Below are 134,459 nucleotides of genomic sequence, written 5' to 3' on the forward strand. Positions count from 1 at the left end.
AGTGCTGGTGTGAGCTGCTGTACTACAGCAGAGAATGGTCGTTCCTTCATATCCTTGCCCTCCGTGAATTCCTGTACAGGTAATCCTCTTTTGAAGCCATCCCAGTTGGTGGCTGCCCATAGGATTGTCTGATCTGCTAGGGCTCTTCTTATTCTTTCTTACAGGAATCTCCAAATGCCTGATATGAACTTCAGGTCTTGCGATGTGTATCTGATGGGTTGTCAGGCATGTCAGCCACCGTCAGCCTTCTCAGCGTTGAACTGGAGTCCTAATCTGCTGAAAAGCAAGAGTTGCAGGTTCCCTGGAGGACCAAACAGCTTTGCCACCACCTGCTTGTCTCGCTCCATCTCTCCTTACTGTGCTTGATTGCTATCCCCTATAGAAAAAGACCTCCCTTTTTGCTTTAGTTGATGTTGGGCTGAAAGAGATGCTGCCCAACATTGACTAACGTGCTTGTCTGCATAGACCGATGCCGATTCCCATCATGTATAAGTTCCCTTCCTATGAAAAGCAGACCCATTTGCATGTAAAATTACCATGCCTCCCATTGGTGGCTGGATGTGATAAGAAGCCATTGTTTATTTAGGATTAAAGGGGGAACTCTTGTTTGTGCTTTCATTGCATCTCTTCCACCAGGAAAGCGCTCTGTGCCTGAAAGCGGAGATGAGTCCAGCACCCCATAGTCGCATTTGACTGGACTTAACCATCCAGGGGTCCTTTAACTATTTCTTTCCAGGGACGTGGGTGGCGCTGTGGTCTAAACCACTGAGCCTCTTGGGCCCGCCGATCGGAAGGTCGGTGGTTTGAATCCCCATGACGGAGTGAGCTCCTGTTGCTCTGTCCCAGCTCCTGCCAACCAAGCAGTTCAGAAGCACACCAGTGGGTTTGGGCCCCACATTTGGCAAAGGATTCCTGCATTGTAAGGGGTTGGGCTAGATGACCCTCATAGTCCCTCCCAAACTCGAATCCCTGATTCTCTGATTCCATGAAATCAATATCCCCCATCCCATGGGTTCCATCTTTTCATGAATATCTACCTTCCACACATCACATCTGTGCACATGCAAACACCATTTCACATCAACCACATTTGAAACCTCCCATTTACTCACACAAATATATACCAGCCGACATCCAAAAAGATGACAACCGTTCACCTGGCTTCAATCCAAAAATATCCACTGGCTTCTGTTGACTGTCTTCCAAAGGTGAACTTCCATCAGCCGACATCCACAAACATCAGTCTGCTTTAGCCTTGTAGCCTCCACTGACTTCCGAATCCAAATGCCACGAGCTTCCATCCACCAACATCTGCCAGCTTCTCTTAGGTCCATCATGAGACGTCTGCCAGCTTCTAATCACAGATACCAGCAGCCTTCAAGCAAGTAAACTTGCCTTATTATTGCTCCTTAGCATCCCACTGCCAGAGGATTGCCTCCTTCCATTCACCCGTTTGCCTCCTCCAGGTGGAAGAAACCTGGACAATGCTGAATGTCACATCCATTGCCAGGTGTGTCCTTGCTGGAAACAGAAAATGACTTTCCCCTTGGCCTGCCTTGATATCCACTCAGTTGCCAAGTGCTTTTGTGACATCACAAGAAACCCACAGCCAATGGCAACAGCTGGGGAGGCATCGTCTTCATTGCTTTGAGCCTCACAGTGGCAGATGGACCTACCAGTGATTGTGTGCTTGTTTATTCGGGACGCGGGTGGTGCTGTGGTCTAAAGCACTGAGCCTCTTGGGCTTGCAAATCAGAAGGTTGGCAATTCGAATTGCCATGGCAGGGTGAGCTCCCATTGCACTCTCCCAACTCCTGCCAACCTAGCAATTCAAAAGCACACCAGTGCAAGTAGATAAATAGGTACCACTGCAGTGGGAAGGTAAACAGTGTTTCTGTGTGCTCTGGTTTCCGTCACAGTGTTCCATTGCTCCAGAAGCGGGTTAGTCCTGCTGACCATATGACCTGGAAAGCTGTCTGCGGACAAACGCCAGCTCCCTCGGCCTGAAAATGGAGATGAGTGCCAGACTCCATAGTTGATTTTGACTGGACTTAACCATCCAGGGGTCCTTTACCTTTTACCAAAGCACAAAGAGCAGCAGGAGGAGAGGAAGCTTGGCAAGAATGTCTACCTGTATTTGTGGCATCCCTGGTTCAAATAATCTGAAGGAGGTGAGCTGAGAAAGGCATTTGCTGAAGACACTGTGATGCTGCTATCAGTCTAAGTACTGTAGAAAGTATTTAGCTAGGGCCTTGCTTTTTAATGGCAGTGTAGAAACCAGTCCCAGCTGTGCCAAGCTAGACTTTAACCTGACCCAACGATGCTGCAAAACAGGCCATGGGTTTATGTTATTTATTCCTTGCATTTATATCCAATCTTTCTTCCAAGGAGCTCAAGATGGCATACAGAGTTCTCCCCATTTTATCCTCAGAACAACCTTGTGAGATAGGTTAGGCAAAGAGTGGGGAGCTGGCACAAGACCACCCAGTGAGCTTTATGGTGGAACTAGTGGAATTCAGCCCGTTTAAAAACGGGTGCTAGAACGCTGCTGTCCTGCAGCGCTGGCATGGGACGGAGCTTTGGAGGTCTCCGAAGCCCCGTCTCATGCGGGAGGTGCGTGGCGAGGCGGCGGGGGGGGGGGGGGAGAGAAGCACTTCTCCCCCCCCCCGCTGCGCACCTCCCGCATGAGACGGGGCTTCGGAGACCTTCTCCGAAACTCCGTCCCATGCCGGCGCTGCGTGGTGAGGCGGCGGGGGGGGAGGAGCGCTTCTCTCCCCCCCGCCTCGCCGCGCACCTCCCGCATGAGACGGGGCTTCGGAGAAGGTCTCCGAAGCCCTGTCCCATGTCGGCGCTGCGTGGTGAGGCGGCGGGGGGGAGGAGTGCTTCTCCCCCCCCCGCCGCCTCACCGCGCACCTCCCGCATGAGACGGGGCTTCGGAGACCTTCTCCGAAACTCCGTCCCATGCCGGCGCTGCGTGCCGAGGCGGCGGGGGGGGAGGAGCGCTTCTCCCCCCCCACCGCCTCGCCGCGCACGCCAAGCCAGTCCCCGAGCCGAAGTGCGGCGCGACGGGTGCTTTTCGCCGTTTGCCTCCCCCTTCGCTCCGGGAAGGCAAACGGCGAAAAGCCCCCGCCGCGCCGCACTTCGGCTTGGGGACTGGCTTGGCGGCGGCGGGAAAAAGAGGAGGAATTCCTCCTCTTCTTCCCGCCGCCGCCAAGCCAAAGCCGGCTTCCCTCGCCGAGGAAGCGCCGTCCCATGCCGGAGGTGCGCGGCAAGGCTGCCGGGGGGAGCGCTTCTTTCCCCCGCCGCCTCGCCGTGCACCTCCAGCATGAGACTGGGCTTCGGAGCGGCGGTTGGCGGAGCGGCGGTTGGCGGAGCGGCGGTTGGCCGTTGTCCCTCCGTCCAATCCCTGTGTCTCTGGGGTACATGCGCAGTACCCCAGGGACACACGGGACAACTGGACGCAGGGACAACTTGGACATTATTATATAGGATGAGGGTTTGAATTCTGGTTTCCCAGGTCCAGCACTCTAACCACTGCAGCAAACTGGATTTACAAATGGATTTGTGCTTGTCCACATATGAAGGGCCTGCCTTGGCCTTTGGAAGGAAGAACACAATTCACTGATAAGTACCGTATATTCCGGCGTATAAGACGACCCCCAACTTTTCCAGTTAAAATATAGAGTTTGGGATATACTCGCCGTATAAGAAATACGACCCGGCATATAAGACGACCCCCGACTCTTGAGAAGATTTTCCTGGGTTAAAAAGTAGTCTTATACGCCGGAATATACAGTATTTTGTATTTAGGTTTGTGATGACATGGCAGCAAAAACTGAGCTTTCGTGATTATATATATAATTAAATTTTCTGTTTTACAATTTAGAATAGTCAATTAAAGAACCTTAAAATATCAATGACTTCCCTCCCTCTCCTTCCATGGTTCATTTTGCATATCATAAATCCCTGCATATTTTAAATAAACTAAATCATTCAGTATTTCATTATTATATCCATCAAAACTTACTTATACTGTTGAATTTATCTTAATGCTGCCAACGTTTTCAAGTGTACACAACCCCCCCCCATATATTCAACAAACATTTTCCAATCTTCTTTAAACATATGCTCTTCTTGTTCTCTTATTCTATATGTTAGGTCTGCAAGCTGCGCATATTCCATCAATTTAAGTTGCCATTCTTCTTTGGTTGGGACCTCGCTAGTTTTCCATTTTGGGGGCTAACGAAACATGGGCCACAGTAGAAGCATACATAAATGACATTTTTTGACACCTGGGAATTTCCTTCTGAATTATCCCCAACAAAAAGGACTCTGGGTTTTTTTTGGGGGGGGGAGTGCTTTTAAACACTTTTTTCAATTCATTATGAATTATTTCCCAATTCTCTTTTACCCTTTTACAGGTCCACCACATGTGATAGAACGTACCCTCAGTCTCATTGCATCTCCAACACTTACCTGATTCAGTCTCTTATACCGGTACATCTTAGCAAGCATGCTCAAAGTTTAATACTATCTGTAAACCGAGCTTTCGTTTTTCCAGCAGAGCGAGTTTCACAACTTGGCTGTTAATGTTTAACAAGTTTTAAGTTCTTGGAGCACATTTTTGTTTGAATTAGGAATGCTCTCCTCCCAAGTGTGACACTTGTGCAAAGTACAATAGAAGACAAATGTTTGAATGTCAGCTGATAGTGAGACAAGAGATTGAAACTGTCAGGTTAAGTCAGGAGACTTTTCAAACAAATAAGAAAATGGGAGGAAAGGGGGAGAGGAAAAAAATGCCAAGAAGCTTAAAGAGATACAGATGAATTACACATTATGTTACATAACTAGGCCGAGAATGTGTTTTATACAGTATTAAATATATCAACAAGATCCTGACATGGAATTATCAACAAGTATTCCAAATTACAGTAAATATTAATTTAAAAACTACTTGTGTTTTGGTTCTGTTTTTGGATACTGGTTAGAAGGTTGTTTGTGATGGAGAAGTTCTCCTGGAGCTTCGAAGAATTATTGGAAAAAACCAAGGAAGATGTAGCCCATATTGAATCAAAAGGGGTGGGTTGTGCCCATCAATAACCAGCATCTTCTGCAACATTTAGAGGACCATTTTTATTTATGTATTAGATTTATATCCCACCCATCTTCCCAACGGAGTCCATTTTTCAGAATACAAGCTAATTTATTGGTAACCTTGCCACTGTTGCCAGCCATGTAGGGGATTCTATTCTTACTCCCCTCACTCAGTTTTCCTTTTTCCCCCCAATAATTTTTATTAGTTTTCAATTACAATAATCCAATGGTAGCCTCATTATAACAATGCCCAATTATAATACAATTACTCATCCCAATCATTCAGATGCCAAATTGTACAATTTAGGTGGCCTCCCACGTGCTAGACTTGATGGTTTGATGGTTTACTTTGTTTCTGCGTTCCAAAATTTTATTCATCTCAGTTACACTCCAGTCAAAACAATCCCTTATATGACAACTGCAATATTAAAGACATCCATTCGTCTTGACACGTAAATGATTTATAAAGCTATAGGTGCAAACTATATCCTCCTGTGTGTGACAATTATTCTGTCCGTGGTGTTCCTTCCTGTCCTTGTAAAATGTTACGTCTGTCTTCTCCCAGCCGTTGCTGCTCTCCATCATGCCTTGAGTAGAGCTAATATCCCATTGTTGTTTCAGAAGTTCTCCATTGCTCCGTCCCATTCATTGTTTTACAACTTCAACAGCAGATGCAAGAACCACCCAGTTTTCTATCCCTCCACTCCCAACACTCGGTCAACATCCCATGGCCACTGAGCATGCTCTGTCTGCATTGGGTTGTTTTGGGGGACTACTTCCCTCCTTAAATTTTCCTCCCCCAAGCCTGTAGATACCTCACTCTTGGGCAGGCGTGGAGCCATTTGGACTACATAAGCAATGGCACTCAGGGCCTAACATAAATATATGGAACTACTCACAGGGTCCCATTGGTATATGATTCTTCTATGCCGTCCCCATCCCAATACTGACCTAAACGGCCCCAGCCCAGTATACCTCAAGGAGCATCTCCACCCCCATCATTCAGCCTGGACACTGAGGTCCACCTCCGAGGGCCTTCTGGCAGTTCCCTCCCTGTGAGAAGTGAAGTTACAGGGACTCAGGCAGAGGGCCTTCTTGGTAGTGGCGCCTGCCCTGTGGAACGCCCTCCCACCAGATGTCAAGGAAATAAAACAATTATCTGACTTTTAGAAGACATCTGAATTAGTGATGTTAAATTCTCGAGATATTAGGGTGTTATAAGTCCAGATCAGCCCTATGACATAAACACTGGAAGCCAATGGCTATTTTTCAATACCTGTGAAACATGGTGGGTAGCAGTTGATAATCCATCCAAAAGATTATTTGTGAACCACCTGTTGCAATTCCTTGGCCATTGACCTAGGCAGTCTCAAATATGATGCATTGCTGTAGGGCCATCTCGGTGGTGGCGTCTGTCCTGTGGGTGAAATCTTCTATACCAATGCTCCAGGCTGCAACATTTTGTTAAATAGTGATCTAAAAGAGAATTTACAAAGCAGCTTCCATATGGAAGCCTTTACCTTCCAGTAAAGCACTAAAACTGAAAAGATGAAATGCTGTTTTGAAGGCCGGTAGGCTCTGATCCCTCCAAACAAATAGGTAGTGGTTATGATAAAGAAACAGGTAAACCAGCAGCTGAAAGAAAACATTTATTGAATCAAAAGTCAATATTCTCCTTTTAATATCTACAAGACAACATTGAACTTACATTATTTAAGAATGAACATAATGTACAAAAAAAAGTATGTTTGTTATAAAAATATGTCTCTCTTTTCTGGCGACTGAGCTGAAGATTTTTTTTTCCCAAGACCAAACAAATGCTCCCAAAAATTTATTTTCAGTCAGCAAGGACAAAAGTGAAAATTATTCTGAAATCCTATATTTTGAAGAGCATTTTTGAGAATGTACACAATTGAACTAAGATAACAATCATTAGGTTGCCATTTATTTGGCCCAAACAGCCAAAGAGAGGTGGAACCTCATAAATCAGCACCTCCAGTCAGTGAAGATTGTTTGATGGGAGATCTAAATCGAATCTTTGCCCCACAAAATCGTATTATGGTCCTATAACCTTGCCGTCCTCAGAAAGTCTATGGGATCAAGGCAACAGGAACATCTTCTGGACTTAGCTCATTGAAATGAATGCGAAGCAATACCTTGCACAGATGTGCTCAGCCACTGCTTCTACTCATTTCAGAGATGTTTAGACATATGACTTCCTTGGTAGATTGGGCCTCCAACAGTGGTCTTGGATCATTATCCAATGGATGTTGTTTTATTAGCTTTTGAAAAATATTAATACTTTCAGTAGTACCAGGGGAAAAAAATTAAAATTGTTTTTTTGATTACCTTTCATTCTAGTGTCTTCCCATTACAAATTATCAATGGGAGCAGAGAGAAATATTTGGGCATTAACTACAAAGCAATGCTAGCTTCATGAGGTTTCTGCATGAACCATGTGGAAATGAATGGATTTTATGCCGCAAATTCTCTTTCTTTCTCTCTCTCTCTCTCTTGTGTTGTATCTATCTGTGCTTGTCACTTTCAAGAACTTTTCCAATTAGGCTCAGTAATGCCACTTGCCAGTTAAGATGTTAAAAACATATGAGGAGCATTCTAAATGTGGTTTCTTTAAAAAAATATTTTGCTAGTGTTTAATCAACTGACTTCAACTTCTTATGACCCAGGGGGCATGAGGGTGGGGAAGATGAAAAAAAGAAAAGAAAAGAAAAAAGAGGACCACTTACAGAAATATTTCAAGAACAGTGCAATATTAAAAAACACAATTTTCACACTTTGTGAAAGAGGAACATGCTTTGGAACCTGAGCAAAAGGCTTCTTGACCAATATAGCAAAAAGCCACCCTGTATGTTGTTTTCGCTGGCACCAGTTTCTGCCAGGTTTCTACGTTGCTTCCAGCAACTTACATGGCCCCTAAATATTTAGTACGCGGAAACCGCCAACTACTTAGAGAGGTCAACTAAATTCCAGCTATAATATTGCAGGCAGTTCAACATGCTGCTACTGGCAATGCCGGAATGGCCTAAAATTAAGCATTAAAAAAAAAGTGGGGGTGGGGGGAAGAGAGAAAAGAAAAAGCAGCCAACATAACAATGCCTCTTTAACCAGACAAAAGCGCAACCACAACATTTAGTATGTACGTTACTACACCAGGTTACAATCTTGAGGTCAGCTCTTTCAAATAAATATACTGAACATTTACAACAAAATGCCTTATGAATGCAAGCTCTCTTTATTATTTCAAGATCAGTTGGATCAAAACCTAAGACGATGTGTTTCCAAAGCAGCTAAAAGATACAAGACCTTTTCCCCCAGAGAGATTAGCATGATCTGGTGCCATTGCAAAACGTTTTAATCGGCAATAATATCATCCATCTGCAAGAACAAGCATTAAAAAAAACACCACGTTTTTGGCACCCAACAGGCCACCATACCAAGCAAATTCACAAAGCATGCGCTCATATACTCTGCTGATTTCTGACTGTGTGTGAAATGATCATTGTGCTTGCAGGTCCCAGACCTTTTCCCTAAAAAATAATAAAATTATATTAACAATGACAGGTTCAACATATTAATAGCAACTTGCTTGCTTCTAATCACAGATAAGGAAATAAGGATTTTAAAAAAACCCAACAGATGAGAATGCCGTAAACGAGGCCTTGCAGAGGGAGTACAAATAAAATGGTCAACCCAACACCAAACTACATGTTTAGATTGCTTAAAAATGTTGTTTTAAAATGCTGAGAGTAGACTAAAAACGTCCCCAAAAGAACAACTCAACCAACCGATACATGTCCACGGATGTTTTGGTAGCAGTGAGATAGATGTAAGCTTGCCACTTGGAAAGCATGACAAGACCAGTCTGATAAATGTCACCCTCACAGCAGAAAAGGAATGTTTCAACGGCGTAATCACAAGGGGTGGGCGATGAACCATCAACTTCTCTCATGAGCACAGGAAGCAGTCACCAAGGCAGAGAGGAACACAGGAAAGAAGGTACAGATATTCACAAGGATCTGTGGGAAAAAACACCATAGCAATGAATGAGTAAGACAAACAAGACAATCTCAGAACGAGGGCAGAAATGTAGCTTGCGGAATTATGTTCACATGGGTGTAAATATGTTAGAAGAAGAAGGAGGAGGAGGAGGAGGAGGAGGAGGAGGAGGAGAAGGAGATAACAGAAATCACTGGGTTAAAGATGACCAAAATTCAGAGGCAGCATTATTATCAATCTACGATGGGGTGGAAGGTTCACAGGCTATGAAGGACTTACTCACAAATTTATTGACAGCTGCACAAATTATTATAGCCAAGAAGTGGAAGGGGCATGCAGAATATAAAACGGAAGAATGGTATAAAGAGGTGTGGGGTATAGCTATTCATGATAAATTAACATGTGCTATTAAGGTAAGACGGGGAACATGCAGGGGAAATGGTTTTGAGGGGATATGGAGGGTGTTTGTAGAATTTGTACTGTTAAAATGGAAAGGGGTCAAACCATCGCAAGAGGTGCTGAAATTTTGGGAGGTTGGATACTGTAGTTACGATGGAATGGTCTTGGTGGTGGGGTGCACATTTTATTCTTATTTATTTATTATTATTACTTTGCAAAAAATAATGTATAGAATGTAAATAAATGTATAAAATGTAAATAAAAGAATGAATAAAACGTGGGGAAAGAAAGAAATGTAGCTTGCAAGCAGCTGCTACTGAACATGGCAGCCATAGGCTGTGTCCTCTCAAACTGTGACACGCAGTGCAAATTTCATCTCACGTTGAGACGTCATTACAATGTGTGTTTCCTAACCTCCAGCAGCAGCAGCAGTACACCATGCGTGGGAGGAGCAGGGAACAAAGGAGCACCCACCCTTAAAAGATGCTATCAGAAAAAAAAATGCTCTCATGCTCTATTTGTGCAATCATGCTTTAACTGTGATGTTCCCCCTTCTTTGCAATTTAACTGTTCTCATTTTGGTACCACTGAGAACTTCAGGGGACAACATTTCCTACAAAGATGAGCGCCGAAGGCCTAAAGCTAATTCCTGACAGACAAGTGTGCGAAATCAGTTGAACGAAATCTCTTTCTTATAATTGGTACTTGTAAGTACTTGATCTTATCACTCATTGCATAATGCATAACACACATTTGCATGCACATATTTCTTGCATCCGGCTCCTGGGCTAGCGGCAAATATAATGAATAAGCTATTTACAGAGAATCGCTTAAAAGGAGCACAGCAGCTTCTTTTCTGTTACTAGTGGAGAAAAGTCAGCAACAGCGCTTGCAAATTCTGTAATACTCACTCAAAGTATGTCCCACGGTTATCCCGCCTTTGTATCTACAAGCTGCATTTGAACATTTGCAGACATTCCTCCTCCATAGCCTCCTTTGGACTGCATTTGGTTCTGAATTGAACTCACCTAGACATACAGGAAAAGGGTAGGAAAGAAAGGGGCACAGTCAGCCATGAACTGGCGGCCTCTCAAGTTCATTAGATCAGCACAAGTTCATTCCTAGTCTTTAAGTTTACTGGCATTTTAACACATTTGACATGGATAGCACTTTTCCTACTTGTTTAGTTTCCATAAGGAGAATAACATCTCTTGCTGTCCCTAAAGCAGTGTTTCTCAACCAGTGTGCCTCCAGATGTTTTGGGACTACAACTCCCATCATTCCTGACCACTGGTCTTGCTAGCTAGGGATGATGGGAGTTGTAGTCCCAAAACATCTGGAGGCACACTGGTTGAGAAACACTGCCCTAAAGGACCCCTGGACGGTTAAGTCCAGTCAAAGGCAACTATGAGGTTGTGACGCTCATCTCGCTTTCAGACCGAGGGATCCGGCGTTTGTCCACAGAGAGCATTCCAGGTCATGTGGCCAGCATGACTTAACTGCTTCTGGCACAATGGAACACCATGACAGAAACCAGAACGCATGGAAACGCTGTTTACCTCCCCCCCCCCGGGAGCGGTACCTGTTTATCTCCTTGCACTGGTGTGCTTTCGAACTGCCAGGTTGGCAGGAGCTGGGACAGAGCAATGGGAGCTCACCCTGTCGCGGGGGTTCTCATGCCTAATGCCTGGACATCAAGGCCAGGGGGAGCTGTGTGATCACATGATTGCCACCTTGTGGGAGCAACATGTGAAGCGACCTTTGGCCACTTGCAGCTGCAGCATGGGATTATCGTTTTGTACATCGTTTGATGTTGCAGCTAATATACATGTGCGATCTTGAGTTCAGGGCCGGTGCTAGGGTTTTTTGTGCCCTAGGCGAGATCACCTTCTGGCGCCCCGCCCCCCCGGGTGTCTGCCTCCTCCCTGCAGGTCTGGCCCAGCCTTCACCCCCTTCCCCTCCCAGCGCCCCTCCCGCTATGTCCTCCACACTCTGCTGCCCTTGGCGCTCCGGGCACGCCTGGGCTGCACCGGCGCTGCTGCTGCCGTCCGCCCTGGACGCGGGTAGGTGGCGGTGGGGTGCAGCGGCAGAGCGAGTCCTGAGAAGCCAGCAGTGCTCCCCGTCGTGTCAGCGCCCCCTCCATTTTGGCACCCTAGGCAACTGCCTAGTTCACCTTAATGGACGCACCGGCCCTGCTTGAGTTATAAACATGGCTTAGAAACAGAAAAATGTTTTTCTTTTTAGGAGAGACAGAATTGTGTATATTATATAAGAGTCCAAGATTTCTTACACAGGATGTATGCACTGCAACAAATGTCTTAAAAATAGATGTCTACATAGCTATGCCATAAAGGTCCATGTTTTCTTCCAAATGATTCATCTCTTACTCTCTTAACAGGAGATTTATTTAAGTGGAATGTTAACATATCAATTCTGTTATATGAAATAAATTCTTCTAGGATGAAATAAAAAGGTAAAGGGGACCCCTGACCGTTAGGTCCAGTTGTGACCGACTCTGGGGTTGCGGCGCTCATCTCGCTTTATTGGCCAAGGGAGCTGGCGTACAGCTTCCACGTCATGTGGCCAGCATGACAAAGCTGCTTCTGGCGATCCAGAGCAGCGCACGAAAACGCCGTTTACCTTCCCGCTTGGAAGGTAATTTATCTACTTGCACTTTGACGTGTTTTCAAACTGCTAGGTTGGCAGGAGAGGATGAAATAGACAGAGACAAAAATGTTTTGAAACGCTTATCCATAAAAAATATAAGAAAATGGCATTCATTACTGTGATTTGTAAGCCATGAATCAAAACAGCCTTTAAGGAGAACAAACTTATTCGGGAAAATTGGGGGGGGGGAGTTATGTGTGCAATAAATATGCAAAACAGCTGAGCATGACGTCACTTTGCTACAACAATAATAATATTGTACATGCATAACATTTATTTTAAAAATGCAAGAATGTTATTCAGATTTTAAAATCAAATATTAGTATGCCCCTTTTTCGTAAGGTGAAATTTAAAATTCTGTTTATTTTTGCAATTTTTAAAATTGAAATATGTATTCTGGGAGCTCAGATCCCCAAGCAGCATGAAATGAGTAGATGATAAAGAGAACACTGATTTAAAGGCATTTGGCTCTGTAACTTCAATGCAGCTCATTCCCCAGCCTTTGCAGAATCTCAAAATCCATCTAAGGAATGGACAGGGATTTCTCCAACCTTGTAAACACCTTTAATGCATTTTAAATATAATGCTGTGCTGGTGGAACAAAAAGTGCAGGGAGTTTGTTCCCTCTGTGCTTGTGCTGCAAGTTAACAGCCAAACCTGCTCTCCAATATGTGCAGACTACATCTAAATTATTCATCTCAATTCTAGGTTTGCAAACACTACCTCTGCCCTCCTCAGTGAAGATGTGAGTTCTTTTGATTCTTGCTTCTAGTGAGCTATGTTAACATAGGAACGTGTGACTTTAGGGATTTCTATGTAGGGCTATCCAAGTTTTCTCCAGGATATTTCAAAGGTCATGCCAATCAAAGAATTCTGGAACAGCTGATTTGTTAATTTTATCAGTGGCGTATGTTATTTTCCTTCGTTAGCAGCTCCTAGGTTTTTTCTTGTACAGTTAGATAGCTACAGGCAAACACACATTTTTTCCTTTCAAGAAACAGTTTCAGCATTTCCTTTGACGAAACCATTTAGCATAAATTTTTACATGGCAGATTTGAGCCGATTAAAAAAATGATAACAAGAGTTTCTTGTACAATAAAAGGGATATAGGAAAGAGCATTTTGGATTGCAAGAAGGAAGCTGAAGCTGTCTGTGTCCCAACATGCATTTTTTTTTATTACAGACTGACATCTTCTTGGGGAGAAAATGCAACATTTTCCGTTCACTACAAATGTTCTGAAAAGAGAAGTAATACTTTGCTTCTAACACTGTTTCTGCCATTTAGGTTGTCCGTGTTACGGGCTTTCTGATATTATTCATTTGAGTGAATCAGCTACAATATTTGATATGTTGGTGTGTTAAAGGTATAAACGAATCCATAATTTTCTTAATAGGATACACCAAGGCTACAGTCCTCTATATACACTTACTCAAACACAAGCACAATTACACTGTAAATATATACAGTGGTACCTTGCTTTTCGAATGTCTCAGAAAATGAACGTTTTGGTTTTCGAACGCTGAAAACCCAGAAGTAACTGCTTCGGTTTTCGAATGCTTTTTGGAAGTCGAACGTGCCACGTGGCTTCCATATTGAGTCTTCCGTAAGTAAATGCATCCAGAAGTAAATGCTTCAGTTTTTGAACATTTTGCAAGTTGAATGGTCTTCCGGAACGGATTACGTTCGAAAACCGAGGTACCACTACATTTGTTTTCTAGCTGTGCCTGAAGAAGACTTCTTTAACTAATTAGAAATGCTGGTGCCTGAATAAGTTAACCAATTCCTTTGCACCTTTGAGTTTACCTCTCCACTTCTTTTTCCAGGACTGATGCATTCCCTACTGCCTCGTAAGAGCTGCAAAATGGTGTGGCCAAAAGGCACCCAACCTATTTTTGCCATTAAAATATAAGTAATTGAGCATCTGTGTCATCTTGTAAAAAAATTGAAGCAATAAATTTATCTCACATCTCTATTCTTCAGGACAGGGTGGACTACAAATCTAAATTGTTTAATGTTTAGAATATATACATATTCCCCAGGTATACTTGGCCCAGACGTACCTAAAATTGTGAGAGAAATATTCCTGTATGCTACTATAGCAGCAAGATATTAATCACAATGAATTGGAAAGGAGAGAAAACCCCAACAAAGCTGGAACCGCAAAGTAAATTGATGAAGTTCAGAAAAACTGAGAGGTAATACTGAACAGGCAATTTTTTCAGAAATGGGACATGTATAAACAATATCTTAAAAATTACTGTGGTAATATGAAGTCAGTGGCAGGACTTGAACAACTTCTGTGATACAATGGATAAATATAAGTGAATGTAATATAGACAACTGAAAAGAAAATGGAGATTAATAGTGCACTAGATATACTAAGCGGGGATGCGGGTGTCTCTGTGGTCTAAACCACAGAGCCTAGGGCTTGCCAATCAGAAGGTCGGCTGTTCGAATCCCCGCGACAGGGTGAGCTCCCATTGCTCAGTCCCAGCTCCTGCCAACCTAGCAGTTCGAAAGCACATCAAAGTGCAAGTAGATAAATAGGTACTGCTCCGGCGGGAAGGTAAACAGCGTTTCCATGTGCTGCTCTAGTTTGCCAGAAGCGGCTTAGTCCTGCTGGCCACATGACCCAGAAGTTGCACGCCGGCTCCCTCGGCCAGTAAAGCGAGATGAGCACTGCAACCCCAGAGTCAGTCACGACTGGACCTAATGGTCAGGGGTCCCTTTACCTTTAGATATACTAAGCAGTAAATACACGATGGGATGGTGGGACGTCACTGGGAACAAAGAAGAATGTACAGGTGAACAAACATTGTTTTCTCTTTTTTATTTCTGTTTTTGATTATATATATACAGTGGTACCTCTGCTTACAAACGCGATCCGTTTCGGGGTACGTTCGCAAGTAGTCCGTAAGTAGAGTGCCGCTATTGCGCATGCGCGAAGCATGCAGATCGCTTCTGCGCACGCAGCGAACCCGAAAGGTTTGCCACGTTCATAAACTGAAAATCCGCAACGTGAAGCAAACGTAACATGAGGTATGACTGTATTTGCTTGTTATACCTTTCTAAACTCAATAAAGCAATTATATAAAAAGAATATACAGTATACAGCAGGCACGTCCAACAGGTAGATCGTGATCTATCGATAGATCACTGGACATCTGTGGTAGATCACTGGCTCCCCCCAAAGAAGCTCAACAACTTTTGCTCCCCTAGAAAAAGCTCAACATGTGTGCCCTGCACCCCCCAAAACAGGGCCGTCCTCAGTCCTCAAAAAGGAGCCCAAGAACTTTGACCAGAACCCCCCAAAAGGGGTAGATCACTGCCAGTTTTTAACTCTGTGAGTAGATCGCAGTGTCTTGGGAGTTGGCCACCCCTGGTATACATGTTCAAGGATACAGTCCAAAATGCTGCAGGGATGGGGTGGAAGGTTCACAGGCTATGGACTTGCTCACAAATCTATTGACAGCTGCACACATGATTATAGCTAGGAAGTGGAAGGGCCAAGCAGAATATAAAATTGTATAAAGAGGTGTGGGATATAGCTGTTCATGATAAATTAACATGTGCCATTAAGGTAAGATGGGGAATATGCAGGAGAAATGATTTTGAGGAGATATGGAAGATGTTTGTAGAATTTCTACTGTTAAAAGGTAAAGGGGTCAAACCATCGCAAGAGGTGTTGAAATTTTGGGAGGCTGGAATGGTCTTGGTGGTGGGGTGCACATTTTTATTCTTTCTTTATGATTATTACTTTGTCAAAAATGTATAAACTGTAAATAAATGTATAAACTGTAAATAAATGTATAAAATATAAATAAAAGAAAAAAGCTGGAAAAATAGAAATAAAATGCTGCAGGATTCCTGGCAAAAACTTACCGAATTCATTCCACTAAAGAGATCTCCTGAACCTACATGAGCTGTGTGAACAAAGTTTGTTGGCTCACCAATCATACTCCGATCGATTCGCCGCCGTCTTTTCTGAAAGGAGAGAAAGAAGACACCAGTTTGATTCAAAGGGAAATAAGGTTTAAATATGAAGCATGAGCCAAATAATAAATGCAACTTGAAACTTACTTTTTTCCTTAAAAAGTTTTTAGGGGTACTCTCATTTTGACTCGACAAATCACCATTTTAAAGTCCAAATTGGTAAAAATAAATACAGTAAATGGACAAAAGTACAAAAGTACAAAGATTCACAAAATGTTTAGGGGTATGCATACCCCTGCGTATCCCCAGAAAACCCCCACTGTTTTAACTATTTGCAGAGAGTTTAATGCATTTTAGTTCAGAACTCATCTTCTTACAGTACTTGAAAGCACAATCCATGGTGTGTTTTCAAAAGGCTCACATTACCTCTATTTGCCATCGAGGTTGGTCAATTCATATACTTTTTGGGAGATAAGGCACACTCCTGGTGTCCTCATTCTTTGTATCACATTTGGGTAGCCAACGTCTCCATGGTCCATATTTCATAACTTAATTTCTTTGTAATTGTTTATAAGTGGCTGGTATAAGATGCGTGTGCAAGACAGGAGTCAGCAAAGGTATTATCAAGGAGGACTCAGTTCTAACTCTGTTTATAATCTAGATTGAATGTTCCTCTTGAGCCTGGCCCCTTTCCTTTCTCCTTCTATACATATTCTATACAAGTCTGTAATTTGCCAAAGGGCTGACGAAAAGAGGTCCTCAACTGTTGAGCATAGAGGAGAGTTTAAAAAGAAAAACAGGAATCTTATGTATATTACAAACATACGGAAGCTTTTTAAGATTTAATGTTTTATTATATTTTTATATACAGTACGTTGGAAGCCACCCAGAGTGGCTAGGGCAACCCAGTCAGATGGGTGAGGTACAAATAAATTATTATTATTATTATTATTATTATTATTATTAATAATAATTATCTGTCTGGAAAAAACCTGTTGTATGTATGTGTTTAATTTGCTTTCACTTGATGCATGGCAATTCCTTGTCTGAATGTGATATTTACCAGTACTTTTTGTGATTGCACTCACTGATATAGAGTAGTTTTGTTTTGTTTTTTTTGCTGCCATTGGTAGTCATTTTATGTTTGCACCCATGGCACTTTGATCAAGGTAAGAGTACTGTGACTTCATCATCGTTGTTGTTTTTTAACTATAGGATCACAGCTAATTTCTTGGTTTAATTACCACTTAATACACCTATTTGAACAGCTTGCTCTCTATGAGAAAGCACAGCATATTAAACTTTAATCTCCTGTGACTTTCATTTTTTCTAAGATGGAGCCAAATGCCATTCCTAATATCAACCAGCAAATGCAGCACTCTTGTGCTGTGTGGTGAGGTTGCCCTACTAGCACAGAATTAAGTTTTTTTCTAACAACTTAACACTGGATTTTCCCTCCAAGATTTGTTTTCGTTTTAATTCCCTCTCTTGAAATCTGTTTAGCAAGATGGAACTGAAATCTCGGTTTAGTAATCTTCATTCCAACATCTAATACAAAATATTCTCAAATCTATCAGTGAAGCAGAATCAAATAGGTAATATCTTATCTGAACAACACAATTCTAGGCATGTATTTCTTTTTTTTAACAGCCAAAAAAAATAAACATTATGCAATTGCCCTGAAGAGTTTTCTTGACCCCTTCACTGCTGGCCCTATAAACCTGCTCTCCATCACATATTTAAAGGGGTCAATATCCTCCTACTCTTGGTATGTGATGAGATGGCAAGACCACCTAGAGCTCTGGGTGGGAGTTTACATGTCTCATCAGCGGGATTTTTTTGCTGTCCAAACACTGCCCCAGTTGAGTCACTGCAAATCAAAGCTACAGCTGAGAATACATCATGGGCCGTAGCCCATAAAAGCAAAATATGTTTGGAATGAACTCGAGCCCACGAGATGCATGCCCTTCTCCTAGGCCCCCCACTTTTTCTGGATAGCTAACACACCAGGATTTCTGGACTCCTTTACATGAATGTTAAGCATCTCAAAGCATGCCAGATCTACAAAACAAAAACAAAACTGCTGGCCCTAAACACATGGACTTGTACGCAGACCCCATCAATGTCAATGGAATTTACTTTTTTCGGGGCTTAAGATTGCACCCCCATCCTATTCTCCATTTTAGCCACTTCAAGAGAATGTTATCAAGAAACCTATCAAATGGGAGAGGACAAAGGAGAGCAGCTGTAAAAAAAATCCAAACAATATTACGCTATTGAAGCTAATGCCAAGTAGGGTTGGGCAATATATCAATATATCATCCGAAACTGTTTTCAAGCCCTTATCGTGACATGCGGATTCAGAATTGGCCTCCACAGTCACTTGCGGACTCACTGCTAAGGCCGTGTTCATGGAAGACAATCTTATTCAGCTAAGAGTAATTGCCAAAGAAGAAGAATGCCCTGGGCATTCCGCTGCCAACAATCATCTGGAAAATACAATGGTACCTCGGGTTAAGAACTTAATTCGTTCTGGAGGTCCGTTCTTAACCTGAAACTGTTCTTAACCTGAGGTACCACTTTAGCTAATGGGGCCTTCCACTGCCGCCATGCAATTTCCGTTCTCATCCTGGAGTAAAGTTCGCAATCCAAGGTACTATTTCTGGGTTAGCGGAGTCTGTAACCTGAAGCGCCTGCAACCTGAAGCATCTGTAACCCGAGGTACCACTCTAAGGGTTTCATAACCTGCTTTCCCCCCTCATTGGCTATATTATGAAAACAGGAAACTGCTTATATCAAGTCAGACCATCTAGCTCAGTATCGTACACTGACTGGTTTTCGAGGGTTTCAGCAGCAGTCTTTCCTAGCTCTATTTGAAGACATCAAGGGCTCAACCTGGGCCACTGAGCTATGGCCTTCAACCAAGTTCTGAGTCTAGATGCTATAGAACAGGGGTCCCCAAACTAAGGCCCGGGGGCCGGATGCGGCCCAATCGTCTTTTCAATCCGGCCCGCGGACGGTCCAGAAATAAGCATGTTTTTACATGAGTAGAATGTGTCCTTTTATTTAAAATGCATCTCTGGGTTATTTGTGGGGCATAGGAATTTGTTCATTTCCCCCCCGAAATATAGTCTGGCCCCCCACAAGGTCTGAGGGACAGTGGACCGGCCCCCTGCTGAAAAAGTTTGCTGACCCCTGCTATAGAACCTAGTGGGCTTAATGTGAGAGCCTATTCCTGTTATTACCTCTACATGATCCTGTGGTTTATAGCTACCACCACTTGCAAAAAATCGGTGTTCTCTTCGATTCCCTTTTATGTATGTGTGTGATTCATGTCCTCTTTTGGGGGGCAACTGTGTGACCCCAACCTGCCAGATCCCGTGCAAAAACTGTTAATTCAGACAGTTGTTTGGGATCAAAATTGAGGGTGGGAGGTGAGACGTCTTCCCAATTTCTTTTCAAAACATGGGAGTCTTCTTCTTCTTCTTCTTCTTCTTCTTCTTCTTCTTCTTCTTCTTCTTCTTCTTCTTCTTCTTCTTCTTCTTCTTCTTCTTCTTCTTCTTCTTCTTCTTCTTCTTCTTCTTCTTCTATTTCTCTACCCATGCATGGGGTGAACCTTTGAAACTACAGGCCCCAGTTACTATGGCAACTGAGGCACTACGGTAGTTGAAGTCATTCCTGTTTTAAAGCTGCTCAACACAAACGTCACACCCCCACAGAGCACTGCTAGAATATGCATAGGATCTAGTCTCTCTCTCTCTCTCTCTCTCTCTCTCTCTCTCTCTCTCTCTCTCTCTCTCTCTCTCTCTCTCTCTGTGTGTGTGTGTGTGTACACACAGACACACACACCAAATGTGCTTCTGTATCCTTTTCACTCCCACTCTTTCCCTTTCTTTCAGCGTCACTTAAAACAAGACTGTTTTCCTCTATGGGAAGTTACAAGGGCAATACATTTTCTAAAGGTAAAGGTAAAGGGACCCCTGACCATTAGGTCCAGTCGTGACCGACTCTGGGGTTGCGCGCTCATCTCACATTATTGGCCGAGGGAGCCGGTGTATAGCTTCCAGGTCATGTGGCCAGCATGACAAAGCCGCTTCTGGCAAACCAGAGCAGCACATGGAAACGCCGTTTACCTTCCCACTGTAGCGGTTCCTATTTATCTACTTGCATTTTGATGTGCTTTCGAACTGCTAGGTTGGCAGGAGCTGGGACCGAGCAACGGGAGCTCACCCCGCCATGGGAATTTGAACCGCCGACCTTCTGATCGGCAAGCCCTAGGCTCAGTGGTTTAACCCACAGCGCCACCTGGGTCCCTTGTGGGTAGAAATACATTTTCTACCCACAAGCAATACCCATGTAGGAAATTCAATACTGTATGTGAGGAGCAGCTCTTAATGTAATTACTTATCTATTTACCTGCCTAACAACCCCACCCCCTTGTATAGATTTTAACATTTCAAATATTAAGTCAGTCTGAGAAAGTTTGCAGGGAAACCCCCACCGCTAAGCCATCTACTTGCCAATTTGCAGCTTTGACGAAAAATTTTAAAAAATGCTTTACAGTCCATCGCTTGAGCCAAGTAAACACTGTCCTGTCAAAGCTACATCTCTCCCACCCCTGCCTTCTCTTCCAATGGGGAAAAGAGCCATGAAGGATTCGAAACCCTTGTTTTCAGCATTTTAATCACTGACTGCTGCAAATACAGAAATGGTTCAATTGTAGATGCATCTAACTTTCAAAGGATTATGATGGGTGGCTGGATTATTGATCTAATTAGCAGTATCAAATCTTCTGCATAACCTCAGCATGAACTTTTCTTCATGCTTTTACTTGCCTCACTTATTTGTATCAACCCTTTTTCTATTTCTCAGTTATTTCTGCATCTTTCAGCAGACAACTCTTCTTATTACATTTCTAGTTTACCTCCCTTATCTGCTGCCAAAGGATGAAGTGCATGAGCACAAACAGTATAATCGCTACCAAGAAAACGGATTCAGGTGGAAAATAACTTCTGCAGAGAACACATGTGCTGCACTTGTCCCTTCTATACCATGCTTAGAGCATTTTATGCTACAGACAAACTAGTTTAATAGCCATTCCTGTTTCCACGGGGAACCCTGGGAGATGTAGGTTGAAGAATTAGGAAATCTAACTGAGGTCACCAAACCATGTTTCAGGATTTTTGGAGGAATCCATAATAATCAAACGGGAACAGGAGTGGGATGCATAAACCATATTCACTGGCACTTTGATGGTCCACTGCAGTTGATCACAGTTCATTTTCATGTCCACTGATGTGAAGATATACTTTACCCAGCACACAAAAGATGTGCCATCTCAGCCATCAACAGATATTTAGAAATCTATTACATTCCCTGCATGTTCCGTTTCAAAGTTAATGAATTTACAGAGGGTTAGAGTCTTGCAAATCCATCAGACAAAGTCAATGAAGTGACTAAGTAAAAGGTAAAGGTAAAGGACCCCTGGACGGTTAAGTCCAGTCAAAGGAGACACTCATCTTGTTTTCAGGCCAAGGGAGCTGGTGTTTGTCCACAGAGAGCTTTCCGGGTCATGTAGCCAGCAGGACTAAACCGCTTCTGGCACAATGGAACACAGTGACAGAAACCAGAGCTCACGGAAACGCCGTTTACCTTCCCACCACAGCAGTACCCATTTCGAAGTGCTAGGTTAGAAGGAGCTGGAACAGAGCAACGGGAGCTCACCCCTCCACTGGGATTCAAATTACTGGCCTTCTGGTCGGCAAGCCCGAGAGACTCAGTGCTTTAGACCACAGCTCCACCTGTGTCCCGAATAAAGAAGCACAAAATCACTGATAGGTCCACCTGCCATTGTGAGGCTCAAAGCAATGAAGATGATGCCTCCCCAGCTGTTGCCATTGGCTGTGGATTTCTTGTGATGTCACAAAAGCACTTGGCAACTGAATGGATATACTGTAAAGGCAGGCCAAGGGGAAAGCCCTTTTCTGGCAATGGATGTGACATTCAGCATTGCCCAGGTTTCTTCCACTTGGAGGAGGCAAAGTTGTGAATGGAAAGAGGCAATCCTCTGGCAATGGGGTGCTAGGGAGCAATAATAAGGCAAGTTTACTTGCTTGAAGGTTGCTGTATCTGTGGTTGGAAGCTGGCAGACATCTCATAATGGACCTAAGAGAAGTTGGCAGATATTGGTGGATGGAAGCCAGTGGCTTTTGGATTCAGAAGTTGGTGGAGGCTACAAGGCTAAAGCAGACTGATGTTTGTGGATGTTGCTGATGGAAGTTCACCTTTGGAAGACAGTCAACAGAAGCCAGTGGATATTTGTGGATTGAAGCCAGGGCACAAACGTGAATGGATGTCATGTTTTTGGATGATGGTTGGTATATGTTTGTGTGAGTAAATGGGAGATTTGAAATGTGGTTGAGGCAGAATGGTGTTTGCATGTGCACGAATGTGATGTGTGGAAGGTAGATATTCATGAATAGATGGAACCCATGGGAGGGGGGGGTATTGGTTTCATGGAATCAGAGAATCAGGAATTTGAGTTTGGGAGGGACCATGAGGGTCATGTAGCCCAACCCCTTACATTGCAGGAATCTTTTGCCAAATGTGGGGCTCAAACCCAGTGGCATGCCTCTGAACTGCTAGGTTGGCAGGAGCTGGGACAGAGCAATGTGAGCTCACCCCGTCACAGGGATTCAAACCACCGACCTTCTGATTGGAAGCCCAAGAGGATCAGTAGTTTAGACCCCAATGCCACCTTCGTCCCTTTTAAATGGTAAATAGAGTTTCCATGTGCTCTGGCTTCCGTCACGGTGTTCCATTGCGCCAGAAGCAGTTTAGTCACCCTTGCCACATGACCTGGAAAGCTGTCTGTGGACAAACGCCGGCACCCTCGGCCTGTAACCCCATAGTTGCCTTTGACTGAACTTAACCATCCAGGGGTCCTTTACCTTTTTTTTTTTACTAAGGACCTACCACAAATCCATGTATGTCTTTAAACCTAAGCATGTAAGTTCTGTTGAATTCAGTGGGGAGCACTCCCAGGTAAGATGGCAGCTACTTTGATTTCACACTTCAGTTTAAATTTGCCATATATAATTTCACTCACACAGGCAGTGGGGTGGGGTGGGGGAGTTTAGTTATGTCAGGAAAACTTCGGGCGGGGATAAAGAAAATGACTTTGTTGAAAAACAAGTTAGAAAAAAATTACAAAACTAACAACCCACTTATAAAAGAGGCAAAAAAACCAAGAGGCAGCCAGTAGTCAAAAGAAAATGGAAGGGAAAAAAGAAAGAGAAGTTAGCAACAGAGGAACCTGAGTAATATGACAATGGATGCAGAAGGTCCAGCACAGTAAGAATAAGAATAAGAATAAGAATATATTATTATTTATACCCCGCCCATCTGGCCGGGTTCCCCCAGCCACTCTGGGTGGCTTCCAACAAAATATCAAAATACAGAAATTCATCAAACATTTAAAGCTTCCCCAAACAGGGCTGCCTTGAGATGCCTTCTAAAGGTCTGGTAATGGTTGTTCTCTTTGACCTCTGGTGGGAGGGCATTCCACAGGGTGGGTGCCACTACCGAGAAGGCCCTCTGCCTGGTTCCCTGTAACTTGGCTTCTCGTAGCAAGGGAACCACCAGAAGGCCCTCGGCGCTGGACCTCAGTGTCTGGGCAGAACGATGGGGGTGGAGACGCTCCTTCAGGTATACTGGACTGAGGCCAGTAGAAAGGGAAGTGAGGTTTTGGGGAATATCATTTTTATTACTAGCATTATATTTTTAAGCATCAAAGAGCAAAACATGTCAGTGACCCACTAGTCTAAAGGTGAGGGGAAAATCTGTTGTATTTCCCTTGTTCTAAGTAATTGTCAATCTGCAGTCTAGTCTTTTACAGCCAGATGTCTGGGTTTTTGTTGGGGATTTTGTTGTCATTCTTTAAACAGATCCTGATTTCGTACAAAACTAATCATCATACTTTGGAAGCAAAGACCTCACACACTGATGTTGCTCTGCTGAATCACAAAGTTCCTTTTCTTTTTAGCTGGCTCAGCACAGCGTCACCTTAGCAATCTTTTAAAGTGAAGAATGCAGCCTCTAAACTGTTTACCCACTATGCCATTATGTTGTGGTGGTCTTAGTCATCACACGATAAACTAGCAATTTTGGGGCATGCTTCTTAAACAAACAGAATCATTTGTCAGATGATTCCTGAAAAATAATAGTTCTTTCAAGAAGCATGTTTAGACTGGATGGCAGGGGGAAAGAATTCATTTGTCATTCTAAAGCTCTGCTAAAGCTCCATTAAGTATATTCGGTAAATAATGTCCTTTAATACAAGTCTTTTACTTTTGGTATAATGAACATTGATAAAAGTGCTTTGCAACAGGAAGGCAAACTAGAACTTCAGTTTATCAGATCCTCATGCAACAAAAAATGACTGTTAATAACTCAGTTCCATTTAAAAAACAACTAATGGTTTTCTGCAATTCTAAGGTTCTAACTATACATTACATTAAATGTGCGGCATGCAATGTTGTCAGCTCTTTTGGGGGGGAGTGGGGGGGGTCAATACCGAAACCTAGATTTTCATCAGGACCTAAGTAGTCCTGAGAATGGGGTTTTAACCTTTCTGTAACTAGCTGCGATTTGCACAAAACTTAGCTTCCGTATGCAGCAATTGCCCTTCGGAAAAGAAGTTCCTGTGTACTTTCTACACTTAATGTTGAATTGATTTCTTATAAAATGGGGAAGCAGAAGATTTTTAAAAGATCTCTTTGCCCAAGGTCAACTGTAAGTGCAATAATCTGTAATTTGTAAAAACCTGAATCTATGGGCAATGGTTTAATCAATGAAAATAGGTATTTAAATTGTAAATATAACTAAACTATGTTGAACTAATTTTGGTTTATGAACACAGTAACACAGAGTTTAGAGGAGGCACCTATTTTTATTTCTGAAAGCAACCATCACAAAGCTTTTAAGGCTCTAATTCCACCACACATACAAAGTGTCTGGCTTTGGGGGGAAAGCTGCCCTTCAGACTAGCGCTAAATGGTTGCCATACTGAAAACACTGGCCAGCTGAAGAAAGAGTTAAAAGGGCTCAATGGTATTTGTGTTGCAGATTTCCTTCCAAACTGATTGTCCTACTAGACCATAACCTACCGTGTTTCCCCTTTTTTAAGACACCGTCTTATAACTTTTTTTCCTCAAAAAAACACACGGTGGCTTATTTTCAGGGGGTGTCTTTTTTTTTAAGTGCTGGTACAACTGGGTCCCACTGGCTCAGGACACTCGGTGCTCTCTTCCGCGCACATTATAAACACCACACTCTAGCCTACTGTGCTATCCAGGTTTTGCTGTCAACCAGGCTGGCAGCAGCTCTCCAGAATTTCAAACTTGGGGGTACCTGGGGGTTAAACCTGGGATCCTTCTGCTCCCCGGGCTCTCTCACGCCGGCCGAGGAATGAGGAGGGAGGCCGTGACCCGTCCCGCTCTGAGATGCTTGTGAGGGAAGCGCGAGGGGGACGAGGCTTGGGCCCATGCCCCTGGCGCGCGCGCGCGGCTGAATGACGAGCCGAAGCGGAACCTTTTCTCTGTGGGGGGGGGAGACGCGCACGCGCGCAAACACACACACACACACACACACACACACACACACACACTGAGAGAGAGACACGCACAGGGAGAGAAAGAAAGAGACGCGCGCACACACACACACACACACAGAGACGCACGGGGGAGAGAGAGAAAGAGACGCGCGCGCACACACACAGAGAGAGACGGACGCACGGGGGAGAGAAAGAAAGAGACGCGCACAAACACACACACAGAGAGAGACGGATGCACGGGGAGAGAAAGAAAGAGACGCGCACAAACACACACACAGAGAGAGACGGATGCACGGGGAGAGAAAGAAAGAGACGCGCACAAACACACACACAGAGAGAGACGGACGCACGGGGGAGAGAAAGAAAGAGACGCGCACAAACACACACACAGAGAGAGACGGATGCACGGGGAGAGAAAGAAAGAGACGCGCACAAACACACACACAGAGAGACGCACGGGGGGGGAGAGAGAGAGACGCGCGCGCGCACACACACACACACACACACACACACAGAGACGGACGCACAGGGAGAGAAAGAAAGAGACACACGCACACACAGAGAGCGTGCGGCTGCAGCACACACAGAGAGCGTGCGGCTGCAGCGCTCACGAAGCAGCGCTGCACTTAGGGGAAGATGGCCAGGGAGGGGGGCTGCGGGGTCAAGGCAATGCGTGAAAGGGAGGGATGGCGAGGAAGAAGTGGGGAGTGAAGTGATCGGGGCTTTAACATGCCCGCACGCGCAAAAGGGAGGCTCGGAATATGGAGATCGGTTCTGGCTGCTTCTCTTAAAGTGCCGCAAGTAACGAGCCTCTCTCTCTTTCCTCCTGCCGCTCGTGCCCTTGGTGCTTCGTGCGGCGCTGCTTCACGCTTTGTCAGCGCTGCAGCCGCCACCGCTTCTGGGCACCCACCCGACCCCACAGGCTTCCTCCTCCTGCCGCGGCCGGCATTGCAGGAGCTGGGTCCTGCTGGCTGGTGCTCCGTGCGGCACTGCTGCACGCTTTATTGGCACTAAAGCAGCCACCGCCGCTTCCGGGCACTGACCCGACCCGGCAGGCTTCCTCCTCCTGTCGCGGCCGGCATGCTGGGTCCTGCTAGCTGGTGCGGAAGTATGGCTTATTTTCGGGGTATGTCTTATAGCTCTCAAATGGTTAAAAACCCTGCCATGGCTTACTTTCTGACTACGTATTAAAAAAGGGGAAACACGGTAGGAACTGTTTCCAGGAGGGAGGGTATGCTAATCTTTCTGAATACTTTGGGCTCCCTCGCAATTTATCATGGCGAAAATGGAGTTCTCTGAAGGCCGGCTTTATTTGTTTACTTATTTTTTAAAAAATCTCTTAGCACATGGCATAGTTTTTCCAAAGCCTATTCCTGGGATAAAATTCCATGTAGTATGATAATGCAGAACTGAGTTAATTGAATGAGGGCCCCTTCAGTTGTTATCGGGCCCAGGTCACTCATCCCTTCCATAACCAAAGGAAGGATCTACAGTGATACCTTGGAAGTCAAATGGAATCTGTTCTGGAAGTCGGTTCGACTTCCAAAACATTCAGGAACCAAGGCATGGCTTCCAATTGGCTGTAGGAAGCTCCTGCAGCCAATCAAAAGCTGCCAAAGTCATGTCGGGCATTCAGGTTCCAAAGAACTTTCAAAAACCGGAACAATCACTTCCTGTTTTTGATCGTTCAGGAGCCAAAACGTTTGACTCTCAAGGCGTTTGAAAACCAAGGTACGACTGTCTTTGCAAAATTTAACAATTCCAAAATACAGACGTGCTTTCACTGTCACAAGATTGAATATACTGTCTTTGGCTGTAGTTGTCAATTTCAAAAAATTCTGCTGGAAAAACTGTTATGTCCATGTGGAGATGGCAGAATTAAGTCAGTGGCTCATGTGCTTCTGGCTGGCACTCTTTTATAAAGATTTGAGGAGTGAGGTTTTTACCTATCTACTATTGCCCCTGCTGGGTTGCTCAACCATTGCTACTGTGTCCTTTCTTTTAGCAGATCAAGATAATCGGGTGACAGCAAAAACTGCAAGGTTTTTAGCAGGGGCAATTAGAATAAGAGCTATGATTTAATTATTGATATAAACCCGCAAAATGTATTTTCTATAGCTGTTTTTACATCTATCTTCAGTACACTTCATTTTATTTTATTGCTATGGCTAGTGGCTGATGCAAATAAAGATTCTTCTGATTCTGATAGGAAGGATCTAGCAGCTGAATTTCAAGATCCTGTATTTATTTGAATGTAGGATCTTGCAAGAACTTGGCTGAAAAAGCCTTAGGTCTGCCCTCAACCCAAGTAGGCTCTCAGGAGCCAAGTAATAAATGTACAAGGGCAGAAGTCACTGTGGCTAAAAGAACATTCCTAATATCTACTTTTAAAAAAAGAATTCTGAAAATCAAAATATAATACCTAAAGAGTACACTGACAGTTGCTAAAGTGATAGCTGCTTATAAACAAAGGGTAGCAGCAAGGAATAAAGTAACAAGGGAGGGGGAAGTCTATTTTTTACTTGCTGAGCCTCTTGAAACTTGCACAGGAAATATTTGGAGAGAGGTCAACCGACATGATGAAACGCTGCAGCTCCATGACAGGATGTGTATCAGTAGTTACAACATAAAAACCCTTCCTATTCAACCAAATAAATGTCACTTCCAATTGAGAAGGAAAAAAGCAGAGAGTTGGCGTTCAGAAATTAAAAAACAACAGTACAGAGAACAAGTATCTCTGCAGGAACCCACAGCCTAATAAAGAGAATAATCTTCCTTCTAGTTTTCATGTCATTTTCTTTCGTCTTGTAGTTCAGTTGATTTATAGACAACTCAGGTGCTCCTTAAAATAATAATTCAGCCATCAAATACAGATGTGCAGAACGTATCCTTTTGCAGGCAAATACTCAAAATGTAATAAAATATATTTTGTATTGTACTTCTTAAAAAAGAAAACAGACATTTTAGAGGCACACTAGAGGTGGTGCTCAGTCCCAAAGGATTTTATTCATGCATGTGTCCTATTTATATATAATACAGTTGGGGCGGAAGGTCTGTTTTTACATTAAGTGAATGCTTGGGAAGTGAAATTAGCATGGCAGTCTAACTGGGAGAAACCTGCTTAAAAGCAGAAACCTGCTTAAAAGCAGGAGAGCCCAGTGAGATAGAGGGGGGGGGGCTCTGAATTTCCTTCCTGGAGCCCTCCAAAAGGGGAGGTAGGTTGTGACCAGAATCGGTACTAACATGAACCCCATGGCTGTTAGACACATGCAGGCGTAGCCAATGGGATGCTCTCCATACTACAAATGACATCACAGTCGTACCTTGCAAGTCGAATGGAATCCATTCCAGAACTCCGTTTGACTTCCAAAACGTTCAGAAACCAAAGCGCGGCTTCTGATTGGCTGCAGGAAACTCCTGCAGCCAATTGGAAGCCATGGAAGCTGCATCGGACGTTCGGCTTCCAAAAAAAGTTTGCAAACTGGAAAACTCACTTCCGGGTTTAAATCATCCGGGAGCCGAAACGTACGAGTACCAAGGCATTTGACAACCAAGGTACAACTGTATTGCCTATGCGGGTTGAGCTGATGGGAGTTGTCTAAAATATCTCAAAGGCACCAACCTGACTATCTCTGTTGAGACTTCGCTTTTCTCCTCGTGAACTTGCCTGCTCGTGCTTTAATCTTCTCACCAGACAGAAAAGTAATACCTTTATGCTTATTCTAAACAACAAAACAGCAGTCATATTTCACAGGAAGATACTAGGCAACAGATTTACTAGGGGAAATGGATGGTTCCCTAATAGCCTCACGTAATACCTATGAAACACATATGTGTTTCTCCTTCAAACAATCAAAATAAATTGTTTTTTTCAGACAGACAACCACAGTCATTTTTTACTGTGATCTGAGACTTCACAAGTTATTGCGGCTGTTTCATCTGATTGAAGGACTGGAAAAAAAGGAAACAAATTACAGTTCTTAAAAGTGGAAAACTGGTTTTTAGAAAGAGCTGCTTTTCCTGGACCACAACAAAGCTTCTACAAGGGGCAGACAGGTTCCCCCCATCCTCCCCTGCCCGCCCCCCCCCCCCCAGCTTTGAGGCGCTCTAGTATCCACAAATTTCCCCAGAAAAATGCATATGACTTTAAGTGTGAACTCCACAGAAGAAGAAAGAAGATACGGTAAGTTACTGATATTTACAAATCCACCCTAAAATGGATCTTCACATGTCATTCCACACGATGTACACGTTGCTGTTTACTCTGGTTCTAGCACGCTCCAACGAACCAATGGCTTCAAGTTACAAGAAAGGAGATTCCAACTAAACACTAGGAAGGACTTTATGACAGTAAGAGCAGTTCAACAGTGGAACAGACTCCCTCAGGAGGTGGTGGACTCTCCTCCCTTGGAGGTTTTTAAGCAGAGGTTGGAGGGCCATCTATCATGTACAGGTGAAACTCGGAAAATCAGAATATCATCGAAAAGTACATTTATTTCAGTAATGCAACTTAAAAGGTGAAGCCAATATACGAGATAGGTGCATGACGTGCAAAGCAAGATATGTCAAGCCTTTATTTCTTGTAATTGTAATTATTTGTCGTTAGGCGGGTCAATTATAAATGGAATGTAATTAATGAAATGGAATATTGATGCTTATTTTTGTTTATTTTTGTTTTATTGTAACTATTTGTTTTATTAATGTGGAATTTCCAAAAGAATGCGTTTGTAAAAATAAAAATAAAAAATAATAAGTTGCATTACTGAAATAAATGCACTTTTTGACGATATTCTAATTTTCAGAGTTTCACCTGTATGAACTAGTTGAGATTCCTGCATTGCAGAGGGTTGGACCCTCGGAGTCTCTTCCAACTCCACAATTCTATTCTTTGCTGGTGTTTTAGGCAAAGTACACATGATGCAAGTCACAATGTCTAGCTTCTCGAGAAATATTCCTGTTTGCTGAGCTTTCCCCTCAAACCAGCTTATAACCGATTAGAAGAAGCTAAGGTGTGTAACCTTCAGGCAGCCATTGCCCAGATGAGAGCATCAGCGATTTGGATTTCAGCATGAGGACACAAATCAGGTAGTGGGCACTGGGTAAAGCACCCCCCTTCCTCTCTCTGGAATAAAGGACCCCTGGACGGTTAAGTCCAGTCAAAGGAGACTATGGGGTTACAGTGCTCATCTCACTTTCAGGCCGAGGGAGCTGGCGTTTGTCCACAGACAGCTTTCCGGGTCACGTAGCCAGCATGACTAAACCACTTCTGGCACAATGGGACACCGTGACGGAAACCAGAGGGCACGGAAACACCATTTACCTTCCAGCTGCAGCAGTACCCATTTATCTACTTGCACTGGCGTGCTTTTGAAGTGCTAGGTTGTCAGGAGCTGGGACAGAGCAACGGGAGCTCACCCCATCACAGAGATTTGAACCATTGACCTTCTGATGGGCAAGCCCAAGAGGCTCAGTGGTTTAGACCACAGCTCCACCCGTGTCCCGAATAAAGAAGCACACAATCACTGATAAAGTCCTGCCATTGTGAGGCTCAAAGCAATGAAGATGCCTCCCCAGCTGTTGCCATTGGCTGTGGGTTTCTTGTGATGTCACAAAAGCACTCGGCAACTGAGTGGATATAAAGGCAGGCCAAGGGCAAAGCCCTTTTTCTATTTTCAGCAGGACACACCTGGCACTGGATGTGACATTCAGCACTGCCCAGGTTTCTGCCACTTGGAGGAGGCAAACTGGTAAATGGAAAGAGGCAATCCTCTGGGAGTGGGATGCTAGGGAGCGATAGAAAGGCAAGTTTGCTTGCTCGAAGGCTGCTGGTATCTGTGGTTGGAAGCTGGCGGACATCTCATGATGGACCTAACAATAACTTCTTGCACAATGGGACACCGTGATGGAAACCACAGCGCACGGAAACACCATTTACCTTACCACCAGAGTGGTACCTATTTGTCTACTTGCACTGGTGTGCTATTGAACTGCTAGGTTAGCAGGAGCTGGGACAGAGCAGTGGGAGCTCAACCCGCCATGCAGATTCGAACCGCTGACCTTCCTATCGGCAAGCCCAGGAGGCTCGGTGGACAGCAATGTAAGATAGTGAGTTGAAAGGGGAGCGGAGGGAAACAACCTCACTGTATTTGAAACTACTAATGTTTACATAACTCTGTTGTCCAGAACACAATGATCTGGGAAGTTAAACAGGCAAGCTCTACATATACATATACATATACACATACACACACACACACTCGAGCCACTTATGACCCAAAATACTGTAAGTGAAGTGGAAGTGGCTGTTTGTAAGCAGTATTCAATCTTGTATCCAGCAACAAAGGAAACCAAGAAAAATTAAGGGTTCATGACTGTGATGATCTCATAAAATGATGGGATCTCCAAACAGTAATAGGTTAATTGGCTGGAAATTTACTGTGTAATGAGTTACACACACATATGTACCTGGGCATATAATTTAGTTGCCTATATCTGTTTTATAAGGTATATATATATATATATATATATATATATATATATATATATATATATTATGGGGATAGTTTTATGTATACATGTATTTGTTTTCCAATTGGTTTGTGGATTTTAGCTGTGTTTATATCTATATGTGCATACACAGCTTGGAGAGGGGTGGGTTTTTTTGGTTTAACGTTATTTCAGATTGTTTTTTAAACTTTTAAACTCTTCTCTCTTAAAGCTCAATTCATGACCCCCCAAACTGCAGGCCTCTAGGTTTCTGCCACTTGAACTACAGCTGTTGAATTTCTGCCAAGTTTTAGACTGGATAAAGGTGAATGAGATCTGAACCATTGTTGATCCATTTGACAGTTTCCCTCTGGGTGGCTCTCTCTGTCCTAGGCTCCTTTCTCAGTTTATCTACTGTATTAGTTTTTCCTTATGCAACAATTCCCCTGAGATTTTCCCTCTCAGGCCTTAACACTCCATTGCAGTAAGAGACACATCTCTTTCTCCTCAGCAGAGACAGCTCAAGGGAATTTACTGCCAGGCACAATAGTCCACAGGCAGCGGAACCTTATTTCAACGCTGGTGACAAGACAACATCTTCCATAGCTCCAGCACACTTGAGGGCAGCAGGCTTTGGAGGCACAGGGCAAGCCAGGTGGTACCCACAGCTCTGTCCTCCAACTCCTTGCCAACATTTCCTACTCCCCAGCACCTGCTGCCTTAGCAAGACAAATCACTCTGCCTATCAGTCAGAAGGCTAGCCTTGCTCCTCAGCACCTGTGCCTGGCTCCTTAAAGCTCATGCTGGCTTGAAGAAGAAGAGGAGGAGGAGAGAAATGGACTCATATCCAATCTCTTATGATCTTGAAATTCATGCTGCAGGTGAAGGCATACAAGTGGACTAGAAATTGCCCAGGATCCTAACTTTGTGACAACACCTTCCCCCTATGTCCAGCCCACTATTTCTACCACTCATTTCGTTTTCACCGCAATACCCATGGCACGCACAAAGCTTCAAATATCTGCCCAATGAAGGCAAAATAACTTATTCAGATGTTATTGTTCACTTTTCATCTTGGATTCACTTTTCATCTGGAGAAAGTGGCCATTTTTTGCAATCTTGCGATTATTCAGCAGCTGTAGGCAGGTTATGAAATTCAGACGCGTATGTGGAGCACACCACTTTAAACATCTATCCCATTTCAAAATCAGCAAAACAATTTCCAAAAATTCAGCATGCTCCTTAGAGGAAGGATGTCAGGATGTACACACAAACCACACTACTCTCCCCTGGCAATACCTCATTTAAGGGTTTTTGCAGGCGGCGGTGGCTGTTGGAAAGCCTGTCCAGGGTACTTCCACCTGCCTGCCCCTTTGCTGAGCAGACAGGGTTCACCAGTAGCATGATTTCAGTTTTGGAAAAAGAAAGAAATCTGGTGGGGCCAGATTGGGAGAATATGGAGGGTGGGAGAACTCAGTAACCTCAGTAACAATTTCATGCAGAATATGCAATTCTTCCGCTCATTCGGACGGACAAACGCCAATCCTGCATCAATAGCTCACGATCTCTGTCGACATTTGCCACCGTTCTGCTCGTCAATGGTCTTCCAGACCAAGGATCATTTTCGATGATTTGCCATCCTTCACAGAAACGCTTCAACCACTCATACACTGTCTTTCGAGTTACAGCTTCATCTCCATACACAATTGTGAGCATTTCGTGGATTTCCGATGCCTATTGTATGTTCAAATATTTCTCGCTGTCCGATTTCTGCGACCATTCATTAAACTTTCCGGTCACACCTTGTATGATAAAGCTTGCATCTTACTTATTCACTAGGTTTCTCGTACTGTAATACATGGTGACATTGCACGGCAATAAGTGTAGCACTAGCTTGCCCATGAGTTTGTGGAATAGCTCTAATAGATCGTTTTAATTCTGCTCATGGTTCTTTGGAGTGAAAGGCACCGTTTAAGATCTGATTCAAGCTGTGGATGTCCAGTTCAAACATCGAGGTGTTCAGGCACAAATGCATTCTAATACTGATGGGAACATGACTCGTTTTAGAGGAACATATCCTGTGGGCATGCAACTACTAGATGAATATATGAAAAAGATATATAGCAGAGAATGCCCATGTACTGGTGTCAGCAGCTCAGTAAGACTCAGAAAGTGTAGCATATCTAGAGCACTCTTACATATTTGTTTTGCTGTGTGTGCCTAAAGGGAATTTAATGCCCCACTTTAGAACTGGTTGATCACTCGTTTCATTTTAGCAGACAAGGAATTGAATTGCTTTAATTCACTATGAAGGGGTGCAACACATTCAGAACAAGATTTGTTCAGAGCGACTAGCCGGATGACATCTACTTGTCCATTTCAATTTTACAGAAGGGCTATGAAAACAATGTTCACTTTGCAGAAGTATCTCCCCCCACCAGCCCCAGGGAAAGGCTGCGAGTCAGAAAGAACAGCTTTTTGAAAGACATGGTGCAGCAACAAGCACATCTGTGCAGTGGTTTTCCTTGCACAAAGTCACATGGCTCTGGTCTCTGCAGCAATTGAGTGTGTTGTGAGTTTGTCTTTTATACATCAAGGGGGATGGACTTTAAACAGCAAAGTGTGCAGATACAATGACAGCCGAGAGAGTCTTTGACCTACATGTTGCTCTCAAACTTTCAAACATCTGCGGTCCTTGACGAATCTACCTAGAGGTCTTTCCAAGTGATAGTGCCATCACTGGTACACATTACTGCTTAAAGAACACCAAGAAATCTGCAGTGTAGCATCTGAGTCTAAGGCGGAGAAGTGCTGTTCCTTTTCCCAACCACAGCAAGGTGTATACAAAACAGCAATTCTAGTTGCAACTGGAAACTTGTACAGGGCAAGAGATTGCCATTCCATACTGTTGATATGCAGACAAATTCTAATTGATGCCCCTCACAACATTTTGTACTACCTGAGTAGACACACCCTGAAAATGGTCCTCGCCCATTTAAGCAACTGGCGCTTTTAAGCGACCATAGGCTTTTCCTGGTGGTCATTTCTGCAGAAGCAACATTTCGAACAGAGCATGCTGAATTCAGAATACATGACCTTCTATCAGTTCTCTTGTTTTGCTCTCAAGTGAAATATTTTTGGCCAAGCAAGGAACTCAGCATGGTAATCCTGTTTCGTCCCTTACCATCCTGATGAACACTGACTGATGCTATCTATAATGATCATACTCTAATATACTGCTTATCTCCAGTGTAATCAGAGTCCAATTAAAATCCTCATATTACTCCATTATTTTTTGTGAATGGTTCCCCCCCCCCATTTGTTAAAACCTTGGATGATATCAAACTAAGCAGAAAATGAAGTGCTCTTATCTTAGGATGAGCAGATAAGAATATACAGCCAAGATCAGGCATGTCAAACCTGCGGCCCTCCAGATGTTTTGGACTACAATTCCCATCTTCCCCAACCACTGGTCCTGCTAGCTAGGGATCATGGGAGTTGTAGGCCAAAACATCTGGAGGGCCGCAGGTTTGACATGCCTGGCCAAGATGATCAGAGGATGGAAATGTATAAAAATACATGTGGAGAAAGTGGAAAGAGTCTCCCACACCCCAGCTGTCATAATAATAGAATTTGGGGCATTCCCCATTCCCATGCTGCTCCTATGGAAACCGGATATCCTGTTAGCAAGTGGTTGGAGTTGCATTGGCTTGTCTGCTAATATTGCCCAGATCTGCCAACACCCCTTCCTCCTATGGGTTCTCACCCTGTTTTACGTAGTAGTATTATATGTGCTGCCAAAGTGAGCACAGGTTCTCTCCCTGCTGAGTCCTGGGGCAGCCTTTGCAGTCCCTGAGGATGTGTATCAAGATGTTCTTATGTTGGCAACAGGGACCCAGGTGGCGCTGTGGGTTAAACCACAGAGTCTAGGGCTTGCCGATCAGAAGGTCAGCGGTTCGAATCCCTGCAACGGGGTGAGCTCCCGTTGCTCGGTCCCAGCTCCTGCCCACCTAGCAGTTCGAAAGCACGTCAAAGTGCAAGTAGATACATAGGGACCGCTCCGGCGGGAAGGTAAACGGCGTTTCCGTGCGCTGCTCTGGTTCGCCAGAAGCAGCTTTGTCATGCTGGCCACATGACCCGGAAGCTGTCTGCAGACAAACACTGGCTCCCTCGGCCTATAGAGCAAGATGAGCGCCACAACCCCAGAGTCGGACACGACTGGAACTGATGGTCAGGGGCCCCTTTACCTTTACCTATGTTGGCAACAGTGGCACCAAATCACTATGCTATGGCATTTTTTACTCTGGGATGGGTGGGACCAGGGCCGACTTTAGCAGATGCGGCGCCGGGGTGCAAATATCCACCCAGCGCCCCTAAATTACCATGGATAGTGTTGGGGTGGCCGTAGCTGTGCATTGCTAGCCATCGGGGGGGTGCAACTCTCCCCCATGCCGCTGCGGGAGAGTGTTCCCTGCAGAGGCTTGAGAGTGAAGTTGCGCCCCTCCCAAGCCTCCTCGGGAGGAGAGCTCAGCTTCCCTCCCAAGCCTCCTCGGGAAGAGAGTGATCCCCACAGAGGCATGGGAGGGAAGCTGCGTGCCCGCCAGCCATATGGTTGGTGGGGCACAACTTCCATCCTCAGCCTCTGCGGGGATCGCTCTCCTCCCGAGGAGGCTTGGGAGGGAAGCTGCATGCCCACCAGCCTTATGGTTGGTGGGGCACAGTTGGTGGGCATGCAAAGAAAGGGGAGGCCACCGGCAAAGCCACACAGCTCCCCCACCCTATGGGAAAGATGGCTCTGGGTGGGACGTACCATGTAGCCTTTGGGGAGATCCTATTGGTATGACACCTAGAAATACTTCAGGTAATTGGAGACTGGTTAAGTGGAGGTTTTTTTTTTTTTCAAAAATAGCAACCCCCCCTTGCTTTGCAAGCAGATTATTTTAAGAAATCGGCAACCCTGAATTGTGTGGAGATTTTGAAGACTGCAAAAAGAGTGTACTGAAAAATTTATTTAGACCATGCATTTAAAGATAATTTTATACACACAACATTTTAATAGATAAATTAAAACCAAGACAAACTTGCTTTGTTTCAACGGCGGAGGTTGGGGGGGGGCAGGGAACCCACAGATTCCATTTGTATGTACACGCAGGTCAGCATTCATCCATTAATAATTTGCTAGAATGTAAGCTATTTGAGCAATCAAACACCTTTAATCAGTTGGCAGTCCCGCCAATGGCATCTAATGTCAGCTGTGTTTATACCAATACCATGCTGAATAAGATCACACTTCAAAAGTGACGCTACATGCACAAACATGCCCCTTTGGTGATCTTGCTGAATAGCCAAGCTTGAATCGCTGGAAGTGGAGCTTTTACTGGCTGGAGTAATCTCAGAGCATTAAAAAAAAAAAAGTATGCGGCCCTTTAAATCAGTGTTTCCCAAACTTGGGTCTCTACCTGTTTTTTGGACTACAATTCCCATCATCCCTGACTCATTAGTAATGAGCATACAGTTAACATTATATCCAGTTTGGTCCTAAATGCTGGACTGCAGTACAGTCATACCTTGGAAGTCAAACAGAATCAGTTCCGTAAGTCCATTCAACTTCCGAAACGTTCGACTTTTAAAGCGCAGCTTCTGATTGGCTGCAGTAAGCTCCTGCAGCCAATCAGAAGTTGCGGAAGCCCTATTAGGCATTTGGTTTCCAAAGAACGTTAAAAAACCAGAGCAGTCACTTCCTGTTTTCGATTGTTCGGGAGCCCATAGCTGCCAAGTATCCCGTTTCTGCCGGGAAAACCCCTTTTTTCCTACCGTTTCCCGACGGTCTCCCGTTTAGTTTTTAATCCCGATATTCTCCCTTAAATCGACTTCTGCCGGCGGCCATTTTTCTGGTGCCGCTTTGCCCTTCTATGGGCACCAGAAAATGGCGCCGCCGGCGCCGGAAGTCGCTTCCGCGCATGACCGAAAACGCGTAAAAGCGACTTCCGGTGGCGCTTTGCCCTTCTATGGGCATCAGAAAATGGCGGTGCCGGAAGTCGCTTTTACGTGTTTTCGGTCATACGCGTAAGCGACTTCCGGCGCTGGCACCACCATTTTTTGGTGCCCATAGAAGGGCAAAGCGCCACCGGAAGTTGCGTGAACGCAACTTCCGGTGTCGCGTGCTGCCGATCCCGGATCTTTCCGTCCAGGACTTGGCAGGTATGGGAGCCAGAACATTCAACTCCCAAGGCTTTTGGGACCCAAGGTACAACTGTACTGACATTATAGTTTTCTGAATTGTATTGTGGAGAATGCTCCAAAACTTGTAAATACCAGGGAGAGAATGCAGCAGACATAGTTTTGTCCTATCCATTTGAGTAGGGAGCAACTTCCATCTGAGCTCTGTGTATACTAAATTCCTGTGCCCACACATGGTCACAGAGTACATGCTTTCAAATGTTTTAAAAGTTAGAAACAATCATTAGCTAAACTGAAATACTGCTAAATTTAGACAGGAAAAAGTTCTAGAAACTCTCTGGCTAAGAGAGCTTATTAATATTATTTGTAAATATTTTTCTACAGCTCACCTTTCAATTAAAGTATGTGTTTGCAGATGACACAGAATTTTTTTACAAGTAAAAAATTCCAAAATATAGTATTGACAAGTTCAGAGTTTTACGGCTACATCTGACCACTGTGCAAGATATAGCTACCAATCGAATTGGTTGTTCTTCATTAAGTGGAATTGACTTGTTTTCAGGGGCAGAAGCTGCTTCCCATATTTTTCACAAAAATTCTTAGGATTGAAGCACGGTACCAAAAACAGATAACATTCTGCAGCATTCATTTTACAAGTGTATAAAGTATATCCTAAATCCAAGCAAATCACTTGGAAATAAATCACAGGAGCCCACTTTTTGAGAGAGAGCTTGAATTGCGATAGAAATCTCAAGCTCTGGAAGTGTATCCAAAAGGGAACAATGGCCAATTGTGCTACAGATGTATTACATACATTAAAATATTCCATGAATGTTTCTTTACCTAAGTAGCAGCCCAATCCTCTTCCCCAAACTTTCCATTTATCACAAACACACAGCGGTCGATATATGATCTGAATGTCATTTTATTAACTGCCAATGCAATTTTAAGTAAAAAGACTGAGAATATTTATGTGTCTCTCTGTGTGTGCATACATACAAACACCCACACACCACTAGCTGTTTCTAAAATAAATGTGAGGCATTTTAACTTTAGTGTGTCCAAGCTGCTTAAACTGAATTGAATTATTTTACTGGCTAGTGTCAAATATTCTATAGCAGGCTTCCTCGACCTTGGCCCTCCAGATGTTTTGAGACTACAATTCCCATCATCCCTGACCACTGGTCCTGCTAGCAAGGGATCATGGGAGTTGTAGGCAAAAAACATCTGGAGGGCCGAGGTTGAGGAAGCCTGTTCTATAGGTACAGTCATACCTTGGTTCTCAAACGTAATCCGTTCTGGAAGTTTGTTCGACTTCCAAAAAGAGCGAAAACCAAGGCGTGGCATCCGATTGGCTGCAGGAGCTTCTTGCACTAAATCAGAAGACGTGTAAGCCACATCAGATGTTCAGCTTCCAAAAAACGTTTGCAAACCGGAACACTCACTTCTGGGTTTGTGGTGTTCGGGAGCCAAAATGTACGAGTACCAAGGCGTTCAAGAACCAAGGTGTACAAGGATACATTTACACATACAGTGGATGCTCGGGTTGCAAACATGATCCATGCGGGAGGCACGTTCACAACCCGCAGCGTTCGTAACCCGCGGCGACGCATCTGCGCATGCGTGGGTCACAATTTGGCGCTTCTGTTTATGCACAAAGCACGATTTAGCACTTCTGCGCATGCGCCGAAACCCGGAAGTAACCCGTTCCAGTACTTCTGAGTTTGGCGCGGTGCGCAACCCGAAAACGCACAACCTGAAGCGTCTGTAACCCGAGGTATGACTGTATTTCACTGGGAAGGTGAAATCAGAACTGGCGTGGGGTGTATTGCAGTGACTGCACTTTCAATCAGGAAGTCCCTAGTTCAATTTATGTCTCTGCCAAGATTTAGCAAAATGATCCTTAGCCTGTGTGCTTTGAATACTCTATAGAATTCTAAAAATGCTAAGCTGTAGACACACACAAAGGCGAACACAAAATGTATGTTCAGTTCAACATGGGTGATGCTCCTTGCTGATCTCTCATGAAAATTGGTACATCCTGTATGGGCACGTGTATTGCCAAGACATTGCTAACGCTGTCAATTTTGACAGTGCCCAGCACTTTCCATTCCTCTGGCCATCTAACAACAGGGGCAGACCTTGGTAATATACCACCCTGAGCAAGGCCACTTGATGTCCTCCCCTAAGGCTGCTTAAGTCAGGCTTTGGGAAGAAGGTGTAAGGCTCTAGCAGCGTCCTAGAGCCATCCTCCAAAAGAAAAAAAAGGAAAAGCCGTTTACCTTCCCGTTGGAGCGGTACCTATTTATCTACTTGCGCACTTTGGTGTGCTTTCGAACTGCTAGGTTGGCAGGAGCTGGGACAGAATAACGGAAGCTCACCCGGTCGTGGGGATTTGAACTGCCAACCTTCTGATTGGCAAGCCCTAGGCTCTGTGGAAGGAGGACCTGTCAAGTGTCAAAGTCCTCACACCTCCTTGCCAAAGCTGGCCAAGCACCTACAAGGCTTTAGAAGATGCCCTTCTCAGCTGATCACCTAATGCACTTTGCATTGCCCTAAATTGGCCTCTGCCAACAAGATAGCTGAATAATGCTCACTGCCCTGAATAATTAAATTACGGTACTTTTTAACCCAGGAAAATCTTCTCAAAAGTCAGGGGTCGTCTTATACGCCGGGTCGTATTTCTTATACGGCGAGTATATCCCAAACTCTATATTTTAACTGGAAAAGTTGGGGGTCGTCTTATACGCCGGAATATATGGTAGGAGAGGAAGATGCAAGTGCAGAATAGGAGAGCAGGATCCTACCACCCTTCCCCATGATCTGCTCCAGGGGCACCACAATCCCAGTCTGTTGTTTATTTCTTCCTAGAAGATGGGTGGTGAACAGGTGAAGAAGCAGGAGTTCTAATATTTTCTTACTGTTCACATACAGTATACTCTCTTTTGCAACATCACCTCTGTTCTGAAAAAAAATGTTGCCAATCTGTATAATATTAATTTCACAACAATTACGCCTTGTGTTGCCAACCAAGACCTTTGTCTCATTAAGTTGTATGTAGCCAAAGAAAGAAAATCACTTTCCATGATGGAGAGCAGCAACAATCAAGAAAGACATAAAATCCAGCAAGGACAAAAGGAAAATATGGACAGAATAAACACCACACACAGGAAAATAATAATACTGATCTTCACTGGCAGACTTATAAAATTTTAAATGTGTTAACACGAATAGAAGTTTAAAATGTTTGTATAAGGGATTATTATTATGATTGGAATGTAATTGGATTAAATAAGAGTTTGGAAGCAGAATTAAAGTAAATTATCAAACCTTCGATTCTAGCACGCGGGGGGGCACCTAAATCATGTAACTGGGTATTTGATTGATATTGGAATTGAGATTATAATTTGGTATTGATACAATGAGGCATTCATTGGATTATTGTTATTGAAAACTAATAAAAATATTTTTAAAAAAAGAAGGAAAATGACTTTCAACATTTTTGTAGCTCCTACAATAAGAAATGTGGAAATGATTTTGGATTTTTTTCTCAGAAAGCTTTCATAAATTACATATGCACATTTACTCATATTCATGCACTCTGTTTTGAAACTCTAGATGTTAATAGAAGACAATGAGCCTAAAAATAATTCTGCACTTTCCTGAAACAAGCAAGGGAACAAGTAGTTTGCGCAGCTCTTCTGGAACGTAACACCTCCAGAATTCAATAGAATATTTTTATGTTGTGGATCTGTTTGTGTTCAGTTACGTGGCTGTCCGAAAGCATTATTTCAAGTTATAAAGCCCTAGAAGGACAACACATTTAGATCAGCCCGAAGAGTTCAAAATTGTCACTTTACTTTTAAGGATATAGTAACTCCCCATTCTGGCATCTAAGGCATGAAGTCCTCCCAAAATTCTGTTCATTAAAGCTGGCATTTGGTCATTTTTATAGTGTGAACTGTGGAGGAGTAACTTGCTCACAGTCAAATATTAGCATCATTTTTCAGAATATTCCTTTGTCAGGATCTTCAAAATTGCATTCTCTGACAGTTGCAGCAGCAGTGTAGCTGAGGTTTCTGTTTTTTGCAAAGGTTTGAATTTTTTTTTTAAAAAAACTGAAATCCGTCTACATAGTGTCTGAATGTAACCATTCACATTATGATTTCAAGTACTTTACAGTCCCTATTTTGCCTTCTGTACGTTTTCATCCAAGGTATAGTACCCACACATTTAAGTTTCCTGAAGGAGCGTCTCCACCCCCATCGTTCAGCCCAGCCACTGAGATCCAGCTCCGAGGGCCTTCTGGCAGTTCCCTCCCTGCAAGAAGGAAGGTTGCAGGGAACCAGGCAGAGGGCCTTCTCGGTGGTGGCGCCTGCCCTGTGCAACACCCTCCCAACAGATGTCAAGGAAACAAACAACTATCTGACTTTTAGAAGACATCTGAAGGCAGCCCTGTTTAGGGAAGTTTTTAATGTTTGAAGTTTTATTCTGTTTAATATTCTGTTGGAAGCTGCCCAGAGTGGCTGGGGAAACCCAGTCAGATGGACATAGTATAACTATTATTATTATTATTATTATTATTATTATTATTATTACTACTACTATTTAACCTGCACATTCAATGAGGGGATATGGTAGCTAAGGGTTACATCGTCCTTCCAATGTATTAAAATCTGCCTCAGGGCTCATCCCGCTTCTCCCGTGCCTAGAAAGTTATTTTCTGTCATGCTTTTTAGGCCTGGGTCTGAGGGTTTTACATTTGCCCTGCAGCTTCCCCCCTGGAAAACACCTGCTTTACTGCTGAATCGGAACAAACAGCAATCTGTGGAAAAGCCAGCTGCTGTTTGGTCTCATTCAGTGGTAAACCGTGGGTTTTCTCAGGGGGGGGGGAATGGTGAGGCAAACGGAGATGTAGTCGACCCAACAGAGACCTTCTCTGGTCCCACTGCCAGAGGCGATAAGGAAGATGGTAGCTGGAGAGACAGCCTTTTTAGTGGTGGCACCATGCTGCTCAGTCTCTCTCCTCAGGCGGTTTACCAGACATGAAGTCTGGCATCTTTTCAGCTCCAGATGAACAAAGAAGAAGAAGAAGAAGTTGTTTATTATTTATACCCAGTCCATCTGGCTGGGTTTCCCCAGCCACTCTATGCAGCTCCGACCAGAATATTAAAAACACGATTAAAAAACCACACTTTTAAGGGAATGAATTAATAGCAATACATTGATTATTACTGCTGTTTTTCTTTATGTATTGTATTGTATTATTTTCAGTGCTTTTTTCTAAAAAAAATGTTTAGGAGTACTCTCATTTTGACTCAAGAAAACCACCATTTTATAGTTCAAATTGGGAAAAATAAATACAGTAAATGGACAAGTACAAAGATGTTTAGGGGGATGCGTACCCCCGTGTCACCCCAGAAAAAAAGCACTGATATATATAAACCTTTAACGCTTTAAACCACACCTTTAACGCTTTTAACTCTGCTCCTTGCTGATAATTGTTCTTTGCTGCATTTTTCATTCATGTTTATTATTATTTTATTGCCTGATTGTCACTGTGCAAGCAGAACAAATTCCCCATGCGCAACAGAACTGCTGCTGCCTATCCTTACCCCGCCCTGTCCCCCAATCTGTTGCAGAGGGTTGGGGGGGAGTAGATTTAGGGGCCCACAGGATGAAAATTTATTCCACTATGCTCACAGAAGTTGTTCTGTCTACATAACAACTTAGTTGGACACAGCCCATGTATTTTAACTTTCTTCCAAGGGAATTCTGAATGTCTTTTGAAGAGCAAAGTATAAATATTAGAAATAACATTTAGTTTGTGAATCACATAGCAACCACCTCTGTTCTGGCATTACGATATGTAAGCTTGTATGTTTTTCTCTCTCCCCCTGTTGCTACGTCAGATGAGTATACAGACAATGTCAAGCTTGATATGGACTAGTTCAATAGCACAATATGTGCTATACAAATCTGGTATATGTAATATAATAGTATTTAGAACTTCATATCTGGCATTAGAGCAAGAGATGAAACATACCTTTGCCTGAGAGGCATATTTGTATTATGTGCTCCTTTTCTTAGGTACAAATTATTACAATTAGCCAGCATTTAGGAGGCATAAAGGGAAAAATAGGTAAAGTTGAAGGGCTTTGTTTTATATAACATTCAGATTATATGGGATGTGTGTTTCTATCTACATGCACTAAACAATATTTTCAAATCAGAACTACAGTATGAATGGAAAGAGGTGTGGCTGCTGTAAATTTGTCACTGGTCACATCAGAGGACTGATTTGAGTCCAACCAGATGCATCAAAAAGGACTTGTTCCACGGCACTAATGGAATTTAGGAATAGCCGTTGTGAACACTCTATTGGACAAAAGTCAACAAGTTTGACTGCTTCTTCAATGCAGCAGGGACATCCTGATAGCCCACGTACAAAAATGCACAAGAAAAAGTGAATGGAACCAACATTACCGAACAATGAAAAGCAAAGCAAAATTCATACTTACGGGCTGCGGCTGTTCTGCAATACAGCAGTTGAAACACAACCAGAACTCACTCATATTTGCTACCAGTTCAAAGTGCAACTACAGAGGTCAGGCGCAAGAGATAAAGCTCCAAATCCGTGAGATGGTATCTCCTCTTAGTCAACGAGCACAGGTCCCACAGAGGGTAAATAAAATCCGTCTTTTCAACTTTCCCCTGCAGTTTGAGTTGGCACCAGAGTAGCTGCTTTCTCTGTCTCTTCCCTCTCAAGATATTGGGCCCGGCATTACAGAAAACGACGCTCTACTCCAGATTCCAAATGGTAACCTGGGAAAAGAAAAAAAGTAAAAATAAAATTCACAGTGCTTGTTACATGGCTTCTAAAACAACTGATTTAAAATCTGTTGCTCGGCACTTAGAGCCTACTAGGTTCGGGAACATTCTAGGTTCTGCAACATTATATACCAGACATAATTCAATATAAAAAAAGAATCCATAAAATAAATCTCAGAATACAGAGAATCAGAGTACGAACACTATATTACCTTTCTTCCCATCCCATAAGTATCAAGGGCTTAACAGTACCTCCCGCCGCCGCCGCCGCCCAAACCCTCACAAATAGTCTATATTGATACTTTCTACATTGTATTGCAATGTGACAAGGGAAATGAAGACCTCCTCCAGCTTTAAAAATATTCCTTTTTTCTTAACACAAGGTACTGACAGAGTGCCCCCTCCACACCGGCATTGTTTGTTCATACTGCAAGCTCATTAAATAACCCGGCCTTGTTGAAGTGTGTTTCAACAACCTGGTTGGTGTCCGCATGCTGCCAGACAGGCGTAATTTACCACTGCTATCCTGCTGCTTTAAGTAATAGTGTTTTCCGAAATGGAAAATAATATCCGAAGTATGCGCTGTTACCTTAAAAGGTTTTAAGCTCCTGGAGCGGAAAAACTGAGACACACAAAATTCCACCCATTCTTTTGTGAAACTGAAGGGCTAGTTAATCTCTAACCTGAAACTATATAGCTGTTACACTTTGAAAGGGCAATGAAGCATTATGCTGGTGCTCTTACTTTGGTCATTTGGCATATTACCTATTTTCCCAGCCTTACCTTGTAAATCAAGGTCAAAATATATTACGCAGAAGATAGAGAATGCCGAGTGCACCATTGTGAGCCCTTTGTGACATTCATATAATCTCGTGCTTCCTCTTAATGCTGATTTTGGGTGGTCCTATACTTATCGGTTTGGAACCAAATGGGCCATAAAAAAACACAGAGATAACCCATTCTGCGTGCAAAGTGAGCTCCCCAGGTATGCAGAAGTATATTAGTTTGCAAATTAAAAATGTAAGAAACCTGGGGGGTGGGGAATAGCCTGATCAAGACCTATGTTCATTGCCTTCCAGCACCTGCTGAGAACAGCTGAGCTATGAAATTTTGTGGCCACTGGTCCTTTAGCATGATATAGCACAGCGGTGGAAAGTTTCAGGATGGTGGGAAAGAACGAAGGCTCCTATTAGAGATGGGGATAAACATCATTTTGCTGGGGGTCTCCTCTTGAATTCCGGTGTTAAAAGTAATCTCTCTTGTGGGCGAGTTCATTAGGACAAGCTGTAAACTACTGTCATAATCAACGTGCCATCAAATATCCATATTTGAAGCATAAAAATGCAAGTCTTTTGCAAAAATATATATACATAGAAATACCACAAGGACCTCAGTAGCAGGGAGTTTAACTTTAACTTAAGCAATGTTGCAACATCATAACTCAACTGCGCGACTGGATGATACATGCCTAAAAGCAAGGCCCATTGTTAGTGGCCACTGGACTTGGAACTAGCCCATGACCTGGATCTGGATTTTGATCTAGATCTAGATCTAGAATGCGATCTCGACCGAGATTTTGGATCTAGCTGGTTCTTTTCTCCTTGATTCTTTTTCAGAAGGCATGGGATTGAAAGTGACCACTAAGGATTGTTTGGTCAAATGGGGTGCCGTGGTCTGTAGCAGGAGCAGTAGTGTTATCCTCCATAGTTTAAGGAGATAAGCGATTCTGAAGGCAGGGGGCAATTTGTGGCACAGTAAGAAAAGACTGGGCTTCTTTCTTTCCTCTATGACTGCAAGAACCAGGCCCAGTCTCTTGACAGCGGATGCTATAGAGCAGGCATGCCTAACTGCTCGATCGCGATCTACTGGTTGATCGCGGGATGTCCCTGGTCGATCCTGTTCGGTTGTGTGATCTTGAACCATCAGCGAACAAACCAAAACAAAAGCTCAACAACTCTGGTCAATCCAATGTGTAGATCACTGTCAGTTTATTTCTAGTGGGAGTAGATTGCAGTCTCTTGGAAATTAGATGTACCTGCTATAGAGAAAGCCTGAGCCAGTCTTCCAGGCACAGTTTGGGAGGCTGAGGGCCAACTCACACAACTGCTGAATGTGTGGCTAGCTACTTTTCCTTCTTGGCCCAGATTGCATTTTGCTTCTGGTGAATGGATCAAAGCTTTCGACGACTCATGCGAGAGACGGAAAATCTACCTATAAATGTGTGTTTCCATCTGCCGGTTCCAACACCTGCAGATCAGGCACTCCAATTAATTCCTAGAACTTCCTGTATAAATACTGCCATAAAAGCACAGGTTTATTACACGAAGTATAATTAAACTAAGTCAGTCATATAATTATGACTTGATTTTTAAGCAAGGAATTTTGTGGCAGTAAAACTAGTTACTCTAGGTAAAAATTAATCTTTATTGTTTTCTTGGAAATGGAGTTATTAAGCTATTCGGGGGGAGGAAAAGGTAGTTTGAAACATTCTGGTTCTGAGAAAGTGAAGTGATGGTGGATACACTCTTGGTGGGGTATGGGGGATAAGGGGCTTCAAACGTTCGGGACAAACTTTGCATTGGTCAAAAACATAGTGGAGAAGACAGTGTGCTCCCAGTACGTTTCCGAGCACAATTCAAAGTGTTGGTGTTGACCTTTAAAGCCCTAAACGGCCTCGGTCCGGTATACCTGAAGGAGCGTCTCCACCCCCATCGTTCTGCCCGGACACTGAGGTCCAGCTCCGAGGGCCTTCTGGCGGTTCCCTCATTACGAGAAGCCAAGTTACAGGGAACCAGGCAGAGGGCCTTCTCGGTAGTGGCACCCACCCTGTGGAATGCCCTCCCACTAGAGGTCAAAGAGAACAATTACCAGACCTTTAGAAGGCATCTCAAGGCAGCCCTGTTTAGGGAAGCTTTTAATGTTTGATGGATTTCTGTATTTTAGAATTTCTGTTTTTTTGGAAGCCGCCCAGAGTGGCTGGGGGAACCCGGCCAGATGGGCGGGGTATAAATAATAAATTATTATAATTATAATTATAATTATAATTATTATATTATCCAGGTGCTAACTGTTTTTGAGCATCAAGAGAACGGGCCTTTTCTGTGGTGGCTCCCCGATTATTTTATTTTTAAAAACATTGAGCACAATATTTTATTTGGAGTACCAGAGCTGAATCGAGTTCACAGCCTTTCTATTTTTCTTCCCCCCTCTCCTTTTAATATTTTATTTTATTTTGACAAAGTAATAACCATAAATAAATAAGAATAAAAAATGTGCACCCCACCACCAAGACCGTTCCATTGTAACTATCCAACCTCTCAAAATTTCAATGTCTCTTGCGATGGTTAGACCCCTTTCCGTTTTAACAGTACAAATTCTACAAACACCTTCCATATCCCCTCAAAACCATTTCTCCTGCATATTCCCTGTCTTACCTTAATGACACATGTTAATTTATCATTAATAGCTATACCCCCCACCTCTTTATACCATTCTTGCATTGTATATTCTGCTTCCTGGCTATAATAATGTTTGCAGCTGTCAAAAAAATTGTGAACAAGTCCTTCATAGCCTGTGAACCTTCCACCCCACTGTAAATTGATAATAATGCTCCCCGATTGTAGAATTCTCTCCCCAGAGTGGCTGTCCTGGTGTCTTCACTACATGCCTTTAGTCACCAGGCAAAAACATTCCCCTTTACCCAGGCCTATGGCTATTAAATAATCTATGGCCTGTGAAAGTGTGGGGGGAAGTGTGATGACTATTTTATTATTAGGCTGTCTGTCAGTATGCTTTGTATTAAGTTTTTATTTCATTTTTATCATTGATGTTCTGAAATGTTTTACAATGCCCTGGGATCTTCTGATAAAGGGTGGTATATAAATTGAATTAATAATAGGAATAATAATAATAAATAAATAACAATGACTTCAAGGGGCCTGCTGCTCTCCCTTCTTCCTGATGTTCATTATCTTTAAATGACACTTGGGCCAGAAAGCACTTCAAACAGAGGACTGTCCTCTGTAAAACAGAACATGTGGCCACCCTAGGGGATTATATATCATTTAAAAATACATTTATCTGTGCATAAGTATAATAAGATGCCAAGCATTCTAAATAAAAATTGAATTAATACTGATCTCTGGGACATGCAGCATAATGTGAGGAAAGTTCAGGACCTAAATGCTGTACTCTGAGAGACAAACCAAATTATTACATGTAGTACAGTTCTTGCCTGTCTAGGTTTCTCATATTAATGAAGGCCCATGAGATTATCCTCTTAAACAAGATTGAAATATGGTTGCAGACAACCAATATTTTTAATTGGCTAAAATTGTAGCGTTGCATAATTCAGCAACGGCATTCTAGGTAAAGGAGACTCCTGCAATGCACTCCTAATCACTTTATATCCCTAATCTTATTAGCTAGAGTGATGAATTTATTAAGAACTTAGATTTACAGCTAGCACTAAAGCTCAGAATTGGAGAGCCTTCCCTACCTTCTTCACCCACAACTATATTTGGCGTGAGAAACAGGACCATTATTCTTGCTTCATAGATGGCTAACCAAGGCTGAAGTGCTTGCTGTTTTCCTCACTGAAACTGTGCTACTGCCTTCCTGTAACAACATCACCTGGTTCCTGTAAACTTACAGGTGAAAGAGGAGAGAGGTTTTCAGAGGGGAACTTCCAAAACCCTTTCCTCTGTAAGGCAATATGTAAGGACCTAATCCCAGGTTTATTAACTTTTCATGGGTACCTAAGCCAAATCTGCCTATGCTTTCAGATTGAGGCTTTTGACACCCATTATTTACGTATTTCTTCACACAGCCCTCCGGAAGTCACTACGGCAAGATGTAGTGACAGCTAGGGCCGGGCGATATATCAACATATTGTCCCAAACTGGTTATATTGGTTTCATAATTTTTGACCTGGCCATATATATCGCGAATCATGAAATGTGTTAGGGCTGGGCAATATATTGTCCAAAACCGGTTTGAAGTCCATATTGTGATATCAGTTTCATAAATTTTAACCTGGCAGTATATCACAAATCATGAGTGTGTGTGTGTATGTAAAAATCACAATGTGGTGGAAAATGTGATATATCTGTACAGTGGTACCTCGGTTTACGAACTTAATCCGTTCCGGAAATCCGTTCTTAAACCGAAACCATTCTTAAACCAAGGTGCGCTTTCCCTAATGAGGCCTCCTTCCGCCAGTGCCCTTCCACTGTTTGGATTCCGTTCATAGACCGAGGTAAAGTTTGCAAACCGGGACACTACTTCCGGTTTTGCGGAGTTCGTAAACCAAATAGTACATAAACAGGGCTGTTCTTAAACAGAGGTACCACTGTATATTGTGATGTTGAGCTGGTGATCTATCATGATATTGAAAACCAGATATCACCCAGCCCAACTGTTCGCCTCTACATAGTTCCAACCTTATTTCAGACATTGTGATATTTCAATATATTGTGATGTTTAGCTGGTGATATATCGTGATGATGAAAACCAGATATCGCCCAACCCTATTGATGGCCACCAATTTAAAGTGATTTTGACGAATTGCTGGAGGATAAGGCTATCAATGACTAATGGTCATTAGGGCTGTAATCTAGCTGATCACAAATAGCATGTCTCTGAATAGCACTTGCTGAGGAACAACAGTAGGGGAGGGCTATTGCCCCCATGTTTGCTTCCCAAAGGAATCTAGTTGTTGAGTGTGGGAAACAAGGCATGGAAGTATAGGCAAAGGTTCTCATGTTAAGGAGACTAATAATATTACTACTACATGTAATAAAACCACAACCAAGGTAACAGATATGCTACCGTAGCTGTACTTAGGTCCCATCAAGTTATTGACTTACTTATTGAACCAATTGTGTTCATAAATCGAGGTACCACTGTAATGTATAAAAGTGCCAATTCACGCTTGCAGTCCATAGAGGAGTGCATCAGGGCACAAAGGGTTGCTGTCCAATTTGCAACACACCCTTGTTTCTTTGAAATGGTGCCTCCTTATGGTGGCTGCCTTCGTGACCACTGCAATTTCTGCAGTCGTGATGGCTTTGCAAAGCACTGCCATGTGCATTGTGCATGCAAATCCCATTTGCTGCATATACACAGTGCCATATGAGGCCCTAAGCCAGGCACCCCCCAAACTCGGCCCTCTAGATGTTTTGGGACTACAACTCCCATCATCCCTAGCCAACAGGACCAGTGGTCAGGGATGATGGGAGTTGGAGTCCCAAAACATCTGGAGGGCCGAGTTTGGGGATGCCTGCCCTAAGCTACTGAAGGTAACGGGGCCCTTTATATGTCCAGCTGTCCTTTGTCAACAACAAATTGTCACTGCTTTTTGTGTTGAATATATGCTATATGGTAATTTAGGTAATAGGTCCATGCACAACACAAAACACTGTTGCTGTATGTAGGTTTTTTTTATCTTATATTTTAGAAATGTACATCCAGTTTTTTTCTTTAATTTATTTTGGGGGGCCCCAAGATAGTGTGGCCCTAAGCTATAGCTTGTTTAGCTTATACATAAATACAGCCCCAAAGACTAACAGCATCTCTATACAGGCCCTACTTGGCTGCGTCTCAAAGCCTGCCAAGATACTGGCAGCAAATATGCCTAAATAATTCCAAAAACACTTTCAAACTGCATGTACCCTCATCGTTCTAGTGAACAAGAGGCATCTTGCCTCTCTCAAAAGCAGCATTTTTTCAGTCCTTAATCAAACCTCTTAACGAGTAACAGCGGAGAACATGAAGTTACTAACTGAGAGTGGGGAGGTTACATAGTTGTAACTCTGAAGCAGGGAAAAATAAAAGCATTGCTCAGAGTGAATGGACTGGAAGGATGATTTCAGAGCAGCAGCAGAAGTTTAATGTTAATAAACTCTCGTAATAAAAAACATGGCTTTTGTCAGGCTGAAGACCTCCCTCCCTCTCTCTGAATATAAAGGCAACATCCAAATGAAATTGCTAAGTCATTACCATTCAAGAGCAGAAACCCCCTCCCACAATTTTTAAATATTTAAATGGCTCACTTTTAAGGATCAAGCCCTTCTTTTCTTGCTTTCTGGCTTTTCTTGCTTCTTTGCTGAAACTTCAGACAGGAAATGTGGTAATGTGGCTGCTTCAGTATTGGGAGGAAGAGATAAAGAGTACAGAAAACCAGAGGAAGGAGGACGACTGCAGGTGTTAACACATCATGAGGGGTTTGTCTCCTGAGTATCTCTTGTCTGGGCTTTGAATACTGTGTGTGTGAGAGAGAGAGAGGAGGGGGAGAGAGGGGGGGCAGTATGTGCAACATTGCCTACTGGGTTATGGTCGATTCTTGCCAAATTAAGACTCCTAGGCTTAGTTTATATAAATGTATACTGAGTTCTTCCTAGGCCTTTGCTCTAAGAGGCTTAGCTTGCAAAATAAAAAAATTCCTTCAGTAGCACCTTAAAGTCCAACTAAGTTTTTATTTTGGTATGAGCTTTCGTGTGCATGCACACTTCTTCAGATACACTTGAAACAGAAGTCAGTCCCTAGGCTTAGTTTGGTTAGCATCAAGTATACACTTCCAGAGTTACACTACTAAATACAGTGGTACCTCGCAAGACAAATGCCTCGCCCAACGAAAAACTCGCAAGACGAAAGCGATTTTTTGGGAGACTCGCAGGACGAATTGTTCTATGGCCGGTCTTCGCTAGACGAAGTAGCCTCACCACCCTGCGCTCCAGAGGCTGCGCACGAACAGGAGAGCGAGCGCATAGACGGCAGACAGGCTGTCTGGCTGTCTGGTTGGGTGCGAGGGTCCGGCTGCTGGGGAAGGAGGGAGGGAGCCCCTCCCCGCCCGCACAGCCGCCTGGGCCTGTGCTGGGCTTGGGCCGAGAGGCGGAGGTGCTTGGCAGAGCCTTAAAACTTTCCGGAGCGGCTGTGGCGCTTGGGGGCAATGCGGCTGCTGTGGCTGCTCCTGGGCTCGGCAGGTGAGTTGGCACCGGACGCGAGGCTGGAAGATGAGCTGGGGGAAGGGGAAGCGAGCACGCCGGACGCGAGGCTGGAGGGTGAGCTGGGGGAAGGGGAAGCGAGCACTCCGACCCCGAGGCTGGAGGGTGAGCTGGGGGAAGGAGAAGCGAGCGTGCCAGACGCAACGCTGGAGGGTGAGCTAGGGGAAGGGGAAGCGAGCGCACCGCGGGGATGGACCTGCAGGAACCCCAGAGGGCAGCGGCGCCTCACGCCCCCCCTCGCATTCTTATGTCCCCATCAGGCTGGGGGTTGACTTTGTTCTGCCCTCTTTTTTTGCCCATAGGAACACATTAATTAAATTTCAATGCATTCCTATGGGAAACCGCGCTTTGCAAGACGAAATTTTCGCAAGACGAAATGACTCACGGAACGAATTAATTTCTTCTTGCGAGGTACCACTGTACATTACTTCTGGCAAATGAGCCACCATAGCCATTAGAGGGCCATGAAAATTTGTGTCCCGGGCTTCTTAGACTCGTCTATGCATGTACTATCTGAAACCCAAGGATGAGCATTATGTGCCTGACGTCAAGAACAGGCAAATGGGACTTCAAATGTTTGCTACATGCTTAACTCTTCTGATCAAATGGGGCATGTGTGCAAGAATGCCCCCTTACTGGGAGGTCTGCAACTCAGTGGACTTTATTTAGCTATCTGCTTTGCAAGAATTATTATTATTATTATTTGCTTTCCAACCATGGCACAGTTGTAGCCTGGACTGAGTTCCAATATCATGTACAGACATTGCTCAGTGATGCAGGAATAGTAAGAATGAGGGACATAGCTTTTGTACTAGATCCCTGCTTTTGGACCTCACAGGGCCTGACAGCTCCATCAGAAAACTCTAATGTCAAAAAAATCTCTTCTACAACAGTAGCCTATTATTTTCCCAAGGGGTCAAGATGCTAGTGTGGGAGTCATGTAATTCTCTCCAGCAATTTCTAGCTGAAATGAAGTGGGTGACGCTTCACTGAGCCCCTTGGGCTTGCCGATCAGATGGTGACGGGGTGAGCTCCCATTGCTCTGTCCCAGCTCCTACCAACCTAGCAGTTCGACAGCACGCCAGTGCGAGTAGATAAATAGGTACCGCTCCAGCGGGAAGGTAAATGGTGTTTCCGTGCACTCTGGGTTTCCATCACGGTGTCCCATTGTGCCAGAAGCAGTTTAGTCCTGATGGCCACATGACCCGGAAAGCTGCCTGTGGACAAACGCCGGCTCCCTCGGCCTCAAAGCAAGATGAGTGCCACAACCCCATAGTTGCCTTTGACTGGACTTAACCGTCCAAGGATCCTTTACCTTTACCTTAGTGTGGGAGTCATGTAATTCACTTTAGCCATTTCTAGATGTTATCACAGCAATGTGAGAAGATACCACGGAACTCCATAATGTATGTGATATTCTTATATTTAGCCTGGGCCTTCCCTCAATCATTCCCCCCCCCAATTAGGTTGCATAGTGTGAAAAAAACAGGAGGTTCATCAAGTACCTGGCAAACTATGCTACATGGTTTTGTAGACTACATTTGCCCTTGCATCCATCACATTCATAAGCTGGGCAGGCCTGCTTTAAAACTACTGCAGCACAGTGGTATAGTGGTTAAGAGCGGTAGACTCGTAATCTGGGGAACCGGGTTCGCGTCTCCGCTCCTCCACATGCAGCTGCTGGGTGACCTTGGGCTAGTCACACTTCTCTGACGTCTCTCAGCCTCACTCACCTCACAGAGTGTTTGTTGTGGGGGAGGAAGGGAAAGGAGAATGTTAGCCGCTTTGAGACTCCTTCGGGTAGTGATAAAGCGGGATATCAAATCCAAACTCTTCTTCTTCTTCTTCTTCTTCAAAGAGCTCTGAAGAATTATCCTATCCTTGCTGTTATGGATGTGGGTAGCATAGAAACTCTCCTACATTCCCCCCCCCCAGCCAAACACACACACACACACACCATTCTTTAGTATAAAACCGGTTATAAATAGTTCTGTGCACAGCCAGATATTAAAACTATATTGCACTGCTGATTTGTCATTAATGCCTGAATTAAATTGGCCCCTGCACTCAAAAGCAAAATGAATGCATGTCTTCCCCACATTAATCATAATCTAAAAGTCTGTGTATTTTAAAGTTACGCATTACCATTCTCTTTCACACAGTACATCATGTTGCAGTTACTCCCACACCACTTCCTCTTGCAGCTAACGGGGCCTATGACTATTTAAGGTCTTGTAAGTAATGTGGTTATTTTTGGATTTTCGCCTCTTTGCGAGCATTACAGTACTAGACAAAGCTTGATGGGAGGAGACTTTTGCTGGATCTGCAGAACCTGAAGAAGATTTTAAGTCTTCTCCATCCTTCTGGGCTTTGCCCAGCTTTAAAATGATGCAAACCATTTACGTCTCAACACAACAGATAGCATCAGTGAAGTAATTAAATAAAATGTGAATGCTTTGGAAACAGACATTCGTTAATGCAGCATCTGAGCTGAATTTATAACTCTGAATTGTTCATCTCTACCCTATAATTTTCTTAAAATAAGTTTCCCTCACTGGTTATTATGCATAGTTTACTTGGATTAAGGATAATACACGTCAGCTCCACCTCCTGAACTTTGTTTACCCAAGCAGTCCAACACATGACACACCTACACCTGGCTTGCCAAATAACAACCACAATATTCATTTTAAAATGAAGTTAACACTTAAGTGAGAGGCAACAAGTCAACTATATGATCAAATTTGTATTGTTTGAGGTGTGGGACAACCATTTAAGAGACCAGGCAAGCCAATTTGATGTTTCTCTCCATATGCTCTGATCACCATAAATAAAATGTGCAGGGCTTGGCCTCCTTTATTTACTTATTCTCATGGTCTCTAATCTCATCCATCAGCCACTCATCAGATGAAGGGCATCCAAGTCAGTCAGCGTGAATTCCAGGTAGGGATGAAACCCAGCCCCTCTCAGTTAAGTACTGCTCCAAAGAAAAGCTGAAAGAAAGAGAGCAAAACATACCAGGAATATGTCTGGCTCCCCCCATTTTGCTAAGGGAACAATAACCAAAATTCTAACACACAAAATTGCTGCAATCTAGCGAAGAAGGGCATGCACAATCCCATTTTCAAGCACAGCACAGCACAGCATTGTTGACAAAACTGTCATTTGACCTCATCATGCACACAGAAATTCAGTTCCCAAGAAACATAATCTGATTTACAAAACAAGAAAAAATTTCAGCAGCTGAGAGTGGTAGACCTATACTGAGCGCTGGTTTGCCTACAAGTAATACACTCAAGCCACATTTCCATCTATTGTAAAGTATTCATCCAGCGATGCCAGGCACCAAGGATCATAATGAAATATTTATCTTTTAAATGCATACCGCGTAGCTTGCACAAGTAAGGTTTCAAAAAGTCTCAATTAAAATATTCTGTCAGCTCTAAGCAAACTGCCACATTTTTGTGAAAATCTGATTTAGCCCTTTGATTTTTGTGTATATTCTTGTCATTTAAAAGATTGCTGGGTTTCAAACAATATCCATATCTACAGTTTCTGTTTTAGCTTTCATTTCATAATATCTGAAAAAACAATTGAACAGATCACCTTCCGATTATGGAACAGCAATACAACATGAATAGATTATCCTCATTACAGGTAGGTAGCCGTGTTGGTCTGGTGTAGTCGAAACAATATATATATATATATATATATATATATATATATATATATATATATATATTCTTCCAGTAGCACCTTAGAGACCAACTAAGTTTGTCATTTGTATGAGCTTTCGTGTGCATGCACACTTCTTCAGATACTCCAACTGATGGGTGGGCTCTTCCCCAGACTCAACTCTTGGGTCTTGGACTCTGCCTGGCGCCCCTGAGAGCCCCTCCGCACCCCTAGCACCTATGGGTAAGATAGCCCTACAGATAACCCTCATTCTGTATGTGTATTTGATTTTTTTGCACCTATGCAGGGTTTTATCATTTATTTCTTTTGAATATCATCCTGTTGGTTTTGGCCCAGTGTTCCAAACCTGTCTAGAACAGGGTTTCCCAAACTTGGGTCTCCAGCTGTTTTTGGACTACAGTCTAGATCAATTGAATCTTGAGTCTTCCATAGTGTTAGCAAATTTGTGCTAAGGCTTGTGTGTTATTTGTAACCAAAAGAACAGTCTTAGTAAACTGCAGAAATAGCACAGGAAGTTCAGAATGCATATCAAAGCTGGACAATAGCACAACTAAATCCAGCCAGCAATACCCTTCAAAACAAACAATAACTGGCAGGCTTAAGCTTTTGATTCTTGTCTAATGGGGGGTGTTTACAAACAGATCTACATCTAAGGAAAATAACACTTCATGTGCTTACCTCATGTTGAAAACAAAGGTAGTATCTCACCATGCTGTGGGCCTGCATAGCAGACCCAACAAAGCTCTTACTGTTTCCCAGTTCTGGAGGACATGAGATAAATATTGCTTTGAGAATTGGCTGACATTACATATAAGAATTCAGCACCATACACCACAAACTGGGACGGGGGGAGGGCACAGTACCATTGTAAATCTGCTGTGTGTGCATGTATGAGGGCAGTAAAGAAGATTTAAACATGACATTTTTATTGCCTCTACTGTAACTCCACAATTTGCTTGTTAACCAAGCAGCTCGTATTATAACTTTCATCCTGCATCTCAAGTTGAGCTTTGTTGTTGTTTAGTCGTTTAGTCGTGTCCGACTCTTCGTGACCCCATGGACCATAGCACGCCAGGCACTCCTGTCTTCCACTGCCTCCCGCAGTTTGGTCAGACTCATGTTGGTAGCTTCGAGAACACTGTCCAACCATCTTGTCCTCTGACGTCCCCTTCTCCTAGTGCCCTCAATCTTTCCCAACATCAGGGTCTTTTCCAAGGATTCTTCTCTTCTCATGAGGTGGCCAAAGTTGAGCTAATATATTAAATATAACATTCCAAGTATAGATATAGATCCTGGTGCTTTGTCAGCATATATATATATATATATATATATATATATATATATATATATATATACACACCGGTATATATCTGGGTACCAATCACTCAATACATCCATTAGGGCTATAATGCCCATGATTATAGCTGAACAGATATAAAGTAATCTGATCTCAGTGAGATCAGCACCTGTTAGCGTGGCTTCCGACAAAATTATTCCTGGCCTACATGAAGCAGCAGCAGCACGCAGTTGTTTTAGTAAAATGCTACGATAATGTCAACAACAATTTTATAAATAAATAAAAGGAGGGGGGAAATCCTCTTAGCCAGGCACTCAGACGACCTTCAAAAAGAGTGGTCAGCTGAAGTTCGAGCTGTCCATAATATGTATTCAGATATATAGGCAGCATCACTCTGAGGAATGCTGGATAATTTTGGCAACTTTAAAATGTGCATTCTGAAAAATAATGAGGATTGAAGCTGGGTTTTTGTGTGTGTTTTTTTTGGCCGTTCATCTTGCTAGCAGAAGAGATGAATTGAAAATATTCATCTGTTTACCAATACAGTCATACCTTGTATCCCGAATGCCTTGCAAGTCACACATTTTGGCTCCCAAACGCGGCAAACCCGGAAGTGAGTTTTCCGATTTGCGAATGTTCTTTGGAACCCAAACATCCGATGCAGCTTCCATAGCTTCCGATTGGCTGCAGGAAGTTCCTGCAGCCAACTGGAGGCCACGCTTTGGTCTCCAAACGTTTTGGAAGTCGAATGGACTTCTGAAATGGATTCCGTTCAACTTCTGAGGTACCACTGTATTGTTGTCACCCTTCCCAACTTTCAGAACATACTGCTGATCTGTCCTATGCAGAGGGACAACCCTTTGTGGTCATCCAAACTATCACTGAAAGGTAAGAAATGTGTAAGAAATTTCACATCATTTGTTTTATATAGAATAGATCAGGCATCCCCAAACTCAGCCCTCCAGCTGTTTTGGGACTACAACTCCCATTATCCCTAGCTAACAGAGCCAGTGGTCAGGGATGATGGGAATTGTAGTCCCAAAACAGCTGGAGGGCCGAGTTTGGGGGTGCCTGGAATAGATATTCCCAGTTCCATAGAGTCCGACTGAATACTCTTCAGTAATATGAACTCATTCTTCTTTGAAAGAAGAACCAGCTCTTCATGAACCATAAATTTCATTATCTAGAACCATTTTAATAGCATTTGTCCATCTTTACTGCTCCTACCCTTCATCTGAAAAGTCCAAAAAGTTAAAGATATATGCTTCAATATGCTGTATAGTTTCTACCTCAGGATGAAAACTGCACTGCCTGTAGTAGGTCTGTCCCATCCATCTTTTATACCATCACTGCATTTGCTGCCTGTTTGCAGCCCAAGCCTGAAAATGAATAAACAGGCAAGTCCCTTCTTATGTTCAATGTCAGCCCTAAGTAAGCATGCATAGGATTGCAGCCTTGCTCTCAGTTAAGTTTGCTGCATAAGAGGCGCCAAGCACCAGCAGTTCTCACCTGCCTCTGCCAGCAGATATCTGGTGACTATTTAAAAAAAACACTTGCAACTGCTGGGATATATATCTGCACCGTTAACTATGTAGAAATGGGAATGCCTCGTGTGCAAATAAAACAGTACCATGTGCCATCTGCACTAGCAATCTTCTGCTTCCAATATAGCACTGTAGTGAAAAGACACTTCCACCATATTGCCAGGTCATAAATAAAACAAGGGGTAATGGGTGTCTACAGTATGGAATCCCAGTGGCTAAAAGCTTGCTGGAATCAAACAAAAGCCCATGCCACACTCCCCAGCTCAATCTGCTCTCAACCCAGTGCTTTCCCCCCCCTAGACCAGGGGTTTCCAAACTAAGGCCCGGGGGCCGTATGCAGCCCAATTGCCTTCTAAATCTGGCCCGCGGACGGTCCAGGAATCAGCATGTTTTTACATGAGTAGAATGTGTTCTTTTATTTAAAATGCACATCTGGGTTATTTGTGGGGCCTATCTGGTGTTTTTACATGAGTACAATGTGTCCTTTTATTTAAAATGCATCTCTGGGTTATTTGTGGGGCATAGGAATTAATTCATTTTTTTTCCAAAATATAGTCCGGTCCCCCACAAGGTATGAGGGACAGTGGACTGGCCCCCTACTGAAAAAGTTTGCTGACCCCTGCCCTAGACACAGAGGTGCCAGAACTCACCACAAACACCTCCCATGTTCTCTTATAATGGCAATGGTGCCCACCTGAGAAGTGCCAGAACAGAGGTTCAGTGAATTCCAGACCTGCTCTCACCTATATATGGGTTCGGAGTTACCATGGCAGAACTGGTCAGGGATTTGCTGCTACAGTAAAGCAAACAACAGCAGCTAAACGAGATTCATAATAATGGGATGTTAAATGTATATGATTTCAAGGTGAAAGCGTCAAACCACGGATAAGTATTTGACTCAATGACACTGCATGCTACTTTTAAACATGTATCTGGATAGCTCAGTTGGTTAGAGGATGGTGCTGATAATGCCAAGTTTGCAAGTTCGATCCCTGTATGGAACAGCTGCATATTCTTGCTATTGCAGAGGGTTGGATTAGATGATTTTTAGTGTCCCTTCCAACTGTACAATTCTATGATTCTATGGCATTGCACTTTTTCTAGGGAGAACGGTTCTCAGGACCGCACTACCTCAAGGACCGTCTCTTTCCAAATGAACCTACCCGGACCCTGAGATCATCTTCTGAGGCCCTTCTTCGTGTGCCTCCTCCTTCAGAGGTCAGAAGGGTGGCAACACAAAAAAGGGCCTTCTCTGGAGTGGCTCCCTATCTATGGAATGTTCTCCCCAGGGAACTTTGCCTGGCACCTTCATTATACACCTTTAGGCACCATGCAAAATCGTTTCTTTTTAACCAGGCCAAATCAACCAGGTTGATTTGATTGACATCCTCTGCCCTTTAAAAATGTGTGTTTTTGTGTGCCAGGGAGTTATTGGGTTGTCATTTTTATTTTTATTATGTATTTTGTGGTTTGATATCTTGATTTTATTCTGTGAACTGCCCTGAGACCTCTGGGTATAGGGCAGTAAAAAAGGTAAAGGACCCCTGACAGTTAAGTCCAGTCGTGAACGACTCTGGGGTTGCGGCGCTCATCTCGCTTTACTGGTCGAGGGAGCCGATGTTTGTCCGCTGACAGTTTTTCTGGGTCATGTGGCCAGCATGACTAAGTAGCTTCTGGCAAAACCGTTTACCTTCCCGCTGGAGCGGTAGCTATTTATCTACTTGCACTTTGACATGCTTTCGAACTGCTAGGTTGGCAGGAGCAGGGACTGAGCAACGGGAGCTCACCCCGTCATGGGGATTCAAACTGCCGACCTTCTGATCGGCAAGCCCTAGGTTCAGTGGTTTAGACCACAGCGCCACCCACGTCCCATAAAGGGCGCTACAGTATATAAATTCAATAAATAACAACAACTGCTACTACTACTACTGTTGGCTCATGTACAGCAGCTCTACCCAATCTGCATTAAAACACACATTTTAGTCAGATTTTACACAGTGAACAGCAACAGTTGCACAACTATACCCTTGTGGGAAGGCTGTGTCTTGTCTCGCCTCTGTTACATGTGAAATCACATTACAGCTGCTGAAAGGGGAGTTGTACTAGTTAGAATGTTATGCATATGGAAGGCTGCAGGAGCTTGTTCAGATAACGGCTTCTTTAAGATAAAGAGATGTGTAAAGGAAGCTGAATAGATGCCATTCAAAGGCAGGTCTCTTATCGTGGACTCAAAAGCACACATTCCCTTTTGCAGGCTGTACAGTTCAAGTGGGCTTCTGCAAGAGCCCCGGCCTGGTGTGCGTTGACAAGAGATAAAGGGGAAATGGGATGACGTTGTAGGCAGACATTGGCTGAAGGGGCCCCATCAAAAACTCCAGGAGTCAGACTTAGTACATCTGCAAGTGACATGTAAAGGACATGCTCTGCTATTTATCAGCATTGCACACAGGTACACCAACTAAGCTAAAGGAAAGAGAAATGCTGTCTTATACAAGATCAGATCAATGTTCCATCAAGCACAGTGCTGTTGAAACTGACTGATAGTAACTGAACAAGGTTTTAGGCAGGAGTCTTTCTATATGCAAAAGCAGGTTCCAAGCTGTGTTGCCTGCAAGGGGGGGGGGGAATTAAGCTGCATCTTGAGAAGCTGACAGAAGCCTCAGTCAATCGTACACATAGGTTGCACAAGGCAATGTTTATATCTGCATGAGTGGTATTTTTGCTTCTTGTGGCCGCCCTATGGATCGTGGCCTATATAACAATCATCTAGCTCAGTGGTTCCCAACCATTTTTTGGCCATGCCCCACCTAAGCATCTCTAAAATCCTGATGCCCCCCCCCTCCTGTGACATATAATTCTTATTATTCAAAAAGTAAACTCCTATTCAAGTGGAGGAAGCCTAAAAGGCCATTCACTGTTTATAACTCATTCTCGAATTGCCCCCCCTTAAAAATCAAATTGCCCTCCTTTGTGCGCCTTTGACCCGCGGCTCTAAATAGTATCATGATGATCATTTAAGCCTGGCAATTGCATCTTGGAGCATTAAATTGCTTTTGCACTCCCTGGCTTTGCATTAAAATCCATTTCCATACCTGAGCAGAGTAAACCTGCCCCAACCCTATTAGTTCCATGAGGTCTTGCAAAAATGCTCTGATTGCACACAGTACACAGAAAGATAGATACCTTGCACTGAGTCTGATCATTGGTCCACCCACCCTAGTACTGTTGACCCAGACTGGCAGCAGCCCTACAAACTTTCAGGCAAGCGACTTTCTTCCTAGTCCTACCTGCAGATGTCAGGAATTGAGTTTTGGAGTTTTGCAGCATGTGCTCTGCCTCTAAGCCAGGTCCTCTGCCCCCTCCCCACAGCCTTTCTGCCATTTGTGTGGATGTGCATTAAAGCATTCCTATTAAAACTATGGAGAAGAACAAGAGGACTGACAGTACTTATCATTGCCACCAACTTATTACAGTCAGCAGGCAAAAACCCCAGCACTTAACCTACTTTGCACTGGATTTTTATTTTACAGTGGTGCCTCGCAAGACTAAATTAATTCATTCCGTGAGTCGTTTCGTATTGCAAAAATTTTGTCTTGCGGTTTTCCAAATTAAACAAATCAAAGCAAAAAAAATGCAAAAAAAAAAAATCGTCTTGCAAAGCACGGCCATAGAAAGATTTGTCTTGCGAGTCAACAAAAAGATCGCAAAATGCTTTCGTCTTGCGAGTTTTTTGTTGTGAGGCATTCGTCTTGCAAGGTACCACTGTATTTTCAGGTAAAGGTAAAGTCCAGTTGTGAACGACTCAGGTTGCGGTGCTTAACTTGCTTTACAGGCCGTGGGAGCTGGCGTTTGTCTGCAGACAGCTTCCGGGTCATGTGGCCAGCATAACTAAGCCGCTTCTGGCGAACCAGAGCAGTGCACAGAAACGCTGTTTACCTTCCCACCGGAGCGATATCTATTTATCTACTTGCACTTTGATGTGCTTTTGAACTGCTAGGTGCATAGGTGCCAACTCCCAGATTGAAAAATCCGGGATCGGCACCGGAAGTCGCGCTGCCGCCATTTTGGAACTGGGCAGAGCAGCACCGGAAGTCGCTTCTATGCATGCTCTGCCCATTTCCAAAATGGCCGCAGCGCCAAAAAATCGCTTCTGCGCATGTCCAGAGACTCCAGACATGCACAGAAGGAGCCTCCTTACCGGGGGGAGGGGGGGTTTAAATCCGGGCTGCCAGCGGGAAATGGCTGGAAGAACGGGGTTTTTCCCGGGGAGTACGGGAGACTTGGCAGCTATGGCTAGGTGGGCAGGAGCAGGGACCAAGCAAAAGGAGCTCACCCAGTCGCGGGGATTCGAACCGCTGACCTTCTGATCGGCAAGCCCTAGGCTCTGTGGTTTAGACCACAGCGCCACCCGTGTCCCCTATTTTTACTACTCAGAAAAAGACAGACCTTCACTGATGGGTACTATTGATTTTGTCGGGAACGATGACAAGAGCAACCAAAAAGGTAATTTGCATTAACCCAAATTTCTGAAAGTTCTTCACAGTTTAATATGCAGAGGTGAAGTATGCTTTAAACATAGCTTTGCAATGCATAGTCAGAATCATAACTCCCTGTTTGTCACTAAGAAGGGTAATGTCATGCCTTGTGCTCTAGGGATTCATTCTACCCTTTCATGAACAATCAGGGGCTAGTTCACCCAATCTCTTATTTGTGTGCTGCTCAGACTCAGATAATTTGGCACAAAGTATCACTACTTGACTTGCTTTTTTGGGGGGGGGGTCACACTCCCATCTCCTGCCAAGCCAGCAGTGCAACTCTGCTCATTGAATCACATTAAACAGCTGGGTAATTAATGAAGCCTATTGTATTCACATCAGCACTGTTATCCTTATTAAACCCGCGCTTACGCAAACAGCAAATCACACGGCTGAAGACACACATATCTCATTCCCAATGAAAGATTTCAAGTTAATGCCGTCAAAGGCTTATGCTACAATAGGTGCAGCTCACCAGCAAGAGTTTACACCCATCTACCCCAACCTTCTAAAAGTTGCATCAACAGAGAGATGGGATAGAAAGAGAAATTAAAAGTATTACATTGAGATTTTAAAGTATCAAGAGTGAGGGTTGGTGTGTGTTTTAAATCAGTGCCTCTCTCTCTCTCTCTCTCTCTCTCTCTCTCTCTCTCTCTCTCTCTCTCTCTCTCACACACACACACACACACACACACACACACTAGTGCCGGATTTACACATAAGCTCAACAAGCTATAGCTTAGGGCCCCACTCTCTTGGGCCCCCCCAAAAAAATTAAAGGAAAAAGATCTGGATGTACACTTCCAAAATATAAGATAAAAAACAAATAAAATTAAACCTACATACAGCAACAGTGTTTTGTGTTCTGTAGGCTCCTATGATGTAAATAATGGGCCCCGACTGCTAGCCTGCTCCCTAAAACAGGCATCCCCAAACTGCGGTCCTCCAGATGTTTTGGCCTACAACTCCCATGATCCCTAGCTAAGAGGACCAGTGGTCAGGGATGATGGGAACTGTAGTCCAAAACATCTGGAGGGCCTAAGTTTGGGGATGCCTGCCCTGAAATATCACTGGTTTGCTCATTTCTATATATAGGGTGCCTGCATTCTGCATAGGGCTGTGGGTTAAACCACTGAGCCTAGGGCTTGCCGATCAGAAGGTCGGCGGTTCGAATCCCTGTGACAAGGTGAGCTCCCGTTGCTTGGTCCCAGCTCCTGCCAACCTAGCAGTTCGAAAGCACGTCAAAGTGCAAGTAGATAAATAGGGACCGCTACAGCGGGAAGGTAAACGGCGTTTCCATGTGCTGCTCTGGTTTGCCAGAGGCGGCTTTGTCATGCTAGCCACATGACCTGGAAGCTGTACGCCGGCTCCCTCGGCCAATAACGCGAGATGAGCGCGCAACCCCAGAGTCGGTCACGACTGGACCTAATGGTCAGGGGTCCCTTTACCTTTTTACATTCTGCATGTGTGAATGGCTTGAGATACCTATTAGGTCCATAAATTACCATATAGCATATATTCAACGCAAAAAAGTGACAATTTGTTGTTGACAAAGGACAGCTGGACATATAAAGGGCCCCATTACCTACAGTAGCTTAGGGCCTCATCAAACCTAAATCCAGCCCCCCCCCACACACACACACATACAAAAATAATACATGGATGCTTTAGGCTACCTAGTGAAATGGAGGGTGAGAAAGGGGGAATCTGAAACTGTCTGAGGTTTTTAAAAGTTTCGCATGCATGCAAATCCTCTTCATGCAGTCAGGCAGGTTCTGAGGCTTCACCCCACCATATTTTATAAGTAGATTACACACGTAACAGCAGCAGTCTGGAAGTTGCTATTTAGCTGTTTCAAAAAAGAAAAAGAAAGAAAGCAAAAATCTTATGCCTCAGGAAGGTAGATCTTGCTGATCGTAGAAGCTTGGCATTTCATGCACCTCCAAATGTGGCCACTCTCTCTCTCTCTCTCTGCCTTGTATTTTGGAAGACTGCCCTAATTCTTTTCTGCTAGGTCTTGTTGCCAGGGTTGCAGCTGCACAGCCAATTCCTGCTGAAATGCAGGTCTTTGGAGGGGGTACAAAGGGCTTCATTATCTTTTTTTTCAGTGCACAAACACAGAGAGAATAGAGCCCTTGCTGTCCCCTCCCACTTGAACAATCCCAGCCACTCAATCATGACTATTTACATATGAAGAGTCATGCAGGGAATACGGCCCAAGTTTCACGAGTCACATGTGTCTGCCAGAAGTTGTTCCAAGAAAGCAAAAGGCGCTTCAAGACCATTTGTTTGGAACCCAGTAGCTTTTTAAAATGGCTTTACTCTAAATAATCAAATTAGGCATATGATTATTATTATTATTTATTTTTTAAAAAACCACACACTGTTACTTTTGAAACCAGATCTTGTTGGGATTTGAAGGCCTGAAGACTGCAGTGTTCTTCACCCAACAAGGGAAAATAATTGGCAAAATGGTATATGTGTGAAAACACCGCATTAGAAAAAAGTCATTCGTGGAATGTAACAGGAGACAATGAAATGGAATGATCTGGGAATTCAGTCCTGGGTAACAAAATCACAGACTTTCACAAGAGTACTGGTTGGTTTAACTGAATCTCCTGCACAAAATTTCCTTGTGTCAAAACACAATCAAAAGGAAACAGAATAATGTTTTCTACCAGAAATCGAACATTTGAACTAGTCTACAGTAGCATCGGGACACGGGTGGTGCTGTGGTCTAAACCACAGAGCCTAGGGCTTGCCGATCAGAAGGTCGGCGGTTCGAATCCCCGTGATGGGGTGAGCTCCGGTTGCTCGGTCCCAGCTCCTGCCAACCTAGCAGTTCAAAAGCACATCAAAGTGCAAGTAGATAAATAGGGACCGCTCCAGCGGGAAGGTAAACGGCGTTTCCATGCGCTGCTCTGGTTCGCCAGAAGCGGCTTAGTCATGCTGGCCACATGACCTGGAAACTGTCTGCAGACAAACGCCGGCTCCCTTGGCCAGTAAAGCGAGATGAGCGCTGCAACCCCAGAGTCGTCCGCAACCGGACTTAACAGTCAGGGGTCCCTTTACCCCTTTACCTTTACATTTAGAAGCACTAACAATATGAACTTAAATGCTGCAGCAACAAATGACAGGCCAAGGTCCACAGTGCCTTCTTTCAAAGGTGACCTGTAGCAGCAATCTTACACTTGTCAAAAGATTACCGTAGATCATCATTGGTTTTCAGGACAGCTTTCAGCATCTGTGCTTCTACCATACATATGTATTTAATATTTGGCTCTGTCAATAACAAAACAAACTTTGGTTGGAAGAAGAGTGACAAAGAGATGTGCCTGAAGGACCAATGAATATGATTTAGCAGCACACCAGAACCAGAAAACCTCTGAGGAATTTCTGTTTCATTATGAGCACCATTTACGACACACCCAAGGGAATCGAGATACTATGACAAAGCTCTTCTACCTATTTGCAGGAAGAGGAGGAAGAAACCCAACAGCAAGGTTTGACATGCTTCCATTAATTATAAAAAGAATATGCTGCAATATGTTTTAACAGAATTACAGTTTTAAAATAAAATAAAAGTCACCTTGTTGTATTGTATATGCATAGGGTACTAAATGTAAGTAACTGTGCAGGCGATTTATTTTATCACTTTCTTTTGGCACGAAAGGTAAAATATTGAACCATAGCTGCCAAGTTATCCCTTATTTTCAGGGAAATTCTATTATGCTGAATAGGCTTCCTCGTGAGAAAAGGGAAAACTTGGCAGCTATGTATTGAACCCTATAAATAATGAATGAATGATTGATTAGTAGGTGCAACAGTCCTGCTAAAAACATGTGCAAAGATGGCTGTAAATAAACATCCCCATGGATTGTGTTACAGATGTTGCAAGTTATTAGCAATCTAATGGGCCTTTAAAAAATCAATTAGCTGATCAAACAACTACCATTAAACAGAGCTGAAATAAATGGACTTTCTACCTTAACAAATCTAACTGCATGCACATCTCTGAAACTCTCTGAAAACTTTTTTTTTTTTTGCTTTAAATCTTACCACTTAATAGTGTTACTGTAGTTATTTTTCCTGGCCCCTTGGACAACTGTGTGTCCTTACACTGAACCAATTTAGTGAAAGTTTGACACTGTGTGTCAAACTATGTGATTAAGTACAAAGCCTTAGGGAATTGCTACATATTCCAAATGGCATAACCCAGCATTACACCAGCATATAAAAGTATGCAACTAAAACCCAATGGTGTTTGTAAACACTATTGTATTTGCATCTTGGACTTAAGACTCATGAACACAGATAATGGAAGATGCATTTACATGCAAATTTTGTTTCAACTCTTAGGTGGAATTAGGGTCTACTTCACACATTCATATTAGGAAATGTGCTCACATATTTCCTCTCATATCGCCCGACAATGAGGGCTAGAGACTTTAAGAAAGGAAAAGCTAAGAACTTCAGTGGGTGAATGGAGGCACCTTTGGCTATTTGGGCTGTAGGAAAAATCTATAGCCTTACATACGAAGTCATGTTTTGAGGGTGGGGGATTCTGGATTGATTGAAAATAGTACTCTTAGTGGTATTAATTGAATTTAAAACATGGGCATAATTCCTCAGCCACCACCTCCCTGAAGTTCAAGCAAACTATACACATTCAATTTAATCTTAGTGTGCCACATTAAGAGCTAGGGGAAATAAATGCACAAGCAGTATTCATAAAAGAAGACTCAAACATAATTGCCAATCACAGGTGCCTGTTGTTAAAAGCAGCTTACAAAAAGGGTTGCACCCCCCCCAAGGTGGTACTCAAAAATGATGAAAATGTAGCATATTGCAGGAATAAAAAATATTCTAGATGGAAGATCACGTTCTACGATACAATAAAAATTCTAATCCAGAATAACCTAGACATTTTGTCCATTGCAAACATCTAACTTGTTTCAACATATAAGTATTTTCCCAATAGAACAATTCCCCTTTAATTTTGGTGAGAACAATGGCATTCATCCTCATCTTGACTAGTGAATTGTTCCTCCCGTGCCAGAAAAGCAAGAAGCAGAAAATTAGTCTACTTCTAAATTAAAGATAGACTGGATGCCATAAACACTACGTACTAATTCCAGTAGGGGCAACAGGAGAAATAATGACTGTCAAAAATAATTCACTCAATTAACTGAGGGTCAAAAAGCACCAGCACCTTTTGTCAAAGTTAGTTTGTATTATATATGAATATTAATAAGCCTGTTTCTATTGTGGAAACAAAAGATATTTGCATATCATAATTCCAATGTACTGCTCTTCAGAGGCTCATTACCAGAGAAGTACTTCAAATGCTGTTTAGAAATTCATGAAAGGGCGCCATGAAACCAGATCAAATCTATTTAAGGTTAAATGCCCTGTCATGCTTTGCTGAGCACAGCACCGTGATGAATTTGCTTCCCCATCTGCTCCTGCTATTTAGCCTAACCATTTGGAGGGTTAAAAGCAAACAGATAGATTTCGGATTGCCTGGTTCCATAATCAGGCTCTCTTGCACCTCAAACAAACCCAATACAGGCAGCAATGTTTAGTAAATGGAAATGGTTCGTCTTCTTCTTCTTCATTGCAGAGGCTACTCTGAGGAAGTGCTGCAGAAAAACAACCAGCTGGCATAAGGAATCAGGACTAGCAAGACCACAGCTGTAGAGTTACAAGAGGAGAGAGATGGGGGGGAAATGTGGTTGGAAACATTAGCACAGAATTGAAGGCTTTACCCAAACACAGGGCTGAGCTTGTGTCATGCTCAGTTGCTGAAGTTAAAGAGATGCAGAATGGCATGCAGAAAGCACTTCTTTATTGACCAGGCAAGATTAGGAGGGCATTCCTGTTCATACCAGGTCTGCCAAACATAAGGTAAAAGGTAAAGGTTCAATGCCTTGTCGTGGATCAATGCCTTGTCATGGCGAAGGGGCTTGAATAACTCAGAGAAGCTATGAGCTATGCCATGCAGGGCCACCCAAGATGGACAGGTCATAGTGGAGAGTTTCGACTAAACGTGATCCACCTGGAGAAGGAACTGGCAAGCCACTCCAGTATCCCTGGCAAGAAAACTCCATGGAAACCTATCCATTCTTAAGGAAATCAGCCCTGAGTGCTTACCGGAAGGACAGATCCTGAAGCTGAGGCTCCAATACTTTGGCCACCTCATGAGAAGAGAAGACTCCCTGGAAAAGACCCTGATGTTGGGAAAGATTGAGGGCACTAGGAGAAGGGGACGACAGAGGACGAGATGGTTGGACAGTGTTCTCGAAGCTACGAGCATGAGTTTGACCAAACTGCGGGAGGCAGTGGAAGACAGGAGTGCCTGGTGTGCTATTGTCCATGGGGTCACGAAGAGTCGGACACGACTAAACGACAACAAAGGTAAGGGACCCCTGGACAGTTAAGTCCAGTCATAGATGACTGTGGGGTTGTGGTGCTCATCTCACTTTCAGGCTGAGGGAGCCGGCGTTTATCCACAGACAGTTTTCCGGGTCATGTGGCCAGCATGACTAAACCGCTACTGGTGCACGGAGGACCTTGACAAGTGACAGAGCACACAGAAACGCCATTTACCTTCCTGCTGGAGCGGTACCTATTAATCTACTTGCCCTGGCGTGCTTTCAAACTGCTAGGTTGGCAGGAGCTGGGACAGAGCAACGGGAACTCACCTTGTCGCGGGGGTTTGAACCGCCGACCTTCTGATCAGCAAGCCCAAGAGGCTTGGTGGTTTAGACCACAGCGCCACCCATGCCAAACATAAGGTGCTATTTTTTTCCACATCTCTATTCTGACCTGTCCCTAAGGGGGCACCAAATCCTGAGCATGTCCAGAGCCAAGAAATTCACTAGGTTAAGTTCCAGCCTCAAACCATATGGCTCCCAATTCACACTCATTAACTATAGGTATTTCCAGATTTTTCAAATACTTAAAAAGGGTAATAGAAGCAAGGATATTGGGTGCCTATACTCCTATATCCACAGAGAATCAACAAATACCAGGGCTGGGTTTGAAAAACATAATGTTCTGAGGAACTACCAAAAGAAAATATAAGACTGTTTATGTATGCAATGACGGCAACGAGAATGCTCCTGGCCCAGAGATGGAAGGAAGGAAGAAGTGCCGAACAGAGAGGAATGGCAGACCAAGCTGATGGAATATGTTGAGGCTGATGGGAAAGGCCAGAAACCAGGAAGATCAAGTATTCCTTAAAAAATTGGAATAACTTTTTAACATACTTAAAAGGCCACCGTAGACAGTTAAAATCATTGGCAGGGGGACAATGACCCTTGTAATGTGAAATGAATTTTGGTTACTATGATTATGTAACAAATGGGTAACGGTAAAAGATGCAGAGTAAAGAAAAAGTTAAAACCTTTGAAAATGGAACTCATGGAGGGAGGGGAGGAGATCCATAGGTTTGAAATAACCTTTTTATTTTTTATGTTTTGGAATGGTTACAGTTATTGTGTAAAAAGTTATGTAAAACCAATAAAAATTATAAAAAGGAAGAAAAAAACATAATGTTCAAGTGACAACAGCTATCAATTGTACAGGCAGAGAAAATGTGAGCAAATCTTAAGCTTTTTTAGACATGAAGTCACCAGCTCAGATGACACACACATATATATGTAGATTGCTTTTCATACAGAGCTTTTTCTGGTGGCCAAAATACTAAAAGTGAAAACTAAAATCCTAATTTTCACATTACGATGCTCTCTGTTTCTGCCACAGAAGTTTTCATGGCTGAACTGGCACTTGCTGAGAGGGCCTTTAGGTACAGAACGTATCATCTTCTAAGCAGAGAGTTGGGCTAAATTGCATGCTGGCTAGATCCTTTCCAACTCTAATGCATGTTTGTCTCAGCACTAAATCGATTTATGGAGATATGCCTCAAGGTCTTTAATGGCCGTGACAGCAGAAAGGAAAAGGGGGAGGGGCATGCAAATGAGATGCTGTACATCAAAGTGAAGGCTGGATTCTGGTAGCTCACAACTACATTCACCGCAAAACAAGTACAGTATTTTTTTATTTTAAATCAGTTAAATTATGGACTGTCAGTATGGCTTTATTTTACCTTTCTATATCAGGAGGATGGGGGTTAGCAAGATCATGCAGTATCAAAACAAGAATTAGATATGAGTTAAGTGTTTAAACATAATTCTGGCAAATAGTGAACGTCAGCAAACACCTCCAAGGCTACCCGCCTTTTACCAATTTCGGTTGGTAAGACCATGGGCCATTCTTGCATTGGGTAGCTTGACAGCTGGAATTGTGCAAACCCAGGTGGCGCTGTGGTTAAACCACTAAGCCTAGGGCTTGCTGATCAGAAGGTCGGCGGTTCGAATCCCTGTGACGGGGTGAGCTCCCGTTGCTTGGTCCCAGCTCCTGCCAACCTAGCAGTTCAAAAGCACGTCAAAATGCAAGTAGATAAATAGGAACCGCTACAGCGGGAAGGTAAACAGTGTTTCCGTGCGCTGCTCTGGTTCACCAGAAGTGGCTTAGTCATGCTGGCCACATGACCCGGAAGCTATACGCCGGCTCCCTCGGCCAATAATGCAAGATGAGCGCGCAACCCCAGAGTCGGTCACAACTGGACCTAATGGTCAGGGGTCCCTTTACCTTTACCTTTACTAACCTCACAGTTGGATTACTGTGATGTAAACTGAATCCAAGCCAGCTATATAGCATGGAACTGGTAAACCCCTGAAGGGGTAAGATCTCAGGCAAAAAGCAAATCCGGAAAGAGAAATTGCATGCATGAATCTCCTTCCTAAGAGAATCTGAAACGGGAGGGAGAATTTGCACCAGTTACGCTGAAAAGACAACCATGCATATATGTAACATGTACAATAATTTGAAAACATTTTAGAAAATTAAAATATCAGTGCATTACTGAGCTTGACAGCAAATAAAGGTTGTCCTGAATCTCCAAGGCTACAGCTGGTGCAGAAGAAAATGTGCTCATTTCAGAAACATTGCCCTTTAGGTTGACATCTGTAGCATGCAGAAATAAGGAGACATAATGTATTCATAGCTGCTTTGACTCTTTGTGAGCACATACAAGGGGGAAATCAAAACAGACTACACAGATATATATGAACATCTAGTTTTCATCCCCAATTAGAATCAGTCTACAGTTGTTCAAAGAGAGCAGTTACTCAACGGGCCTTAGAAAATCAACACACACACACACAAATTATTAAGTATCACATTGTTAAAAACAGTCTTTGGTTATCTGGTTCTTGCAATTGTCTGGCAATTACACCCAGAAATATTCAAAGGGGTGGAAAAACCCCTATGCCAAGCAGTTTAGTCTGAAAGTGTTTGAAACACAGATCTCTGGCCAGTTCTGATACAACATGCATGAAACACAAATGGCTTGGTTCTGTAGCTTACTGGAATCACACAAACAATACAAACTATGGCTTACAGGGGTCACATGTACATGTGGGTTGCTGGAGAGGTCCACTTTGATCCTCCCCGGTCCTTTTGGTTTCTACCATGAGCTAAGCAAAGGTTTGGCTAAACTGGGACACATGGTTAAGAACAAACCTTGCCTACAGCTTACGGCCAGTGAGGAGACAGTTTAGCCACAAGTCCCAGTTCAGATGACACACCTTGCATGGCACAGCAGTAAAAATGCACAGGGATCACTAGAGTAGATATGTGCTTCTTTCCAGAATCCTGCACATGCATCTGATCCCAATATACCTGCACTTATGAGCCACAGCTCATCAATATGCAATTCACTGGTGTCTTTGTAGAAAATGCTCCTTGTTGCAAGGAGGGTGCCAGGGACCATGCTGAGGAGGGCTGCGCTGAGGAAGAGTGGTGGGAGCCACCCCCCTCACCCGGATCCTGTATCTTCCCAGGAGCAGGAGGACAGTATAAATTTGGAGCAGCGGTTTGGAGAGGGGCATAGTTCAGAAGCTGGAAAATACTGGAAAGAGAACAGCTAGGAGAAACAGCATTGGGGAAGAGAGGGCCAATAGATTCACAGCCTCTGGATAGCATTCACCTCCCCTTCTCCAAAGACATGGAGAGCTCAGAGTGTTAGAACAGAAAGCACAGAGCAGGGGTGAGCAAACTTTTTCAGCAGGGGGCCGGTCCACTGTCCCTCAGACCTTGTGGGGGGGTGGACTATATTTTGAAGAAGAAAAAATATGAACGAATTCCTATGCCCCACAAATAACCCAGAGATGCATTTTAAATAAAAGGACACATTCTACTCATGTAAAAAACACCAGGCAGGCCCTACATATAACTAAGAGATGCATTTTAAATAAAAGGGCACATTCTTCTCATGTAAAAACATGCAGATTCCTGGACCATCCACGGGCCGGATTTAGAAGGTGATTGGGCCGCATCCGGCTCCCGGGCCTTAGTTTGGGGACCCCTAGCACAGAGGATACAAACTCAGATTATAAAATATGGGAGTGACGTAGATTAATAGGGACGGTGGGGGGGTGAGCCTTAATTGGGACAACCACCATTTCTAGGGAGATGTGTTATTTTGTCTCTCGCTGTGATTATTAAAGAATCTAACTGGTAAGACATTTCTTTCATTTGATCCACCGGGACCACATAACGCCGGTCCTGAGAGATCTACATTGGTTCCCAGTATGTTTCCGAGCACAATTCAAAGTGTTGGTGCTGACCTTTAAAGCCCTAAACGACCTCAGTCCTGTATACCCTAACTCTTACTCACAGGCTGAAGATATTCTAGGATCAGAGTAACCAGGCCACAGAACCTTGCATAAACCTCTTGTGGACCACCCCCTTTACATCAGTTCTATTCATGAAAACGCTGTTTGTAGAACACAAACACACATGGAGAACACTATGTTATGCTAACGGTTTACTGCAATATGAGCAATTTCTGAGCAGAGGTGGTTATCATCTGTCAGTGGCTAATGGATTGGCACCTTGAGTATCTTCTTACGCAAATCATTGACAATGTTTGATCAGTTGTTCACCCTGCATGTTAGTGATTTCATATTGCTTGTGACAAATGACAATTTTATAGCCGTTTTGACTATATGCATTGCATTGTTTTATTATTGCATAAGCCACTTTGAGATCCTCTGGTGAAAGATATTATAGTACCTAACAAATAAAGTCAAAGCTACTGAATACACAACAATATCCACAAATGGCACCTGTCACTTATTTTTTTTGTGTGTGTGTGTGTGTGTGTGTGTGTGTGTGTGTGTGTGTGTAATTTGAAGAAGGAAAAAAAACCCTCTTGCAAATGGCAATTAAAAACAACAACCAATATGAGAAGCACAGACTGCTCTTTCCTATCGCCAGAGCCCAGTCTGCTGGAGCCCATGCAGCAGGCCTTATATTCCATGCCATTTGGGGAAGAGATTCCTGCCTGTTGCAGATACAGCACAGCACTTAGCAACATAAAACATAAAGGGTCTTCTAGGAAGCCTAAGGGACGCGGGTGGCGCTGTGGGTTAAACCACACAGCCTAGGGCTTGCCGATCAGAAGGTCGGCGGTTTGAATCCCCGTGATGGGGTGAGCTCCCGTAGCCCGGTCCCAGCTCCTGCCCACCTAGCAGTTCGAAAGCACGTCAAAGTGCAGGTAGATAAATAGGTACCACTACAGCAGGAAGGTAAACGGCGTTTCTGTGCACTGCTCTGGTTCACCAGAAGAGGCTTAGTCATGCTGGCCAAATGACCCGGAAGCTGCACACCGGCTCCCTTGGCCCGTAAAGCGAGATGAGCGCTGCAACCCCAGAGTTGTCAGCAACTGGACCTAATGGTCAGGGGTCCCTTTAGCTTTACCTTAAGAAGCCTCAGGCTGGATGGTAGCAAACATCCCTCCATCCCAGCAGGAAGGAGCCATTTGGCAGCACCCTTGGAGTGCATATTTGAGACCACTCGAAGTGGATTATGTTAATCAGATGCCTACTTTCCTGCCGGCCCTATTTCAGTTTCATTCCGACCATTCCATTCCAGGAAGCTTTGGTACTCACAGTAGTAAAAATACTGGTATCTGCGCCTTTACTAGTGCGCACAGAGACCTTTATTCCATTCACATCTTTTTGCCTCTCATCCCCTGGCTGCAGTTCTCAGTCTACCCCTTTGTCACTCTAACCACCCTGAAAGGGATTAAGATAAAGTGGCTAAGCTTTTCTCAGTCTAGATTAATTTAACTACCTTCTTTTAATCCAATCACAGTTCTTTAAAGGAGTGGTAAAGGGGTGGGTTGTCACATTGTCTCTGTAGCTATGGTTATTGACAAAAGTGACTCTCTGTGACTCTCATATGAGCATGAGACCTAGGAATTGTTATACTAAAGAAGAATGGCAACTTAAACTGATGGAATATGTGCAGCTTGCAGACTTGTATAGAATAAGAGAACAAGAAGAACATAGGTTTAAAGAAGATTGGAAAATGCTTACCGTGTTTCTCATATTATAAGACACGTCTTATATTTATTTTTTCCTCAAAAAAACACACTATGGCTTATTTTCAAGGGATGTCTTATTTTTTTCCTCCTCCTCCTGCCGTGGCCGGCATTGCTGCTGCGCCTATCACTATGTCTTATTTTTGGGGTATGGTTTATATTCCTTGAATGCTTAAAAATCCTGCTATGGCTTATTTTATGGGTATGTCTTAAAATATGAGAAACAGGGTATTGAAAACATGGGGGGGGAATTGTGTACACTTGAAAACGTTGGCAGCATTAAGATAAATTCAACAGTGTAAATAAGTTTTGATGGATGTAATAATGGATTACTGAATGGTTTAGTTTATGTAAAATATGCAGGGATTTATGTTATGCAAAATGAACCATGGAAAGAGAAGAAGGGAAGTCATTGGTATTTTAAAGTTGTTCAAATGGATATTCTAAAATGTAAAACAGAAAATTTAATAAGAATTATACCCAAAAGGGAAGGAATTGTTGTTATAAGGTTGCTATCTTCACCAAAACAGCATTACTTGGAAGTAAAGTTCCTCTATGTTACTTTACAGCAAGTCCAAGTACTTATATCTGACATATCAGCAAAATATACTCAAGTCAGCCGTCTGCCTCAGTGCTGGAGTCAGCATGACGTAGTGGATCGTGTTGGTCTTAAGAGACCAAGGAGAAACCCCGCTTGGCTACAAAACTCTGTGGGTACCTTTCAATCTAATTTGCCACACAGGAATGTGAGGATTAAAGCTGGGGAGGGGGAGAGGGGAAACCTTGAACTGCTGGCAGCTTTCTTCTGAGCACAAACAGTGGTTTCGGGAAATGGAAATATTGATTAAGACCACGGTGCAGAAGGGGAGGAACTTCAGGCTGCCTCCTCCATCACTGCACTCCCAATCATAGGAATATAGGAAAGTGGCCTACTCTTGCCTAAGTCATAGAATTGTAGAGTTGGAAGGGACCCCGAGGGTCATCTAGTCCAACCATAGTCATACCACTGGTCCACCTAGCTCATATGGGAGACTGGTGGCGCTGTTGTCTAAACCACTGAGCCTCTTGGGCTTGCCGATCAGAAGGTCAGCAGTTCAAATCCCCACGACGGGGTGAGCTCCCATTGCTCTGCCCCAGCTCCTGCCAACCTAGCAGTTCAAAAGCACACCAGTGCAAGTCGATAAATAGGTACCACTCCAGCAGAAAGGTAAACAGCATTTCCATGTGCTCTGGTTTCTGTCACGGTGTCCCGTTGCGCCAGAAGCAGTTTAGTCCTGCTGGCCACATGACAGGGAAGCCTGCAGACAAACGCCAACTCCCTCGGCCTGAAAGCGAGATGAGCGTCGCAACCCCATAGTCACCTTTGGCTGGACTTTACCATCCAGGGGTCCTTTACCTTTACCTTTACCATCTAGCTCATGGATAAGCCTGGGGGCCAGATCCTTCATGCGGACGGTCCGGGAATCAGCGTGTTTTTACATGAGTAGAATGTGTGCTTTTATTAAAATGCACTTGTGGGGAATAGGAATTCGTTCATTATTTTCCCCCAAAATATAGTCTGCCCCCCCCACAAGGTCTGAGAGACAGTGGACCAGCCCCCTGCTGAAACTTTTTGCTGACCCCTAATCTAGCTCATTATTGTTTACACTGACTGGCATCAGCTCTCCAGGGTTACAGGCAAGAATCTTTTACCAGACCTACTTGGAGATGCTAGGGATTGAACCAGCGATTTTTATTTTTATTTTTGCATATAAAACAGATGCTCTACCAATGAGCGACTCCAGGAGTCCCCTGTGGTGCTTTTCAAACACATACATGCAAATGCACAACACATTAAAAATGGCGTGTAGCTTGAGCTTTGTTCTTTCTGCAGTTAAACAACTTGCTTAATCCTGTGGTTACCCTTGAACCCCCAGCTCTTTTGCCCATGCCACAAAAAGGACTCTTTGGATAATAGTCCGTCCTTTTCTTCCTAGCTAAAGGGACGCGGGTGGCACTGTGGGTTAAACCACAGAGCTTAGGGCTTGCCGTTCAGAAGGTCGGCGGTTCGAATCCCCGTGATGGGGTGAGCTCCCGTTGTTTGGTCCCAGCTCCTGCCAACCTAGCAGTTTGAAAGCACGTCAAAGTGCAAGTAGATAAATAGGTACCGCTACAGCGGGAAGGTAAACAGCATTTCTGTGTGTTGCTCTGGTTCGCCAGAAGCAGCTTTGTCATGCTGGCCACATGACCTGGAAGCTGTACACCGGCTCCCTTGGCCAATAGAGCGAGATGAGCGCCGCAACCCCAGAGTCGGTCACGATTGGACCTAATGGTCAGGGGTCCCTTTACCTTTACCTTCCTTATTCCTTCAAAAGTGAAAGCAACTTAAGCTTCCAGAAGCAACATAGTTCCTAAGCTCAGTGGACTTGCATCTGTATTGGCAATGACAACTGTTTACAACATTTGACTCAAGTGACCCCTAGGCCCCATCCCTCCAAAATGTTGGGGTGCATAATAGAGTATAAGCATTACGATCCAGATTATAAACACATAAAATAAACACTACTTTATAAATATGCAATCAATGCACCATTTAATATGTCAGGAAGGGTGTTATGCTCCAGAGGTGGTAGAAACTATGGGGGAAGTCACAGATTCCCTTAAAAGGGTTGCAACAATTTGCCAGCTTGTGGTATGATGCAGCAGCAGAAAATGATTTAGAGAACTAGAAATAGGAACTTTGCACTGACACACTGTAATCTCTGCAAACTACCCATATGAGCAGCTCTGTCAGTGATTTCAGGATTTAAGTTCAGAAACACAGTTTGCTACTTGAAGAGAACATCCCAAAAGACAGGCTGACAAGCTCTAAGCATGCTTCCCTTTTTACCTAAATCATTTGTATCAAAGTAGTGCTCCTGTTGCGACCCACCTTGAATTAGGCCAGGCTGCCTCAACCTCGGCCTTCCAGCTGTTTTTGGCCTACAACTCCCATGATCCCTAGCTAGCAGGACCAGCAGTCAGGGATGCTGGGAATTGTAGTCTCTGGAGGGCCGAGTTTGAGGAAGCCTGGATTAGGGCTGTGACCAAGTGGGTCTTGACCCACCGCTCGACAACCAATGCTATAGTGTGTATGTACAGAATCAGAAGGTACCTTCCCTGTCATCTAACACATCTCGTGCATCTGAAGAGACTGAAAAGAAGCAGGTTGTGACTTATGAAATATTTTGCCAAAACACTCTAGATAGCAGAGAGTTTGGGTTTGGGAATTCAGTCAAGCTCACTGCAAAAAACTGCCATTTAGCAGAGTTGTCTTTACTAGGCCAACACATACCTGCCAAGTCCCTGCTGGAAAAATAAGGGATCGGCAGACCGGATGTAGTGTTGCCGCCATTTTGGAACTGGGCGGAGCATGCTCAGAAGCGACTTTTGATGCTGCTCTGCCCAGTTCCAAAATGGCCATAGCGCCAGAAATCGCTTCTGCGCATGTCCAGAGACTCCAGACGTGCGCAGAAGGAGCCTCCCCCGGCCGGTAAGTAAACCGGGGGAAAACAAAAAAATCCATTTCTCCAGCTGGGAACGGCTGGAAAAACGGGGGTTTCCCAGGAATACGGGAGACTTGGCAGCTATGGGCCAACACCAACATACACCACTATGCATACACACACTACTTACAGATACTACAAGTAGTCTTCTCTCTCTGAGCCCAGAGAGGGTTCCTTGCTTCAAAGTCCTTGCTGCCAAGTCCTAAATTCAGCTGCTTTCAAAGTCCTGCAACTCTTCAGTCTTGTCCAGAATCCCAATTCTTCCTCTTCCTTTTTCTGTTCCACACAGTCTCACACAGATTCTCCCAATGTCCTACCACAATAAATGCTGTAGCCTGAGCGCCTTATCTACCTAGCCTCATGCGCCAGTTCTGCCCAGCAATACCGATAAGGCAGTTACAAGATGTCTGCAGCTGCCTTGTGGGGAATGAGTCGTCTCTGCTGACTCATGGAGAATTAACCAATTTATCACTTTCCTTCAACAGGCTTAATTTACAGCCTGGTGATTTTGATAGGAACTAAGCACAACTAACTTAGCCAGGACCCAACCCAGCACCACTGAACAGAGTGGATCCTTCTTCCTTATCCAGTGCTGGCCCATCTGTGCATGGAATCCAGTTGCTTTAAAACAGCAACTTTTAGGACATGAGTGAAGGAGTGCGCAGTCTGAGAGGTCCACCTACAGGTCCTGTTTAATGTCACAAAGGATGCTGGGTCAGAAATGCTGCATTGTGGGTAAGTGAGCATGATTTTCATCTCAGCATCCCCTACAAAACTAAAAGAAATCCTGAGTGATTCTCTTGGTTTATGCAGTGCAGCAACTCACAGCTGGTAGATACTCTCGGTCTGACACTGCCCACAAGCAGCAATTCATAAAAGACAGTTTACCAAGGCTTGTGGGGAAAAGCTTTAGCGTTAGGTGCTGCTCTACCCTATCATTCATGAGTAGGAACACTGCTCCGAAAAACTGAGCACTTCTTCTCAAAACAAGGCTCAATTCCTATCACAGATTCTGTACATGTTCAAACTGGAATAGTGTAGTTGGGGCAAGCATTCCCCACATATTTGGGGCAAGTGAGAGCCTTGACTTAGCAGAGGGTCCTATTATTCAAAGCTGACACCACAAAAGCTTCTGTTTCAGTGTATCTGAAGAAGTGTGCATGCACACGAAAGCTCATACCTATGACAAACTTAGTTGGTCTCTAAGGTGCTACTGGAAGGATTTTTAAAATTTTGTTTTGACCACAGAAGCTTTGAAGTTTTAAATGTCCTTTAAAAAGTATTGGCAAACATTTCAAATATTAGCAAAGCAGTCTCATACCTCAAAAGTTGATCCCGGAGTGTTTAATAAATCAGGACCTTACAAAGGTTCCCACTGTCACTACCTCTAGGGACTACAAGCTGGTTGCATGAGATATGCCCACCCATAGCTGTTTCCTATCAAATTTATTCTTCGGGAAGAAATAACAGCTATACAGTATTAGCTCAGCTAGAGCTTAGATAAATGGGCTGTATCTTTTCACAAAGGGATCTATTTGTTAAAGGAGATGAACTGTATGCAAGGACAAATGGGTGGTACGAGTAATTCTGAAAATGTCAGAATTAAAGACGAACTTGGATGGATACTAACAATGGTAGAATAAGGTTTGTGGTTCTGCAAAAATGGAGCTTTCTTTCAGACACAGGAGCAAGTCTTCTCCGATGATGTATGGTAATTCTTCAATTATAAATAATTGTATTATCATTTAATGTTTCATAATAGTTGTTTTAACTGTTCTTTACCAATACTGTAATTTGATTGCTTTGCTCTTTTTGTGAACTGCTTTGGTGCCTTATTACAGTCAAATGGTGTGTAAATGTTGTGAAGGGGAGGGAGGTGATGTTTTTTTGTTTTTGTTTCCAAAGATGGCAGTTAATTAACAAGAGAGATAACTGATCCTTGGTAAATCCACCACTCTCATTTACAGCCATTGAACACAAAGGATGCATTTGTTTTTATCATTCACACTATGTCAAGATTGTGATATCTCACACATACTCTAACAACCCACAAAACATTCCTAGGAATGACTCCCTCATACCTTGCTATACCTAGGACTCCCCCTCCCCAATTAAATTCTGGTTTTTCTGCCTTAAAACATTTTTTCTCTAATTAAACTAAAAACTTACCTAACCTACATTTGCTGTAATCCATGAACTCTGCTTCATCTGTAATGGGTGATTTAGCTCTTTCTTTTTTTATTAACACCCCAGTGTTAATAAAGGTATACTGAAGGTATACAATTTTTTAATAGCAATTCTCAGGCAATCTCTGTACTTCAGCCAACTTATTTCACTGCTTGAAGTGTTTAAACTGCATTTATACTTTATCACGTACTCCTTCCAAGAAAACTCCACATTGTGAAAGACATCCTATGTTTGGTTAGACCAAATGAATGATTCTCTTCCTATTTTCCTCTCCTTGAAAAGAAAGAAAGAAAGAATTGCACAATTGCAATTCTTTGCAGATTCACTTACTCACAAATAAAGCAGGAGTATTAGGCATAGTAGGGACCCAGGTGGCGCTGTGGGTTAAACCACAGAGTCTAGGGCTTGCTGATCAGAAGGTCGGCGGTTCGAATCCCTGCGACGGGGTGAGCTCCCATTGCTCTGTTCCAGCTCCTGCCAACCTAGCAGTTCGAAAGCATGCCAGTACAAGTAGATAAGCAGGTACCGCTGGCTGTGGTGGGAAGGTAAACAGCATTTCTGTACGCTTTGGCTTCTGTCATGGTGTCCCGTTTAGCCAGGCTGGCCACATGACTCGGAAAGCTGTCTGTGGACAAGCACTGGCTCCCTCGGCCTGAAAGCAAGATGAGTGCCACACCCCATGGTCGCCTTTGACTGGACTTAATCATCTAGTAAGGGACGAAGGTGGCACTGTGGGTTAAACCACAGAGCCTAGGGCTTGTCGCTCAGAAGGTCGGCGGTTCGAATCCCCGTGACGGGGTGAGCTCCCGTTGCTCGGTCCCAGCTCCTGCCCACCTAGGAGTTTGAAAGCACATAAAAAGTGCAAGTAGATAAATAGGGACCGCTCCAGCGGGAAGGTAAATGGCGTTTCCGTGTGCCTCTCTGGTTCGCCAGAAGCAGCTTTGTCATGCTGGCCACATGACCCGGAAGCTGTCTGCGGACAAACGCCGGCTCCCTCGGCCTCTAGAGCGAGATGAGCGGTGCAACCCCAGAGTCGGACACGACTGGACCTGATGGTCAGGGGCACCTTTACCTATTAGGCATAGTACCCTCCAGTCACTGTTGGACTACAACTCTCATCATCTTTGACCATTGGCCATGCTAGCTAAGGCTGATAGGAGTTGTAGGCTAAATCACCTGCACGGCTTAAGGAAGGTAAACAGAACCTGTTTTGCAAACAGAACTGTTCAACACACATACTTCCAAATAGCATAATATGTATTTTTCAAGCCACTATATAGCTATTGCTAAGACAACTCTTCCTTCAACACTGGTAAAAATGTAAAGGTAAAGGACCCTTGGACAGTTAAGTCCAGTCAAAGGAGACTATGGTATCACAGCACACATCTTGCTTTGAGGCCGAGGGAGCTGGCGTTTGTTGTATCTGGGTCATGTGGCCAGCATGACTAAACACTTCTGGTCCAATGGGACACCGTGACGGAAACCAGAGCACATGGAAACACTGTTTATCTTTCTGTTACAGCGGTACCTATTTATCTACTTGCACTGGCATGCTTTCGAACTGCTAGGTTGGCAGGAGCTGGACCAGAGCAACGGGAACTCACTCCATCGCAGGGATGCAAACCGCTGACCTCCTGATCGGCAAGCCCAAGAGGCTCAGTGGTTTAGACCACAGCGCCACCACAACCAAGAGATTTCAACAATATCAGCTACTGCTTGTGTGGGCTGTGCTATCTCCACAGCTGGCTCCCCCAATTCACCCTGTGGATTGCCTCAGACACAGTGTTTCCCAAACTTGGGTTTCCAGTTGTTTTTGGACTATGACTCCCATCATCCCTAGCTAGCAAGGCCAGTGGCCAGAAATTATGGGAATTATAGTCCAAAAGCAGCTGGAGACCCAAGTTTGGGAAGCACTGCCTCATAGGGAAAGATGCTAGTTTTTCTCGAAGACACTTTCCAATCTCAAAAAGAAGCCTCGATAAAATTTACATTGCTTCCCATACACGAGTACTATTTAATCTGTCACATTGCTCAATTTTTATTTTTATTTTTGAAGAAGGAGGAATAGATGAGAGGTCAATTGAGGTGAGCAAAAGCGAGGCCTGTGGCACCTAAAGACAAACACAGTAACATCCCCCAAGGAGTCCTCATAATGCAAAACTGTGCTTGTAGATACAAAAATGCACGAAGCTAACCTTTGCTTTCCAAAGTCAGTGCAAGCATAATTTGCAAGTGATGAATTGCAGGTTTTAAACTAAACTTTGCCAGAACCTCTATTATGAGAAGTGCTATTAAACTTGAATGTCCCACATGGGCTCGGGCTCAGAAGTGCTTTGACAAGAAGTGCCAAATTAAATAAAAAACCTAACAGCACATTCTCTAAATGAAAGTGACTTCCACAAATTCCATGGGCTGAGATAACTCTTCTGACTAGCTATGAGCATTATGAAAACAGGCAGGAGTGAGAATTATAGAAGTCCCTTAAAAGCTATGCCTCTCCCCATGTCATGAATGAAACTCAGTTAATTCACATTGCAACTAAAAGAGTACAACCAATATCTTCTAGAGGCTATTTTTAAGTTTCACACATACACACAAAATTCAGATACATCCGGTATCAGATACATTGCTAAAGTAAATATGAAATGGAATTCACAAACTAACACTTTTCTTATCGATGAGAAAAGCTGCAGCTGCTTTTCAATCACAAAATTAAGTGCCTTATTTTATAAAATTAAAACACACCCACAAACCTAGTCCATATGTGAGACACTGAAGAGCTATGCTATCCACATGCAATTTATAACACTTTGTATTTATTATTGTAACTTGCAATTTAGCCCTCTACCTGGGTAATCAGTTGTAAACACAGCTGCATTTTGCATGCATAGATAACTTCGTGACTGCCACTGTAGGTCTCACTTCTCTCTAGAAGCTGGTTCAGGAACAAAAATGACCACATGCTTGCTGAGCACTGCAATTTTGGCTATTATGAGACAGGCCATGTTCCAGATCTTGAGCAACAGGTGTAAAATGCTTGGAGCTTTCTGCTAGAGAGACTTGATTCATTTTTGCACTGACCATATAGTTTCAGAGCTGTCTGCTATGTCTGCTCTGGTCCTGGGATATTTTACTGTCCAAGGTAAAGGTAAAAGTTAAAGGGACCCCTGACCATTAGGTCCAGTCGTGACCAACTCTGGGGTTGCGTGCTCATCTCGCATTATTGGCCGAGGGAGCCAGCGTATAGCTTCCAGGTCATGTGGCCAACATGACAAAGCCGCTTCTGGCAAACCAGAGCAGCACACGGAAACGCCGTTTACCTTCCCGCTGTAGCGCTTCCTATTTATCTACTTGCATTTTGACGTGCTTTCGAACTGCTAGGTTGGCAGGAGCTGGGACCAAGCAATGGGAGCTCACCCCATCGCAGCGATTCAAACCGCCGACCTTCTGATCAGCAAGCCCTCGGCTCAGTGGTTTAACCCACAGCGCCACCTGGGTCCAAACGGCACCCCAAAACTGCTTCTTGTAACCCATGTTCACAAGAAGACTGTGTCTTTGCTTCCACATGATGCAATTTTCGTGGTTGACTTCTAAAGAGAGACGATCTGTCATAATTATTACTGAGAGCAGCCAAAGCACCTGTTCTCGAGAACAATTGCAAGCCACCATATCTTTTTGGCAGCCATCAATGACTGCCAACTGGAGCTATTTTTTCCCTCCACATGGCAGCTGAGGTCATCTTCTGAGGCCCTCCTTCATGTGCCTCTTCCTTGAGAGGGTCGGAGGGTGGCAAGACGAGAACGGGGCCTTCTCTGCAGTGGCTCCCTGTGTGGAATTCTCTCCCCAGGAAGGTTCACTTGGCGCCTTCATTATACACCTTTAGATGCCAAGCAAAAACATTCCTTTTTAACCAGTAAGCCACCCTGAGACCTGCGGATATACGGCAGTAAATAAATTCAATTAATGATGATGATGATGATCCCAGCAGTACCCTGGAGAGCAAATCTGCTGTGCTTCTCCTCTGCGTGGCAGTGTTGGGGTAGGGGGAGATAACATGCTTGCTGAGAGTGAGTGTTTATGCACGCTGCTGACTATGTGTTCCCTCCACTGTGTGCATGTGCTGTGTCAGTTTGCACATGTATGACATGCATGCACAAAAGATGGCATGCAGTCCTCAGAGGGGTGACCAACCCTCAATGTGGCTGGGCCAAAAAAAAAAGGTTAGCCACCCCTGCTCTAGACCCATGGGCACAATAAATGAAAATTTGAAATTTGAAAAGTAAAGTTAGTAATAATCCAAAAAACAAACAAACCCCAAAAACACCCTCTCCCACTTACCTACATGGACTTACTGGGAGCCACAGAACCCGAGCAATGGGTCTAGCAAGCTACAAGCTACTTATTGCCATCCCCTATCTGGAATTTATCATATACATGGCAAAGGTAAAGGGATGCGGAAGGCGCTGTGGTCTAAACCACTGAGCCTCTTGGGCTTGCCAATCAGAAGGTTGGCGGTTTGAATCCGCATGACGGGGTGAGCTCCCGTCACTCTGTCCCAGCTCCTGCCAGCCTAGCAGTCCGAAAGCACACCAGTGCAAGTAGATAAATAGATACCTCTGCAGCGGGAACGGAAACTGTCTTTCCGTGGGCTCTAGTTTCCGTCACGGTGTTCCATTGTGCAGAAGCTTCTGTTAGGTCCATCATGAGACACCTGCCAGCTTCCAACCATGGATACCAGCAGGCTTCAAGCAAGCAAACATGCTTATTATCACTCCCAAGCATCCCACTGCCAGAGGATTGCCTCCTTCCATTCACCACTTTGCCTCCTCCAAGTGGAAGAAACCTGGGCAGTGCTGAATGTCACATCCATTGCCAGGTGTGACCTGTTGGAAATAAAAAAGGGCTTTCCCCTTGGCCTGCCTTGATATCCACTCAGTTGCTAAGTGCTTTTGTGACATCACAAGAAACCCACAGCCAATGGCAACAGCTGGGGAGGCATCATCTTCATTGCTTTGAGCCTCACAATGGCGGGTGGACCTACCAGTGATTGTGTGCTTGTTTATTCGGGATGCGGGTGGTGCTGTAGTCTAAACTACTGAGCCTCTTGGGCTTCCCAATCAGAAGGTTGGAGGTTTGAATCTGCACAATGGGATGAGCTCCCGTCGCTCTGTCCCAGCTCCTGCCAACCTGGCAGTTCAAAAGCACACCAGTGCAAGTAGATAAATAGGTACCACTGCAGCAGAAAGGTAAATAGCATTTCCGTGCACCCTGGTTTCTGTCACGGTGTCCTGTTGTGCCAGAAACGGTTTAGTCCTGCTGTCCACATGACCTGGAAAGCTGCCTGTGGACAAACACCGGCTTTCTCGGCCTGAAAGCGGAGATGAGTGTCACACCCCATAGTCAATTTCCACTGCACTTAACCATCCAGGGGTACTTTACCTTTACCTTTTACCAAAGCACAAAGAGCGGGAGAAGCAGGAGAAGCTTAGCAATAATGTCTATTTGTGGCATCCCTGGTTCAAATAATCTGAAGGAGGAGATCTGAGAAAGGCCTTTTCTGAAGATATTGTGATGTGTCAGTCTAAGTACTGTAGAAAGTATTGAGCTAGGGCATTGCTTTTTAATAACTTAACCATCCAGGGGTCCTTTACCTTTTTTCTATTCTTTTACATATACATGGAACTTTTATTTTTGCAAGGAACCTCACAGCCTTTATTGTACTTTGCCCTTGCAACATCACAATGAGAACATGATTTTGTTTGTGGGGAATTGAAACTCAGAGAGAGCGACTTGCCCACACAATGAATTAATATTGCAAGTGGAACTTGAATCCGGTCCTTCTAACAATTCTCTTTTCCAATGGGCCACTCTCCCTGGCACACACTCCCTAACTTGAGAGCAGGAGCAAGGGGGAGGAAATACTTGAAAAATAAGTTGCAGTGCCTTTCCCCAGAAGGCACTGCTCACAATACCACCCTTACCTTGAATTATGGTGAGGAAAAGGCATGCATGGGGGTTGGGGAAAGGCCTGTTATTTCAGACAAGAGGCATATTTTTTATTTTAAAAGCCCACAACTTGTTAAAATAATATACAACAGACACAACCAAGTATTCCAGACCAGACACAGGTGTGCATCCCCTGAATTTTTGCACTAGCACATAATTATTTTTTATACTAATGGAGATGTTGCTCTAGAACACGGGTGTCAAACACAAGGCCCGGGGGCCAAATCCGGCCCGCCAGACCTCGTCATGTGGCCCGCCGAGCGCCCCAGCCAGCGGGACCCAGCAGTGGGACCTTGCTGCTGAAGCGCCGCGCCAACAAAGCGCCGACAAACAGCTGGGGCCGGGGAAATGCTTTTTGCCCCTGGGTCCCTTTGCGCTCTTTTCTGGTGCTGAATCAAGGCGGCGACCCCCCCTTCCCTTTCTTTCTTCCTCTCTCTCATTCTTATTCTTTCTTTCCCTCTCCTTCCTTCCTTCTTTATCTCTGTCTTCTCTCCCTCTTTCTTTTTCTTTCCTTCTTTATTCATTCTTTCCTACTCTTCTTTCTCTCACCTCTTTCCTTCCTCTCTCCCTCCTGCTCCCTCTTTTTTTCCTTCCTTCCTTCCTTCCTTCCTTCCTTCCTTCCTTCCTTCCTTCCTTCCTTCCGTCCTTCCCAACTTTCTTCCTCTCCCTCATTCTTATTCTTTCTTTCCCTCTACTTCCTTCCTTCTTTCTCCCTTTCCGTCTTCTCTCCCTCTTTCTTTTTCTTTCCTTCTTTATTCTCTTCCTTATTTCCTACTCTTCTTTCGCTCCCCTCTTTCTTTCCTTCCTTCCTCTCTCCCTCCCACTCCCTATTTTCTTCCTTCCTTCCTTCCTTCCTTCCTTCCTTCCTTCCTTCCTCCCTTCCTCCCTTCCTCCCTTCCTCCCTTCCTCCCTCCCTCCCTCCCTTCCTCCCTCCTCTCCCCCTCCCTCTCCCTCTCCCTCTCCCTCTCCCTCTCCCTCTCCTCAGAAACATAGGATGCTGCTTTATACTTCTGGCCCTTAAACCCTGGAGCCAGGAGAGCAGCTTCAGTGAGTCAACCTCAGCCAGTCCCTTTGGTGAAGGGTGGTGGCTCACTGGCAGAACATCTCTCCTGCATGCAGGACCCCAGCATCTCCAGGTACTAGTAGCTCTGCAAAGGTCCTGCATGAAACCCTAGCGAGCCTCCACCACCCAGTGCAGTTACCAAAAATCATTTTTCAATAAATTGTACAATAATTGTACATTTGAATATCTACTTGCCATTATTCTGACTATGTTTCTGCTTTCAGAGCTAGTTATTACTTACATTATTACAAAAAACAGTAATAATTGAATGCAGTGACAATAATTTATGATAATAAAGAGTGGACACATAGTCCTACAGATACAACCGGCCCTTTGAGGGTGACCAAACTGCTGATGCGGCCCCCGATGAATTTGAGTTTGACACCCCTGCTCTAGAAGCTACAACATTCCACTACATGCGGTTAAAAAGGTCCTTTGCCCAGCAACATTATATTTTGGGTGTAGGAGACTTAATGTCTTCTCTATAGAGATCTTTAATTTCAAAGTACCGTACTGGGCAGAGAGAATAATGAGTGCTTTGAGTAATACAAGTAGTAGTTTTCCAAACATAATACCTACATGCAATTACATAACTTACATTAGGCAACCTAAACAAATAATTATGTTTAAACTTTCCATTCTACTCTTAAATGTCAATGTCTCTACTGTTCTGTCCTCGAGCATTCCCACAGGATCTACTAAGCTTAACACCTGAGTATGCTCCCTACTGGGACAAATCTCTTATCCACCAGAGAAAAAGAAATCTGCAGTGGGTTTTTGAAGGTTAGTTGCCTCTTTAAAAAGTTGCCTTGCTATATTTTTGAATGACCACACGGTAAACTGGTTCTGCAAACAATTTGTAAAAGCAAAGAATAATCATTTGAGCCACAGTGGCTTCATGCAATTTTATGGAGATGAAGGGAGGCACACAAAAGAATACAAAGGAACAAGGGGGAAATCATCACTTGATATGATTAATTCACAGTACTTAACACATTGCCAAGCATAAGGCCTGGAAGCAAAGGAAAGTCTCTGACCACTGTGTTTTGCATACGCATCTACAGTCACAGTGGTTAGACAAATTGCCACTCTTCCTTCTGGCATCAGAGATCATGAAATCTCCTTAGACACAAAAAGGGGAATGTGAGCTACACAATTCTCATGAACATACCTTGTAAACAACTTAGTATACCAAGTTCCTTTCAGAAAGTTAGTAACTGCATTCTAACATCTGGGAATCCAAATTCAGTGATGGAATAAACTTTTTGAAAATGAGACAGAATAAAGCACTCTTAAGATTGGGCCATTTTAGCTTCAAGTCTACTGTAAATATATTTTGGAGGAAAAGTAGCAAAGTGTTTATTCAGTCAACAGTTTTCCTTAACTAAGTAAAAGGCATCAGACGAATACTTCTATTTTAGGTGAGGAACGTGAAAGCTGAGAGAAGTGATTAGCAGAAGGTCAGTCTACCCAAAGGTTTATTTTCTTTTAAAGTTCACTTAGCACTGGTCACAGATTTGAGTTGCTATGAAAACTGAACCTGAGAGGAAGAGTGGAAGAGAGAAATTCATCTGCAAGCAAGAATTACACAATTAATTATAACCTTATAATAAGTATCGGGGGGGGGGGGAGAGGCCTTTGCAGATCTATTGCAACTCACCCAGAGGTCTAGCAGCAGATCATAATCTACCTGACCATTCCTGGTTGTCACTAATGTAAAGGCTATATGTATATAAATCCATCATGCCTTTGTAAGGTGCTGGGTAATACAGGGGACAAAGGCTTATGGGTCAGATAATGTCTCCCCTTCTGTAAAACAAAAAGTAAAACATTCGACAACTAATGAAGATCGACAACATCAACATTCTTATGAACAAGCTAGTTTTCATAAGCTGTCTAAACAAGTACAAAAGATTATTGTGCTCGATTGAAAGAAAGAAAGAAAACCAAAACACACACACAATGGTTTGTTTTATACAACAATTTTCTAAACATTGGTAGAAGGGTTTTGCTAAATATTTTCTTATTTATTATTTTGTTCAATATATACATATGCCATAGCATATACCTACTGTATATTAAAATGGATGCAGAAGAATATGAAATACCACCTGCCTAGCACCACAATCTCCCTACCTGAAGAATTGTGTACTTCACAAATTTGAGTTGCTATGAAAACTGAACCTGAGAGGAAGAGTGGACGAGAGAAATTCATCTGCAAGCAAGAATTACACAATTAATTATAACCTTATAATACATTAGTATGTTTAGAAGCCACGTGTGACCTCTAGTTATTCTGCAAACAAATGGCTTGCTGTCTCTGGATCCTGCTTTATACAGAGAGGGAACAAATGGCTCATTGTTCTGCCCTAAAATAGTTGCAGAGAATTAAATATTTTATCCCTACTTGTGTCATAAAGTGCTACTATTGTACAAGTACTCTACTGTGAAGATACATTAGATAAGATTTGGAGCAAGCAAAAATCAATCATCTTGACGTCTCAGGAACCACTTAAGCTAACTGTTCAAGAAAAAGAGCCACATTAAGTCTGTAGTGGCAAGATGACAAATATATAATTAAAATGTTGTGGCACCTTTGAGGCTAACTGGTTTATATGTGGCCTGAATTTTTGCTGGTCAATAGCTTACTTCATCAGATGCATTAAGCAGACAGACAAGATCATAGACATAAAGGCAAAAAGCAAAGGACCCCTGGATGGTTAAGTCCAGTCAAAGGCGACCACGGGGTTGTGGCGCTCATTCTGCTTTCAGGTCAAGGGAGCCAGCGTTTGTCCACAGACAGCTTTCCGGGTCATGTGGCCAGCAGGACTAAACCACTTCAGGTGCAACAGGACACTGTGATGGAAACCACAGCGCATGGAAATGCTGTTTACCTTCCCACCGGAGTGGTACCTATTTATCTACTTGCACTTTGACGTGCTTTCGAACTGCTAGGTTGGCAGGAGCTGGGACAGAACAACGGGAGCCTACTCTGCCGCATGGATTCGAACCGCCGACCTTCTGATCGGCAAGCCCAAGAACATGGGTAGGCAAACTAAGGCCCGGGGGCCTGATCCGGCCCAATTGGCATCTAAATCCGGCCCGCCGACAGTATGGGAGTCAGCGTGTTTTTACATGAGTAGAATGTGTCCTTTTATTTAAAATGCATCTCTGGGTTATTTGTGGGGCATAGGAATTCATTTTTTCTTCTTCAAAGTATAGTCTGGCTCCACACAAGGTCTGAGGGACAGTGGACCGGCCCCCTGCTGAAAAAGTTTGCTGACCCCTGCCCAAGAGGCTCAGTGGTTTAGACCACAGCGCCACCCACATCAACCTGGACAGCCTATGACAAATCAAATTTTAAAAGTGGAAGTTTAAGATAACATAACCCACTTGCCAGAGCACAGAGTGTCACATGGATGTTGTAGATATGTGTACACAATGTAAAGCTGACCAGCATTATGCAATTAATGAATTAAGATTCTAAATCCCCCTATATCATCAACTACCCTTCTAAGTTTTCATTTAACTAGCATTAAATGGACCGGTTCACACATATGAAAGTCTGTCTGCATGGAGCAGTTTGAGGATGCAACTGTATGGAAGAAACACAAGCTGTCCCAAGCACATTCACAATTACCGGTACTTGGTGGTAGGTAGCACATTTTCCAGCAAACAGCAGAAGCAAGCAGGGATGTGGCCACTTATTCAAAGCTCTGAACAAGCCCTGTAAGTTTTCCTACTGCTACACAGATTCAGCATGAAACTGGGAGCCTACTTCAGAAGTGGTCCAGACATTTTAAGTTTTACATCTGGCGAACCGCCAATATTCAATTTGTATACTGTATATTCTCTCTATCACAAGCCACTTTGGTTGAGTGGCTGGGGCAACGCAGTCAGATGGGTGGCATATAAATTTATTATTATTATTATTAGCCACCTTGGTAGTCCCAAATCCATCTCAAAATAAATATGGCACAAATTGAAGTAGTAAGCTACCAATAAACAACTAAAACTAATTCTAGGGGACACCAACATCCAAGCGATCATTTTATGTGTGTATCAGTAACGCATCAGCCTCATACTTCATTTCTAACCCTGATGTGTTAATCACCTCTAAAGAAAGGAGCCCATAACCGCTTAAAATGTCAATGCAAAACTCATTTAAAATTCTAATACAAATAAGCTTCATAGAGTAGTAAAGACGCCACATTATTGATCCAGCTTCCAAACAATTAAATAAAGTCATCCTTGATTTGGGATTCGAACAGCAGCAAACCAAGGAAGGGAAGGATGAAGCAGGGTGGAAATCATATATTAAAAAAAATAAAGCCAAACACTATCAACAAGAGTGACAACCAGTAGCCTCGGTCACAATTAGTGGTTTATTTACAAGGCAGAGGTTAATTGATTTTATGTCCGCAATCCATTTTCCATTACATGCTTCTAGGGGACAATATGGCATTCACTCATGAAAATTATACCGATTTGTAGCACACAAACATGTTATTTTTCTTACACTTTGCTGAAAAATCATTTCTCTTTTTTAAAAAAATTGTGCAGTAAGAAAGAATGCATGCCACCCTGAAGAGATACAACAGCAAAACAGGGAAATAGACAGCACTTATTTTAATAGGTCTACTCTGATTGCAACACTGGGTTGAATCCGGCTAAGCCCAACTCAAAGCAGACCCACTGAAATGAATGAATCTGAATTAGTGGTACCCTGAGCAGGCCTCGGAGTCTGAACGCTGTTGCTGCACTTGTCTTTTGATTACTTAAGACTGCCCTTCCCTCTCTGCTGAATTCAGTCAAGTTTTCTCCCCCTTTTCATAGGCAAGGAATACCACGACAAGATGTTGAAAAAAAAACTCCTGCCGTCTTTCGGTCGTGACAAGACACGAGGAGCCTTTGCTCATATAATGGCAGTTGAAGTGAAGCAGGCTGCAGGAGAGCTCTGACGAGCAATATGGGGGGTCAGCGTTCCTGAAAGGCCACCAGGCAGATTGCATTATCTTGCTGCAAGGATTTGGCATGCAATTGCTTATAAGTCTTTGCACCAGAGCAAAGTTGCTTTGCACTGGATTTCGGACATCTGATACATATGTGCAGTGACCCAAGAACCCCAGTTCTCTTTGTTTGTCCTTTTAAAGGCAGAATTCCTGTGCCGAGCTACTCAAGCTTATTCAATCTACCAAAATAGACAACTGTTTGCCAGATCTATCCATACCCGAAGTTTCTAGACCATCTTGGCTGTGAAGAGAAGTTTGAGGGTATGTAGATTGTAGACAATCTCCACAGAAGCCTCAAAAAGCAAAAAGAAAGTTTGACCCAAGTTTTTAAGGGGGGGGGAGCTAGACTTCCTGGACAAGCACATATTTCTGTCCCCAGAAGCCCCCTCCAACAAAATTCAATATTGGTATTATGTTGCAAACAGCTCAGGCAAACTAAGGAGCTATGCAAAATGACACATCTTATTTGAGTATTTGGGTTTTCTTGCCACACAAATAGGACCCCCCCCTGCATTTGGCATAAGCAGTATTTCTTTTCTGGGGGGGGACATTTTGTGAATCTTTGTACTTTTGTCCATTTACTGTATTTATTTCCCCCGATTTGAACTATAAAATGGTGATTTTCTTGAGTCAAAATGAGAGTACCCCTAAACCTTTTTTTAGGAAAAAAGAGCACTGGGCATGAAGGATTGCCAGCACTAGTCACAACAAAAACCTTGTGAAGCTGACAAAGTTAGTCCTTAGCAGAGGACCAGGATTTCAGAAGGAGCATTCACATTGAGAGCAAACAGATTCTCTTCCCACAGGTATCTAGTATTTTCTAAACTTTTCCAGATCAAATTATTATCTATTTACTCCAATTTCCCTCTTTCTACACTAAGAATTGGCTGTTCTCTACTCCCTTTCAACAACAATATGGAAGTTGCTGCATTCTGCAAGGGCAAGGCAAATTACCATCGCGGAACTACTACTGGGAATTTCTGAAACCAAAATCAAACTGCAAGCCAGTTATGAAGCAGCAGAGTTGTCTAACTGCAAAAGGGCTTAAAGGCTGCAATCCTAAGCATATCTACTCAGAAGTAAGCCTCACTGAACCCGGCGGGGCCCACCTCTGAGCAAACATGCCTAGGATTATGCTATAAGAAAGTTATATGAGGGCAAAGAAAGAGTGGGGGATGCATGGCCCTCAAAAGTGGGGAGCCCAGTGCTACTGGACTCTAATTCCCATCAGTCCACGTTAGCATGGGCAATGGTCAGAGATTACTGGAGTTTTAGTTTAGCAATATCCGGAGGACTATGGTCTCCCAGCTCTGGCAGTAAAGTCAACACAGGTAATTGCTGCCAGCAGAGAAGCTAATGCTTGTCAATTAAGGAGACAACCTACTGATATAAGGACCCAGTCCCAAAAGTAGTTATTTACATACTTTAAATTGTAGTGTAAAATATTATTATTATTATTATTATTATTATTATTATTATTATTATTATTAATGTACCACCCTTCATCCAAGGACCACATAAATTGACTGAACTGACTAGGAAAATTGATAAGACTACTCAGTTGTGGAAGCATTTAATGACCTAACAGTGTTGGGCAACCTTTTGAGCTTGGTGTGTCAAAATTCACCAAAAAACGAGCATAACTCGAGGGTGGGGTGTCACTTCAAGAAAAAAACCCATAATTTCATGATATTTATAGTTTAAATAACAAAAATGTATAATTGTAATATATAACTGTATTTAATAAACCAAAAACTAATTATTTAACCTAACCAAACCAAAAACCCCTTACTTATCACATAGTGCCCAGAGTTGTTGAGCTTGTTGTTGGAGGTGTTGGAGGGTTTTGGGGTGTGTGTGTGTGCAAAAGTTGCTTTGCTTTTGGGGGGGATGCCCCAAAGCTGCTGCGCTTTTTTGGGGGGGGGGAACAGAAATAAATGATGAATAATACCTTTGCTGGAACTAACACGCAGCACCGACATAGTCTGCCAAAGCGCCAGAAAAAACAGCACAGAAAGGGTTAAAAAACCAATCTCTGGCTACCAGCAACAACAACGGATCTGGGTTTTAACAGCAGAGACAAGCTGTAGCGGAGACAAGCTCTAGTGGAGACAAGCTGTAGGAGGAGCGGGAGAACAAATGGGGGGGAAAACAACAACAACAGCAGCATGAATGGGCCAATGGGGCGTATGCCAGCAGTGAGGGCTCTGTGTGTCACATCTGACATGCATGTGATAGGTTCGCCATCACTAAGGTCCTAAGGTCTTATCACCCTCCCAATACTTATCTCTAACACAGCATGCATAGGTAGACAAAAGAGGAAATGTCAGTGTAAACCCAAGAAACAAGAAGACACAGAGCAAAAGCACAAGGCTCTACAACATGGGTGTCAAACACAAGGCCCGGGGGCCAAATCCGGCCCGCCAGACCTCGTCATGTGGCCCGCCGAGCGCCCCAGCCAGCGGGACCCAGCAGCGGGACCTTGCTGCTGAAGCGCCGCGCCAACAAACAGCTGGGGCCTGGGGGGGGGGTAGAAAGGCAGGCGGAGCAGCGCTGCGTGGAGCGCCCCGAGCCACAGCAGGAGAAGGAGGAGGCAGCTTGCTGGGTCAGCGCCCAGCAGCGCCGCACGGAGAGTCCCGAGCCTCTGCGACGCAGCAGTGCTCTGTAGCACTTTGAATCCTCCTCCTCCTGCCATGGCTCGGCGCCTGGAAACGGCTGCTGCTGCTGCTGCTGCTGCTGCTGCAGCAGCACAGACAAAGCACCCAGCAGCGCTGTGTGGAGGAGGAGGAGGATTCAAAGTGCTACAGAGCACTGCTGCGTTGCAGAGGCTCGGGACTCTCCGTATGGCGCTGCTGGGCACCGACCCGGCAAGCCGCCTCCTCCTCTTGCCTCACCTCCTCCTCCTCCTGCCGCGGCTCAGCCTCATGAACGTGAGCTCAGCAGCGGCTCAGCCTCATGAACGTGCAACTCTGAGGCTTTACGCACGTCTCCTAAAACGGACACCCGCTGACTCACGCTGCACGGGAAATGCTTTTTGCCCGTGGGTCCCTTCGCGCTCTTTTCTGGCGCTGAATCAAGGCGACGACCCCCCCCTTTCCCTTTCTTCCTTCCTCTCTCTCGTTCTTATTCTTTCTTTCCCTCTCCTTCCTTCCTTCTTTATCTCTGTCTTCTCTCCCTCTTTCTTTTTCTTTACTTCTTTATTCCCTTCCTTCTTTCCTACTCTTCTTTCTCTCACCTCTTTCCTTCCTCTCTCCCTCCTGCTCCCTCTTTTCTTTCTTCCTTTCTTTCTTCCTTCCTTTCTTCCTTCCGTCCTTCCCATCTTTCTTCCTCTCCTCAGAAACATAGGATGCTGCTTTATACTTCTGGCCCTTAAACCCTGGAACCAGGAGAGCAGCTCCAGTGAGTCAACCTCAGCCAGTCCCTTTGGTGAAGGGTGGTGGCTCACTGGCAGAACATCTGTCCTGCATGCAGAAGGACCCCAGCATCTCCATGTACCAGTAGCTCTGCAAAGCTCCTGCATGAAACCCTAGCGAGCCTCCACCACCCAGTGCAGTTACCAAAAATCATTTTTCAATAAATTGTACAATAATTGTACATTTGAATATCTACTTGCCATTATTCTGACTATGTTTCTGCTTTCAGAGCTAGTTATTACTTACATTATTACAAAAAAAACAGTAATAATTGAATGCAGTGACAATAATTTATGATAATAAAGAGTGGACACATAGTCCTACAGATACAACTGGCCCTTTGAGGGTGACCAAACTGCTGCTGCGGCCCCCGATGAATTTGAGTTTGACACCCCTGCTCTACAATAATTGAGACATGGGGAAAACACAGTATCAGAGGGGCTTTCCAATAATAGCTAAGGCCACGATCCTAAACCCACTTACTTTGGAATCAGTTCTAACAAAGTCAATAAGGCTTACTTTTGAGAAGGGTTACTTTAAGCCTGCACTGAAGAGAACAACTGAAAATAAGGTGACTCAAACAAACCAAAAGGGTTTACATACTGTAATAAAAAATTAAACAAGACATTATGGATATATGGGCAGTTATCAAATATTGATCAGCCTACACAACTCCATTAAGTGAATGGAAATTGAATGGGCAAAATTATCCAAGAAGAAACTTTATGGCCTCATCCTATTAAGAGTATTAGTATACAATGCCATCAACGTGCATGGCACTTTGCAGAACAAGAGACAAAAGAAAGGTCCCTGACCCAAGGAGCTTCCAATTTAAGATTTGCTACAGATGAGTAATGGAGGGAATGGAAATTAAGCAATCAATGAAAATGCATTTTTAGTTGCATACGTAGAAATGGGGGGGGGGGTGTCCCTGAGCCTACCAAATAATTTATTTGTTAGTTAGTTTAATTTGTAGATCTCAGGGCAGTTCACAGCATAAAATGTGCACTTTCCAAAGCAAGACATGAACTGAAACACAACCATGCCTTGAAATGCACACTTTCAATTTTGCAGTGTAGTTCTCCAGCCATGTAATGCAAAAATGCACATATTAGGGTAAGGTGGGCATAGAAGAAATATATGAGTGATAACAAAATGCATTGTGCTAAGGGACACTGCCTTTGCAAAACAAAAACAAAAACCATGCACATTAGGGAAATTGCACACAAAAAACATGTGTATTAGGAGAAATTCACGGTAAGATGCTGGTTGATTTTTATGAGGATTTTATTTTAAATGAATTGTAAACAGATATAGAAATGTGGAGAACTGATTTAAGATTGGAAAAACAAAACAAGAATTGAAATTGCCAGATTTCCCCATTTCTAGTACATGTATTTATGTTTACTTTCACTAGGGGACGACTAAGAGGTCATGCCAAAAGCTTCAAAGAAAAGGTAGCTTTAAGGAGAGGGCTCCTAAACTCTGGGTTGTGGGTTCAAGCCCCACATTGGGCAAAAGGTCCCAAGCACAAGTTTATATTTCCATGTCAGCAATAGATGCAGAGTAGCAGTTTTATACAAAGCGTGGGGCCAGAGAGGTGAAAAGAGGACACAACTGGAAATGACTCACCAAAAATGGCAAGCTGAAGACCTGACAGAGTCACTTGCATAAGAACAACAACAAATACATAATAGTTAAAATCAAGGTTTTTTTGTTTTGTTTTTTAAATACATTAGACAGGGAAGGTCTTTCTGCCTCTCTGGTGTCCTTCCTTTCTGTCCCCTGAGAATCTGTCTCACCACAGGCAAGAGTAAACTTTAACAGCCCTCACATTGTAGCTATAAGTAACTTTAAAGTGCCCTGTTACAACTCCAACATAACACTGTTGCCAGCCAATGAGTTACCACAAACTGAGGTGATCCCCGGGTTTTCTTCTTGCCCAGGTCAAATATGTGTACGTATTTATAACATGAGAATGGCCACACCAGCGTATTCCCTTCATTGTGCCCGATACAAGTGCTGGAAATGGCTACTCAATGGGAACCAATGTGGTATAACAGTTAGCGTGTCAGACTAGGACCTAGGAGACGTGGGTTCCAATCCTCGCTCAGACATGACGCTCACTGGGTAAACCTGGGCCATTAACTGCTGCTCATCCTATCTAATCTAATAGGGTTGTTACACATGGGGATTGAATGAGACAGGAGAGAACCATGTTTGCTGCCTTTTAATTCCTTGGCGGAGGGGAAGAACGGGGCTTAAGTACAATAAATAATAAATAGTGAGTATACTGGACAAAGAGAGAAAGAAGAACACACACTTGTACAGTCACGTTCATGTCCAAATATACCTGTGTCATAAATATAAATCCATACATAATCATGATCTAGGAATGAATCTTGAAAATGAGTACAGTGGTGCCTCGCTAGACGAAATTAATTCGTTCCACGGGTCTTTTCTTATAGCGAAAAATTCGTCCAGCGAATCCCATAGGAATGCACTGAATTTTTTCGACCTTTTTTTTGCCCATAGGAACGCATTAATTGAATTTCAATGCATTCCTATGGGAAACCGCGACTCGCTAGATGAATTTTTCGGAAAACGCATTCGTCTAGCGAGGCAAGCTCCGCTCGAAAAAACCTTTCGTTAAGCGGAAATTTCGTTAAGCAGGGCATTCGCTAAGCGAGGCACCACTGTATAATCAAAATATTCCAAACTACCTAGCTTCCTTCATTTTTTAAAAGCATCCTTAAAACATTAACTCATCATTTAGAAATATCTTGCTTAGCATTATCACAGTCTCTGCTTCTAGGTTTCAGTTCAGAGTAACAGGTACATTTCAATTATCTGTAGATATGCCTATGCCATTGTATTTAAACTGCATCTCTTTAAGAAAAGGCAGGAATTGATTTGAAAGCATATTCACATCAAAGCATGCATCACCCTTTAATTTACATCAGATTGGCCACTCTGGAGCTAGCATCCATGCATTTTGCAGCAGCTTGGATAAATCCACTGTGGTTGGGGAAACTCATCATACAAAAGGAGTCTCAATAAATTCAGGCCAAAATCCTAAAGACACCTCTGTGTCTACTGAAAAGCAAGCCCCAGTGAGTTAGTGGAGATTACTTCCAGGTGAATGGATATATGGCTTACAGCCTTATCAGGAATGAAGCCTCATGCATCTCAGACAGTGATATTTTCCTAGTAAATATGCAGGGGACTGAGCTGTTGCTGAATGTCGAGAGTTTTAATCCAACTGGTAAAAATGCTCATAGAAATAAATGAACATGGCTAACTAAGGTCAATTAATTTCACTGGGTAAAACTTAGCTGAATATCACTGAATATGTATTCACTGGAATATATATATACTGGAATCAAATCTATTTTTATGGGGAGGTTTAGCACGTACTGTTAGCTAACTTCCTCTCTTCTAAGCATTTATCTTAGAAGTATATGGTTTTGACAGTGGGAGCTTCAGAAATTAAGCCTAAGGTAACATCTCTTCCCTTCGACCTGCAAGATCTGCTTCTACCGTACTACACAAGCACAAGCAGCAGCCTCCTGCTTCCATGCACTGCTTAGCACTGCTGCGTTACAGAGTCATGACCACCACACCCTCTCTCCCAAGGAAAAACACACACCAAACAAACTACAGAAGAAGCCTCCATTTGTCCTTGAGTCCAGGAAATACTGCTACTGAACAACCTTCTCCCTTGTGACTATTACCTTCACCCAGAACCAGCAATTAAATTTTTTTGCAACTGTTGATGTTGTCCACTTGCATCGAGTGCATGCTAGCTACTAAAATATCACACGCTTCCGATTTTCCAGGCAGCAATTATTGCAAGAACGAATCTGGCATCTTGAGACGTTGTAAATAAATGGGAGGGAGGGGAGAGGGAAAGGGTGGGAAAGACCTTCTATCGCTTTAACCCCATAAGGAAAATGCAACGCGTAAATTCTGCTCATATTCTGCTCTGCTATTTGAGTGGGAGAGGAATGAGCGAAAGAAAAGACTCCCCCCCCCCCCTTTACTTACTGAACCACTCAATGGCTGAATTCAGAGAAAACAGAAAACCATCATTTTCTTCCAAACCTCTGCATATACGAAGAAGACTCCGTAGGGTAACATTTCCTGAAAATGGCAGAGGTGCAGACTGGTATAGCACGGCGAGACCCACCCAGCTCCTGGCAGCATGGCTGGCTACTTCCATCGCCAGAAAGCACACAAAAATCAGCCAACGCTTTCCTTTTTCTGACGCTTCCCCCTATATTGCCTCTGAATTGTTGTCGGAGTGTGTGCATGTGTGTGGTATTTGAGACTTCACCTCCTTGCCATGTTATTTCCCATTCGGCACTCCTCCTTTCCCTTGAAAGGAAAGGGCAGCGCCATGGAGCTGAGGACGGATTAGAAGAAAAACAAAACACCCAGACTTTCACCCCCCACCCCCCAATATGGACCATAGGGCTACAGCCGAGGGCGCCAGGTTATGGGAAGGCCTCGGACTCTACACCGCTGGGGAGATGCAAAGGTGGAAACACCCCCCACGCCGTCCCTCTCCCAGCTTCGCAAGAAGAGCACCTTATTTCGCCAAGGGCTGAGCATTCTTGCAGCCACGGTCCTTGCCCAGCGCCACCGCCACCTTTACGCAGCCCGCGCGCGCCGCTCCATCAGTGCCTTCTCGCTGCTGCAGGCTTGATAGGCGGGATGCGATTGCGGGGGAGGGGAGGGGAGGAATCGCGGGGAAGGGGGGGCTTACCTGGTCTCTCCGACACCACCCTCCTAAGCAATGGGACGCCCGGCTTTGCGGGGGAGGGAGGGGGGAAGCGTCCCTAACAAGGCGTCTCGCTCTCTCCGCCTGCCACTCACCTCTCCCCCGCCGGCAGCCTCCGGCTCTCCTTTGTCTAGCTCCCTTTCTGCAACCGGCGTCCTGTCGCGTTTCGTCTCGGCTCCCCTCCCCGCCGCTCCGGGGATGGCGGAGAGGAAGCTGCGCTTGAAGCCGACGCGGGCGAAGAGGCAGGCGGCCGGGGGAAAGGAGGAGGCGTCGCTGTCTCCGCCGCCCCTCCGCTCGCTTCCTTTCGTTTTGCGCCCTCAGCTCGGCCTCGGTCTGCCTTGAGGGGCGAATCCCGCGCAGACGGAGCAGCAGCAGCAGCAGCAGCCCGGGTGGCGTAGGGATGAGGCGGCGACGGCGGCTCCTGCTCACTCTCCCCCAGCCCCGGCAAGCGGGAGGGTAGATGGGTGGGACCTGCTCCTCCTCCTCCTCCTCTTCCCCAGCCGGCTGACACGGAGCTAGTGCCGGTCGAGAGACGCGCCTCGGAGGGGCTGCTAAGGCGCTTCGGCGGACTGCGAGGAGGACCGCGCATGAGCGGCCTGGGGGGACCCAAGGCGGGGAGGAGGCGCGCCAAAGCAGGGGCAAGACGGGGGAACACCGGCCGGCCGGCTGGCTGGCTAGCTAGCTAGCTGGCTACGAAGGGAGGCGGGGCGCTGTCCAACGACCAGCAAGAGGCGTCTGCACTACGAACTGAAACGGCTTTATGCTTGTCGTAACCTCGCCTTCCCCCCCCCCCCACACACACCAAAGGACTCTGGGAATTGTAGTTTGGGGGGGAAGGTTCTCTCAGGAAACGCAATGTAGCAGCTGGTTTGGGTGGGTGGGTGCGCTTTCAGATAGGGCCAAGCCGGTTTCTTGTGGTGCCAGTCACAACCTACCCTTCCGCCGTTTTGGATATATCACTCGAGCTGGTGCTTTAGTTTAAATCAATAGGTAAAGGTAAAAGAAGGTAAAGGACCGCTGGACAGTTAGGTCCAGTCAAAGGCAACTATGGGGTTGTGGCGCTCATCTTGCCTTTTCTGGGTCATTGGCCAGCATAACTAAACCCCTTCTGGCGCAGCAGAACACTATGACGGAAACCAGAGCGCAACAAAATGCTGTTTACCTTCCTGTCGCAGCCTATTTATCGACTTGCGCTGGTGTGCTTTCAAACTGCTAGGTTGGCAGGAGCTGGGACAGAGCAATAGGAGCTCATAAGGTCATGAGGTTTTGAACTGCCAACCTTCTGATTGGCAAGCCCAAGAGGCTCAGTAGTTTAGACCACAGCGCCACCTGCATCACTTTAAAACAATAGATTAAATTCAGCCTGTATGGCCCTGGTCCTCCCTTTACTTAGTGCCTTCTGGGTTGTCAGGTAAAGATGCCACAGTGATAGCAGAAGCTGCAACCGGCAACATTTCCGCCATCAGGTCTACACCCCGGGCAACCTCTTCCTTAAGCCATCCTGACCATTGACTAGCCTCTTTGGCATGTCTTTGAGCTCTACCCTCCATTAGGGCTGGGTGATATCTGGTTTCGATGTTGTGATATATCACCAGCTCAACATCTCAATATACCAATATATCACGATGTCTGGGGGGGAAAGGATGGAGCTATGCAGAGGCATCGAGTGGCTTCACAGTTTTTCCCACAATCTGTTTTTTGCAACACACATCGTGACTCATGATATATTGCCAGGTCAAAAATGTTGAAATCGGTATCATGATATGGACTTCAAAGTGGTTGTGGGTGATATATTGATATATTGCCCAGCCATACCATACGTCGGCCCTTGAAAGCTAGAATAGTTCCCCCTTTCACCCCACCCCACAATTCTCTCTCTGTTTACATCCCTCTCCCATCTGCCCTTTTCCTCAAGCAACTTACTTTTCCCTTTTTAACCTGGCTCCCCACTCAGCCACACTAGGATATCTCCCTAGTCCTCTGCCTGCCTGCCCCCATTTGAGATTTGGATACCAACCAGTCAGCTTTTCCTTTTCGCACAGAAGTTGAGCTGAAGACATTTTAAGGATTCTCCTTCCTTGGAGGTTTTTAAGCAGAGGTTGGATGGCCATCTGGCATTGATGCTTTAGCTAAGATTGCCGCATTGCAGGGGGTTGGACTATATGACCCTTGGGGTCCCTTCCAGCTCTGAGATTCTATGATTCTATGAACATTCTGTCCCACCACACAGATCAGCCAGTTGGTGTCTTACTGCAAAGACTGTGCATTGGTCAGCGTGCACTGATCCACACACATAAAACAAATTCATGCGCAGGCATCTTCCAAAAACCCATACCAAACCCAAACCCCCCAAAAGGCCCATGCCGATTGGCAAATGGTAATGGGGGCAGGAGCATGAAAAATTCCACCCAGAAACCTATGTCCCCACTGTGAAAGGACATATGGATCCAGAACTGGCCTCCACAGTCACTTACAGATTCACTGTTAAGACCGTGTTCATGGAAAACAATCTTACTCAGCTACGAGTGATCACCAAAGAAGAAGAAAAAGAAGGTGTTTGAGACTTCACTGGCACAAATACAATGCTATATACCGGTAGTTATCCATGTAAGTTAAAATAGGTGCTCCATGGAAGTCAAATAGAAATATTTCAAAGGAGAGTTTTCCTGGGAGTTGGTGGATTGAGCAAAGCAATGGTTAGAAAGGAAGAAGTGCCTGAAAATGGACTGCAGATCAAACCAATCAATGCATTTGACTATAATATTCACATGTCCACTTTGAAAACACAGCAATGGGTGACACTGTGCATAGAACCACAGAGAGACAAATTATTGGAAGCCTTTCAGGGAAGGACCCTAGATGAACCTTCTGTGGTGGTCTTCCTTTCTTCATCTACCTCTTGGCTCTGAATGTGGTGCTCCCACTACAGACGATATAAACTCTTAGGCAGAAGTTTCACAAATTGGAAATATTTCTGGAAAACACACAGAAGAAAAAAGAGGATGTTGAGAAAAGTGAAAGAACTACTAAGTCTCCAAAAGAAGAGACTGTTTCAGTGGCAAGTGGTAAACACAGTTTGTCAAAGCTCAAACTTACAAAAACTTGCACACACTCAACAATGTTGCAAAAGAGACTAGTTTGCTTGGCAAATATATCAACTGAACATGCCCTAAGCAACAACATTTGCAAAGCAAAAGGCCTGCAAAGTGAGGTTTTAATGTGACTGAAGTTGAAACTTAAGAGACTTAAATTTTAATATCACAATTCACAATACTAGTCAAAATTATTTGTGTGCTAAAACATGTTCTTTTGTGTTTGAGAAAGATAACCAGAGATTCTTGTGTTACTTATTCTTGCAATTTAAAATAAATCTAGCAGTTTCAAGTTTGGGCCATGCCATTATTATTATTTTGTTAATGAAATGACAGTTGTGGACAATTGAAGTTAGCCATTTGGGGTGGGGTGCAAATAGTTAGTCTTGCCTATGGCACAAAATAATCGGACACTGGTACTGCTTCGAAGTGCCCCCCTGTGGTACATTGAAGTTCAAACTCCCCAGATTGGGTGCTCCTCTCTCCAGCTCTTTCTCGAATGGTTTGAACTGCACTTTCTCTTTTGCACAGAGCTGGGCATAGGCGTCATGCTAAGGGGTCTGAAGAGGTCAGCAGACCCATAGGGAGTCTGTTACCTTGGCAGCCTGGGGTTCTTCCGCAAGTGCATGGTGAGAGATAGGCTGTTTCCGGCCAGGTTTATGGCTCTCGGGCTCGCTATTTAGCAGTCCAAAAGGCTTGTGTTTCATTTTCCGGAGTGTGTTTTTGAGTTCTGTGTGGGAGGGTCATTTCAGCAATATTTAGAACGGCTTGCAGATGCTCGAGAAAGTGGTGGTCCTTTGAACCCTTGAAAGCCCCCTTCCTATGCTACAAATACAGTCATACCTCGGATTAAGTACGCTTCAGGTTGAGTACTTTCAATTTAAGTACTCTGCAGACCCGTCTGGAATGGATTAATCCACTTTCTATTACTTTCAATGGGAAAGTTTGCTTCAGGATAAGTACGCTTCAGGTTAAGTACAGACTTCCAGAACCAATTAAGTACTTAACCTGACATTAACTGTACATTAACTGTACATAATGTAACTACAGTACATTAACTGTAATGACATTGAGGAGAAGATTGTGTTGTGCAGACCCAGTCATCGCCATTACGATCTGATGTATGCCTCATCCCACTATTGGCCTCTTCCCGATGCAATAGGCACCCCTGTGATGCCACACACATGCAACGCCCCCCACCCCCAATGCTGGGCACAACTCAGCGCCTCTGATTGTAAGCCGCTTTGGGTTTCCTTTTGAATGGAAAGCAGTATAAAAATGCATTAAATCCAATCAAGTGCATCTGAAAGAAGCAGGCTGCTTTATGGGGTGTATGAGGGGTTTGAAGCACACATAACTCTGTGCTCCAACCCAAGGAAATAGCTCGGGAAGAATGGCTGGGGTGGATAATTTCCTCACTCTGCCTAATGGCAGAGCCGGCCCTGGCCTGTTGAGACGTAGGTTCTCTAACACCACAGAGGTGTAGAGCAAGTAAGAATCAACTAATAATGTAGCGAGATGGACTTGAGATCTTGAAAAGTTAATCTCCATCAGCAACCTTCATTAAGTTCAACGGAATAAATATTGCCACGGGCTTCAAACTCGACACTTCGTTGGTGTTGCAAATCATTGGAGTGGTTTCAGAGAATTTCAGTGAGCAGGCACCAGAGACAGAAAAGCATTTGTTGTTTATGAATGGGATTCCCATCTACCACCCAAAACAGCAAAGTGTGGTTTGAAGGCACATGAAACCATACCACCTTACAGAACTAAAGCAAATTTGCATCTGGTAAGTTTCTGGGTAAGAGACCTCTTGGGAACCGTATGAATGCCTGCCGTATTCCATGGGAGAAGGAAAAGGTGGGACATACAGTACCCGTAAATGTGAGAAAATGAATAATATAGCAGAACCATCTAGCTCTGTGCTAACAATCACTGGTGCATTTTGCTCCCCCCTGCTGCAAACATAAACTATTAGAATAAAATAAATAATGAGAAAATGGTAGTTTAAAGTGGGTAGAAAAACTATAAATAATAAAGCAGGTCTATCTATGTCTTCTCAGAAGTACATACTCTTGAAGTTCAATGGAACTGCCACATTTATCTCTGAGTAAACCTCGCTGAACATAATGTGACTTGCTTCTGAAGAGGCATGTAGCGTATAGCACAGTAAAATAAAAAAAATTCCTTCAGTAGCACCTTAAAGACCAACTAAGTTTTTATTTTGGTATGAGCTTTCGTGTGCATGCACACTTCTTCAGATACAGTGAAATGGAAGTTTCCAGGCACTTATGTAGAGAAGGGGTGGGGAGGGGTGGGGTTCTTGGTGAGGTTGATGGACTTCCATTTCATGCGGCTCAATGTGGTGCCTTCCATAGTTCTGGTTACAGGTAGGTAGCCGTGTTGGTCTGGATCGAAGTAAAATAAAAAAATTCCTTCAGTAGCACCTTAAAGACCAAATAAGTTTTTATTTTGGTATGAGCTTTCGTGTGCATGCACACTTCTTCAGATACAGTGAAATGGAAGTTTCCAGGCACTTATGTAGAGAAGGGGTGGGGAGGGGTAAAATAAATTTTTTTTATTTTACTTCGATCCAGACCAACACGGCTACCTACCTGTATAGCACAGTAAGTTATTTTGAATCGGGGCCAAATTAGTGACTAGAAATCTGTATTTTACCTATGCAATTTCCCCCAACCTTCCTCCTCAGGGTTATGGTCTAGAAATATTACTTCTTCTTCTTCTGGGTGAATTAATATAAAAATTGCAAATATATATAATTGTTTGATATTCTTGACCTCTAAAGCAGAATTAACCCTCTAAGATAAGAAACAGCCATCAAGTTGGTTGATGTTTAACGTATTTATAATACTTCTGGCATCTACTCAAATGAAAACGCAATCCTAGTTTTACAATGCAAAGTTTCTGGGTATATTTTCATAACCTTTTGAGCCTTTGTAGCCCAAGACATTCTCAAATCCCTGGCGGGAATAAACTAAGATCTTTGCATCCACATCCACTTCTTAGGTGTCATTGACTATTACTAACGGACAAATATATTTTAAAAAAATCACTGCAATCTGTTTCTCAAGCTCTTCTAGTTCCACTAAATAGTATAGAATCAACAGTGATTAATATTTTGGGAAAGTCGGTCGGTCGGTCGGGCGGGCGGGGGGATTGCCTGTTAACACCCATTATATACAAACAAAATGGACCATCCACTTTATTAAGGCATGTGAAATGTTAAACCAATATTTCATCTGATTTTACTACCTGTATAAATTTGCTTTAGTACAGTGGTACCTCGGTTTTTGAACAGCTCAGTTCCCGAACAACTCGGAACCTGGAAGTAGGTGTTCTAGTTTTCGAACTTTGCCCCGGAAGCTGAAAGTGCTCCTGAGCTTCCGTTTTTACTGTTGTGCAGCAAATTTGAGGTCCCCCCCCCATCCTAATTAAGGCTTATTTGCTACTGTTTTACCCTTAAGCAGAAAATTAAAGCCCCCCATCCTAATTAAAGCCTTCAATTTCTGATTGCAGTGTTCTGAGGTGATATTTGATGCTTTTGTTTTTGCTATTTTTTTGCATTTTTGTCTGTGTGGCTTTTTCATTTTTGTCTCTGTGGCTTGTTTTTTGTTTTGATTGATTGATTGATTGTGTGACTGCAGAAATGGATAAAAGCCCCCCATCCAAACAATGGCAATCATCACTGCAGTTAGGAAATTTATTTATTGTTAAATTTTTATCATCTACAATGCTGTCTTATTTATTTTATAGTACAGAACATTGATTATTGCTTTCATTTTATGGATCAATGGTCTCGTTAGATAGTAAAATCCATGTTAAATTGCTGGTTTAGGGGTTGTTTTTAAAAGCCTGGAGCGGATTAATCCATTTTGCATTACTTTCTATAGGAAAGCGCACCTTGGTTTTGGAACGCTTTGGTTTTGGAACGGACTTCTGGAATGGATTAAGTTTGAGAACCAAGGTACCACTGTAAGCTTAACAACCTGTTTGAACCAGAGACCAGCACTTTCTGAAATGTACAGTAGATAGTTTTGACAGGGGATGCTAAAAAAAGGTGCATCTCTGGCAGCACAAACATGTGCACATCTACTTAAAACTAAATCCCATTGTCTTCAGTGGGGCAGGTAAGGAGAAAGGTGAGTGATTGGCCCAAGTTCACCCAGGGAGCTTTATGGCCGTAAAATTTGAGCCAGGGCTTCCCCAGTCCAACCCCCCCCCCCACTCCAACCCTTTCACAGGACTGGCTTTCTCCATTCTTCCGTTCACCCTTGGAGCTGTACTTTATCCACTTGATTCAACGAGATATTTAATTTATTGACCTGCAAACAAAACTAAATTTACCTAATGCATATGTGGCACTGCAAGCCGGCTGGGAAATATATTTTGGCCCTGGCAAAGGCACTCTGTTATCCCATTCCTTAATTAATGGACTGCTACTTGCGTTGACTGTTTATGGTGACTCAGGCCTTGTTGGCATTTTTGACTTGCAGCCAATTTTCTGACTAATTTTGATACTCCCTCCCCCCACCAAATGTGATGGTTTCCCTTCTGAACAAACAAAACTAAAAAAAAAAAAGAGAGAGAGAGACATATAGTGTGTGCAGTGCCGGATTTAAAGGGGTAAAGGGGACCCCTGACCATTAGGTCCAGTCGTGACCGACTCTGGGGTTGCAGCGCTCATCTCGCGTTATTGGCTGAGGGAGCCGGCGTACAGCTTCCAGGTCATGTGGCCAGCATGACAAAGCCGCTTCTGGCAAACCAGAGCAGCACACGGAAACGCCGTTTTCCTTCCCGCTGTAGTGGTACCTAATTATCTACTTGCACTTTGAGGTGCTTTCGAACTGCTAGTTGGCAGGAGCAACGGGAGCTCACCCCGTTGCGGGGATTCGAACCAGATTTACATATAAGCTAAACAAGCTATAGCTTAGGGCCCCACTCTCTTGGGGCCCCCCAAAAATGTAAATGAAAAAAAATCCTGGATGTACATTTCCAAAATATAAGATAAAAAACAAATAAAATAGAACCTACATACAGCAACAGTGTTTTGTGTTGTGTGGGCTCCTATGATGTAAGTCAGGCATCCCCAAACTGCGGCCCTCCAGATGTTTTGGCCTACAACTCCCATGATCCCTAGCTAAGAGGACCAGTGGTCAGGGATGATGGGAATTGTAGTCTAAAACATCTGGAGGGCCGAAGTTTGGGGGTGCCTGATGTAAGTCCTGGGCCCTGGCTGCTAGCCTACTCCCTAAAATATCATTAGTTTGCTCATTTCTATATATAGGGTGCCTACATTCTGCATGTGCAAATGGGTTTAGATACCTATTAGGTCCATAAATTACCATAGGCCTATAGCAAATACTCAACACAAAAAACAGTGACAATTTGTTGTTGACAAAGGACAGCTGGACATATAAAGGGTCCCATTACATTCAGTAGCTTAGGGCCTCATCAAACCTAAATCCGGCCCTGCATATACTGTATGGGAAAATAACTGTTGATATGCTATATGAGCAATATCAGTGTCACCCAAGGCAAATGCTGGGTCAGGCTGCCATATTGCATTTCTACCCATGATGTTTTGGCTAAAACAATATACTGTATTCTGGATGTTCAACAGATGGCATGTGGCGGTGGTGGGAAACACCTTTCCTTATTTTTAGCAGCAGGGGTGTTTCATTGGTGCAAAGCTTCAGAGGGAGATGGTATCAGAAAATTCAGTGGCAATATCAGAGACTGAAGTGGCAGATTCACATGTGTGCATAGCATGGGCGTACCTTACTTTTGACTTTCAGGTGTATCTTGAAGAGATTTTTTTAAAAAATGCCCACAGGCATTTGCAGTTGTTTGAAATGTCATTGAGTTGCCAATCATTTTAATGATGGTTTTGAACTGGGCCAGTTTGATATTGCTGCAGGCCAGTTTGATATTTTATGAGAAGGCAATATAGTAGCCCTTTCCAAAATAAATAACATATTCTAAAATTCAGAATATATTTATCTTATCGTTTATTTGTGCCTTTCGGCCAAAAAAAAAAGGGGGGGGGGCAACCAAAGTAATTAATGCAGAATAATGCAAAAATGCAAAATTCAAATGCACCCATGAATAATTCAAGATAGCAAAATGTTAACTTAAAAAAACAGCAGCCAACCAAATGCATTGATGTTCCTGCCAAGAAAGGCAAAGGGAAACCCCTGCAAAAATGCAAGAGAAAGCAAGAGTAAATATATAGGAAACAGCTCTTCCTCCCAGGCAACAGCTCCTCATTACAACCCAGCCAATGGGGCAGGGCATGGCTCTCTATCAGCTATCAGACATGAAAATCCCTCCCCACTTCTCCTTTTCTAGGCCAGATTAATTGCACTCTCTTTTTTTACAGTTACTCCAAAATAGCAGAACCTGCATCCTTTGCAAACTCTCTTTCTGCTTAGGGAACTAAGAAGCCCAGAGCTTGAACTATATCAGGGGTAGGCAACCTAAGGCCCGGGGCCTGGCTGCAGCCCAATCACCTTCTAAATCCGGCCCCTGGACGGTCCGGGAATCAGCGTGTTTTTACATGATTAGAATGTGTGTGACCTTTTATTTAAATGCATCTCTGGGATATTTGTGGGGCATAGGAATTCGTTCACCCCCCTAAAAAAAATATAGTCCGGCCCACCACATGATCTGAGGGATGGTGGACTGGCCCACGGCTGAAAAAGGTTGCTGACCCCTGAACTATACATTGGTTTTGTTTATAGGAACACTGGGTTGAGAACACGGTGAATCATTTCAGCCAACAAGCGAAAAACACATTTTATACACGGGCAAAGTTCATTCTAGGGTGTAACTCAATAGCTTGTGGCAATAGTCACAAGTCAGTAGTAGCCCCTCCTCTAAAATAATATATCACTATATAGAAATGCACCTTCAAAACACCAATGCTGTCTGATCTGAAAAGCGCAATCTTTGAAGCGCAATATTATTACCTGAAAATGTGTCTGGGTGAACTTTCTATATTCTTTTCCCCAAGCAATGATTACAAGTGATGCTCAGATCTCAGGTGCCCACAGCCCAGTCACTGCAATGCAGGTGTAGCCTCTCATACAAGTTTGAATCTATGGAAATACAGCTTTAAAGTTTATTAAATGTTTTAAATATTCAAGCAAGAAGAGTACAATCTGAAATGAAAATCACCTTTGGATTGATTGAAACAATGTATAAATTTCACTTTTAAATATATATATTTTTTCAATACCTGAAAAATCTTCTTTTAATTACATATATGCTCTGTGTTACAGTGATGGTCTATTTAGAAAGTGCCTTTCATTGTCTAGGTGCGGTAAAGGACATTTTTTTTATTAAAATAATTAAACAAATAACAGGCCCTAGGCTTTCTTCTGTCTTATTATATGTTAAGACATTATTCAAATGGAAAATGGGAGAAGGAAAGAGGAAGACAAGCAAACCTTTCCAGTTATGTAATAATCACACACACACACACACACACACACACACACACTTCCAGTTAAGTCAGATGGAACGAAACAACTTCATTCAGCCTTATGCAAAAAGTTGTCATATACTTTGGAAAGACTTGTGCATCAAACCACAATTGCTTGCAACTGAACAACATGTTTGGTAGCCTGATATGGAGAGTTGCTAAACACTCTACAAAGACCATGTCTCAAACAACATGCTTTCTTTTGGTGGAACAACACGTTTGGTAGAAATCATGGTACTGTATTGCCAACCAACTTATTGCAAGGTAGAGAGGGCTAGGAAGCTGCCTTATATTGAGTCAGCCCGTTGGTTCACCTAGTTTTGATATTATCTACACTGGCTGGCGGGACGCAGGTGGTGCTGTGGGTTAAACCACAGAGCCTAGGGCTTGCTGTTCAGAAGGTCAGCGGTTCGAATCCCTGTGACGGGGTGAGCTCCCATTGCTCGGTCCCAGCTCCTGCCAACCTAGCAGTTCAAAAGCACATCAAAGTGCAAGTAGATAAATAGGTACCACTCTGGCGGGAAGGTAAATGGTGTTTCCGTGTGCTGCTCTGGTTCGCCAGAGGCGGCTTTGTCATGCTGGCCACATGACCTGGAAGCTGTACGCCCGCTCCCTCGGCCAATAATGCGAGATGAGCGCCGCAACCCCAGAGTCGGTCACGACTGGAACTAATGGTCAGGGGTCCCTTTACCTTACACTGGCTGGCAGTGTCTCTCCAGTGTTTCAGATGGGGGACATTCCTAGCCTACCTTGAGATGCTGGGGACTGGACCTTGAAACATCTGCATGCAACAACGATGCTCTACCACAGAGCTTCCCTTGAATTTGTAGGAGGGAAGTGAGAGAGAGACAGTAATTTTTTGCATTAGTTGCTTTTCTTCTATAACTCTTCCTTTTCAACTAGCAAATGCTAGCATTTATTTTCTGGTCAAGCAAAGAAATGTAGCCAGGGGAAAGTTTGTGGAAGGTGGAAGGGAAAGTAGCATGCAGGGAGGAAGTTAAAACATCCCCTTCTGCCCACTGCTTCCTACAGTACATGCAAATGCTTCCCAACCATTACTATGCAAAGTTAACTTTGAGAATGAGTGTAGTTCTGCCCTTTAAAAAAGTTCTGTTGAAAGCAAGATCTTTGCTTCCATGTTTTGAGTAAACGTGTATATGATTGCAATGCTACCGTATATTCTGATTGAGAGATGCAATCCTAGGTACATCAGAAGTAGGTGTATACTGTATTATGGACAGAATAATTGCCACACACAGGAAGAACAAGGATATAGTTTGAATACTTCACCTGTAGATGTATAAATCATTTAATGTGTTAATACGAATGGAAGTCATTAAAACTGCAGTTGCAATATAAGGGATTGTTATTTTGACTGGAGTGTAATGGGAAATTATAAGATTTTGGAATGCAGAAATAAAGTAAATCATCAAACCATCAATTCTAGCATGCGGGGGGCCACCTAAATTGTATAATTTGGCATCTCAAAGATTGGTCTTATTAATTGTACTATATTTTGGCATTGTTATAATGAGGCTTTTATTGGATTGTTGTAATTGAAAACTAATAAAAATTATTATCGAAGAAGAAGAAGAAGAAGAAGGTTGTATGGATTTCAGTTACTCCCAGATAAGTGTGTATAGAATTGCAGCCTTATACACTTTTATTTTAAATCATGGAATTGTAGAGTTGGAAGGAACACTGAGGATCATCTAGTCCAGCCAATGCAGGAATATGCAGCTGTCCTATATAGGGCTCGAACCTGCAACCTTGGTGTTATCAACACCACGTTCTAACCAACTTTTATGCTTATTTGTGTCCACCTAAGTGGGTTTAGGACTGAAGCCTTTCACATGACTGGGTTTGGGGCGCATATAGTAAAAAAGAAGTGGGAAAGGAGGAGGAAGAGTTTTTAATTAGCTACATGTAGAATATGAAATAAATGACTGTAATTCCCACAGCTTCCAGGTTATGTGAGCATGGCTGCAAATTTAATTTTGAAAATTCACTTTTGCTTTTACTGCACTCCCTTTATTGTATCAGTGAGCAAGCTGCAAATCCTGGTACAGACTTGATTTACAGCCAATATTGCTATCGAGAGAGAAATAACTAAGAGGGTGTTAGCGAGATCGCCGTCTTTATAAGGCCACAAGCTGCTGGTGGTTTAAGGCTGTACATTCCAAAAGCCTGCTTTCATTTCAGGCCTCCTTTGCCCACGGAAAAATAAATTGCAGAATCCTATGCATTCTTATCTTGACAAGGAGACTGACAAGGAGGAAGAAACCACTGTGTTACATCCTTCCTGTTTCTTGCTAGTGCTTACCTGCAGCTGGCAGTCAGGTGTGCTAGGAGACAGGTGACAAATAGTTTTCTTTTTTAACAACCTTAAAAAAGAAAACTATTTGTCACCTGTCTCCTAGCACACCTGACTGCCAGCTGCAGGTAAGCACTAGTGCCTCTTTCTAAGGTACAGTCATGCTCACACAGCATAAAAGGTGTCCAGAAATGTCGGAGACATCAAAGGAAATGAGTATGGAGTGAAAAGGGGATTGTTCTTTCAACAGAATGTTTGAACTGAGCAGGACTGCGTGGACAGATGGGGAGTTCATATCAGGTGTGTTATTAGAGATTCCTCCCTCCAACTGGCCCATATTTCATGCACCCTTTGGGCATGCCATTTCAGATTCAATGCCCACCCCTCTGGCATTGGAACAATTGGAATATTTGCCTTCCTCCCCCATCTGCTTATATTGGGATTTGCTCTGGCTGCAAACACAAAGCCGAAACTTGCAAATGCAAGTGATCCATACTCAGTGAAGATGAGGATTCGCCAAATATACACTGGTCACATATGTGCCAGTTACCACTTTCAAAACCCTACACAGACTGTTAATGTGGATGAAAACTAATCTCTCATTACAATAAATATGAGATTCAAAAATATATATTGGAGAACACCACCAGGGCTGTAGCTAGGTGATCTTGCGCCCCTGGCAGAACCATCTAGATCAGGCATCCCCAAACTGCGGCCCTCCAGATGTTTTGGCCTACAACTCCCATGATCCCTAGCTAACAGGACCAGTGGTCAGGGATGATGGGAATTGTAGTCCAAAACATCTGGAGGGCCGAAGTTTGGGGATGCCTGGTCTAGATAGCACCCTCTAGCCATGGACAAATTAGCTCTTCTTTCTGCCTCTCCTCCACCCCATCCCCATCCAATTCACCTTCTATTTAAAACCATTTCTTATGAGGCAACAATCAATATTTATATTTATGGACATTTTTTTGCCGATTTTGTGCATCCCCCAAACACCTGCGCCCCTGGCAGGGGCCCACCTCACCACCCCCTAGCTGTGGCCCTGAACACCCCATTGGCTAACCCAGTAGAGAGTCTTGCTTGCTTATGTGATGACCCAGAATAGTTTTGCGTCTCCCAAGTTTCCCCGAAGCAATGGCAGCAAGTCAATTGTTTCATCCTTCTTGTCCAATGACCCCGGGGCTCTCCCACTTCCCAAACTGTGGAAGAGAGGGCTTTGAAAGGAAATTAAGCATCCACTTGGAATAAACATGGACTGCTTTCGGCTACCATGTGCAACTGATCAACAACTGAGGCACATTTCCTCTTTATTGCAACAGAAGCATATGACTGCCATAATAGGAGCAGCACAAAGTTTGATTGCATGCTGTTTTCGTGGGTGAGTTTAATCGAAACAAGGATTTCAGAAGGTGAGTTTGCCAAAGAACACGCGAACCTGTTTTAATGAAAGAAAGCACTTAAGCATACTGCTATGAGTTTGGGGTGGGGTAGGCTGTATGCCCGAGCCCCTTTCTAATTCCTGGATCTGGCATGGATTCAATTCCTGGAATAGCCAGGCTAGCTTCCTGGTGAGGTAATGCCCCTCAAAGTATGGGCCGTTAAGGTAGGAAAGAAAGTGGCTCTGTGACAGACGACAAATGGGCAGGCTCAGGGGCATAGGAAGATACATAGCTGCCAAGTTATCCCTTATTTTAAGGGATTTTCCCTTATGCTGAATAGGCTTCCTCGTGAGAAGAGGGAAAACTTGGCAGCTATGGGAAGATAGGGGCGGTGGGGGCGAGCCGCCCCGAGCGGCGCGATCCCAGGGGCGCCATCATGGCTGCCCACCCCGCCCCCAAAACATGCACCCCGCCCCTGCACGCGGCGCGCCCTGCCCCAAAATGCACGAGGTGGCGCCACACTTGTGGGTGGTGTGAAGCCCCTCGCTGGCCCGCCCCTCACCTCCATCCAAGGAGAGCGTGCACCACAGCGGGAAGGGAGAGTGCACATCGGCCAAGGGAGCAAGCCGGTCCCGGCAGCCACCCGGCGAAAACCTCGCTAGGCGCGGCAGGGCTTTCTCAGCCAACTTGCTCTCTCCCTGGACGGAGGTGAGGGGCGTGCCCGCGAGGGGCATCACGACGCTGCGGAGCAGCACCCCACCCCCAGGGGGGGCACCGCTTTGACGCCCCACGTGTCAAAGCAGCTAGCAACGCTCCTGGGCAGGCTACCCTCCTTCAACTTGCTAGTAGTTAGAAGACTAAGGCCAGAGTTGAAAGCTGAGGTGTGTATAAATTAAAAGTTGGAAGCAAGGTTGCAGGCTGATTTCTGCGGGAATCCAAGGCTGTGGTTTTGGGAGAAGCTCTTGGGGTGTTAATGCTGGGAGCCCCTCTGTTGTAAACTCAATCCGTATATGTGTAAATAAACCACATATCATAAAGAAACCAGTGTCTTCACTGTCCCTCATTCCAAGCAAACCGAACCCTGGGTGAGCACCTGGAACCCTGAGAATTTTTGCACCGCTTGGGGTGGTGTGTAGCAATTTTTTATACTGCATATACTTGAAACATACATGACACCAACCTGTATATCTCCTTCCAAGGGAGAAAGAGCAACTTGAGGGTAAGGGGAGTGATTCAAATCAGAAAAATGGTGAAGTCTCCCTGCCACCAATAAACAAAATCCTAACCTACTTCAGGTCTATTTGTAACTAAGGCTGGGCAATCTCTGGTTCTCAGCATCACAATATATCACCAGCTAAACATCATGATATACCAATAGATCACAATGTCTGAAATAAGGATGGAGCTATGTAGAAGTATTGGCTGGCTTCACAGTTTTCCCCACACTGTGATTTTTGCACAGCAGGCACACATATCATGATTCACAATATATTTCCAGGTCCAAAATGATGAAACCGATATCACGATATGGACTTCAAAGTGGTTTGGGATGATAGATTGATATATCACCCAGCCCTATTTGGAAAGTTTGGTCATGGGTCTCCCAGGTCCCATCTAGTTGCGTCCAGCCATTTTGTCTCTCGTTGTTCCAGTAGTAAGCTTCTTGTGTTTCCTATTAAAAATGCTTCCTTTATTTAGATTTGACTTTATGCAATTACAGATCTGTCCCAACAAATGAAATTCCATATGCCAGCAACAACAAAAAGTGCCTCCCAAATGGGGTGGGGCTGAAATGGGTCTGTGGTGTAGATAGTTCGGAGGACGGTGGATGTAGCTTAGCTTGCTTCTGCTTAAAGCATGAATGGAGACCGTGACCCTCCAGATATTGGTGACTATGACTGCCATCATCTCCAACCGTTGACCATGCTCACTGGGCCTGATAGAAGTCTGTATCTGGAGAACCACAACTTCTCCACTCCTGGCTTTTAAAAAGGAACAAGAATTAGCTGAAGAAACTAACGGGTGTCTTGGTGAATGGGTCACTTTTGCAATACAGCACAATAAATAAATTAAAAGGCAGCAAAGGAGGGAGAACTAGGATAATGGATGAAAGTGCAATACTTTGGCCCAGAACAATCACAGGAAATTATGCTGTACTTTAAGGAATTAAGGTCTCAGAGCACTAAATAGGAACAATAGGTGACATTATGTCATGGATTGCACCTCCTTTTCAGTGCAATTTTTAGTAGGAGATTGTGCAGAAAATTGCCAAGGTTATTATTATTATTATTATTATTATTATTATTATTATTATTATTCCAAAAGATCTATTTATACTGGGTGGGCATGGCTAGTAAGAAAGACTATTCCTTCTTCTATCAACCTTACACCAGCCAACACATTTCCATCCAACAGGTGTGGGGAACCTTCGGCCCTTCAAGGGCTGCCAAACTACAACTCCCATCAGCCCCAGCAAACAGGGCCAATGGCCATGGATGATGGGAGCTGTAGTTCAGCAACATGCGGAGGGCCAAAGGTTTCTTATACCTGGTGGACCACAAATCTAACGTCCAACCTATTTTTCTCACTTTTGATTTCGTCACACTTCTGAAAGGAATAACACATGTGACATCATGCGCACAAGACAAGCCCCTGCCCAATGTTGCGTGGATCTTGGTGCCTCTGTCCATAAATAACAATATTGCTATTGCTATTGCTGTAGAACTGTGAAAGATAGATATCGGTAGAAGATAGATAGATGATAGATAGATACCGTGTTTCTCATATTATAAGACATGTCTTATATTTATTTTTTCCTCAAAAAAACACACTATGGCTTATTTTCAAGGGATGTCTTATTTTTTTCCTCCTCCTCCTGCCGCGGCTGGCATTGCTGCTGCGCCTATCAGTATGTCTTATTTTCGGGGTATGGCTTATATTCCTTGAATGCTTAAAAATCCTGCTATGGCTTATTTTATGGGTATGTCTTAAAATATGAGAAACAGGGTAGATAGATAGATAGATAGAGACAAACAAACAGACAGACAGAGATAGAGAAGTACAGTGGTACCTCTGGTTACGAATTTAATTCTTTCCAGAGGTCTGTTCTTAACCTGAAACCGTTCTTAACCTGAAGTACCACTTTAGCTAATGGGGCCTCCCGCTGCCACTGCACCGCTGCCATGCGATTTCTGTTCTCATCCTGAAGCAAAGTTCTTAACCCGAGGTACTACTTCTGGGTTAGCGGAGTCTGTAACCCGAAGTGTCTGTAATTCGAGGTGTTTGTAACCCGATGTACCACTGTTGTCTGACACTGAAGGAGGCCACTACTTGGATGTTAACTAGACAAATGTAGCCCTAAGACAACATTTGCTGAGATAATAGGGAATGCAGGTGGAGGAGGCAGCAGCTTACAACTAGGGGTGAAAGGCAGCACTGATTTTTGTATTCATCACAACCAGCCCTGTTTCCATTCTGCTGCAGTTTGGTTTCCCCTGAGTACTATATAATTCATTTCACTGTCTGCTATTCAACATAGGTTCTGCAACTCACTCAACTTACGTAACTATTTACATAACTCACTTTCATTTCAATGGAAAGGAAATGTCAAACAACGAGGAGAAGGTTTATACACCGTGACCCACTGATTCTCCCCTACAGATGCCACCCAACCCTGTGTGAGGGGGAAACAGTGGTGGCATGTTCCCCATATAATGTCTAAGTTTGGTCCTAGGCCTGACACTTCCTGAGGAAGAAAGCAAGAAGCAAATAAATAAATCCATGTCAAAGCCTCTCTTGAGCAAGTCAGACGAATAGAGAGTCAAAAGAATAAGGTCTCTTTTGTGTGCTTCACATCTCGCTATTTGCCTGAAATGTTTATTATGTAAAAATACCTTCTCCACCACATATAATCTGAAATAGTTTAATAAAAGGCTAACAAAGCAATTTTTAATGTTACAGTCGTAAGGTTTGATCATATGAATGCATTTGGGTCTGCCTTAGGGGAAATAAACCCATATCCGGAAACACGACGGCTAATCATTTGTGCCAGTTGCTGACTGAGCAAACTTGGCTTGGAGGAGTCGAAGCTAATCAGCTAATCACATGCATGCCTAAAGCTTTCCAACATTTGTATCATAGGACCAAACCATACTCACTCTTCTATATCATTACACTGAAGAGTGAATATTAATTGCCGCATTCCTCTGGGGAAATCCTTTGTTGCCGTAACATGAAAATCCATTATTTTTTCTCTCTCTCTTTTTTAGGTGTAAATTTTTATTCCAAGTAACATTTTTACAGATCAGTTTCATTTGTTGAGACATTAGTGTTACATTAGGAAGAAAAGGGGGAGGGAGGAAAGGCGAGTGGGGGTGGGGTGGGGTGGCAATGTTTCTATTTTACTTAATATATGTGGGGGGGGGTTCATGTCAGCGTCGCTTGTGCAGGCTCTCTGCTATTCGCTTGTGTTCCTTTGGTGGTGGGAGAGGTTACAGGTGGTCTACGGTGTGGTTGTTCATTTGTGATTGGCTGTGGTGAGCTTTCTTTTCACGTGTGAGAGGGGTAGGTGGGTGTTTTGGATCAGGTTAGCCATATTGAGTCGTACCCTGTTGGTGGATTCTTGTCATTGTCTTGTTGGGCTGTGTATGTGATAAAGGGGAGCCATACCGGAGTGAAGGCGTCTTCTTCTATTTGTTCCTGTGTCAGTTTCAGTTTATTGGTAAACAGGGGCGGAGCAAGCGGGGGGCGCTCTGCCCCGAGCGACGCCCTGGGGGTGTGTGACAAACACTCAGCCTCCCTGGCCCAACCTCGCCTCCGTCCGCAAATGCGCATGCGTCGTTACCGTGACCCCATGCTGACTGCGCACACGCTGGATCCAGTGCTTGCGCAGTCCGGTCGGGGTGCCGCTGGCGTGCGGCGGCTCCACGGTGTTCCACACATGCTCGGCGGCCCTTACGGGGTGCCGCCGCAGGCCAGCAGCACCCCTTAACGGATCTCTGTGCGCAAGTGGTGCTTTGTGGAGCTGCTGCAGGCCAGCGGCACCCCAATCAGACTGCACAAGCGCCAGATCCAGTGCATGCACAGTCAGCACAGGTCACTGCTGGCCTGCGGTGGCTCCACATATTAAAATACAAGAAAACAACATATGTGGAGTACATTCTCAAATATGTACAATTACAATAGGTACAAAAAGCAGAACATGTACTCACAATATCCCAAATCTATAAAGGTTGAGTTCCCCCTCCAAAACAAGTACAGTAGTACCTTGGTTTGTGAATGCAATCCGTTCCGTGGAGGCGTTCGCTCGTCGAGGCATTCGCTCGGTGAAGGCACGCTTCTGCGCGTGCACGAAGCGCCAATAGAGCGCTTCTGCGCATGTGCGAGCTGCGCAGATCATGTCTACGCATCCAACGCCGTGGAACCCGGATGTAAACACTTCTGGGTCCACGGCGTTCGTAAACAGAGGTAGTCGGAAACCGAGGTAGTCGTAAACCGAGGTTCCACTGTATCTTGTTGGTGAACATATTCCCTCCATAGAGTTATCTGATTGCATGGAAGTTGAAGTGCATTTCCATTTTATTTGCATAGATTGGAAAAGGAGTCTAAATAGGATCAAACTTTTAAGAAATTCCTCTTATCACCTGATTTTGATAAGCTAAACATTCTCAAAGAGACATGTCCCAGATTTTGTTCAGCCAACCCTTCATGGGCTGCATTGCATTTCCATTTAAACTATTTTTATTTGCAGATATTCACCAGAATAAGCAAATCTGATCCTAAGATGCATCTTCTTCTCTCTCTCTTTTGGCAATGTGTTTGGTAGCCTTGAATAGCTACGCCCCTGCTGACACAGGGGCAAAGACCTGTGGATCCTGTACCACCAAGCCTGCCTGGTAGTACCCCCAACTGCCTTTGTCTTCATAGCACCCTGCAGGAATCAGCCTGCCAACTCTGCCTACATCAGCGGCTGTACTGTAACAAAGCCCCCAATCTCTTAATAGCAAAGTCTGTGAAAACACACTTAAAAAATTTACAACTTTACATGAAATACTCACCCACACACCCAATGAGGAGCGTTTCATGGGTACATGAAAGCTGGATTCAGAGCTGTCATCTTTGCAAAAATGAGTCATAATCAATACTGCAAAGAAAAATCCCTTGATGCAAGTAGAATGTGTGGGAGCAACTTTAATGAGCGTGTTAAAAAAAATGAGGCAATGATGCCCACATAGAGGCAATATTTTTTCATAATGCCAATAGACACGCTTCCACATGGCCGCTTATATGTTTTTATTTACTGCTGTGAACTGAGAGCAGAGGTGGGGGATCGGCATCCCTCCAGATGTTGTTGGACTTCAGCTTCCACCTTCCCCAGTCAGGGATGATGGGAGATGGTCTTGAGGACCACAGAAACACCCATCTTAGAGGTAAGGAAGGAAAACAAAACAAGAACGGTGGTTTCAGATCTCTAGGTGACTTTGCTGGGGAAATGAGGAAGTGTGGATCACAGCAGCAAACAGTTATCTGAGGAATTTTGCAGGGTGCTATTAGAAGGGATAGCCAACATGGTTCCTTCCAGGTGTTTTTGGATTTCAACTTCCATCAGCCTCAACCAGCTGCAAATGCAGCATGTTTGTGATGTTTGCTTGGTGAGCATCGGGGTTTGGGGACAGAGTCAGGATGCCTTGCTGATTCTCACAGTTACAGTTAGCCTGAGATGGCAGCTCACATTGAGGAAGCCATGAGGAGATCAGTAGCACACACAGAGCTTGGCTCATTTTAATTTCTGACTTGCCACACTGAGCAAGGGATCTGAAAACCAATGTGAGAAACCAAGCCAAGGCTTTTCTTGTTGTCATCCATCGGTGGATTAAAACTGACCTCCTCCGGAATCTGTTAATGTATGCTGAGCAAGGTAGCAATAGCACAGCGAATGATAAAGAGCCAACGGCAATACTATTTTATTTTCGTTTTTGACTTGATTGTTGTACCACTATGCTCTACGTTAATCAATCTGGGGTCAAAACCATCTGTGGGTACCTTGCAACTACCCTTAAAAATATACCTGATGCACTATTCTACCCAAGATTATTGAGTTGTTTTATTATGTATTTTCTGTTTTTTTATATTGTGATTTTAGGTTGTGAACTGCCCTGAGATCTACAGTCATAGGGCAGTATGCAAATTTAATAAATAACAAATAATAATAATGGACCACATTCTCTTGGTTTGCCCGTTACACAGCAGACCTTCCCAACTGACGCTGAACAAAATGTTGGACCTCCGGCCCACAACTCTGAGAAGAAGTCAAATAAGGTTTCTCCTGGCAGATCGGGACAAATATATTTTCCTTTTTAGCCACAATTTTACCCGAAAGGGTTCCCAGAGAAATATCCTTTTGGGAAATAGACAGAACATCCAAATGGACATGACCACAGTGCGACCTTATAACTCTTGATAACTTCACCCTTGTCTTTTTAATTATTCCAGTTACTTGAAACGTTTTATACTGTGATGCTAATAAAGGTATTTGATTGAATAATTCGAATAATAATAATAATAATAATAATAATAATAATAATAGAACACACACTGGAAAAAGGTACAATCAAATATTTATCATAAATTTAAAATGTATACTCCGAGATTAATTCCTGACACAAGACTGTTAGCATCTCTATACAAGTCAGTGTGTGTGTGTGTGTGTGTGTGTGTGTGTGTGTGTGTGTGTGTGTGTGAATGCTTTTGCTGTGCATCTGACTGCAGCAGCTTTTAGCAAGCAATTTATAGATCTGAAGTTCCTGCTGCGGACCGCAAAGAGATTAGAGCAGTGTGCTGTCCCCATGGGCAAATTCCTCCCCAGCAATATGTCTAAGCATTAAACATGCTGCTGCGTGTCTACAGAGGGCTTTGTGAAATGACTGTGGCAGCTCCTGTTAATGTGTGACAAGAGAAGCATCCCTGCAAAGCATCTATTTCTAAATGTTTCTGTCCAGCAGTCAGGCCTTTTTGTGAGAGTGGTGCTGACACAGGAAGGAGCAACAACAAAAATGAGGGATATAACAGCCACTTGATGCGAATAAAACTAAGTAAGGGATTGAGTCCCCCCCCCCATTATTAAGCAATTTTGGTGAGATAGCATTGGGTGGGATTTTTACCTCAAGATGAACTGAGTTCATTCAACACTTCCCTCCCTCGGCAGTCTGTGAGAACAGAGACTTGCCATTAATAGTGAAGACAAAGGAGTGTTTTATAGCCAAATAAATTTTATCAGGGGAATTTGGATTTATCCACCCTCCCACCCAAGGATCAACTAGATTTTAAGAAATGCAATGCAAAATATTGCTAAGATTTAACAGGGCAACAATAACAATCTCCTTCGCTTTTGCAAGGCTCAGATAAACAGAGGAGCAGTACTTCCAATTTGGGGGCACAGTCTTACAAATTGGTACTGTATTAATCAATGAGTTCTCTTGCCTTGGATTCAATGGTCATAGATGGATTTCACTTTGCAGTAAATTGCTTGTTGCCCTTGAAGCTGTTTGCAAAACGTTCTGGCAAAAATCTCCTGCTGCCACATAAAATACAGACACCTTTAAACTTGTTCACATATGTTAAACAGAGCATGGAAAACACCTATTGAATTTCAAAACATTAAGTAGCAGAAAAGAAGCGCCAGCCTGAATATTTATTCTGAAGACAGATTACTTTCCCTCTTGGACATTTTTGGTGCTGTGGTCTAAACCACTGAGCCCCTTGGGCTTGCCGATCGGAAGGTTGGCAGTTCGAATCCCTGTGGCGGGGTTGAGCTCCCGTTGCTCTGTCCCAGCTCCTGCCAACCTAGCAGTTTGAAAGCACACCAGTGCAAGTAGATAAATAGGTACCGCTGGCTGTGGTGGGAAGGTAAATGGCATCTCTGTACGCTCTGGCTTCTGTCATGGTGTCCCGTTTAGCCAGGCTGGCCACATGACTCGGAAAGCTGTCTGTGGACAAGCACTGGCTCCCTCGGCCTGAAAGCAAGATGAGTGCCACACCCCATGGTCGCCTTTGACTGGACTTAATCATCTAGTAAGGGACGAAGGTGGCACTGTGGGTTAAACCACAGAGCCTAGGGCTTGTCGCTCAGAAGGTCGGCCGTTCGAATCCTCGTGACGGGGTGAGCTCCCGTTGCTTGGTCCCAGCTCTTTCCCACCTAGCAGTTCAAAAGCATGTCAAAGTGCAAGTAGATAAATAGGTACCACTACAGCGGGAAGGTAAACGGTGTTTCCGTGTGCTGCTCTGGTTCGCCAGAGGCAGCTTTGTCATGCTGGCCACATGACCTGGAAGCTGTACGCCGGCTCCCTCGGCCAATAACGTGAGATGAGCGCTGCAACCCCAGAGTCGGTCACAACTGGACCTAATGGTCAGGGGTGCCTTTACCTTTTAATCATCTAGTGGTTCTTTACTTTTTTAACCTTTTTTTACTTTCCCTCTTGCTCAACTCCAACAAAATCTCTCTCTTAACTTGAGCAGTGTTGATTTCTCCATTTCTGAGGACAGAACTATATGTGACAGTTAAGGGCTGCGACTTCAAATGTAGCTTGCCACTGAACAGCTATGGAGGGCACTTGTGTTATTTCAAGTAAAACCAAGGGCTGCAGATATCTGGTGGTAGTTTGACTGTGGTAGGAGGCCTCTCAAGATAGGGAATATTATCAGAAGGAAAAGATTAGGAAAAGGACCATATATCTGCATAAACATTCTGAACCTGGCACAAAATTCCCTATTTTGTTTCTATTTGATCACTATGACAGACAGATGTTTAAAATGAGATCCCTTCCCCAATTAATTTGTTAATGTAAGCTGCCTATGCATCATTTTTGTTTCAGTATGCAGTATACAAATTCTGTAAAAAAAAAATACAAATAATTTTTCAGTTTTCCTTCTCCTCTCAACATCTCAACAGGTATAGAAGGTTAGTACTAAAGACAGTCACAGCAAATCTGCTGGCACAGATAGCATAGGGAGCCAATCCTTCTCCAGATGAACTTGTGATTCTGCTTCTTCATTCTTCATGATGACAACAAAGCTAGTTTACTGGAAAAGGTGAAGAATTAATAAACTGGTGAGTTGGATGAAGGCCATAGTACAACCCTTCCGCTCCCCTATTTTTATACAGGGTAAATATCTGTTAGAGAGGGGACCCTGTGGCCCTTCATATTGTCGAACAGCAACATGAGCAAATATGTGAAAATAGGTTTCTTTTGCCCCAAAGTGCACCACTTTATTCTCGTTTACATTGAACTGTGTTTGCCATTTTACTTCCCATCCTCCTAGTTTGGACAGATCCTTGTGGAACACATTGCAATCCAGTTTTGTTTTAAGCACCCTGAACAATTCGGTACCATCAACAAACTTGGTTACCTTGCTGCTCACCCCTATGTCTAGATCTAGGAACATCTGGCCCTCCAGATGTTGCTAAACTACAACTCCCATCATCTGGGACCATTGGCCATCCTTGGTGGGGCTGGTGGGTGTTCAGAAACATCTGGAGGGACAGAGATCCCTCAGACTTCCTCTAGATTGTTTATGGAACAAGTTGAAAAGCACCATATCTAACCTTGGGGGGCTCCATTGTCTGCATCCATCCATCCACTGGGAGAACTGTCCATTTGTTCCTTCTCTCTGCTTTTTTTTTTGTCTTAACCAAGTGTTGCTTCCCCAAAGTACCTCTCTTTTTATTTTGTGAGTGCAAAGCTTATCCAGAGGTCCTTGATTAGATCCTTTATCAAAAGCTTTTGGAAAATCTAAGTACAAGATGTCCACTCGATTACATCTATATGCTTGTTGACACTCCAAAAATAACATTAAAAGGTTAGTGAGACAAGACTTACACCATCATACTTGACCATTGACCAGGCTGGGTGAGCCATGGATTCATACCCCTCAGCTAAGTTGGAAATGGGAGAAGAATCATCATTCCATATTATCATTCTCAATATAGGCTAGCCAGTTTGGAACTAAATGTTGAGAGGTCCTAATAATACATAACATGTCCTTAAACCAAGTTTTGTTTAAACTGTGTGGACCAGATGTATAGGCAAAGGTAAGGTAAAGGACCCTGGACAGTTATGTCCAGTCAAAGGTGACTATGGGGCTGCAGCACTCATCTCGCTTTCAGGCCGAGGGAGTCAGCGTTTGCCCACAGACAGCTTTCCGTGTCATGTGGCCAGCAGGACTAAATCGCTTCTGGTGCAATGGGATACCGTGACGGAAACCAGAGCGCACGGAAATGCCGTTTACCTTCCCACTGCAATGGTACCTATTTATCTACTTGTACTGGCTTGCTTTCAAACTGCTAGGTTGGCAGGAGCTGAGACAGGGCAAAGGGAGCTTACCCCATCGTGGGGATTCAAACTGCTGACCTTCCAATCGGCAAGCCCAAGAGGCTCAGTGGTTTAGACCACAGCGCCACATGCATCCCGATTAAACAAGCACACAATCACTGATAGGTCCACCCACCATTGTGAGGCTCAAAGCAATGAAGATTGATGCCTCCTCGGCTGTTGCCATTGGCTGTGGGTTTCTTGTGATGTCACAAAAGCACCTATTTATCTACTTGCTCTGGTGTGCTTTTGAACTGCTAGGTTGGCAGGAGCTGGGACAGAGCAACAGGAGCTCACCCCCTTGTGGGGATTCGAACTGTCAACCTTCTGATCAGAAAGCCCAAGAGACTCAGTGGTTTACACCACAGCGCCACCCGCATCCCTACCAGATGTACACATTGGTTTTGAGGAGGTTTGGGGCAGCAGGAAGTGTTTAAGTATGCACACTAAGGAACTGGATTTGGGGGGCTGCTGCTTTTAGACACTATTATTCTTTCCCAAGACACTTGTTGTAGGGAACGTAGCTTTGCCAGTTTTAGTTTATTGTTTTTTAAAAAGCCACAAACACTAAGCTAAATATTCAGCAAAGCTGATTCACTGAGAAACAAAAGGTGGGTGCATTCTCTTGGTCCAGGAAGCAATTATAACCTCCTCCATTTCCTCTAGTTGTTTTTCTATCTCAGCTTATCTTGCGTCAGTCTCACCCAGGCTAAGCAGCAGCCAAATAGGCTGGAAAGCAACTTTACCTCAGACAGAGCCTGGGAAAAGCATGGAAAAGGAAATTGCTGTGGGGGGGGGGCAGACAAGGAAAGGGACCGCATGTACATTGAGTGCATGTAGAAAACTTAGTCACACTCACAAAAATATTTTAGAAAACAAAATGGGAAACTATTAATGTTTTGTAACAAGACCCATCCATACTCACTGTCTAATACTTGATAAATATAATCACATTTGCTTATCAACTCCCAGCTCTGTGGGACCTTACTTACCAATAGTGTTTGATATTTATCTGCTTCTTTCAAGAACCATTAAATCAGAATCTGAACAATTTTTTTTTACCAGCTTTGATTTCCAGTTGGCAGGCAATTCTAAATAAAAATTCTTTATCATTATTGGGCCAGGTAGGTATGCATTTATCACTAGCTGAAGGCGATAAAAGTACTATCCAGGAGTCAATCTTATGATTTGTTGCAGTGCTATCAAATATTGCTTAAATGGCTCAGGAAGGAACTTGCTCCTGGCTGTGTGATTTTGAAGCGCGTCAGAGACTACAGATGAACATTCATCACCAAATGGTCTACTAAAGGCTAAAAGCATATAAGTCATCTTTATTCTGATTTTTGTCTTGCTGTATCATGTAGCCTCCAAAATCCTTTCCATTTCCCCCCTTAGCTAATGAAGTAGTTTGAGTTCAACCATAACAATAAACATTTTTATAGCAGCGTGAACAAGGTACTTGTGAGAATGTGGATATTGGATATTTGTAGCTCTGCTTAGCTATAGCAAAGCCATGAACTGTTGTAACCACAGCATCTCTTTGACCTCTCTCATGCAAGTTACAATGGCTGTTTTCTGGATCAAAACCTCAAGACTAAACCTATTCAACATTGTTTGTAACCAATGACCCATTTACTCCCTTTTTTGTCCTGGTCCCGGTAGCTACATTGCTCCTGATAAGATACATTGGACATTATAATTTAGCTTATGCAAAGTCTATTATCCTTTCTTGGCAAAGGTCCCAGCCCTTATTCTAAGATAGAGTCCCAAACTTTTGGTACCCAAAGAACAGTAACCTGATTTTAGGTGACAAATACAGTGCGGGCATGTGGCTTGGACAGCAGGCATATAACAAGCCCCCCCCCCTTACATTGGCTTATGTTACAACTATTCCAAACTCCATTCATGGGGTATATGGATAATTTTGAATTCTTCCTTTTTGCTGGCTAAGATTTACCGGGTTGTTAGATCATCTGACAAAGTCCAAAGGGGATTGGAATAGGTGTTAAGTCTCTCATTGCCCTTTCCTAACCCCATCCTTAAAACACCCCCTTTGAGGGGTGAAACTTATGCCAGTGTAAATTCTGCTGGCTGGTTGACTTAGGCCCAGGCTGAGCTGGGAAAGTCCAATAAATTGTGGAAACCTTTTGGGGAAAGTGTTTTTCTAAGGTTTGATGGCTCATAACACCACTTTTTTTGTAAGTAATACCATAAAATTATATATCAATGGAAAGATAATTTAAGGAAGAATGTAATGCAACAAAGTTTGTTCAATCTGTATTCTATCAAAAGTTATAGCCAAATAACCAAAAAAAGGAAGCACAACTTGCTTAGGTTGATATGCAGTAGCTTTCCTTCATTTGAATGTAGTCAATGAGCATGAGTATTTAGAGAGTCAATCAGGTATTATGAGAGCCATCAAACCTTGGAAATACGCTTTTTTCCAAAGGTTTCCAGTGTTTTGGCCACTAGTGTATTTAAACCCACTTAAAACTGTGGGTTTAACCATACTGTGTTTGATATAGTAGTCTGCCCTTCCCTTTTGTCCAGTGCATCAGGGTTGAGGGATAAGAAGAGGAAGAACCATGCTTCCTGGGTAGCAGTGATCCTTCCATCATTTCCCTACATCTCTCATTGTAGGACTCATTGTAGGACTCATTGTAGGACTCAGGTGGTGCTGTGGTTAAACCACTGAGCCTAGGGCTTGCTGATCAGAAGGTTGGCAGTTCGAATCCCTGTGATGGGGTGAGCTCCCGTTGCTTGGTCCCAGCTCCTGCCAACCTAGCAGTTCAAAAGCACGTCAAAATGCAAGTAGATAAATAGGAACCGCTACAGCGGGAAGGTAAACGGCGTTTCCATGTGCTGCTCTGGTTTGCCAGAAGCGGCTTTGTCATGCTGGCCACATGATCTGGAAGCTATACGCCGGCTCCCTCAGCCAATAATGCGAGATGAGCGCGTAACCCCAGAGTCGGTCACGACTGGACCTAATGGTCAGGGGTCCCCTTACCTTTACCTCATTGTAGCATACACTTTGTAAGGAAATCCTGTGTTTCATTACTCTAGCCTTTGGGATGGTGCCACTGCCCATATATCGGCAAAGTGGCACAGAGCCTCCCAACTTTATGGGGCATAGAGTACTCATGAACAATGTAAGAGCTCTGCTGGATTATCTGTTCCAACATGTTTCCACAGTGGCTGACAAAAAGCCTCTGGAAAACTCTCAGCCCTCTCTAGCTGATGTTCCTCAGGAAGTGGCGCTGTGGTCTAAGCCACCGAGCGTCTTGGGCTTGCTGATGGAAGGTCGGCAGTTTGAATCCCCACAACAGGGTGAGCTCCCATTGCTCTGTCTTGGGTCCTGCCAACCTAGCAGTTTGGAAGCACGCCAATGGGTTTGAGCCCATTTGGCAAAAGATTCCTGCATTATAAGGGGTCTCAACCACATTTGAAAGCTCCCATGTACTCACACAAACATATACCAGCCAACATCCAAAAACATGACATCCATTCACGTTCGTTCCCTGGCTTCAATCCACAAATATCCACTGGATTCTGTTGACTGTCTTCCAAAGGTGAACTTCCATCAGCCGACATCCACAAACATCAGTCTGCTTTAGCCTTGTAGCCTCCACCAACTTCTGAATCCAAAAGACACTGGTTTCCATCCACCAACACCTGCCAGCTTCTCCTGGGTCCATCATGAGACGTCCGCCAGCTTCCAACCACAGACACCAGCAGCCTTCAAGCAAGCAAACTTGCCTTATTATCGCTCCCTAGCATCCCACGGCCAGAGGATTGCCTCCTTCCATTCACCACTTTGCCTCTTCCAAGTGGAAGAAACCTGGGCAGTGCTGAATGTCACATCCATTGCCAGATGTGTCCTGCTGGAAACAGAAAAGGGGCTTTCCCCTTGGCCTGCCTTTATATCCACTCAGTTGCCAAGTGCTTTTGTGACATCACAAGAAACCCACAGCCAATGGCAACAGCTGGGGAGGCATCATCTTCATTGCTTTGAGCCTCACAATAGCAGGTGGACCTTTCAATGATTGTGTGCTTGTTTATTCAGGATGTGGATGGCGCTGTGGTCTAAAGCACTGAGCCTCTTGGTCTTGCCGATCAGAAGGTCAGCAATTTGAATCCCCACGACGGGTGAGCTCCCGTTGCTCTGTCCCAGCTCCTGCCAACCTAGCAGTTTGAAAGCATGCCATTGCAAGGAGATAAATAGGTACTGCTGCAGCGGGAAGGTAAACTGCATTTCCGTGCGCTCTGGCTTCTGTCACAGTGTCCTGTTGTGCTGGAAGCGGTTCAGTCCTGCTGGTCACATGACCCGGAAAGCTGTCTGCCGACAAACACTGGCTCCCTTGGCCTGAAGCAAGATGAACACCGCAACCCCATAGATGACTTTGACTGGATTTAACAATCCAGGGGTCCTTTCCTTTCCTTTCCTTTCCTTTCCTTTTCTTAACTCCAGGAAGTGGTATTCATATTTAGCCATCATGAGCGGCTATCCTAGTATCCATTTTGGTAACCCCCCCCCCCCTGTTTCAAGGCACAGGAACTTAAGACCCTGTCTTCTGCTATTTCAGACCAATGGTTCATTTAGCACAGAATTGCCTATACTGAATAGCAGGGGCACGGCAGAATTTCAGAGAAGGCGCTGTACCACTGAGCTTTGGCATACTTCGGGTATCTTGGGGCATATTAATATGCCATGGGCCACAGTTTGGAACTGCTGCTCTTGAGATTCCATCCTTTAGGGCCTATGAGTCATATCTATCATGTCTGCGGTCCCCGCTGTTACAAGTACAGGGACACATAACAAAGAAAACACCGCAATAAACTACTCTTGACACCAAAATGGAAGATAAGAGGATGATTTTCAGCCTAAACTTTCATAGAATCCACTTTCCACACTGTTAGGAAGGAAAGAGAAGAGGCAGCCTCTGAAAATAAAAGCAGCACAATGACAATGCTTTATTTTGTGTTCTTTGGTTTGTTCTTGTTTTCCTGTTCTCCGAATGTTAATGTCCTCATCCTCATTCATGTTCTCATTTGTTTTGCATTACTGTTCATGCCACAGCTCTGTTTTCTTTGGTGAACTGCCTGTTTTGAAGGAATGACTACCATTCTCTTTTTGACAGGAGATTGCTACAGACTTGCACCGGACCTTAACACTAGTTTCTGAAGCACAACTCTTCCCATCTCCAAAACCAAGACTGAAATAATCATGAAGAACTGTAGTGAAGACTCAGTACTGGAACTAAAGGCTTCACTATTTATGCCAATAAAAAGGAAACCATTGCAACATTCCTTTCCAGATGCACAATAAGATTATTTTTCTTCCCCTAATATTAATGTTACTCAGGACATAACTTTGTCATTGTTTTCAGTCAGATGATAGGTTAGTTGCTATTGGCAGCAAATCACGCCGAAAGGAGCAAGGGGAAGCTACATCCTGATGACTATTTTGGTTTGTCTCAGGCATCTTAAGAAATGGGGAAAGATGCTCCTCCTCCTCTTTCTCTCCCTCCCTAATGCATCGAATTTCAGGCACAGCATCGGAACCACAAGAATTGACCTCAGGCTTCATATTGGCCCGAGACACCATGTAGGCAATAACATAGAAACCATCCATGTAGACAACAAACAAACAAACAAACAAACAAACCAGCTGTGCTGTCTTGTTAGGAGCTACACCAGTTAAAAAGCAATCGATCTCTCTTTTTGATGTTAAGCAGTGCAGTCTCACTTAAGAATGTCTTCTTTGGTTATTGTGCATATTTTAGCATCCTGTTATTATGCCTGCTAAAATGAATAAAAACCTCTTACCCGCTAATGCAGGCTTTATAGATGAAGGATGCATAAGAGAAGGTTGGTAAGCCACTCAAGAAAGGGTACTTTCGAGGGTCATCTTCCACGCTTCTTGGAAAGTCTTTCTATTCACGGTACAGCCATATTTACTTACAGCTCTTTCCTGGCCAAGTTCAATGTTTTATTTCTCAACTTAGGTTTGAAAAAAGCATTTAGGGAAACACTCAGAAAACAGTTGCGGATGAATGGCTTTGT

At 43.9% G+C, this 134,459-nt stretch overlaps 1 protein-coding gene across 3 annotated transcripts; it reads right to left on the minus strand.

Moving 5' to 3' along the window:
* Window positions 1-6,724: 6,724 nt before the first annotated feature.
* CDC42SE2 (CDC42 small effector 2) lies at window positions 6,725-103,332 on the minus strand. 3 transcript variants are annotated; one of them, XM_035099731.2, is made up of 5 exons: window positions 102,834-103,332; window positions 44,912-45,215; window positions 16,061-16,162; window positions 10,422-10,538; window positions 6,725-9,131 (listed from the first exon to the last, which is right to left on the minus strand). In XM_035099731.2, the coding sequence occupies exons 2-4, from the start codon at window positions 44,963-44,965 to the stop codon at window positions 10,440-10,442; spliced, it is 255 nt and encodes an 84-aa protein (XP_034955622.1). In that variant the 5' UTR covers window positions 44,966-45,215; window positions 102,834-103,332; the 3' UTR covers window positions 6,725-9,131; window positions 10,422-10,439. The 3 variants fall into 3 exon arrangements, with proteins under 3 accessions (XP_034955622.1, XP_034955624.1, XP_060136107.1); XM_035099733.2 differs by lacking the exon at window positions 102,834-103,332 and adding an exon at window positions 102,546-102,704; XM_060280124.1 differs by lacking the exon at window positions 102,834-103,332 and adding an exon at window positions 45,613-45,658.
* Window positions 103,333-134,459: the final 31,127 nt, after the last annotated feature.

Source organism: Zootoca vivipara, chromosome 11 (assembly GCF_963506605.1).
Source record: "Zootoca vivipara chromosome 11, rZooViv1.1, whole genome shotgun sequence".
NCBI lineage: Eukaryota > Metazoa > Chordata > Lepidosauria > Squamata > Lacertidae > Zootoca > Zootoca vivipara.

Excerpts from the sequence above, each read along its gene's own strand:
- CDC42SE2 (XM_035099731.2), bottom strand. The coding sequence starts at position 44,965 with ATGAGTGAGTTCTGGTTGTGTTTCAACTGCTGTATTGCAGAACAGCCG. Across the intron at positions 16,163-44,911 it reads TTGCAGAACAGCCGCAGCCC|AAAAGACGGCGGCGAATCGA; the intron begins GTAAGTATGAAT and ends CTCTCCTTTCAG. Across the intron at positions 10,539-16,060 it reads TCTTTAGTGGAATGAATTCG|GTGAGTTCAATTCAGAACCA; the intron begins GTAAGTTTTTGC and ends CTGTATGTCTAG.